Raw genomic sequence first — 139,324 nt, 5'->3', positions numbered from 1 at the left:
AGGGAAGAATTGATTACTGCTTCTTGTCCTCACAGTTTTGAGATTTGGGTCCTGGGGACTACAAGTTCAGTAAGATAAACATATACATGTTATTGAACCACTGCCTAAAACTTACGTGGATATCAGTTTATTCTCTCCTCTGATCATATTTTAAATACCTTAGAGGAACTGGTGATTTGAAGGAAAGGTGTGAAGACTAGTCTTTGAAAGGAAGGATCCTTTTGCAAGGATTTGTGTTCTTCATTTAGCTTTTACCAAATGGACCCTTTAGACAAGACACATCTCGATAAAGTCTCAAGCCTAAACAGTTTATGGGAGACAGGACTTGACTCTCCATGCCCTCCCACCTCCTCAGGATTAGGTCAGGGAACAGCAGACCCTCAGCACAGATGTGAACTGAGAGAAATTTTGCTTTGCTTCACCTACTGATCCATCTGGAAATCTTGTTAATGTGCAGCTTCTGGAGTGGGACCTGAGATTTTACATTTCTTATAAGCTTCCAGGTTATGCCAGCTCTGCCTGCCTGGTCCGCACACTTCTGTGTAGCAAGGTTTCAGAGGACTCTGAAGTTTTTACTTACTCTCTCCCCACCCCCACCCCCACAATTGGGTTAGGTACACGTTGTGTACAGCAGTGTGCCGGTTATCATCCTCTCTCAGAATTTATCACTTAAGCACTTAAACACAACCATGCAGAACACAATACAAAAAATGCTCACACGTATAATGAAAACATAAAAACAGAACTAATTCCTAACCAAATAAAAGATAATGAAACCAGAAGCCTAAAGCATCTTGCTCTACTATTAATGGTATTTATGAGTTTATAACAGTTTTCAACCTGGGCTATGCATTAGAAATAGTATTTTGTAAATAACTAGTCCCACCTGGCCCCACTCCCAGAAGATCTGAGTCTGTTGACGCATTTTTGGAAAACTTCTTTGGAGATGATATTACATCACTGGGATTGAGAACCAGTGGTGTCGAGCTCACAGATGTGCCTCATTTGATCCTTAACCTTGTGAGGTCATGCAGAAGTGAGGATATGATGCTCAGAGAAGAACCATCTTGTACCAGACCAGTAGCTAGTAAACGGCAAAGGAGAAGTTCTGTCCCAGCTCTCTCTATTCCAAAACAAATGGTTCCACATGTCTGCCCCGTCCCATCCCTCAAAGTTCCGTCAAGGATTTGTTTTGTCCTGAAAGCCAGATCATACCCATAGTGTACTTTGGTGTCTCCATTCATGGACAGATATATGTTCATTTCACTGTTGAGCAATTCCTTACCTGAAGTGGAAATGCAAAAGCATTTCTTGGTAGGTGCTGTAGGGAATAGACAAATTTATTACAGTTCACAGTCCCCCACCCGGCCAAATCACGGACACAGCCAGTAGGGGAGGTAAGACTTGCTCACAGATGTCATGTACCTCATTAGCGCATGTCTTCAAGTGCATCGGTAGCTCAGAGCAAATGCCACCTCCTCCAGGAGGAAGGAAGGCCTCCTGGAGGAGGTGGCATCTGAGTTAAGTCTTTAGAGTTGGTATTTGGACAGATAGAGATTCAGAAAGAGGCGAACCTTTGCTAGATGCAAGGTCCTGTTGAAGATTCAAGATGATGAGACCCATAACCAGGAGGCAGTGAGAACGCGGTCATTTTCCAAATTGGGCAGTAGCATGATCAACACTGTGCTCCAGGAGGAAGATGAGAAGGTGCAACTGAGTTTAGGGAAGACTGGAGCCCGGGAGGTGAGGTGGGAGGGTCGACCGGTCCTGGTTAGGACGAGATGGTAAGAGGATCTAGAGGAGGCTGTAGTCAGACTGAGGGAGAGCAAAGTGAAGGGCACGGCAGAGGTGGAATCAGTCAGGCTTGGCAGTTGATTGCTTTTGTTGGAGAGGAGGGGCGAGGTGTTAAAGCTAGATGCCTGAAAGAATAATGCTGCTGATTAAAATAGAGGCAGAAAGGATGCATTTCTGGCTCTGGCCCAAACCAGGAGAGGCCAAGAGATGAACTAATGCTGTTACCTGCCACTCAGCCTCAAACACAAGCCCCTGTGCCCACCTCTGCTTTGCTTGTCCCCTCTTTGCTCCGACTTCTGCCTCTTCTCCCTGCCCATCCTACGCTCTAGCCCTTCCTTGGGTCCTTGTCAGCCCCCTCATTTGGTGCTCCCTCTGCCCCCAGTACTTCCATTGCAGCTGTTGGTGCACGTCACCATCTCTTATAATAGCTTTGTGCTAGAAAGAGCAGAAAAGGTTCTTTCCTTAGTGTCCCATGTTGTATAAAGGGGCATTGGCTGAGAGGGGCTGGTGATCCCCATGTATGCCTATCACAGCCCCTTTACAAAGGTCAAACACGGAATCCTACCCTCTTATGCAGCAAAAATTTAGGGAATGTTTTTAGGAGTTTTGCAGAGAGAATCTTAAAATGCATTGGCCTCCCCCCCCCCCCCCCCCCCGTCCCCCAGAAGAGTGGAGGAAGAGAGGTGGCATGATGGCAGAGTGCATTTGAGTTGTCAACAGCCTCTGCAGTGTCAGGTCAATCACATCAGCACTTGGCCTGAACCAGGGGAAGGAATGGCTCTGCCTCCTCGGAATGTCAGAAGGACCTGATAATTATATTTGGCAAAGCCACGAGGAGTGGTTCTATAATGTCATTGCTAAGAATTACCCTTTTAATAGCATTTCTGGATGTCTGAGCTTTTCAAGTGGAGTGACACTTCTTTTCTGCTGTGGGTTTCCTTTCCGTTGGGCTGCTTCCAGCCGGTCCTTCTGTTCTCCCTCACCCTTGCCTTGATATCAGTTCATATTTTCTGTCTTCCGCCTTCCTGGCCCTGTTCCTCCAGCCCCTCCTGTACCCAGCTCCCACTCTCCCCTGTTTCAGAGGTGGAGTCATGTGAGAACGGGTGTGAGGGAAATATTTGCCAAAGGGCAGCACATTCAACATTGGGTAGCAACGAGGTGCCGCGTACCTTAGACTAGCCAGACTGGGGACAACCTGCTTCCAGGCTGCGTCTGCTACTTTTGTGTTGGTGGGACTCAGAAGTCATGGGAAGGATCACCAGTGATCCATGACAGCGACAAAGTCTTTACCTAAACCGTGCCATATATTATGCCCTTCAACACAATTTACTAATCTTTGCCTCCGTTTCTCCATCTGTGAAAGTGGTGTAATACTTATCTACCTCCCTTAAATGTTGTGAAGATTAGTCTATGTTAGTAAAGCACTTTTGAAATAAAGAGTGATGTAAAGCATTTTAACATTATTGTTGTCATTGTGATGTGGATGCCGTCCTGTAGAGAAGCTGCCTTCTCTAGGGGAAGTACCTCAAGCACACTGTGGTTTAGGAGCACCCAGTATAGACAGCTTCCACGAGGGAACCAAGAGTGGGATTATTTTCTTGGTGAAAAATTTCAACATGACGTTTTCTTCAACAGTCCTTTGGTGCATTTAGAATGAGATTCAATTTATAGAAGAATGATTGAAGTTAAGATTTTTGAAGAACATACTATCGAACCTCCATTGCCCTCTGTAACTGTTGGGTTTGCGAGCTGGCTGTTACCCTACCAGTGCAGTTTATCATCATGAGGTGGAAAACTTCCGATCCTACGTTCTCCAGATCTCCAGATTATGAGCAAAGGTTCTCTCACTGTTGCCACTCCTTGGAATGAGCAGAATGGTGATCCTGCTGCTTGTGAGTGAGAGGATCAGAAGCACTAGCTCTACTTGCAAAATGCCCTCACTGTACTGCCAGTGTGTGTGTGTGTGTGTGTGTGTGTGTGTGTGTAATATTAATCTTGTACCTTCATTAAAGGGCTCAGAGTGGGAAGTTCTCTATCCATTAACATGGGCTCCCTTTCTTAACTCCTGGTGACTGCCAAGAGATTTAACTGGATTCTGATTGAAATCCAGTTTTCTCTTTAGGGTTTGTTGGGGGAAAAGAATTCCAAACCCTGTTCTTTAGGAAGTTGGTTATTTTTGATAAAAAGGATACTTGTTATAGAGAAAATCCTATAGTCAATGTAGAAGTTAAGGTTTCAGGTTTTGTCCCCTCTTCTCATTCAGCTTCCAGAGTAAAGAGGGGAGCTCAGAGGTTGACGCTCTGCTGGTGAGGCACCCCTGGATCTAGATTCTTTTTTTTTTTTTTTTAAAGATTTTATTATTTATTTATTTGACAGAGAGAAATCACAAGTAGATGGAGAGGCAGGCAGAGAGAGAGAGAGGGAAGCAGGCTCCCTGCTGAGCAGAGAGCCCGATGTGGGACTCGATCCCAGAACCCTGAGATCATGACCTGAGCCGAAGGCAGCGGCTTAACCCACTGAGCCACCCAGGCGCCCCATGGATCTAGATTCTTATCCTTGAGTCTCGAAGAGTGTCTTTGGATGGTCTAGTATTAGCTCCTCTGCACGGTGGTCTGTCCAGCCACTCAGCCACTGGGAAGTCCGGGGGGCAGCTGAGCAGATCTACTCTCATGAGGTCACTCTGAGCCTTAGGCTGAAGGGGCAGGTGCTGTTTCGCAGGGGAAGCCCTTCTCATTGTGACGGCACAAGTACAAGAGGACAAGCCCAACTGCGGAAGCACATTTCAAATTTCAGTGTTAAATCTGCTAATATTTCCTTTGCCAAAGCAAGTAATTGATATTTCCTTGGCCAAAGACAAAGGGAGGGAAGTAGAGTCCTCTTTAGAAGGTGAGGAGAAGGGGTGCCTGGGTGGCTTAGTGTGTTAAAGCCTCTGCCTTCAGCTCAGGTCATGATCCCAGGGTCCTGGGATTGGGCTCCATGTCGGGCTCTCTGCTCAGTAGGGAGCCTGCTCCCCTTCCTTTCTCTCTGCCTGCCTCTCTGCCCACTTGAGATTTTTGTCAAATAAATAAATAAAATCTTAAAAAAAAAAAAAAAGAAAAAGATGAGGGGAAGAGGTGAATATTTTGAACAACCATATAATCTGCCGCAGTATCTAAGGGAACCCGTGGAATACCAAGAAGTTGAGGTAATAAGTCAAAGAACAGAGCATCTAGGAAGAAATGCATCCCTGTTTTTCATCCTTTACTGAGCACCCCTTCCTTACTTCTTTCCTTCGTCTCTCTTCCGGGGGAGAAAGCTTTAAAACAGCGATGATAATGAGTAATAGGGATGTTGGATGAAGTGAGTACTGTGTTTAGTTCTATGCATTTAAAACATACCCTGGCAAGTAAATACTGAGTTTTAGTCTTTTTTTTCCCTCTCAAGTGCATATGGCTTCTAAATGGGGCCACAGAGATTTGAACCCAGGTGGTCTGCTCCGGAGCTCATGCTTTTAAGAATCGCCATACACATGGGGTGTCTGGCTGGCTCAGTAGGTAGAGCATGCAGCTCTTGATCTTGGGGTTGTGAGTTTGAGCCCTATGCTGAGTGCAGAGATTACTTAAAAATAAAAATCTTAAAAAAACAAAAAACAAACAAACACAATACACAGCCTTTCTATTTAGAGCCTGGGTTCAAATCTTAGTTTTGCAAATAATCTGACCTCCAGAACATCAGACCATCATCTGTATAATATCTATTTCCCAAGATTGCTATAAAGATTATATGAGAATATAAATATGGAAGAGCTGTATAAACTATAAAATAAATTTTAAAAAGGAGGCCCTAAAACTCTCTTCTGATAATTGTTATAAGAGAATCCCAGACTCTCTTCTGACATCACAGAATTTCATCTTAACCTCCCCGGTTCTAGCCTCCTCTCTCGGACACTCATTAAGCCTCTCTGTTTCAGAGCCTGGCTTTGTGCAGTAACGTCCACTGATCTCTCCAGCTAGAGTGCTGTCAGCCTCTCTACAACCCCTTCCCGTCACCTATGCTGCTGAAGTATCACCCACTCTTCAAAGTCAGATGACACCAGGACACACTCTTGGAACCTGGGCTCTGGTCCCAGGTTTGCTGGTAACTCCTATGAGTGAGGACAAGTGACTAGGTCTTTCTCAATATTAATTTCCTTGTTTGTCAAATAAGGATGTTGGCGGAGGGGAATCTCTAAATTCCCTTGCCTCGTTCGCATTAGTCCAATTCTCAAGCTAAACTAATCTTTTCAATTTACTGCATGTAGCCCAAATTGAACAGATAACGAGCACATAAATGGAATTCAAATACTGCCTCCAAGAGGACCAGTCCCAAGGTTGAAAGCTCCCCTTGTAAAAGTTATCAATATTAGAATAATGGTTGTACTTAAATTGTTTCTAAAACAATTTACGTACAGTGAATACAAGTATTTCTATATAATGGGCACAAAAGGATTGCTGCTTCCCAAAATGTAATTTCCCGAACAAAATGTAAATGGGTAACTGTTCCCATCAGCTGTTTCAAATTGCCCAATTCTATAGATGATAGAATACTTCTGTTTTACAAATTACCCTTTTCTAAGGCAATGATGTGTAGATTTTTGCATATGTTTTTAAAATTCCTAGGAGTTAATTTTAGTAGATGACATCTGTTGTAATACCAGGGGTGTCTGGGGCACCTGGGTGGCTCAGTGGGTTAAGCCTCTGCCTTTGGCTCAGGTCATAATCTCAGGATCCTGGGATGGAGCCCTGCATGGGGCTTCTTTGCTTAGCAGGGAGCCTGCTTCCACCCCTCCTGCCTGCCTCTCTGCCCACTTGTGATCCCTCTCTCTCTCTCTGCCAAATAAATAAATAAATAAAATCTTAAAAAAAATAAAAAATAAAAACAAACCAGGGGTGTCTGAAACCTACTTCAAGTGAAGGAAGGGAGTTAGCATTTATTAACATCTTCTGTGGGTCTTAGGCACCTTTGTATATTATTTCATTTAATTTAAGTACTCTGCAGAAATAGGTAATATCTTCTATATATATATATATATATATTTTATGGTTTATTCATTTGGGGGTGAGGAGTAGAGGGAGAGGAAGAGAAAGAATCTTAAGCAGAGTGTGGAGCCCAACATGCAGCTTGATCTCAAGACCCTGAGATCATGACCTGAGCCAAAACCGAGTCAGATGCTCAATCGACTGAGCCACCCAGGTGCCCCTCATCCATATTTCAAAGAATATGAAATGAAGATTAGAGATGTTAAGTGACTTGTTCAAAATCACATACCTGGCTGTGATGAGTGCTATGAGTTGTGTAAGACGGATGATTCACAGACCCGTACCCCTGAAAAAAATAATACATTACATGTTAATAAAAAAAAAATCATATATCTGGGGCATCTGGTGGTTCAGTTGGTTAAGCAACTGCCTTCAGCTCCGGTCACGATCCTGGAGTCCCTGGATTGAGCCCCACATCGGGCTCCCTGCTCGGTGGGAAGTCGGCTTCCTCCTCTGCTCCTCCCTGTGCTCATGCTCTCTCTCTCTTTTAATATTTTATCTATTTATTTGACAGAGAGAGACACAGCAAGAGAGGGAACACAAGCAGGGGGAGTGGGAGAGGGAGAAGCAGGCTTCCCGCCCTGCAGGGAGCCCCATTCGATCCCAGGACTCTGGGATCATGACCTGAGCCAAAGGCAGACACTTAACAACTGAGCCACGCAGGCACCTCTCTCTCTCTCAAATAAATAAATAAATAAATCACATACCTGAACTGTACACTTAAAAATAGTTAAAATAGGGGTGCCTAGGTGACTCAGTTGGTTAAGAATCTGACTTAGGCTTGGGCCATGATCTCAGGGTCCTGGGATTGAGCCCCTCATGGACTCCCTGCTCAGCAGGGAGTCTGTTCCTCTCCTCTGCCCCTCCCCCACCCATGCTCGCTCTCTCTCTCTCTCAAATGAATAAATAAAGTCTTTAAAAATGGTTAAAATGGTAAATTTTATGTCAGCACAATAAAAAAGCCGATCACATACTTAGTAAATACCTCAACTAGGTTTAGATACCTAGCCAGTATTCTAATTAGTCTATTTACAGCATGGGAGAAAATAAGCAACTTTGACTGGTTACCTTTATCAAATATCAGTCACCAATGAGGAGCCAGAAAAAAAGAGAAGCAGAGGGAAGAGCTAAGTAAGGTTAAAGGCCTCAGGAGCAGCAAGGGTGGGGGCCCAGTTCTATTGGAGAGCAAGCTGAGAATCAGACCAAGGCTAAAAAGAGAGGCTGTCAATCATTCTGGCTCCCAAATATTAAAGTGCATGGGAATCACCTGAGCACTCTGTTGAAATTGCAGATTCTGATTCAGTAAATCTGGTGTGGAGCCAGATTTTGCATTCCTAACAAGCTCCTAGGTACTAGTGATATTGCTGGTCCATGGACCAAACATTGAGTAGCAAGGATTATAGGTCATTGTGACCTCCACGACAGCTCTCTAAGCGTGGTTTTCAGATCCCCTCCCACCAGAGAATATGGGGGTGCCCTGACAAAGCAAATGCTGGGTGCAACCCAGAGCTACTGATTCAGAACCCCCAGGGCTGGACTGGAAATCTACACTTTTAACAAGCTTTCCAGTTGCTTGTTAGGTATAATAAAATTCCAGAACCACTGCTAATAGGACATCACCATGGCGTGATAACACAGATCACTTCACTTGCATACTTGTTTCCAGTAGATAAAGCCTTTTCACATCCTGTTTCTCCTGTACCTGTACAGCAGGATGATGAAGGCAGTACCATCAGCCCCACAGTGCTGACAAGGAATCTAACATATCCTGTGGTTAAGTGCTGGACCCAAAGGTGCTCTGACTCCTAGAAAAGTGTTCTTTTTATTATTTTGTGGCTCTCTCTCCCACTTTACCATATCTTCACTTATACTCCTACACAAATTAGAAGTTCTTTTATGTCTAAAAAGCTTTGCAGAGCAATTTTCTTGCTATGATGCTTTTAAAGATTTCAATCTAATTTAATTTAGCACATTAAGAAGCACAGTTTATGCTTGTAAGCATAAAGCTACCCAAGGTCATGGCAAAAAAAAAAAAAAATGTTTGATGAAGTAATGAAGACATTGACTGCATTGAGTTTTTTTTATAAGTCTTTTTTTAATTCTCCACCTAGATTTACCTGTTGTTAACAGCTTTTGTCTCTTTCAAGCACTTGAAAGCTACAGACATTATGACACTTTGCCCCTAAATTATTCAGCATGCATGGACAAAGGATGGGAACATGCTCCAATATTACCATGGTCGCATTATCACACCTAAGAAAACTGATATTAACTCAATAATATCATCTATGTGTAGTCTACAATCAAATTTCTCTAGTTGCCTTAAGAATGGCTTTTATTGCTGTTGATTTTCTCAGATTCAATCAAGGTTTATTGCACTTGGTTGTTTTTGTCTTTTTAGTCTAATTTAATCTAGAACAAACATCTCTCCTTTTTTGTTTTTCGTGACATTAAATTTCTTTTAAAGTCCAGACCTTGTCAATGTGTCCCATATGCTGGACTTATTTGATTACCTCCTCAGGATTAGCTTCAGGTTAAGCCTCTTTGGCAACACTACCATGTCGACAATGTCATGTACTTCTCATTACATAACTTGGAGAGTCACATGGTTGAAAGCTGCCCCACCATTGGGGAAGCTAAATTTGATCACCTGGCGAAGACAACATCTGCTAGATCTCTCCATTATAAAGTTACTTTTTTTTCACTCAGTTAAAAACTTATCTGTGGGGTGATACCTTAAGACTCTGAATATTCTGTCTCCAACGAACTCCACCCAATGATTTTAGCATCCATAAATACTCATCACTCTGATTAGTCATTTCATGGGGATTGCAAAATTATGATTAAATCAGTCTTGACCATTTGCCAGAATTCATAGGGAAAGATGGTATGCCACATCTGAGAAAAATCTGAATTTAGTTTGCACTGGCTACTCAGAGAGCAAAGGGTCCACTTTGCCCCAACTTTCTCAACGAAATATCTTCCTTAGAACTCCTCTGCTAGAGTGCCTATTAAGAGGGGTAGTTTTTTCTTTTTTTCCCCCACCAATGTTAATGCCCATCCGAGAGAAAGGGCTTCTAACTTCCTTCTAAGCACTCCTGCTTTAGGTTGCTTCTCTGATCTCTGCCTCTGATGCTATGGATCTCTCCTGAGCTCTGCTGGGAAAAACACGTTTTCTCTTCCCTTAACATCAGTGACCACTCTTCCCAAATCTGACCCAAAATTTCTCTGTAGTAGGGACTTGGCCAGTAATCTGGCCAAGAGGGAGGGCAAGGGTACCTGATTTGAAGCAGTTTCTATTTCATATATTGCGTGTTTTAGATCAGTTAAAAAAAAGAACTTTGTATAAAAGATAAGGAGAATGCAATTGCCCGTATCAATGATGGTAATGAAGATTGGGGTAGAAAGGCTAAGAGGGAGCTCATGGGGATCAGAGTGGGGCCATAGCTGCCTTAAGCTACCTTTTGACCCAGTCCCTCCCCCACTATCCCCACTGCACCCATACCTCCCTTTGTTCCTGGAGAACATCAAAGCCAGGATCCAGGAATTTCCTCGATATCTCAATACCAAATCTACAAACCCACTTGATTTGGCCTCCATTCACTCTACCTTCCCCCTTATTACAAAGAAAATGTCTTCTCTGACGTTAATCCCTTCAGTCTCTGCTTTGAATTCCACCTCTTCCTGTCTTCTCAAGTATCTTGACTATTTTTTGCACTGTGTTGTGTATTCAATTCCCCCCACCCCACTGGATCTTTATTATCATTGGTTTTGCATTGCGTTTTGGTTTTTGAGTGAGCGAGAGGGAGTGGGGGCAGGGAGGGACAGAGGGAGAGAGAAGGAATCTTAAACAGACTCCATGTTCAGTGTGAGCCCAGCCCTGACACAGGACTAGATCTCATGGCACTGAGATCATGACCCGGGCTGAAACCAAGAGTTGGATGCTTAACCCACCGAGCCATCCACGTGCCCTATCATCATCGTTTTAAATATTGTACAGTCTCATCTTAAAAAGTCCCTCTTCCACCCACAGTCACCTCTAGCTTTGTTTTTCTTCACAGCCAAGCTGTCTAAATGTTCTGTCTCCACTTCCTACTTCCCACTTATGTTTCAGCAAGCTATAATCTGGATTCTACCCTTACCACTTTACCACTGAGCAGGCTCTTGCTAAGATCACTGATGACATAAAGTGGACATATCCATTGGACACTGTTTAGTACTCATCTTGTTTGATCATTCAACAGCATTTGACCAGCTGACCATGTCCTGCTTCTTTTTTTTTTTTTTTTTTTCCATGTCCTGCTTCTTAAAACACTTTTTGGTCACCGTAACATTGTTCTTTCCCCCTTTTCCTCCTAATTTTCTGGCTATAGTTCCTTCCACTGGAGATCCTCAGGGCTTTAGCCTACGCCCTCTTCTCATTTTTTTTTTTTCCCTCTTCTCATTTTATAGTATTTCCTACACTTTTAAGTCATCACACCCACTTCCATGACTTCAATTAGTTTATCCTCTGATGTCTCCCATACTTCTGTGTCCGGTGTAAATCTCTTAAGAACCCCAGACTTATAGGTCCAACTGGCTCGATACAGATGCCTCACTGGCCACCCAGACTCAGTGAGCTTACAACTGAACTCATCATTCTCTCTCCAAACCTGCTTCTTCTCCAGAAATGGCTATTTTAGTAAATGCCACTGGACCGAGGGATAACCCTGGCTTGACACATTCTCCCCACATCTAGTCAGTCACCAAATTCTGTTGATTTTCCATCCTTAATCTAATTCATTTACTTGTTCCCTTTGTTGCTAGTCATCTAGGGATGACTAGTCCCATTATCACTCACCTAAACCACTGCAATAGCTCTCCCATGGTCTTCTTAGGTACATTGTGCCTTTCTTTCTTTCTTTTTTTCTTTTTAATTTTTAAAAGACTTTATTTATTTATTTGACAGAGAGAGATCACAAGTAGGCAGATAGGCAGGCAGAGAGAGACGGGAAAGCAGCGCCCTGCCGAGCAGAGAGCCCAACATGGGACCCGATTCCAGAACCCCGAGATCATGACCTGAGCCGAAGGGAGAGGCTCAACCCACTGAGCCACCCAGAAAGGCACCCTCCACTCTGTACACGGCAGCCCCAGTGATTTTTTTCCAATAGCATCACTGAAATATAACTAACATACCTCACATTTCACACCTTTAACTAAGTGATCTTTTTTTTTTTTTTAAATTTATTTCTTTGACAGAGCGAGATCACAAATAGGCAGAGAGGCAGGCAGAGAGAGAGAGGAGGAAGCAGGCTCCCTGCTGAGCAGAGAGCCCGATGCGGGACTCGATCCCAGGACCCTGAGATCATGACCTGAGCCAAAGGCAGCGGCCTAACCCACTGAGCCACCCAGGCGCCCACTAAGTGATCTTTTAAAAGCACAAATCTGAGCAGGCAATTTCCTCTTTATAATCCTAGGATAGAGTCTGAATTCTTGCTCTGGCTTGAAAGGCCCCATGTGATCTGGCCTGTGCTCCCTGAAGTCTCTTATTCTTTATGTCATTCTCCACCTCACTTTCCAAAGCGCCAGCCACAGCTGCCTTCTCTGCTTCTAAACTTGCCATATTCTTTCATTTTTCCATGTGGAACTTTCTTCATGGAATACTGTTCTCTTTCTACCCCCTTCTAACTCTTTCGTCTTCCAGCCTTAGCTTCCGTATTGCTTCTTTGGCGAAGCTTTCCTTGATACCCTCCCCCTCCTGCTGTGTGAGGGGTCCCTGTCCGATGCTTTCACACATACTTTGCAAAAACCCTTCACAACTGTAGTTGTTTAAGTCTGACTCCCTGTTTGATTCTAGGACGGGGACTGTGTCTGTCTTGTTCACTTGTGCATCCTGAGTGGCTAACGTAGTTGCCTGGCACCGAACAGGCAATCTCTGCACACTGGTGGACAGATGTGGGATGAATGATGCTACTGTCACCGCTCTCCATGCCCTGCCCCGACCTCTGCTCCCACTGTTGTTGAAATCACCACTACCGGAGCTGCCCTAAGTCTTATCATCATGGCTCTGTGTTGAGAGAAACAGCTTCAGAATGTAGTTTTTATTTCACGTTTATAAATTCTTTAATTAGGAGCCCAGATTAAGTGCCAAGTCTAACTGTATTGACCCTGATGCTGAGTCCCGAGGCCATCAGACTGTAGGAAATATTTTTCAACTAAGAGCCAAGGAAGGAGAATTAGAAAATGGTTGACTCAATTTAAGCTCCCTTGTGCATATGCAGATGAGTTGCTACATACAGTGATTGGATACATACATGTAACTGTGCATGTACAAACACAGAGCCCAGCTGTCACACTCAAATATGCATACATACGCGCTCTGAGGCAACCTGATATATACTCATTCCCTACATATGTACACAGAGAGTAAAATGACATATGCTTGGCACTTTTGCATATGTACAGAGGCAAGCTGATACACTCATTACATATGTATACACAGGCAAATGACATATGTTCCATACATATGTATACATACAGTGGCAAGCTGACATACTTAAATACACAGTGGTAAAATATCATTATTTAACTCCATTGGACTCACTCTAATTCCTCTATGTAGTTAGCTACTTGCTTTGTCTCTCTTTCATGATTCTTAGCTCACTGGATGCCATTCTCCAGTTCCCAGACTCTTGGCTGTAACCTCCTGTCCTTCCCTTTGACCCACCTGGCTGTTTGCTACCACTTTTCCTCCCAGTAGCTTGACTGCCTCTGCGCGTTAGTGGGCTGCCCTCTTGCAGGTCTCTCTAGCAACCAGCCAGCTGACCCGAAGTGTTTTGACTGCTGACTTTAACTCTTTGAGTTTTGTTTTAGACCAAGGCTCCTGAGTCAGACAGACCTTGATTCGAGTACCAGTCTGGCTGCCTACTCGCTGTGTCACCTGAGGCAAATAATTTAACCCCTCCAAATCTCCGTTTTCTTAGGTACAGAATGAGGATAATAATAGCACCTTCCCCATTAGGTTTCGGGAACATTACATTTGATAAAAAACACAAAACTCTTATCCTAGTATATAAATGCAGGTAATGGCTCCTGCTACTAATAATAGTATTTATTTATTTTTAAAGATTTTACTTATTTATTTGAGACAGTGAGCACAAGCAGGGAGAAGGATCAGAGAGAGAAGCAGACTCCCCGCAGAGCAAGGAATCCTATGCGGGGCTCCAGCCCAGGACCCTGAGATCATGACCGGAGCAGAAGGCAGATGACCCTCAACTGACTGAGCCACCCAGGTGCCCCAATAGTTAGCATTTATTATGTGCTTACTTCGCCACTCCTTTTCCTACCCCATTATTTATCGAGTACTTACAATGTACAAAGCATGATTCTAAGAATTTTACCCATAAAAACTCATTTTATCCTTACAATAACTTTATGAAGCAGATAGAAATTTTATCTCCATGTTATGGATTTTGAAACTGAGGCAGAGAGAAGTGAAGTAACTTGCCCAAGGTCATAGAGCTAGCAAGCCGCAGAGTTAAGATGCAAAACCAGATGGTCTGGTTCCAGAGCTTACACTCTTAATTACTATGTTATACCTCTTACTACCATTTACGCGTGATTGTCTTTGTCAGAGACGCTATTTCTTTGGTGCCACCCTTTATGAGTTAAACCCTCGGAGAAATTTTTGAATTGCGGCTGAAAATTTCCATTTGCTGAAAGATGGAGAAAGATCTTCCTTCTGTATTCAGAGCAACACCAAAGAACTAAATGACATGAAGACCTGCCGGAAAAACCGAGCGAGGCCTCCTCAGTCTCCCTACCCACTCACAAGGACTGTTTGGGCGAGATGCTTTTCAAACTGGCAGAATTATGGTGGCGAAGCCTGTTCTCCAGGCAGAGTGAGGCTACTTCTCTGGATTCCCATAGCACTTTTTGTTCAGATATCTGTAACCCTTGCCTCCTTGGCTTCTGCCCATCTACATTAATTGAGGACCATTAAGGGGATGTGGGTAACAATCACAGTGCTTTCAACCAGAGTTGTAATTACAAGCAATGTAGTCACATTACTGTAATCCCTGACTGATCCCAAGAAGACAAGGGTCTCCTGACATGCTGGCAGGGGGCTCGGGATTGTTTGCGCACACTCCTTGGTGGCTGCTATCTTAGTGGTGTCAATCTTTGCTCCATTTTGTATCTGATGATGATGCCCCTCGAGCTGCTCCTGTTAGTGACACGGTGGAGCTCTGGAGTCAGAGTCCGCTGACTCCAACTTCCTAGCTTTGTGGTTTGTCATTTAACCTCATAAACCTCAGTTTCCTAATTTATCAAGTGGAAATAATGCCTACCAACAGGGTGGGTGGGAAGATCGGTGACAACAAATCCAAAGTGGCTGGCAATATCCGGGATGTGGCAGGCCTGCACTGAATTATAGTTGCTGTTATTATGGCCGGATCCAACAATCATTCTCCCCCACCAGTATTACTGTTACGGGGTCTTCTCACTATCCATGAGAAGCAGGGACTTTGTTTTGTCCCCTGCTGTTTCTCTGCATCTAGAACAGTGCCTCCATCACAGCCGGTCCTCAATAAATATTTGTTGAATCAGTGAATGAAGTTTAAAACAAGCTGACCTTGCTCTCTGTCTTTACTACACTGGCCGGCATTCAGACCCTTTTCACTCACAGGCATTTGCTAACAATGTTCCCTCCGCCCGGAACACTTTCTCTTCTCTTAGTTAATTTCCATTCAACCTTCTGGCCTTAGCACAAGTGTCACTGTAAACAGGTAAACCTCTGACCTTTCCCTTCATAGCATTTATCAACATTATTGCAATTTTACTTTTATTTTGATAATTGATTAATATTTGACTATAAACATCATCAAGAAGGAGCTAAGTCTGTTGTGCTCACCATTGTGTTTTCAGGGAGGAGTAGGCCTTCAGTACAAACATACTGAATGAATGACTTCACTCACTCTTTCCATTTTTTTTTTTTAAAGATTTTATTTATTTATTTGACAGAGAGAAATCACAAGTAGATGAAGAGGCAGGCAGGGAGAGAGAGAGGGAAGCAGGCTCCCTGCTGAGCAGAGAGCCCGATGCGGGGCTCAATCCCAGGACCCTGAGATCATGACCTGAGCCGAAGGCAGCGGCTTAACCCACTGAGCCACCCAGGCGCCCCAACTCTTTCCATTTTTTGAAAAGACTGCTTATTCTAGGAAGGTGAGGGGGGATGGCCAATTTCCCAAGATGGGCCAGAGGTCAATTCCAGGCTTGTGTCAGTGCTGCATCATCAATCATTCCAGTGTTTCTGGACTGAGCTCAAGTGCTGTGACTCTCTTTTACCAGGGCCAACTTGTCAGTCCCAAATTGTCTCACTACCATTTATCAGGGCTTCATTATGTAGCTAGACCCTATAGCAGGAGGTCCAGAAAAGCCAGAATTTTGGCCAACCTGGGAGTGTGGAGGAGATTTGCCATTTACTCCTACCCCTGCCCCCATACTCCGTCTCTATTTAGTGTGTATCATATTGAGTTGTAATCATTAATTTTCAGAGGTCCTCTTACTCTCCCCTCAAGACAGCAAGGCAGAATTATCTCTTGCTCTCCATGGCTACTGTGGTGCCTAGCACACAGTGGATGCTCACAAAGATTTCTCGAAGGAATACAATGTTTTCCATGGACAAATCCTTACTGAAGGCAAAAACCAACTCACAAAAGAGGGTACTACCTTCTGCTTTTTAAAATTTAAAAGAATTTAAATCTGAGTCAATAAATCTCTTTTTAAGTTAATTTGGGTTGGGTTTTCTGTTACTTGGAACTGAAAGCATTCTCTTTTTTTTTTTTTTTTTTTTAAGAGAGAGGAAGCTGGCTCCACACCCAGTGTGGAACCTCACCTGGGGCTCTATCTTACAACCCTGAGATCATGACCTGAGCCGAAATCAAGAGTAGAACATTTAACCCACTGAGCCACCCAGGTGCCCCAGAACTGAAAACATTCTGACAGAGCATAAATAATGGCATTCAAGTATAGGATTTCTGATAGATTATTATTAAAAAAAATATTCACTCCCTACTCACTCCCTTTCACTCACCTCCAGAATAGAGTTCCTACCCCTTTTCTTTGGTTTCTGCTATGATACTTGATTTAGTCAGTGGGATGTTAGCAGACAATGTACAAGCAGGGGGATGAAAAATGCTTGCACAGTTGGGCATGTCCCTCTGCACCACTGCCAACTTCATAGAGTTCCCTCTGGGCAGCTGCTGCCCCTTCAGCTGGGGCCCCCAAAAGAATAATCCTGGCGAAGATCAGAGCTCAACCTGCACACAGGAGTCTAGCCCAGCTGGACCTGCAGCTCGAGGCAGAGCCAATTCAGCCAAGCCTAGCCTAGACTCATCAACCCAGACCTGAGAGAGATGAATGCTTATTGTGGCACACTGCTAAGGGTTTATGGTTGGTTGTTATGGAACAATAACTGACTGTTCTAGATTAGGCAGGGGTTTCCAAACTGGCAGTCTGAGTTACTAGACAACTTTAATACACATAAGGGGTATTTGAGTAGTCTCCTTCCCACCTCCAAGCATTTCTGGGGTGGTGTTCACAAATCTACATTCTTTTAAAAAACTCTGGGTGATTTTCATGTAGTAAGTCCCATACTCTTTTGCTATCTAACATTTTGGAGTCACCAATATTAAAGCATGTGATAGGGGTTATATTAGATGACCAGTAAAATCTTTTTTCCTCTCTAAGTTTGGATGATTGACGTCACAGAAACCTTGTTTCTGAAGTAGAGTCCTTTTCAGCTTGACAACTTTTGAGAAATATGAGCTGAATTTTTGAGAAATCTGAGCTGAGTTTTTCCTACCTAATTCGGAGAAAGCTGCAGATGTAAATTAATTTGTGATGTATGGCCACAGGGTTTTTGCGTTTTATTTAAGGGTTGTCTCCTCTTAGTATTTTTGCCTGGACTATGGTTAGCAGTCAAATGAAAATTAAAGACAAAATACTGGGGCGGGGGGTGGGGTGGGTGGGTGGGAGAGCCAAGATGGAGGGCTAGAAAGAAGCAAAGAGGAGGTCATGATGAGCAGAGAAGCTACTGAAGAAATGCTCTGAGAAGGAGCCTTTAGCTGTGACTTAGCAGTCAGGAACCCGGGGTCACACCTGAATCAGAAGCCAGAAGCTGAATTTTCATTGTAACAACTGCCATACCCCTGCTAATAGTTTAGAGGTTTGAGGCAAATCTTAACAAAATGTTAACATATGAATTTATAAAGAAGGATGCTGAAAATATAATTTAAAAGAAATGAAAAGAAAATAGATTTAAATTATAACAATAAAAATTTTCATTGCAAAAAATTCAGACAATACAGAAAAATATAAAGGATAAGTGCCAATTACTCATAAGCCCACCTTTCAGAGATAATCACAGTTAATATATAGCTGTATATTCTTCTTGATTTCTTTGCTAGGGATGTGTACACACACATATTTTAGAAATACGATTTTCTTATGCTCATCAGTATCCTTTTTTCCATGTTATTATCATAAATAAAACTGCAAAATATTCCTCTGTACAAAGAGGTACCATACTTTATTTTCCACACATGGACATTTAAATAATATTTACTACTACAAAAAAGTCATGAACATCCATATATACATTTTTGTGTGCTTGTACAATGATTTCTTTAGGGTAAATTCCAATACATGGAATTCCTAGATTTATTTATTTAAAAGATTTTATTTATTTATTTGACAGAGAGAGATCACAAATAGACAGAGAGGCAGGCAGAGAGAGAGAGAAGGAAGCAGGCTCCCTGCTGAGCAGAGAGCCCGATGTGGGACTTGATCCCAGGACCCTGAGATCATGACCTGAGCTGAATGAAGGTAGCGGCTTAACCCACTGAGCCACCCAGGCGACCTGGAATTCCTAGATTTAAAGGATAAACCTATTTTTTAAAAAGATTTTATTTATTTATTTGACAGAGATCACAAGTAGGCAGAGAGGAAGGTGGGGGGAGAAGCAGGCTCCCCACTGAGCAGAGAGCCCAATGCGGGGCTGGATCCCAGGACCTTGAGATCATGACCTGAACCAAAGGCAGAGGCTTAACCTGCTGAGCCACCAAGGCACCCTAAGGATAAACCTATTTTAAAGGTTTTTGATATATACTCGAATTGCCCTCCCAAAATGTATAAATTAAGAGTGCCAGGTTTTGTTAGTTCTTTTAACTATTGTTAATCATGTTCAGGAAAAAAAAAATCTTGTGGTTTTAATCTGACGTTTATTACTAGTGGGTTTAAATACCTTTTCATATATATATTGTCTGTATTTTATGTTAAAAAGACAAGTCAGTTTTTCATTTTTCTATTATGTCAACTTTTTCTTCTTGATTTACATTCTTTATAGTTAAGTATATTGTCTCTTATTCACATTGAAAATATTTTCCCTGATGTGGCTTTGCTTGTGGTGGCTTTTCACACATTTAAAAATTTCGAGTCAAATTTATCAATTTTTCAATGAGGTTAAAAAAATTTCAAGGTGAGAAGCAGCATAATCTGTGAAAAAGGCAGATGACTTTCCCAACAATCCAGTCTGAGGGTCTCATCTATCATGTGACGGGAAGAGCACAGGACTGGGAGTCAGATCACTTTAAGTCTTTGGGTCCCAACTTCCTCATCTGTGGAATGGGGATGAGAATGAAAACTCCCTTGCAGGGCTGTAAAAAAAAAAACTGGAGAGAATGCTCGTAAAGAGAGCTTCGTCCAGGTCTTGCATATGGCAAATCTTCTCTCTGTTTTAGTTATTGGTGGGAAAGGACAATATAGACTTTTAAAACAGTATTTAAAATTCAGTTGGTGTATGAAGGAAAGGGGTGGGGGAGAAGAGCCTAGAAATTTAGCCATTTACCCCATCTCTAAGAACTGCAGAGTTGGAGTCGGAACTTGGGTTCCAGTTCGAGTCTAGTCCATTTCTTGGTATGCGACCTTGGACAAGTCACCTTCACCTCTCCGCGGCTCAATTTTTTCACCTAGAAATTAGATGTATAATAGACCACCTGCCCTTCTTTCCCAGCCCGGGTGCTGGGCGAAGGAAATGCTTCAAAACCACTTGCAAAGGGCGGCAAAAATGTCTGTTACGGTAGTACATACGGAGCATCCCCGCTGGCCGCCAGTCCTCCGCGGCCCCGCGGAGGAGCGCCCGCGACCCCCGCCCTCGGCACTCCCGCCCCGCCGCAGGAACAATAGCTCCCCCGGAGGCGGTGCCGGCCGCGGGCGGGGGCGGAGCTGCCGACGCGGGCGCTAGGGGTGTGCGCGGGGCGGGGTCGCAGCCACCCCTCCCGCCCGCTGCTCTGTCACGCGCCCCTCACCGGGCGGGCCGGGGTCTTTGTGACGCGGTGGCGACGGCCGCGGACACAAAGGGAAGGCGAGCGGCGAGTGAGGGGCTGGGCCTGCCCCCGCCCCACGACCCCCGCCCGCCGCGCGCGCGCCCGTTCACGCCCCCAGCCTCGGTCTCCCCCCGCCACGCGGGCTCGTACCCTCGCGCGCACCCTCGCGCGCCCGCGACCCTCGCGCGCGCCCGGACCCTCCGACTCCGTCCCGAGCGCGGCGGGCCGGGGCCTGGCGGGCGCTGCGGGTGGGACCGGGATGCTGAGGGGCTGCTCCCCGGCGCAGCGGCTTTGCTGCTAGGAGGCGCCGAGGTAGCGGCGGGGCTCCCGGCGCGCGGCTGGATGCCCCGGGCCTGCGGTTCCCTGCGCTTCCCGCCGTCCAGGGGCGCCAGCCATGGGCGCCGCGGCCGCTGAGGCGCCGCTTCGGCTGCCTGCCGCGCCCCCGCTCGCCTTCTGCTGTTACACGTCGGTGCTTCTGCTCTTCGCCTTCTCTCTGCCCGGGAGCCGCGCGTCCAACCAGCCCCCGAGTGGCGGCAGCGGCGGCGGCGGGGACTGTCCCGGCGGCAAAGGCAAAAGCATCAACTGCTCAGGTAGGAGCGGCCGGAGCCCGCCCCTGCGGCCCCTCCCTCCGCTGCCACCGCCGCCGCCCTCCCCGTCTTGGCCGCGGCGCTGGGAAAGGCCCGGGCGCGGGGCTCCGGGAGAGGGGGGCCCGGGGGTGAACGAGGGCGGAGGGCAGGGCGCGAACATGCCTCGGGGGGCTCGGGGCCCGGCGCTGGGCATGGGGAGTGGCCGTGCGTGCGACCATGTGTGTCGAGTGTCTGGGCGAGAGCGGCCCGGCGTGCGGTGAGGTGGCGGGGACGGGACCCGGCAAGGCGGGGGAAGCCGGCCGGGGCTCCTGGTGTGACCGTGGGTGTGCATGCGGGAGCGCGTGTTTGTGTTGTGAAGGCTCAGGGGAGGCAGGAGTGTGTGTGTGTGTGTGTGTGTGTGAGAGAGAGAGAGAGAGACAGAGACAGAGACAGAGACGGTGAGGGGCGCGCGGGGGCGGGGGGCAGAGCCTGAGGGCCAAGGGAGTGACCATGTGCTGGGGAGGTTCTTGGGACACTAGGGTCTCGGAGTGATCCTGTGGGTAAAGGGAACGGGTGGCCCAGAGGATGCTGGTTGACGATGGTAGAAGTGACTCTGTGTGTGTGTGTGTGTGTGTGTGTGTGTGTGTGCGTGCATGTGTATATGTCCTTTGGGCTCATAGGTGGACTCCGGGGGCTTGGAGTGACCGCGGGGTCTGTGGATGTGATCAGGGAATAGTCTTGGGGCCCAGGAAATGACCCTGTGTATTTGTGCTCTGGGATATACCCTGGGGAAATGCACTGAAGAAGAAGGATGGAAGTCCTGGAGTGAACCCCGTTTGTGTCCATTCAGAGGGAGGGAGCTAGGGAGTCATCCTGTATAGGGTTTGGGTACAGAAAGAAGTAATTAGATCTCAGGAAGTGCCTCTGTGTAGCTAGGTGTAACCCTGGGTTTTTAAGGTGGTGTGGAAAGAGGAACCGGTTCAAAGAGAATCATTTTGTGCGCGTGGTTGTATGTTTTGCTGGAGGGCCTGGAGATTGGCAGCAATGGGAGCAAGGGAGTCACCTCTCCCCTTTTCCGAGGCCACCCCCCACCCCCCTTGAAAACAAAGAGCTTGCTGGGGCTCTAATGGAAGTGATGAGGCTATCTGGGCGGTAAAGTTCCTGCTTCCTTTCAAAAGGGGTCCCAGAGGAGCCCTGGGGCAAGGAGAAGCTTCCAGGTCTGATTTAGGGGTGGTGGGGTGGGCTCTCCTGAAGCTGGCCCAGCAGATGGTAGTCATCATAAGCCACAGTCTTGCTAACTTACCCTTTTATCAATTCTTAATTCTCTACTTGTCTTCTCTAAACCAAGGGGGCGGGGGAAGAGGCCTGGGGGGAGGAGGGAGGGGGGAGGAGGAGTAGGGGAAAGAGGGTGGACTTCAGGCCACTGGGGGATCCACTGGCCAGCCTGCCAGACAACCTTTGTACCTTTGGGCTATTGAAGCGTCATTGTTTCTGGGGGAGTGAGGAGGGAGCAAGAGGGCCTCAGCACAGATGCTACCCTATGTGAAGAAAACCTTTGGCCTGCTGTTTAGATTTCAAGGTCTAAAATCTCTTTAGTAATTTTCATAATGGTGTGTTTTATGATGGGGGAGGGATTTTGAGCTCTGTAAACAATGGCATGTCCATTAAAAGCTTTTCCATCCATGTAATAACTTTCACTTTATTTTTCTAATGTTGTGGGATATGGGATAAGGCTTTAATAAATAATCATATATTCATGGTTAAGAATAAAAACCATTTGTATATTGGAGTGTCTTTTTGTAGCAAATATTTGTTGTTATCAAACTTGTAAGTGATCGCACCATGTCAAAATATTTTACTGGCTAATGTGCTGTGATTATTTGTTCTTGCTAAGCTAATTTGTCCTTAGCAAAACACCGTGTGTGCTGATGGATGTTTTTGTGTATGTTTTCTAATTCTTTAGTGCAAAATACAACTTTTAAGAAAGGGCACAGAGGGCTGGAAACCCTCATGGTGTAGGAAAAGGGAACTGATTTGGAGATCATGGCTCTTGCTAAGCAGCTATGCTATTTGGAGCAAGTTAGTCAATTTTTCTTAATTTCCTCTTCTATTAAGAAAGGGACTTGGATTTAATAATATCTAGCCTTCTTTCAAGGATATATTAATATACATGTCAATGAATTAGGCTTATCAAATAAAATGTTTTTTAATGCTAAAATTCATTTTAATAACTCTGGGTCTAAATCTCGAGTTTTGGGGTGTCTGGGTGGCTCAGACAGTTAACCATCTGCCTTTGACTCAGGTCATGAACCTGGGGGTCCTGGATTGAGGCCCCGCATCAGGCTCCCTGCTCAGCTTTTCTCTTTCCCTCCCTGGTCGTGTACTTTCTCAAATAAATAAATAAAATCTTAAAAAAGATAAAGCTAGAGTTTTAACTAAATGATACTTGTAGATTCTTGTTATAACTGTTTCTAGGATGAAAATCCAGGAGTGATTCATATGGAAAAATAATTTTTTAAGAATTATAATGTGCATCTTAAAAAAAAAAAGAATTATAATGTGCAGCCTGAGATTCACATAGATTTTTTTTTTTGTAGTCGCTCTTATTACCCAGGTATTTCCACATAAGCTGAAGTTTATTCCTTTATTCCTATATTTGATTTTCAAAATCTAAATGCTGGCCTTGACTTCCTGTTAATTTTCTTTAAAAAAATTTTTTTTAAAAAATTCAATTTAATTGACATATACTATATTCTTAGTTTCAAGGTAGAATTTACTGATTCTTAAGTTGCACATAACACCCAGTGCTCCTTACTTTAAGTGCCCTCCTTAATGCCCATCACCCAGTTACCCCATCCCCCACCCTCCAGCAACCCTCAGTTTGTTTCCTATAGTTCAGTTCCTGTAAATTTTCATTTTTAATTTTGGATCATCATTTCAGCCTAGTCTGACCTTTCTGGAGTCTGATTCTATGAGGCTTAGTGTGTTTTGGTCACTCATAGCATTATGGCCCTTGCAAATCTAAAAAGCTGGTCTATGGCTTTAGTTAATTAATAGAAGATGTCTAGATCCTGAAAAAGATATAACTGTGATATTTTACAGGAGACTTCCTGCTGAATTGGTTAATGTTGATTCATTAATCAACCAGCTCTTCAACTACCTATGCATCCTTGTAGAGTTTAATAGATTTTTGAATTTCTGCTGTTCAACATTTTCCCATTTTATTCACTAGACTATTATTTATTTATTTATTTTATCAGTTTTCTTTTTTTTTTTTTAAGATTTTTATTTTATTTATTTGACAGAGAGAGATCACAAGTAGGCAGAGAGGCAGGCAGGCAGAGAGAGAGAGAGAGAGAGAGAGAGAGGAGGAAGCAGGCTCCCTGCTGAGCAGAGAGCCCGATGCGGGACTCGATCCCAGGACCCTGAGATCATGACCTGAGCCAAAGGCAGCGGCTTAACCCACTGAGCCACCCAGGCGCCCTAGACTATTATTTAAAGATTCTGTCAGATCATCTTGTTAGAATCGGTTATGTATATATCTGTATCATTCTCCCTGTTTCCATTTTAGTAATCTTATCTAATAGCAACTGTTGTGTAGCCCGCTTTAATATTAATAAAGAACCCAGGTGGCTTTACTTTTTATTGTGTTCAAAATGTATTTACCCATTCTAGACTTTTTCAGGGGATACATGGCAAGTTTACCCATAGATGTTTTTCTGGATAGGCAATTCTCCTTTTTTGAAAATGGAGTATGCATTCCTTCATCTCTGGTCTTCTGGCATCTTGTCAAGATAGCTTAGATAATCAGCAGTCAGATCTAAAAGTTTTTTCCGTATCATAGAGTGTGATTTGTTTAGATTAGAATGCAGATTCTTCCCCCCCCCACTCATTCATTTTTTGTTTTTATTCTCAATTGGGCACAGCATTATACCTAATTATAAAATACTCAAGAAAAGAGGTTCTCTACCCTCGGGTTCCCTGCAGTCCTGTGGGATTTATTTATTTTATTTTTGTTTAAATTCAATTAACATATAATGTATTACTAGCTTCAGAGGCAGAGGTCAGTGATTCATCAGTCTTATATAATACCCAGTGCTTACTACACCGTGTTCCCTCCTTAATGTCCATCACCCAGTTACCCCATCACCCTACCCCCCTCCCCTCCAGCAATCCTCAGTTTGTTTCCTATGATTAAGAGTCTCTTACGATTTGTCTCCCTCTCTGATTTCCTCTTGTTTTATTTTTTCCTATCTTCCCCTATGATTCTCTGTTTTGTTTTTTAAATTCCACATATGAGTGGGATCATATGGTAATTGTCTTTCTCTGATTGACTACTCAGCCATCAAAAAAATGAAATCTTGCCATTTGCAACTACGTGGATGAAACTAGAGGGTATTATGCTTAGCGAATAAGTCAGTCAGAATGCAAATTCTTTTGAACTAGCTCTGTATTCTGTAGCTATCCTTTCTTCCTGCCACTTACCTCAGATGTTAGCTTCGTTTTATCAAGAGTTCTACCCTTTAAGATCGAGCTCCTTGATGAAGATTACCCAAGCAAAGAAGAAGCTGAATGGGTCTGTATTTGTCCTTGTCTTCTCTTGATATTACAAAATCTTCCCAAAACAGTGGGCCCTTTGTTTATTTTTTCTTATTCCAAACACGCCTTTTTTTTTTTTTTTTTAAGATTTTATTTATTTGATCAAGAGAAACACAGCAAGAGAGGGAATACAAATAGGGGGAGTGGGAAAGGGAGAAGCAGGCTTCCCTCTGCGCACGGGGTCCGGTGGTGGGCGTCATCCCAGGACCTTGGGACCATGACCCCAGCTGAAGGCAGATGCCCAACAACTGAGCCACCCAGGTGCCCCAAACAAGCCTTTTTTTTTTTTTTTTAAATTGTTCTCATGCTTAAGCTCTTCAGTCATTCTGGAGTTTATAATTGTTGGTTTGATGTTTTATATCTTATTTGCACTTAATCTTTTAATATGTAACTTATCAGAAAGTTCCTGTTCCTCCAAATAGAAGAAAGTTTGGAAATACATGATTTATGTGAAGAAAGATGAACTTTGAACCTAAGGGACCAGGTGACCTTAAAGATGGCATTTTTTCCCCCTCATTTGTAACATGAAAATAATGACAGTGCTTCTTTTTGACTCTAGGTTGTTTGAAAAGAACAGATGAGGCTAAACAGATGAGGAACGGAATGTGGTTAAAGAAGTGGAAAAATATACTGAGAGACCAATAAGTGACATCTGGCGATAGATATAAGGTGGAGGATTTGAGCTAGGTTTTAAAAAAGTGACAGAATTTAGAAATGGGTCCTCTGGATTGTGATACGGTGGTTAGAATGGTACAAGTGGTGTAAACTTCATATTGAGACATGCCTTGTTAGTAGCAACTTAGGATTTCGGGGACTAAAAAGTAAATTTTTAAAAAATCTTTGTGGAATCTTGATCAGGATTTCTAGATCCCTGCTATGTAATATGTGGGTATTTATTAATTTATTTATTGAACCTTGACTGAGTACCTGCTTTGGGTGCTCAATATGCTAGATGTTAAGGGAAATAAATGAGAGGCCATCCCTGCCTTCAAGGGCTTCATATTCTAACAGAAGTAGTTAGCTTCTTATAAATCTGTATGAAGAAATTTTTATCATTTGGGCTTTCTCTCAACTGTCCCCCTATCCACCTCCCAGTTAATAAGCTTTTATTGAACACTGACAGCACTGGAATTTTTAAAGGTGTACAATTATATATATTCACAGAGTTGAACAACCATCTTGACTATCTAATGACAACATTTTCATCACCCCAAGAAGAAACCCCATACCTACAAATAGTCATAGTCGCTTCATGTTCCTCTCTCCCCACAGCCCCTGGCCACTGTGAATCTCCTTTCAGTCTCTTTGGATTTGCCTTTTTGGACATTGCTTGTAGATGGAATCAAACAACATGTGGCCTTGGTGATTGGCTTCTTTCACTGAGTGTAGTGTTTTCAAGGTTCATGTATGTTGTAGCTTATGTCAGAACTTCAGTGCTTTTTATGGTTGTATCATATTCCATTATATGGATATATACCACGTTTTTTTATCCATTCCTCAGTTGATGGACATTTGGATTGTTTCCACTTTTCATCTATTATGAATAATGCTGCTGCAAACATTCATGTGGACATTTTTGTGTGGACATATGTTTTCAGTTCTCTAGGGTGTATGTATACCTAGGAATAAAATTTTTGAGTCATGTGGTAACTCCATGTTTAACAGTTTGAGGAACTCCCAAACTGTTTTGTTTTGTTTTGTTTTCTCTCTCTCTCTCTCTTTCTTTCTTTCTTTCTTTTTAAGATTTTATTTATTTGCTACAGAGAGGGAGAGATCACAAGTAGGCAGGCAGAGAGAGGGGGGAAAGCAAGCTCCCTGCTGAGCAGAGAGCCCGATGCAGGGCTCAATCCCAGGACCTTGAGATCATGACCTAATCGGAAGGCAGAGGCTTAACCCACTGAGCCATCCAGGCATCCCCCCCAAACGATTTTCTTTTTCTTTCTTTTTTTTTTAAGATTTTATTTATTTATTTGACACAGAGAGAGAGAAACCGTGAGAGAGGGAATACAAGCAGGGGAAGCAGGAGAGGGAGAAGCAGGCTTCTCGTGGAGCAGGGAACCCATTGTGGGGCTTGATTTCAGGATGCCCAGATCATGACCTGAGCCCTGAGCCGAAGGCAGATGCTTACTCTCTGAGCCACCCAGGAGCCCCTGACCAACTGTTTTCCAAAGCAGCTATACTGTTGTACATTTTTACCAGCAATGAGGGTTCCAATTTCCCCATATCCTGGCCAGTACTTATTACTGTCTTTTTGATTATAGTCATCCTTGTGTATGTGAAGTTGTATATCAGTGTGGTTTTGATTTGCATTTCCCTAATGACTAATGATGTTGAACACATGTTTATGTATTTATTGACTATTTATATATCTTGTTTGGAGGAACATCTTTTCAGATCGTTTGCTGGGCTTGATTATAACATTTTGGATTGGACATTCCCTTAATAAACCATACTAACCAATTCCTATTGCACACAGATGCTTAAGCTGGTAGATTAGCTTGAGTTGGCTTATGTTTCCTTTATTTCTCTGCTTACCAAGAATCATTTGTGTTTGTTCTCAAAATTATTTATACCAGTGACCCTTTGAGTATAAATTAATAAAAATGATTCAGATTGGTGTAATATTAATGCAAAAATTTATTTTTTATGAAATGCTTTGGATTTCATAAAGACTAGAGACTGAGAGAATTGCCTTTCAATGAATTAGATTGTGGTCAGGACAACTGAAACAGATTGGGGAAACCTTATAAATCTCTGGAAGGATTCTGCTCTTAAAAAATTTCAGTACTTTTAAGTCTCCCTTTTACTTTAAAGGAAAGGAAAATGGACATTGTAGATAATAGGTGAAGTTTATCCTAGAAAGGAGGGAACTGTGTTTGGTAGACCCAAGGGTTTTGGTGCTACATGAGGAAATGTATGTTTATATTTTTGGAGTTCAAAATGTATATGTCTCATTTTTAAATATTGGATACTGACTCATTTAAAATGATTTCCTACCTGACTCTTGATTAATTGATTAGTGGTCACTCATAAATGCTTAAAAAGAAAGTTTTCACTATCCAGGTGACCTAAGGAAGATATGAGTACAGTTTTGAGGGAATGAGTAATTCTGGTTTTAGGAATAAAAAAAAAAAAAAAAACCTCCCTGAGTAAGTGGCACTCAGTTGGGCCTTCCAGGCAGAGTAGAATGTCAGCTTGAAACACTAGGCACACTTTTGCCTGAGGGCTTTGCTGTTGATACTCCTTTTGCCTGTAACCTTCTTATTCCCGTTATTTATCCCCTCAGCTCCTTCAGATCTTTAATGTCACTTTCAAAATGATGCCTTAAAATTTCAGTTTTTTCTATCTTCTGTCCCTTCTCCTAATTTTTTTTTTTTCCCTGTTCCAAAGCACCTTCTCCTGTATGACCTACTCTACATGTTATTGTCTGTTTCCTCTGTGTAGCTCAGAGAGGGCAGGGAGTTTTGTCTGTTTTGGCACAAAATTAGGTGCCCCTTACATATTTATCTGTAGAATGAATAACTGAATGAACATAGAAACCGACGAGAGCTGGGAAGGGTGGGTATTCAAGCCCCAGGGAATGGTGATAGAAAGAGCACAAAGGTGGGGCAGCAAAGGGAATCTTTTGGGATATTGGGGTGTGGGGATTAAAGCTAGAGATGAATCACATGTTGCCACTTTAGTAGAAGACCTTGAAGGCTGTGCCAGAGGTTTGGCACTTGCTCTGAAGATGAAGGGAAACTTAGTGGATTTGAGTGACATCATGGTTTTAGAAAGCAGAGGCTGGCAGTGGTGAAGGTGACTGGGAGAAGAAAAGAGACTGGGAGCACAGTGTAGAGAACAACAGCGGACGTGGGCAGAGCTGAGAGCACTTGTTTGGCCTGCAGTATTTTTAAAAATTGCATTGGTTACTAACCATTAAAAATCCAGAGGTTTCACTTAAAAGTTTGGATTGTGGGGCGCCTGGGTGGCTCAGTGGGTTAAGCCGCTGCCTTCGGCTCAGGTCATGATCTCAGGGTCCTGGGATCGAGTCCCGCATCGGGCTCTCTGCTCAGTGGGGAGCCTGCTTCCTCCTCTCTCTCTCTGCCTGCCTCTCTACCTACTTGTGATCTCTCTCTGTCAAATAAATAAATAAAATCTTAAAAAAAAAAAAAAAGTTTGGATTGTGGTCTTCCCTTCTAAACCGTGGAGGTATTGGCAACATTGGGCTCTTGTTTCTCCAGGGCAAAAGTCGGCCAGAGCTGTCCGATGGGGTGTGAGCACTTCTCTTTGCCAGTCCCTGCCCAGCTAGGCTTTCATTGATCTTTTTCTCCCTTAGCTTCTGGATCTTTTGCTGTAGGAGGTGGTGTGAAGTGTGATGCTTTTAATTTGAGATGGAGAGCTTGTTTGGAGGAAAGTCAAATTGGTGTGTATTTCTTTCCTCATTCCTGTTATTCACCATGACCAAGTTGGATGCAAGTTCTTATTTCTGCAGTGCCCAGCCCTGAGTACCTCTCCTGCCAGTGTTCCTTGTGACTTTGACTGCACTCCATTCTTTTCCTTCTCAAACCTTTCCTTGAATCTACCTTCTACCTCTTCATATTTGAAAGCTACTCTGCATTTCTCTTTATACCATTTTCCTTGAAATGTTCTCTAATGTTTTTATCATATCTATTTTTTTGATTAATTTTATATCTTAGTACTACCTTCCCCCCTCAACTTTCCTTTTTTCCCCCTCTTTTTACATTCTTTAGGTGGCAACTGATCATTATGTGTCTTTTTCCTTACCATGAGAGGCATTTCAGGCAAAATTCCTCTCATGATTGTTATAAAACATGTAAGTGTGGATATATTAGATACTTTGTTTTGTGGTTTTTGCATTATGGTTTAAGAATGGAGCATAGAACTTGTAGCTTTTTGTATTAAAATTAGGTGTCTCTCTTCCTCCAAGTAGGAGAACAAATTTTGTGTGTTATCCTTGTAGTCCTGGAAAGAAAGCATTAACATCCTTGGCTTCTTAGTCCCCTGTTATATAATTATTGGTTTTACTTAAAATTTTTAAATTTTGAATTAATTTCAAACTTAGAGAAAAGTTCAGTAGTACGCCCAGGTTTCCCAGTTGTTAAGATTTTACATTTGCCTTATCATAGTCTCTTTCTATAACTTTCCCTATTTATCTGTCTAAATCTTTTTTCCTGAACCTGATTCTGCCAGGTTGGAGCCTACCAAAGGCAATTGTTTAATTTATGCTTTGTATCAGTTCCATACTTTTATAAATTCTTTGTTTTGTCATTTCCTGCTAATGAAATAGTGAAGCCTCCAATTACACTGATAATAGGTTTATTTTGTGTAGTTTTTCTGTTTTTCTTATATTTTTGTTATTCTGTTTGGGACATGACATACGCATTGAATTTTATTTATTTCATTTTTTGTTATACTTTTATTTTTGTGTAGGGTAGATTTAAAGTATGTCCTGTAGGGGCGCCTGGGTGGCTCAGTTGGGTGTGTCTATTAATTTTGGCTCAGATCATGATCTCGGTGTCTGGGATGGAGCACTGTGTGGGGCCTCCTTAGGATTCCACACCCTACCCCATCCCACCCCACCCTGCTCACATGCATGTGCCTTCTCTCTCTCTCTCAAAAACACAAAAACAAAATTATCTCCTGAAGTCATAATGATATCCATCCTTTTCTGGATTTGTGTTTGCCTTTTAGTTTTCAAGTGTTGGGGTTTGCTTCCCAGTACAGATGTAGATTGTTTTTTAAGCATTCACCCACTGACATATAATGAGGTAATGATATCTGTGCTCCCCTCCATCATCATCATCATTTTTTTTTAAAGATTTTATTTATTTTATTTGACAGAGAGAGAGATCACAGGTAGGCAGAGAGGCAGGCAGAGACAGAGGGGGAAGCAGGCTCCCCTGAGCAGACAGCCCAACGTGGGGCTCGATCCCAGTACACTGAGATCATGACCTGAGCCGAAGGCAGTGGCTTAATCCACTGAGCCACCCAGGCGCCCCATCATCATCATTTTTTGAAGTGTGTAATCTATTAATCCACTATTTTTTAGTAGTATGGACACAAGATTGTACAACCCTCACCACAATCAATTGTGGAATATTTTTGTCCTACTCCAAGGAAACTTCATACTCTTCAGCATTCACTTTCTAAACCCTAGTCCCCCAGCTCTAGGCAGCCACCAATGTACTTTTTGCTGTATATTTGCCTGTTTTGGAAAGGCATACTACATTTTGCTTATCCATTTATCAGCTGATCGACATTTGGATTGTTTTCTTCTTTATGGCTGTTATGGATGCTTCTATGAACATTCATGTGCAAATTTATATCAGGACATATGTTTTCAGTTCTCTCAGGTTTATACCTAGGAGTAGAAGTACTCGGTCATATAGTAAACCTGTTTAACATTTTGAGGACCTGCCAAACTATACTCCATTTTACATTTTCACCAGCAATGTGTGAAGGTTCCAATTTCTCCACATCCTGATCAACACTCATTACTGTCTTTTTTTTTTTATTATAACCATTTCATTTTTTTAAATCCCCCATTTCCCCTGTATATGTCCCTTTCTTTAATGGAATTTAAATTCTTAGTTTCTTTTAAGCTGGATTAATAAGTGTTAACTCATTTATTCCCTTCCTCCTTCTCCCCTTTCTCCCCTCATTTTCATTGTAAGAAACATTGTTTTAACAGAAGTATTTTCATTATTTCTACAATTAGTTCCATTATTAGCTTCTCTCATGGGATAAATGAGGCATTTAAGAGTTGGCATACATTCTCTTCTCATGCACTTTGAAATTGTTTAAATCCTAAAATTCCCTCAGTATTTGCTTTCAGTTTATTAGATGCTTTACTCTTAATCCTTTGTTACTATTTGAATAGATTTCTTTTTTACAGGAGTCATGTATTTTTCATGGCTTGGTTGTCTCATCATTTTTTGAAAAGTTTCAGGTTCTTAAGTTCTTAACACATTCTTCTGCCTTCAGAAAATTTGGCAGGTATTATGTTTTTAGCTACAGTTCCATTTCTCTTATTTTTGTGCAGATATTCTGAGTTTTCTCTTACATGGTTAAAAAGAAAAAAAGAAAAACCCACACTTTTTTTTGGTTGTTGTTCTTATACAGGCAGTGTTTGTTTGATGTAATAAAGAACTTGAGGAATATGGAAAAATATAAAGAAGAAATCTGTGATGATTGCCGTTCTCTCCTGTAATACCTTAATGTTTATGCTGAAATTGCTTCATTTTATTCCACAAAAAATTTGAACTTTTTTTTTTTTAAAGATTTTATTTATTTTTGTGAGAGAGAGAGGAGAGAGAGAGAGAAAGAGATCGCATGTGCATGCGAACAGGATTGGGGGACAGTGGCAGAGGGAGAAGCAGACTCCCTGCCCAGCAGAGATCACAACAGGGGACTGTCCCAGAACCCTGAGACCATGAACCAAGTGGAAGACCGATGCCCAGCTGACCGAGCCACTCATATGCCCCTCTTTTGGGAATTTTAAGTTTAGTTTATTTCTTCTTAGCTTTCATCTAATACTGTTTTGCAAGTGAATGTAAACTGCTGATATTTCTATAACAGTTCTGTTGTTCATAGCCTAAATGGTACATTTAGATTCCTCTTTGTTCACAAGTCATTTTAGTCAATGTTTAGTGTCCTGTGTTCATTTTTTTCATACTTTTTTCTCTTTAAAGTGGTTTAAGGTATTTTTTTTTTTTTTAAGAGGGTGCTGTGTGTTTACCTTTTTGGTCCCTTCTTCAAGTTCAGATCATAAGTATTCCCTAATTTCCACTTAATTAGACCTAGGGAATTTTTTTTTTAAAGATTTTATTTATTTGACAGAGAGAGATCACAAACAGGCAGAGAGGCAGGCAGAGAGGAGGAAGCAGGCTCCCTGCTGAGCAGAGAGCCCGATGTGGGGCTCGATCCCAGGACCCTGAGACCATGACCTGAGCCAAAGGCAGCAGCTTAACCCACTGAGCCACCCAGGTGCCTGGGAATTTTTTTTTTTTTAAAGATTTTATTTATTTTTTTGACAGAGAGAGAGAGAGATCACAAGTAGGCAGAGAGGTAAGCAGAGAGGGAGGAGGAAGCAGGCTTCCTGCTGAGCAGAGGGCCTGATGCGGGGCTCAATCCCAGGACCCTGAGACTATGACCTGAGCTGAAGGTAGAGGCTTAACCCACTGAGCCACCCAGACGCCTGACCAAGGGAATTTAAAAAAAAAAAAGATTTTATTTATTTATGTGACACACAGAGAGATCACAAGTAGGCAGAGAGGCAGGGAGAGGGAGGGGGGAAGCAGACTCCCTGCTGTGCAGAGAGCGCATTGTGGGGCTCAATCCTAGGACCCGCGAGACCATGACCTGAGCTAAAGGCAGAGTTGGACACCCACTGAGCCACCCAGGTGCCCCCCCTTTTTTTCAAATTCTTCACTATTTTATAATGGTTTCCTGGGGTTGTGATTGTATCTTTTTAAGGGTTTGGTTTTGGGAGCACTTGGGTGGCTCAATCAATGAAGCATCTAACTTGGCTCAGGTTATTATCCCAGGGTCCTAGGATCCAGCCCCACATGGAGTTCCCTGTTCAGCGGGGAGTTTGCTTGTCCCTCACCCTCTTCCCCTCTCCTGCTTGAGCTCTCTCTGCCTCTCTCTCAAATAAATAAATACAGTCTTTTAAATAAAAAGGTAAAGTTTTGATTTTGGTTGTTTTACCTAAAGAGGAAAAGTATCCTGTATAGTTTCCATTGCTCTTTTGTAAAGATCTCATTCGCTCCATAGAATTCTATGAGAAATTATTTTTAGTATACGTGCTGCCGAAGCGAGCACTCTATGAGAAATTATTATACCCATTTTTACTCCAGGGAACTAGGGAGAGACTTAGTGCTTGCCCAATACCAATGAGTTATTTAATCAAATAATTGGAACTGCAAGTCTGGAACTCTTCCTAATGCAGCAGGGTTTTGTGAAGTCTTTTAAGATTTTGTTTGTTTGAGAGAGAGTGTGAGAGATTGAGTGAGAGCGAGCGAGCGAGCGAGCCTGAGCAATGTGAGGGGTAGAGGGAGAAGCAGGCTCTCCGCTGAGCGGGCAGCCTGCTGCAGGGCTGGATCCTGGGACTCCAGGATCATCACCTGAGCTGAAGGCAGACACTTAATCGACTGAAACACTAAGGCACCCCTGTGAAGTCCTTTTTAATGTTCTTTTAAAATAATGTCAGGTTCTTCAGTACCAACTTGCAGCTTGTTTTGTAGATTTTTGTCTTTGTGGGTGACTTCCTGGTTTCTGGCTACTGCTTATTCACTTAGTGTTCCAGACACTAAGGAATAGTGGTTAGAAATTGAGCCAGATGCAGCCACTCTGGAAACATGGAGGTTCCTCAAAAAGTTGAAAATAGAGCCACCCTGTGACCCAGCACTCACACTACTGGGTATTTACCCTAAAGATAAAAATGTTGTGATCCGAAGGGGCACATGCACCCGAATGTTTATAGCAGCAATGTCCACAATAGCCAAACTATGGAAGGAACCCAGATGTCCATCAACAGATGAATGGATAAAGAAGATGTGGTATGTATATACAATGGAATACTATGCAGCCATCAAAAGAAATGAAATCTTGCCATTTGCAACAATGTGGATGGAACTAGAGGTATTATGCTGAGCAGAATAAGTCAATCAGAGAAAGACAATTATCATATGATCTCCCTGATATGAGGAATTTGAGAGGCAACGTGGGGGGCTTGAGGGATAGGGAAGGAAAAAATGAAACAAGATGGGATCAGGAGGGAGACAAACCATAAGAGACTTTTTTTTTTTTTTTAAAGATTTTATTTATTTATTTGACAGAGAGAGATCACAAGTAGGCAGAGAGCCAGGCAGAGAGAGAGAGGAGGAAGCAGGCTCCCTGCCGAGCAGAGAGCCTGATGCGGGACTCGATCCCAGGACCCTGAGATCATGACCTGAGCCGAAGGCAGCGGCTTAACCCACTGAGCCACCCAGGCGCCCCCCATAAGAGACTTTTAATCTCACAAAACAAACTGAGGGTTGCTGGGGGGAGGGGGATAGGGAGAGGGTGGTGGAGTTATGGACATTGGTGAAGGTATGTGCTATGGTGAGTCCTGTGAAGTGTGTAAACCTGGCAATTCACAGACCTGTACTCCGGGGCTAATAATACATTGTATGTTAATAAAAAAAAAAAAAGAAATTGAGCCAGAAGATTATAATTGTGTTTATTTTTTTTTTTTTAAAGATTTTATTTATTTATTTGAGAGAGAGAGACAGTGAGAGAGAGCACGAGCGAGGAGAAGGTCAGAGAGCGAAGCAGACTCCCCATGGAGCTGGGAGCCTGATGCGGGACTCGATCCAGGGACTCCAGGATCACGCCCTGAGCCGAAGGCAGTCGTCCAACCAACTGAGCCACCCAGGCGTCCCTATAATTGTGTTTAGATTTATTTATTTATATTTAAAAATTTTTGATGGAGGAAATGTGCTAATTGTGCTTGCAAAAATCTTAAAATACATATGTAAACATGTGTATGTTGTAGAATATAAGTTAGATTGTGGCCCTATATAGTTTTATAACCTGTTTTTCTTCACTTCATAGTGGATCTTGGTCTTTCCATATCAGTATGGAAATCTGATTCTACCATATACTTTAATGGCTGCATAGTATTTCATCAATAATTTATTTAATTCCCAATGGGTGAATACTTGGGCCATTTTCTACTTTGCTGTTATAAAAACTGCTGTTGTTAACAATCATGTATACATACATAGGTATTTTTCTTCTGTCCTTATTATAATTTCTTAGAAATAGAATTATTGGATTAAAGGATAAAGGTTTATAAAACTTCATTATAGGGGCACCTTGGTGGCTCAGTGGGTTAAAGTCTCTGCCTTTCCGCTCAAGTCATGATCTCAGGGTCCTGGGTTGGAGCCCCGCATCGGGCTCTCTGCTCAGCAGGGAGTCTGCTTCCCCCTCTCTCTTGTGATTGCCTACTTGTGATTTCTGTGTCAAATAAATAAATAAAATCTTAAAAAAAAACTTCATTATATACTGCCACATTATTCTGTGAGAGGTTCTGCCAATTTATACTCTCATGGTTGGTTTGAGTGCTCATTTTCCATACCTTCTCCAGTGCTGGTGTAATAATCGTAAAAAAAAGCTAACAGGGTAGCACTTAAGATGTGTCATGCAGTGCTCTGAGTGCTTTCCATATCTTTATTTAACTCTATGCCAACATTATGAGATGGTACTTTTATTGTCCCCATTTTACAGATGAGGAAATAGAGGTGGAGAGTGGCTAATTACTAAGGTCACAGAGCTGATAAGTATAGAGCCAGTGTACCGATGTAGGCGATGTTGTCCTAACCCTGCCTCTTAGATATCAGATGATAATGCCTGTGCATTTTTCTTTAATTTTTTTTTCAAAATTTAATAGGACTGTTTTATCTGATCTTAAAATTATTTTTTTAATTGAGACATAATTCACATAATGTAAAGTTTGCCATTTTAAAGTATACAGTTCAGTGGTTTTTAATATATTCAATATGTTGTATAACTATCACTGCTATCTACTATATAATTATAGAACATTTCCATCACTCCAGAAAGAATTTCCATACCTATTAACAGTCAACCTCAAAACTTCTCTGCTCCCAAAAAAAAAAAAAAAACAAAAAAAACAAAACTTCTCTGCTTCCATGCTCTGACAACCATGTAGAGATTCTGTGTCTTGATGGATTTACTTATTCTGGACATTTCATAAAAATGGAATCATACAATGTGTGGCCTTTTGTGCTTGGCTTCGTTCACTAAACATAATTCTTTCAAGATTCTTACATGCTATAGCGCATATTTGTTTTATCTGATTTTAAAAATAATACAAGTTCATTGTAAAACTCAGACAATTAAGAAAAACACAGAATAAAGAAGAAAGTTCAGATTTCACCAAGAGATAACTGTGGTTTATATTTTCATGTATATACTTTTCAGATTTTGTATATAGGCATTAAAAAGTAGTTTGTGTCATACATTTAAAAAAAATCTGCCTTTTGGGGCACCTAGGTGGCTCAGCTGTGAAGCCTCTGCCTTCAGCTCAGTTAATGATCCCAGAGTCCTGGGACTGAGTCCCGCATCAGGTTCCCTATTCAGCAGGGAGCCTGTTTCTGCCTCCACCTCTGCCTTCTGCTCCCCTTGCTTGTGCTCTCTTTCTCCTTATGTCAAATAAATAAATAAAACTAAAAAAAAATCTGCCTTTAAAAAATGTGTTACATCAGGAAATATGAAGATTCTTCATCATTCTTTCTAATAACTGCAATATAACAGTTTATAGATCTGTAAGAGGGAAAACACAGGTTTGCCAAGCTAGTGAGAAAAAGGAGTAGGAGAGAGAATTGCAGTTTGGAACCTGTGAATAGGACTAGGTAGGACTGAGAAGACCCCGAGGACCTTTACTCCCCCTCTCTCGGGATCCGGGTCTTGTCTTCTTTCTGATCCTGCACTAGACCATCCTCCCCATCTCCTTGCCTGAAGCAGAGGCATTTAGAATGGAGGCAGCTGGGAATGATTGTAGGTGTTGGGTGGAGGACTGACACCTTCGAAGTGGTACTTAACAAAGGGTAGCTTGGCAGTAGTGTGTAGCATGGGATGACAAATATCAGAGTCAGGTAATTGTGTGGCATATGTGAAATTTCTTTTGTTAAATATAGCTTAGAGAGTTTTAGTCATCTCTGCCATTAACGCTTTTTAATATTAATAATATAAACTACTTTTTTTAAAAAAAGATTTTATTTATTTATTTGACAGAGCGAGATCACAAGTAGACAGGGCAGGTGAAAGAGAGAGAGGGAAGCAGGCTCCCTGCTGAGCAGAGAGCCCAATGCGGGACTCGATCCCAGGACCCCAAGATCATGACCTGAGCCGAAGGCAGCGGCCCAACCCACTGAGCCACCCAGGCGCCCTACTTTTGGTTTTGTATTATGAAATACTGAGTACAGTTAATTTTCCCTCTCATATCTTTATGGTAGAGGATAACTAATATAATATGGTTAATAAACGGGCTGAGGAGAATTTAATTTCTAATTCCTCTCATTGCTTAGACTCATGTCAACATTAACTAAATCTACTGTTTGGTTTTTACCCTGAAATGTATTTTCAGTGATTTGTGTCATTAAATGTGTCCCTTAGATTGGTCTGGAGAAAGAAAGAAAATAAATTTTTATTGTGTACCTACTTAGTCTGGGTACTGTTGCTTTTTAGAATACATCTAATCATTACAATATCTTGGGAAGGGAAGGTGTTTTTTTTTTAAGATTTTATTTATTTGACAGACAGAAATCGCAAGTAGGCAGAGATGCAGACAGAGAGAGATGGAGGGAGAAGCAGGCTTCCTGCTGAGGAGAGAGCCCAATGTGGGACTTGATCCCAAGACCCTGACATCATGACCTGAGCCATAGGCAGAAGCTTTAACCCACTGAGCCACCCAGGTGCCCCAGAAGGTGTTATTCTAAAAGGTGAAGAAGTGGCATGTGAACCTGGCCTTGTTGACCCTTAAATGAGGGCTTAGTCCATTATATAGCAAACTGTCTCTGGGATTGTGTTTGAAATCACATTCCCTCCCAGACCCCATTAATTATAACCAATATAGAAACTTGAAAAGAGGAGAGACTCATCCATTGCTCAATTGGTGTAAACACAGTACCTTTACCATTTTAGTTTTTTTTTCTGGTTGGATTTTCCTGTATGCTTTTTTTATACATAATCTTAGTACATGTGTATAGTTTTGTTTTCTTTTTCATTTGACATTTATAAGCCTATTTCCATATTGCCCCATATTATATACAACTTTTTAAATAGTTCTACAGTATTCCATGGCTGTACCACACCATTTTGTGGTGTGGGATATTTTATTTTATATATTTACTTATTTTTATTATTTTTTAAAGGTTTTACTTGTTTATTTGACAGAGACACAGTGAGAAAGGGAACACAAGCAGAGGGGAGTAAGAGAAGCAGGCTTCCCACTGAGCAGGGAGCCTCATGCTGGACTCAGTCCCAGGACCTTGGGATCATGACCTGAGCCAAAGGCTTAATGACTGAGCCACCCAGGCGCCGCAGTGTGGGATATTTTAAATATTTAAATATTTCAAATATTTATACTGTAGTGACTGGGATCCTGTCAGTTTGGATTGGTGTATTTTTCTAAAAAAAGGAAGGTTTTCCCAAATACTGTTAACATCTAGACATGTGTATAAACCCCTTGAAATGAGGTTATTGTAAGAACTAAGAACCAAGTAAAGAGTTAGAACATGTCCTATGGGTAGTCAATAAGAAATCAACTAGGGCGCCTGGGTGGCTCAGTGGGTTAAGCCGCTGCCTTCGGCTCAGGTCGTGATCGCAGGGTCCTGGGATCGAGGCCCGCATCGGGCTCTCTGCTCAGTGGGGAGCCTGCTTCCTCCTCTCTCTCTGCCTGCCTCTCTGCCTGCTTGTGATCTCTCTCTGTCAAATAAATAAATAAAATCTTTAAAAAAAAAAAGAAATCAACTAAAGATGAACTAAAGATTCACATATGTTGATAAGTACTTCACATTCATTGTAGGACTTTCCCCCTGCAGTGCTCTGAGGACTGGAAATGGCAGATGAGATGGGTTTAATAAGGTTGGGAAAAAGCAGGTTTAAAGACTTGTAGTGATGTAAGTGGATGAGGATGCTGAGAGAGACGAAGCAAGACAAGAGGACATAGTGGGATGGTGAGGGCAGAATGTTTTTATACATAGGAGCTCTCTTGTCTTGGTGCCTTTAGATTCTTGTAGTTAGTTGCTTAATCAATAAAGTTATTTAAAGTGGGGAGTCACAAAAATAAATTATAAATGCATGTAGCATTGTATTTGAACTTAAAAACATGAATATATAGGTTTATTGAATACTATTTTGGTTTAAAATTATTTTTTTATTTTTAGGGAGCGAGCAGGGGTGGGGGGCCAGGGGGAGAGAGAGAGAGAATCGTAAGCAGGCTGTAAGCCCCAGCAAGGAGCTTGATCCCATAACCCTAAGATCATGACCTGAGACAAAATCAAGTGTTGAACACTTACCTGACTGAGCCTCCCAGTCACCCCTATTTAAACACCATTTTGAAAGAGAGCCCAGAATTTTTATTTGAGAGTAGTTGGAATTTCCTTTCTTGAACATGCATACATTGGTTACAAATACCAGTTTTAATCTCTTTAAAAGGGAACGTAAAGATAGGTGGGTGCAGAATTCTAGATTTTTCTCTTGCCTGTATGTAATACAGTAGCATCTTTTTCAAAGTGGGTCACCTTAAGTCCTGCCATAGCATTCAGTTTTGTTTTCATAACAGTTTATTTTCATTCTGTGAAATGTTGAAACCATGTAATTCCAATAACAAATACATGGACTGGTTGAAGCACAAGAGCAGCTCCCCTTGGTTGGAGCTAAAATCCTGAAGAGTGCTGTAGAGAGTGGCCTAGTGGCCTTGGAGATTGATTGTGCCATGGGCATTGGTTGGTACGTTTTACAGAGAAGAGCATACTTTGGTTCCCCTGGAGAGTTGGTTAAGTTGGAGTGAAGTTCTCTGAGTGCTGTGGACATGGACTGAGCAGTAAGAGAAGGGAAAGGAGTGACTAAATGAGAAGTGGTCAGAGAGTTGGGCGAATAATCAAGATTATTAGGTTGGAAGGGGAGGCCAGGAGTAATCAGCTCCTGTGGAAAGGCCCATAAAAGAGTTGGAAGGCTAAGAAAAAAGTCGTGAAACCTTTAAAATAGGAGCTTCTGCTGACCTTTGGCAGAATTTTGATAGGAAGTGGGAGGAAGCCAGGCTCACGACATGTTGAAGCATTATTAAAGGAGGGACACTCACTCTGAGCCAGGACTTGACATAAATTTGATTGCAATATATTGGGAACCCTCTATTGAAATGAAAACTAGCCATGGTCATGTGCAGAGATCTTGGAGACTGATGTGTGACTCATTTTCTTTATAGTGATGATGTTAGAGAATGAAATGTAAAGCCTTTAATCAAGGTTTTGGTCATCTTTGTTCTTTGTTTGTTTTTAAAGATTTTATTTATTTATTTGATGGAGACACGCATCAAGAGAGGGCCTGGGAGTGGGAGAGGGGCTGGGGAGTGGGAGAGGGAGAGGCAGGCTTCCTGCTCAGCAGGAAGCCTCATGTGGGGCTCCATCCCAGGACCCTGGGATCATGACCTGAGCTGAAGGTAGACACTTAACAACTGAGCCACTCAGGTGCCCCTTTGGTCTTCTTTGACAGTGGTTCTCAGCAGAGGGTGATTTACTTCCCAGTGGACATGGGGGATGGTCCTGCTGACATCTAGTGGATAGAGGCCAGAGATGTTGCTAAACATTCTCCAGTGAACAGGATAGCCCCATGCATCAAAGAACTATCTAACTCAAGAAGTCAGTAGTGTTGAGGTTGAGAAGTCCTGAATTCTGTTGTAACATCACACAAATTTTTTTCACTTTTGGCTCTCCATTGGTATTAGCTATCTCGAAAGATTCCCCAGACTACTTTGTTTAATGGAGGGGTGGTAGAAAGTCTCTGAGTTTCATTTTGAACTGTAGCCCAAACCTAGTTAGTGTTGCTGAAAGTTGGGGATTGGGGCATCTCAGGTTCAGTCAGTACGGTTCCTTCCACGGGTGCATATTGTTTCCCAGCTTTGAGATTTAATGAGCATGGAGGCAAGTTTTACATTTAGAAAATTGTGTGATGGGTGCATTTGCAACCAGAGCAAAATATTTTTGTTGCGAGCCACTGTTCTGAGTGCTTCTTTGTGTAAATTATTTCTATTTGGAGAGTTGATTTTTGAGGGCCTTAGTAATGGCTCATCTGTTTTGCTGAGTTTCCATTTTGGGTTCAGGAAGGCAGCTGTGTAATCATCATCATCATTGACAGGTAATAGAGTGCCCTCTTGATGCCTGGTACTATATTGAATACTTGAAAAGAAATAACATTCAGAAGATGGTCCCAAAATAGAATTCCTTCTGTACTGAGTTTGAGCTAAGGCGTTGGTTTTCAAATTTGTGAGAGAACTAAGAATACCAGGAGGTCACGATGCTCTTGATAAATGTATCACGTGGACAGAGATATAGCACCAAATTATTTAAGACTTATGCTCAGAAATATTTATCTTAATTAAATTTTTGTGCAATCAATGTGTCATGTTTATGTTTTATTATATGTCTCAGTGACCTGACCAATAGTGTATTAAATGATAAGGGCTTTATTTACTTAAGTGTTTGTTTATTTGCTATAACAGTGAGTCTGAATGCATGAAATCCAGGGTAGGTGTGATGATTCTATAGGTCTCTTTCCATACTCTTGCTCTTGTCTTTCTGATCTACCATCTATAGCTTGTTGCTGTCATCTTTGTGTGTGTAAGATGGCCACTACAACCTTAGGCAAGGGTTTTACTCTCCAGGAAGGACAGAGAGTGGAAGAATAAAGGAGGAGGGCACAGTGATTATGTATAAACTGTGGTACATCACTAGGAGGTCTAGGAAATACAGATAGTTTAGCTGAGCATCTTGCTTCTCTGAACAAAACTGGGGTTCTCTTACGAAGTAAGAACAGATCCAAGGTAGACAATTAGCTGTGACTGCCACAGTAACAAAACAATTTAAAATGTACATTCATGAGCTTGTGACGTTCATGATCTTTTGTTCTCATAAAACGCTTGGAATTTTCCTATTAATATTCTTTATTTATTTGTGGAACATTAGTTTTGTTGATAGCTAGCAAGGAAGTAATCTCAAATATTGAAGGTTTAAGAAGTATGTGAAAAAAACTTTTAAAATGAGAAAACTCTTGACATTGACTTTTTTCCCCTTGCAAATGAGAAAATGAAATTCTTACTTGATTTTAGTACACTTCAGGACACCCATTTTCATAAGGGACATGTTTAGGGAACCACCAATATTAGTATTTATGTGTACTATTTATTTACTGTTTCTCTACTTTCACTTAAATTATTTTTCTAGATAAGAACATTCTCTTTCAGTATTACATGTTATGGGTATATCTGTGCCCAATTATCTCCTTGGCCTTGAGCTGTCCTCCCAGGTATAAGGCTGAGCTGGGGCTGTTGAGGTATCCCAACCTCTTTTCTCCCCGGCTATTATATCTTGTTGTGTGGACATCAAAGCAGAGCTCTTTAATCTTGTTGCTTCAAAGCTTTCAGTGAAAGCTGCTATTTAGTTTCTCACTGTAGCTCTTCTGTTATGATGAGCTCTTGGGTCTGGGCTGGGGGATCTGGCAGGTGATAGACACCAACCAACCAGTGCATGTGACCACTCCTCCTGTTCAAGCTTTGGTTATTGTGCCAAGCTTCTCTGACTCTCTTTAGTAAGTGTGATTATTGTCCCAAAATGTTTCTTATTATAACCTCATGCAAACAGATGCTTTGAACAACTCTCAGTCTCCGGAGACAGGTGAATCTTAGTGGCAGGAATGATTTCGGTTCTAGACTGCAATCCCATTGTACTTTAAAAATACAATAGGTAAAACATACCTCAAAGAATCTCAAGCCCAAGTCACAAGTCAGAGCAACTCAGAGCATGATCTTGGTCCAGAAGTAGAATAAAAACCTTGCTTTTTCTTGTTTTATATGTCCGATTCTGTTGGAACCCAGTGTGAACTTTAAGGCTACAAAGGAGGAGAAATGCACTAAATTTTATTTCTTGAATTGTACATTTGTTTTTATTTTTATGACTTATAAAATTGGCTATGCCTATGGTTGAACAAAGATATGCACTCTTATTCTCTTCTTCCGAGCAGTTCTTTATTAATACTTAGTTAATCTTCCTTGAGTTTCAAGATGTACATACATTAGACAGTATTGGAACTGGACCTTGTGTAAGTTCCTAGTAGGAATGTGGGTAGATAGAAGGAAAAAAGCAAACTCCATGCTTGGGATTGAGCCTTAAGTGGAAATGCAAGTCGTCAAGGGGGAGAAGGATGCCTGAGCAGAAATTGGGAGATACGGGAAACCAAGAGCATAGAGCCTCCCTAACCAAATGGCCAAGGTGAAAGGAATCAAAAGATGAGCATCTGCCTGAAATAGTTTGTGAAACAATGAGAACAACAAAATAGCTCTAATAGTTTCATGTTACCTTTCAGCTCTTATCTTTTTTTTTTTTTTCATTTAAGGAAAAGAAAAATTTTGTAAACTATAGTTACATAGATGTATTCTTCACCCAGTGCAGTGCTTGGTTGAGAGTGGTTATTCAGATAATTACCTTTTTTTTTTTTAAGTTTTATTTATTTATTTGACAAAGATCCCAAGTAGGCAGAGAGGCAGGCAGAGAGAGAGGAGGAAGCAGGCTCTCTGCTGAGCAGAGAGCCCGATGCGGGACTCAATCCCAGGACCCTGAAACTATGCATGACCTGAGTTGAAGGCAGAGGTTTAATCCACTGAGCCACCCAGGTGCCCCCAGATAATTACTGTTGACTCAACTCCCTGGGTATTTAGGTACTTGAGACTGCCAGTCCCTCAGAGGGTCAGCTAGGAGGAGTAGGAGACCCAAGATACCATGGTAGAGCAGTGAGAACAAATGGGGGCAGAGAGAGGCAAAGACACATTACTAGTCACTAGATACAGAACCTTCTTGACTCAGTCCAGTGGGTCCTGCTTTGAAATCTAGAACTAGAAAACAATCAGGGATGCGGGATTGCTGGAGAAATGTTCCCTGAGATCTGTTTGCCAAGACCTCATCATGATCCTGAGCTGTAGGAAAGTTTGTGCCCTCCCTGGAGTACCTCAGCTACTGAGCGACGTGGTCAGAAGCTAACTCAGGCCTTCCTGTTCCACACATTCGTTCACCTCTACAATGGGCTAGGTTTTTTTAAACACTCATTTGTTTCTTCTTTGCTATTGTTGCTGTCATTTTATTGTTTGTTGTTATCTCTCTCATTCCAGATAGGGTGGATATAAAAATTGCCTTATAGTGGTTTTCATTCAATTCAATGTGATTCTAGAAAGCTTAATTTGGTAGTTCCAGAGAAAGACCAATGGTCTTGGTGCAGGAATGAAATGACCACAGGATGCTAGTATTGTTGATTGGCTCTGCTTCCTGTGAGAGTAGAATTAAATGAGTCATTTAAAAAATTTTAAGAGTATGGGGCGCCTGGGTGGCTCAGTGTGTTAAGCCGCTGCCTTTGGCTCAGCTCATGATCTCAGGGTCCTGGGATCGAGTCCCGCATTGGGCTCTCTGCTCGGCAGGGAGCCTGCTTCCCTCTCTCTCTCTCTGCCTGCCTCTCCATCTACTTGTGATTTCTCTCTGTCAAATAAATAAATAAAATCTTTTAAAAAAAATTTTAAGAGTACTATTTTTAATTCTGTGCACGCAAATGCTCCATATATATCTATTATATGAAATTCAAGTTTACTTTATAATTTTTTTGTAATTAAAATAGTCTGTCTAGAGTGAGTTATGATCATCTTAAATTTATTTGGGTATCAAAAGGATTAAGATTTCTTTTAATTATTCTTATTCGTTCTCCTTAAAAGTAACTTAATCCTTAGAAAAATAGATTTAATCTAAGGGCTTGCCTGGCTGGCTTAGCCAGTAGAGCACGCACCTCTTGATTTGGGGGTCGTGTGTTCGAGCTGCATATTGGATATAGAGATTATTTTTTAAAAAATCTATAAAAAAGAGAAAAGATAATCTAAGATAATAAGACAATAGTAGGAAAGCTGTCTTAAGCTCTTGGCAGGCCAAATAGAAAAATTCTGTAGATTTACCTTTGGGAATTCTGTGAAATCCTGAAATTTTGAGTTTTATTTTGGTTTGAGTTACTATTAGGCATACTATTCTGCAAGATTCTCTTTGGGGAATTCTGAACATTTTGTGTCCTATGGGACTTGATTTTTGTGTGTTATATCTTATTATTATACTTGTAAATGACATGATCAACACATTTTAAGGTTTTTTCCTCCTTTTATATATGTACATTTGAGTACAAAATGACATGAAACATTTTTTTTCCTTCTTTTTCAGAATTAAATGTGAGGGAGTCTGATGTAAGAGTTTGTGATGAGTCGTCATGTAAATACGGAGGAGTGTGTAAAGAAGATGGGGACAGTTTGAAATGTGCATGTCAATTTCAGGTGAGGAAACCAAATCTACTTTGAAAAATTTTTAGGTTTTTAATATTTTATTCTGCATTCTTCAAATTAAAAAGCTTAAAAAGCCTTGAACCCTGAAAGAAGTTGGGTTCACAGCCCATCGATTTTTCTTTTGTCAGATGAAGTACTATTATTTCTACCTTCCATGCTTTTTTTTCTTGAGTTAAGAGGACAGATTAACAATAATAGGTTAGAAGATGGTTTGAAAAAATATTAAAGTTCTATTCAAATGTAAGTTCTAATTGTTACTGAAAGGAAGTGAATCTCTTATTTAAAATGTTGATGTTTTGGGAGGGCAGCTGGGTGACTCAGTTGGTTGAATGTCTGACTCTTGATTTCAGTTCAGAAATCCTTTTAGACTCCTTATAGACTATATTGAATCATGATCTCAGGATCACAGGATCAGAGCCCCATGTGGGGTTCCATGCATGCTCAGCAGGGAGTCTGCTTGAGATTCTCTCCCTCTGCCCAACCCCACCTCCCACCCCGTTGGCTTTTTTCCACTTTCCTTCTTTTGTAGTTTTTTCCCATCCATTAAATTTATTTTTTACATTTTTTATTCTTTTTAAGATTTTATTTATTTATTTGACAGAGATCACAAGTAGGCAGAGAGGCAGGCAGAGGGGGAGGGGGAAGAAGGCTCCCTGCTGAGCAGGGAACCGGATGCGGGGCTTGATCCCAGGACCCTGAGATAATGACCTGAGCCGAAGGCAGAGGCTTATCCCACTGAGCCACCCAGGCGCCCTAAATTTTTTATTCTTTTTTTAAGTTAATTTAATTTATTTGAGAGAGAGAGAGAGTGAGTGCATAGGCAGGGGGAGCAGCAGAGGGAGAATGAGAAGCATGCCTCCCGGTGAGCATGGAGCCCGTTGGGGGGCTTGATCCCAGCATCCTGAGATCATGACCTGAGCCAAAGGCAGATACTTAACTGACTGAGCAACCTAGACACCCCTAAAATTTTTTTTTTTATTTAAGTATATTTGACCTACAATGTTACATTAGTTTCAGGTGTACAACATGGTGATTCAATTTCTTTATGAATTGTGGTCTTCCCTTCCATTTTTATTTGCTGGTGTCTCATTTTTTTAGGCCAAAGAACATGGCTGACTTGGTGCCTCAGGATAGGCCAGGGTTAGAGATAAACTAGACAGGGAAACCTCAAACTAACATCTTCGCTTTTCAGATGCTCTTTTAAGTTGTAACTATGTTTCTTAAAACAAAACAAAACAAAAAACTAAAGAGAAAGGATGTGAAATGTGTTACATTCAATTTTTCCTTTTTTATTTGCTGTGATTAAATTATCTGGCTTCAGAATATTGTTCAGGATCTGGTTCCTGATTCAGAATTTGAGATGAAACAAAGAAGAAACTGAAATTTTTTCCACTTGTGATCTTACTCTAATTGTACCCACCATTTTGGATTTTAAGAGAAGGAAATGGTACAAGATTAGGGACAAACGCGGGCGCCTGGGTGGCTCAGTGGGTTAAGCCGCTGCCTTCGGCTCAGGTCATGATCTCAGGGTCCTGGGATCGAGTCCCACATCGGGCTCTCTGCTCAGCAGGGAGCCTGCTTCCTCCTCTCTCTCTCTGCCTGCCTCTCTGCCTACTTGTAATCTCTCTCTGTCAAATAAATAAATAAAATCTTTAAAAGAAAAAAAAAAGATTAGGGACAAACGCAAAGGACAGTCAGTATTTCTAGTAACCCTGTAACCTCAGGAACTTTCTGTATGATCCATCTGAAAAGAAAAGGCACGTCTTCTCTCCTTTTTTATGATATTGTAATGAGAATCAGAATCAGAGAGCTTGCATATGAAATTTCTTTGAAAACTATGAACTATCTGAGGAAGAGTAGGGGGTTACACTATTGTCTATCTGGACAAGCTCTTCATAGTCAAAAGAGACTTTATAATCCACTGTTACTGATAATAGTCACCTTTTTTTCTTTTTTAAAGATTTTATTTATTTATTTGACAGAGAGAGATCACAAACAGGCAGAGAGACAGGCAGAGAGAGAGAGAAGGAAGCAGGCTCCCGGCTGAGCAGAGAGCCCGATGCGGGGCTCGAGCCCAGGACCCTGCGATCACGACCTGAGCCGAAGGCAGCGGCTTAACCCACTGAGCCACCCAGGCGCCCTGATAATAGTCACCTTTGACATGGCTTCAGCTGACCTTGTGCCCACTCCTACATGGTTACTCATGCAGTGAATGTTCCAACTAGTGTGTTGTGTCTGGCTTCCCTGCCTGCACCCCAGATCCTCATAAAAGGGATAACAGCTAAAGCGGGCTTCTTTCTTTAAAAGAAGTTATTGGTGTACATAGTGTAACTCAGTCCTCATGGAGTTTTCTTGTTTCTGTTCTTCACATTAGATAATTTTTTATCATCTATCTTCAGGTTCCCTAATCCCTTCTTTTGTCCTCTCCATTCAGTCCATCCAGTGAGTTTTTATTTTTAGATTTTTTTTTTTTGGTAGGGGGAGTGGCTGGGAGGGGCAGAGAAAGGGAAGAGAGAAAGAGAGAGAATCTTAAGCAGGCTCCACACCCAGTGCAGAGCCCAATGCGGGGCTCGATCCCATAACCCTGAGATCATGACTTGAACTGAAATCAAGAGCTTGAATGCTTAGCTGAGTCACCCAGGCACCTCTCAGATATTTTATTTCTAGACTTTATGGTTTTGATTTTTTTTTTTTAAGATTTTTAAGTTTATTTTAGAGAAAAAACAATGGTTGGTGGGAGGGCCAGAGAGAGAGGGAGAGAGAATCTCAAGCAGACTCTGCACTGAGTGCGGAGCCTGATGCAGGACTCAAACTTATGCTAAGATCATGACCTGAGCTGAAACCAAGAGTCAGATGTCAGCTGACTGTGCTACCCAGGCACCCCTCTAGTTTTGATTTCTTGACTGAGATTTCCTATCTTTTCGTTCATTACAAGCATATTTTCCTTGAGTATAGATACTATTGCTGCTTTAAAATCTTTGCTACTTTCATCTGAAACATCCCTGAGATCATCTCTGTTGATTTTTCATTTGAGAATGGATTGTGTTTTTCTTTTTCCTTGTATTAGAGTAATTTTGAATTTATCCTAACATGTCAGTGATATGTTTCAGTGTTTGGATTCTGTCATGTTCCCCTGAAGAATATTGTTATTTTTGAAACAGTTAAGTTGGCTGAACTCAAACTACAGAATGCTGTATCCCTGTTGTGGGAAGCAACACCAATATTAATTCATTATTTTAAACCTTAGCTGAGCTACTTGGAATATATCCCATGAGTGGTTTGGGAGTCAGCCAGAGATTTGATAGGAATTTATATACAGAATCTCAGAGTCCCTTCTGACTCTCTGCTTTCTGGGGTTTTCTCTCTTTTTAGAGGCTCTGAGGTTGCCTTGAACTCTGTCCTTTGGTTGTTAAGCTAGAAAGATTATGGGTTTCTTATTGGTGTTTTGGTCACTTCTGTATTGGGAAGACTGAGCTGTTTCCTCTTCCAACTGTCTTAAATTTCTCTAGATTAAATTCTTTGATGTGGAGTTGTTGAGCAGTGGGATGCTCATGGGTAGATAACATTCTCACATTCTCACCAATAGCAATCAGTGCATCTGATGTGCTTGTTTTCCCTTGGCCTTCTGATAGTGGATTTTTGTTAATCCTTTAAAATTTTGTTAATCTGTAAGGAAAAAAAATTTTTTTTTTAAATTTTTCATTTTTTGGGATGCCTGGGTGGCTCAGTGGGTTAAGGCCTCTGCCTTTGGCTCAGGTCATGATCCCAGGGTCCTGGGATCAAGCCTCACATCAGGCTCTCTGCTCAGCAGGGAGCCTGCTTCCCCCCCCAACCCCCGCCTGCCTCTGCCTACTTGTGATCTCTGTCTGTCAAATAAATAAATAAAATCTTTAAAAAATTTCTCATTTGATTATTAGAGAAATTGAAAATGTGCCATATATTGACCACTTTTTTTGTGAATCAGTATTTCATATTCTTTGCCCTTTTTTTTTCTTTTTTAAGATTTTATTTATTTATTTGTCAGAGAGAGAGAATGAGAGCGAGCACAGGCAGACAGAGTGGAAGGCAGAGTCAGAGGGAGAAGCAGGCTCCCTGCGGAGCGAGGAGCCCGATGTGGGACTTGATCCCAGGATGCTGGGATCATGACGCGAGCCGAGGGCAGCTGCCCAACCAACTGAGCCACCCAGGTGTCCCTTGCCCATTTTTTGGAGTATTTTCTTTTTCCCTTGTATGATTTGTAGACATATGTATGTATGTGAGTATGAATGTGCAGATACTATACAAGAGTATACTATTTGAATATTTATATATTGCTTATGCTGAGCATTATATCCATTAATGGTTCTAAATATATACATACATACACACACATATACATATTTATATATATATATTCCTCTATAACTCATAAACTCTTATGAGAACCTATGATGTAGGTACTGTTACGTTTTTTAAAAGAGTACTATGCCCATATTAAACAACTTGAACATTATATAAGAAGATCTATAATATATTGAAAAAACGTCTTCCTTTCACTCCAGATTACTAATTGCTCTTCTCAAAGGCAACATGTGTTACTTTGTATTACCTTGTAGAAATATTATGTGTTATACAAGTGTATGTAGTTGATCTTGAACTGCACAGGCTTGAACTGTGTGGGTCTACTTATACATGGATTTATTATAGTACAGTACTGTAAATATATTTTCTCTTCTATATGATTTTCTTTTTTTAAAGATTTTTATTTATTCATTTGAGAGAGAGAGAGAGAGAGAAAGCACAAGCAAGGGGAGGGGTAGAGGGAGAAGCAGGATCCCTGCTGATCAGGGAGCACGATGTAGAACTCGATCCCAGGACCCTGGTACCATGACCTATACCAAAGGCAGATGCTTTACTGAGCCATCCTGGCAACCTCTTTCTTCTTTCTTTCTATCTATCTACCTACCTATCTATCTATTCAAAGATTTTATTCATTCATTTGTCAGAGAGAGAGAGTACAAGCAGGCAGAGTGGCAGGCAGAGGCAGAGAGAGAAGCAGGCTCCCTGCTAAGCAAGGAGCCGGATGCAGGATTCCATCCCATGACCCTGGGCTCATGACCCAAGCCGAAGGCAGCTGCTTAACCAACTGAGCTGCATGGATGTCTCTTAGATGATTTTCTTAATACCATTTTCTTTTCTCTAGCCTATTTTATTGTAAAAATACAACATATAATACATGTAACAAACCAAATATGTGTTAATTGACTTCGTTATTGGTAAGGCGGCTTGTCAATAGTAGGTATTAGTTAAGATTGGGAGAGTCAGGTTATGCATGAATTTTTGGAGCCAAATCCCCATTTTTAAGAGTCAATTGTAGGTGTTTTCATTTCTCTTTTCAGTACTAAATCACTCAAAATATTTGTCTTAGGTTCCATTTTAATTTATACAGACTACAAAAATGTTAAAGAAGTTAGTGTCATTTTCATTTTTAATAATTTTTGACATAAAGACATTTTGAATTTTCATATCATACTTTTCTATTTTTGTTTTTAGGATTCTGCTTTTCATTAGTTTAAAGTCTTTCCCTGCAACTCTAAGATTATAAAAAATAGCCTTTTGGACCTTTTTTAATGTATTTGGACAGCTAGAAAATCCTCTCATGATCTGTCTGAATCCCTAGCATTCTTACTGGGTGGCAAAGCAGGAAAAGAGAAATAAAAGTTAGGAGTTGAGATCCCTAGACATTTATCCAGTGCTTGCTTTGTGCTCAGTGCTAGACGCTGAGGATATAAAGATGTTTGAAGACAAGTTGCTTGCCCTGTAGGAGCAAACTGCCTAAGGGCTTACAGCCTGATTTGATCCTGCTGCTGAATGAACCTTCTTTTGACTACTCTGCCTCCTTATAATTTATAAATCTGTTCAAGTTAGAGTTAGGTTATTGCCAGTTGAAGAAAAATCACCTCGTATGTCCATTAAACACTTCTCTGCTGGGTGCTTTAGCAGTATCTTTCAATTCCATTTAAAAAACTTGCTTGTGATTCAGCATGCTTTTAGTGTTAATATGAGCTTTCTGGTATATAATTTAAACACATTTTAAGAGATAATAACAGGATTTTAACTAAAGTCTAAAATTGTTTTTTTTTCAGTCTGCTAATAAGAGCTATTATATAAACAAAGCAACTTTTATTTTGTACCGAGAAAAATGATCAAAATTGCATTTTTCCTTTAAAACCTGGGTTATGGCGAGTGCAGCCAGCTAAGCATCTGACTCTTGGTTTTGGCTGAGGTCATTATCTCAGGGTCATGTGATTGAGCCCCGTGTTTTGGTCTGTGCTAAGTGTGGAGTTGCTTAAGACTCTCTCCCTTTCCTTCTGCCCCTCCCACTTGTGCTCTCCCTTGCTTTCTCTCAAATAAATAAATCTGCAAAAAAAAAAAAAAAAAAACCCCTAGAAAACCCAGAACAAAACACTTGAGTTATGTACAGAGAGGAGGACCTATGACTATTTCCCTTTTTTCTTTCTTCATATTTGTTCTTCTCCCTGGAGTTCTCTGGATTATGTCTTTTTTCCTGAATTTATCAGTATCTGTTCTTGCTAGATGTCATGCCTTCTTATTAAGATCTTTGTATTAGGGTTCTCCAGAGATACAGAACCAATAGGAAATATATATGGTATATATATGGGGGGGATATGGAGGGGGAGTGTTTATATTATAAGGGATTGGTTTGCTTGATTGTGGAGGCTGAAAATCCCATGATCCACTCTCTGGAAGCTGGAGGTCCAGGAAAACTGGTAGTATAGTTCCAGTTCCAGGCTGAAGGCCACAGAACCAGGAGAATACCCATGTCCCAAATCAGGCAGGGAGAGCCATTCTCCTTTCCTCCCCTTTTTTGTTCTACTTAGGCCTTCAGTGTATTGGATGATCCCACCAACATTGACTCAGTCCATTGATTCAAATGGAAATTCATCCAGAAAACTGTCGTAGAGCATCCAGAAATAATATTGAATCTGTGCACCCTGGGGCCTAGTCAGGATGGCACATTATATTGACCATCCCAACCTTGTTACTCTCTTATTTATTGTATTCATCACAGTTTCTGACACACAGTAGGTACACAACAAATGCTTGCGTGGATGTGGCTCCAGAGCTGTGCACTTTGCACCTTTCTGAATTACTTTCGATCATGTTCTTCCACGTAAATAGAAGGTATAGGGGAGAGTTCTTTCCCCCAGTGAGGATGGCAGTGCGGAGGCAGCAGACCTCAGGTAGAGTCAGGATCTTGGGTTAAGTCAGTGCCCATGTTAGAAGTCACATGTTGTTAAAATTGTCCAAATCCCGTCATTTTCCCATAACAAAATGAGACATTCCTAAGAGACCCCAGACACAGACTGATAGAGCAGCAGGTCTGCATCTTCCTTCTCATGCTCACTCCTAGGTATGTGCTTGTTAGGTTGGATTTTGGGGTCATAGCCTGCACTAGTGAACCTCCTGTTTACTACCACTGAGTGACACAGTGACACTGCTGAATAACTTGAGCGTGTAGTGGTTAGAGTACATCACACATCCTAGAGTAGGAAATCAGGTTTCCTACTCTTGGCTATGACTCTGGGCAACTACCTAAGATTCTCATTAAGATTCAGAAATGATGAGAGCATAGCAAAACCAGCTAATACTTATTGGGAATTTACTATGACCAGATATAAATGTAAAGATGGATTTCTCTTATTCCTCACAACAACTTTATTAGGTAGATGGCTATTATAATTACCATGTTACAGGTGGGGAAAACGGTGATGATACTAGTCCATAGTAACGTGGATACTGGTGGACTTGGAGATCATGTATTTCTTCCTGTTTTCTATAGTGTTTACCTTGGGACTTCGCATTCCACAGGTATTGAATAAATGAATTTTGATAATAATAAAATGATGTTATATAGTTAGTGCTTCTTAGCTTATTACAAACATTGCCAAGAATTTCCCTCTTACCTAACTTGATCTTTGTAGCAAGCAGATGAAGTAGGTACCATGGGATTTTCATTCTCATTTTTGTGGATAGTTGATAATTATTTTCATTATAAATGTGAAAAAAGGTGTGAGAAAGTGGTATAATTCTCTTTTTAAAAAAAAAACAAATAAAAGAACAAACTATTCTGGAGTAGAACTAAGTCACAATACTATAGTATTACATTCATGAATATGAAATAAACTATTAATATTCATGCCTAGTTTTGAGAATTTATTTTTGTTTCTTTTGCAGTGTCATACAAATTACATTCCTGTCTGTGGATCAAATGGGGACACTTATCAAAATGAATGCTTTCTCAGAAGGGCTGCTTGTAAGCACCAGAAAGAGATAACAGTAGTAGCAAGAGGCCCATGCTACTCTGGTATGTGTGGTATTTTTCTGAGTAAAATTTAGAAATGATTCTACCATGGTTTCTAAAAGGAAATTTCCAGTCAGAGGTGTATTCCCAGAACTGCTGTACGGATCATTTGTGTGGGGAGCTCTTTTTTGTCAGCATTTCATGTTGTTGCTTTTTAACCCCAGATGGTTGAATACGGTGTTGCATCCCGTACATTGTTAATGCTTATTGACATTTTCATGGGGACTTTGCATATCTTTTGCCTTATGGTTTAAATATTAGGTAGAACAAGATTTGGCATGAGAAATGATATGGGATCTGTTTTGTTGATTTTTATTTTCTTGGTGCGGGGTCGGGGTGGAGACTATCCATAGAAAGCCATTAGTGGCATCCCAGGATGTGTCTCTTTCCAAGCTTGTCTCTTTTTATATCTTCTCTCTTCTGTCTGCCAGTCTTTGTCACCTATCTTCCTCCAGTTTTTTTGTATTTCTTCCTTCTCTTTTCCTTCCTGAATCGGTAGCGATTATTTTTGGAATGCATGGATGTAAGTTTCTTACTTGCATTTGTATTTCGGGGCAGGAATGCAGGTGATGTATTGTAATTTGAATTACTGTATGAAGATTAGCAGTAAAGGCACAAAGTACGAACAAACTCTGCTAGGAGATGCCACGGAAGAAGAACTGCAAAGGGTAGAAGGGTAAAGCTCAACCTTAAAGCATAAGACAGGAGATTTCAAGTAAACAAAAGAGAATGTTATTTCTAGCACAGGGACCAGGACTAATAAAAAGACCAAATGAGATGAACAACACTGGCCCACTGAGCAACTAAAAAGACCAATATAGCAGCTCACAGCTTAGGTGATTCAATCACTTCTTACATGGTACAGAGTATTTCTTTACTTTCCCTTTATGTTACTGTCCCTGTCTTCAGAATTTTTACTGGGGCTCCATTATATAAGCATGAATGATCCATTGTCTAAGTGGCTGATCTCAAATTCCAGGTCCACTGATACCACATGACTGAAAGTCCCCCTACTCTAAATTACATGGTTGGTCCTTGTGGTTTGACCAGCCTTCACCGTAGGACTGTTGTGTATGGCCAACCCCACCTTAAGATCTGATGTGGTCAGTGCCCTCCGTAAACATGACACTTCTATCAGGTATGATATAGATTACCTTTCAGAAGCTGAGACAAAAACCAGACCTGTCTTTGGACAAAGACAAATTCTTTTCCCTACACCAGATAAAGTGCTTGGTGAAATGATTGTGTTCTTGGGCCAATAGACTATCATTTATTGTGATTCTTGTCTATTTCTCTAAGTACCTTGTGTTTCACAGACTTGGTTTAGAAACGAAAAAAGAATACAGAACCCTTTATAATCCCAAATTAGAAGCAGGATGGTAGATTGGAAAAAGCACTGCACAGGTTAAAAGACTGGGTGTTAACTCCAGATCTTTCTTACTGTATGACCTAGGATAAGTCACTTAGCCCCTCTGAGCCCCATTACTTAAACTGTTAAATGGATATCCTCTTGGGATTGTTACCCTTCTACCCTTTGCAGTTCTTCTTCCGTGGCATCTCCTGGCAGAGTTTGTTCGTACTTTGTGCCTATCTCTCAGTATATGTCCTAGCATTTCGTTTCTCTGACACATGTGTCTCCTGCCAGAGCAGTTGCTTCTCAGCAGGAAGGCAGTATGCCCTGCCTGGGGAGGTACAGCCTAGTCCCTGGGTAGGGGGGGAATTGTGTGGATGGTGGAAGTCATCAGGGGAGTCATGATATTTAATTTTTTAAAGACTTTTTAAGGGCATTAAGGGAAGGGAAGGTATGGGGATGGTTTGAAAACTGGTTGGGCGTGAGTATCTCATGCACCGGGGCTTTCTTATTTATCATTTTTATTCCTAGCATTTATCATGTTGCCTAGCACTTAATATGTACTCAGTCAATATATGTAGAATAGAAGGAAAAAGGGAGTGTTTTCCTAAGAAAAGTTTGGTCCTAAAACAATTTTAAATTGAGTTCCCTTCTTTCTTGTGTTTTGTTTTTTTTTTTTTTTTTTTGCTCTTCCAATCTTTCTTTTCCTCCTTATTTACTTAGATGTAATTGTTTATGATCAATCAGAATTGAATACAATATAAGACTTTATAAAATCCCATGAAGATTTTACAGTAGACATTACAAAAAATATGTATTTTTCTTGTTCCTCCTGTTTCTATCATGTTTTGGGAATTCGATTGTTATCTGAAGGAGATTAAAGGGGAAGGAGTGATATTATGAAGGGCATTATCTCCCATTCTGGGGAACTCTGTGAAGAACTGAAGTGGGTTCTTGAGGATGTTTCTCCCCCATCCCCCCGAAAGTGCTGGATAAAGTGCATCAAGTGCATCACTTGCCATCTCTGCTTTTTACTGTATCATGCTGATGATACTATAGCATTACCCTCTTTGTAACATGCTCTACACCATATGTTGGCCTTTTAAGGATTTATAAAATAAATGTTTCATATTAATTACATTTTAGTCTGACTTCTTGCTGGTAATATTAAGGGACGCTCTTAAATTTCATTAGTGATGAGTGTCTCACCTACACCTTGATGAGAGTCCTTCTGGTTAAGTTTCCTAGACGAAGCTAATTTTAGCAGTAATTTGAAAACCTCAGCTCTGAAGTTCTTCCCTTTTAAACCTTGAGGCTTTTTCTTACCTTTTGGCTTTTGGCCTTTGTCCACAGATTTCATTAAGATTTTTGGACCAAGACCCAAAGCTCTTTTCCTCCCTTTCTAATAAAAGTAGTTTATTCATTATTCCTCTCAAGCTTTAACGAAATTAGTTTTTTTTCTTTTAAGTGAGTTAATTAAAATTACTTTTATCTAGCCATTTACTTTACAGTGTTTGTTGGCCTTTACTCTGTGTAAGGCACCTGCATATTTCCTAAATGGGCTACAACAGATGTATGAGGTATAGATGATCATGTGTCCAAGGAATTTCTATTTGGAGAAAGACATGGAATAGGTATATAAGAACAGTTTAGTTCCATATTTAAAAAAATAACAAAAAAGCTACATGAGAATTCCTATCATAGTTTGATTTTTTAAAAAAGATTTATTTATTTATTTTAGAGAGTGAGAGAGCAAGTGACTACCCAAACATGTGTGAGTGGGGGTTTGGGGGTGAGGCAGAGTGGGAGAGAGAGAGAATCTCAAACAGACTCCCTAATGAGCAGGGTGCCCAATGCAGGGCTCGATCTCACAACCCTGAGATCGTGACTTGAGCTGAAATCAAGAGTCAGATGCTCAACTGACTGAGCCACCCATGCACCCATCACAGTTTGATTTTTGATAGGAAATTTTACCATTGGATAAGATGAAATTTCCAGGAAAAATATTTCTATTCACTTTTTGTTTTTATTCTCAGATAATGGCTCTGGATCTGGAGAAGGAGGTAAGTTTCAAGTACCCCTTAAAGGATGTTTGTTTTCTGTCATTTTCTGTTTTGAACAGCTTTATTGAGGTAAAATTCACATACTATACAGTTCACTCATTTAAAGTATACAGTGCAGTGACTTTTGGTCCATAGAGTTATGCATTCATCACCGCAATCAATTTTAGAACGTTTTCATTACTCCAGAAAGAAACTCTTAGCCATCACTCGCAACCCTAGGCACTTTGTATCGTGCGGTTATTTTTGCTAAAGTTTTGTTGACACAAAAAGCGGAAATGTAACTCCTGTTAAATTTGAGATTGCACCAAAGTGCCTTCTCCTTGGGATCATCCCCACAGGTGATTTTGGGTTGCACCAGAGTATTGGTGAATCTCTCACCCCTTGCTTACAAATTTTTGCTCTTAAGAAATTTTCAAGCTTTAGGATTATAAAACTCTGGAGCGAGTTGTGCATGGCAAAGAGAAGGCTTGCAGAATAAGTGTTGTAGAATCTGTGTTTTGAAATTTTATTTTACAGATATATAAATCACTTCTGTTTAAAAAAGTAACATCTGGTAATAGCATTTAACAAGAGTTTAGTCTAAATGATCAGAATTAAGAAAGATTAATTTATGTCAACTCTAATAAAGCTGTCATACTTAGCATCCACGGTATGCAAAATAAAGCTGGAGGTACTGTGGAGATCCACTCAAAGAAAACTTACTCTAGTAAAATTTCACACTTAAACAGATGAAAATTACAATCATCCTTTTGATACTATCGAAACCTTACTGCAGACTTCCACATTTCATAGAATCCTAAAATGTCAGAGTTGGAAGGCACTTCAAAGGTCACGTTAGGGAATAGAAGAAATGGAATGACAGTTTCAGAGGGGAAAAATAATTAAAGCTATATCCCATAATAAGATGTGATTTAAATAGACATGTTCAAGCAGAGGCTTCATGATCCCTTGTGAAGGACCATCAGGCCATCAATTCTAGACCTGAGAGCTGGAAAGGATTTTAAGAGAGATCATGTAGTCTAATCCCTGTGGTCAGATATTCAGTAAGGAAATTGTTCTTATACTAAAGAAGTGGAAGTTTTGTGTATGTCAAGGTTTGTGTCAAGATTTGTGTAAATAGTGTAAATACTGGATATCTTGCTCCGAGGATATAAGGTGGACAATTTCTCTTTAGGGAATATGAGTTTATGAGTTTAGAAAGGCCAAGTGCTTTGTTCGGATTAGTACATAAACTTAAGGGAGCTCAGGGTGTCCATACCACTCAGAAATACATAGGATTCCCTGGAATCGGGGAGTGTTCATGAGAATTTGGGGTAAGATTTCTACTTAAAGTGTAGGCAGATACTAAAAAATGGAAAGTTTGAAAGTATTACCAAACTGAGGCATTTTAGGCTTATGGATTTTTCCTTTTCCTATCTTCTTTACTAATTGACACCCTCTGAATAAGGTGTTCTTTTCCAAACCAGAGTGGGAGATCCCTTGAGAAAGCTGAATCCCTAAATTGCTCTCAGAACAGAGCTCCCTGCCCAGTTTGAAACGATCAGGGTAGGATCCATTTTAGTTGAGCGCCACAAATGTAGAAGCCCTTAAATGTGGGATAGGAGTTGGGGACTTAGAGGTATGCACGGTTTTTTGTGCTGGATCGTAGGAGACCCACACACTTCTGTATTCTGGGTACTTATGGCATGCTAAGTGGCAAAGTAGGAAAAGAGGTAAGTCTTTCATAAGGAGACCCCTTTCCTTTCACAGATTTGGAGATAAATATATATATTTTTTATTCTGGAATTAGTTGTTAATAGAGTAAGAAAGGCAGGTTTGAAACTGATGTGAAGAAGTGGTTATACTCTATTGCATTTAATCATTTATTTGCTGACCAGCATCACACACTATTTCAGTAGGGTAATCACTGGACCAAATTTATTACCCATGTTTTACTTACTCTTTCGTATTTAATGTTACGTGATAATTCTTCTAAAGACAATTGTCAAAACCTATATTGCACCTTTGTACATAGGTTAAGGGATTGTTTTGCTAGTACCAATATTTATTTTCCTCATAGATTATGTTGTACTCTGTATTGGCAGCATTTTTGGGCACAAGCATTGATAGATTTTGGAAGTGATTATTTTCAAGAGCTCAGGTATATTTTCCTTAGAAATAGGATAATGGCTGCTGAAAACATGAAACTTATCTGGAAAAGAACCCAACTTTTGCTTGAAAATTTAATTTTTCTTTTTAAACAGAAGAGGAGGGGTCAGGGGCAGAAGTTCACAGAAAACACTCCAAGTGTGGACCTTGCAAATATAAAGCTGAGTGTGATGAAGATGCAGAAAATGTTGGGTAAGTTGATTGAGGGAAAGGGATGCATTTTCTTGGAAGTTAATCATCAGCACTATTATATTGTAGAGAGGGATCTTTCAACCTGATTCTAGGTATTTTATATGTGCCTTCTATATTTTTTTGTTTAACGGTGTTTGTATTAATTTTTCTCTTATGTTGATATAATATCATAGCTATTTAAGTTAAAGTATTGTATTTTAGAATGAGAATCCATGTATAATTTTTTTAGGTTTACTCTCCCTTTATTTTTATTGACAGTTTTGTATATTTTATCCTAAGTGCCAATTTTATTTCTCAAAAATACTTTTATTCTGAATTCTCCTACCATTATACTTTCTACTAGTATTAATACGTTTCTCTTTTTCTTAACTTGCATTTTTATGTAAAAACTTTGCATGTATTTCCATATAAGGAAAATCCAGAATTTGAGATATAGTAATTATTGTGTAATGAGTAAAATATTTTTAGAAATCCCATTTTCACAGACTGACCTGTTGTTGTTTTATTTTCTCACTCATATTCAGCTTTCAGTAAGGTGGGTTTTGTAGCTGGACAGCATTGTCTGTCCAATTTTCACACGGTATGGGGTGAAGAGCAACAATACTGACATCATTAACACAGTTATGTTTATTTCTTCCTGTTTATTTATTCCCATTCTCTACCTCTCATTTCTTCCTGTTTATTTATTCCCATTCTCAACCTCTCATTTCCCCCGTGGTGTTTGCATTTTGCATAGTTGATTCTAAAAGCTTTAATGCTGACTTCAGGACATTATGGCCCAAATGGATCTTCACATCCCTAATTTCCCCTTAGTGGATAGTTTAAAACACTTATTTTATAGAGATTGGCACTTTCTTCCTTACTCACACATATTTTCACTGTGTGTTTTCTGGTCTTAGGTTTTATGCAGCCCTCAAATACATATTCAGGTCTTTCACTGAATAGTAGTAATATGGTTTAATTAGCATTAATGCCCATAGGGAGTTTTGAAAATCAAGATTGCACCTTTTTCAGGATTATGGTTCAAGTTGGCTGTTTGGGTGGTATATGGTAAAATTAATGTCTGATAATTTACTTGGTATATATTTTAAAGGTGGTGAGAATTGGCACAAGACAAGTTTAGTAAAAAGTGAATTTAGCAAAAGTTGCATTTGCTCTGTTTCTACATGTTGGTCCCTTGGGTTGACATGTGTCCATCCATTTCAGTCAGAGTGATTTGATTGGGAAGTACATGCTTTCCAAAGTAGGTGTGGGTCTGTCTGCACAACAGGAAAGAAATGATGAGTGATACGGACTTGCAGAGAGAACAGACAAGAGATGTTGTGTGCTCCTCTTCTTGCTTTGTGCTAATGGTATGGCATGATGATGTACTGGGGGTGTGTGTGTCTACTTTTGTAGAGATTTGTTCTTTAAAGTGTTTTCGTTCAGGACTGTTCTATAAAGGTGTTCAGAGTCAAAATAGTTGTCAGTGATTGATTGATTGGCTTGGTCTGTTGATCTGTTCTTATTCCTTTGATGGTAGCTCTCTCCAGTCCTATTTTAGACATTTCTCTGCTCTCATATTTCATCCCTTAATTGAAAGAGATAGAGATCTTCTGCTTGGAAGTAGAACAGTTTCCATCTAGTCTCAGAGGCAGCTTCACATATGACATCTCTATAGTAGAATATACATCTTTCTGGAACACCACCCTCATAATATAATATGTACCCTATGCCCAGTCAGAGTAACTCCCTTGCAGGTACGAAATTCATTTTGTGCATCTGTTTGAGGACCTGCAGCCAACATTTTTGCAGATAACAGGCTTTAAGCATAAGGAAGTGGGCACAGACCAGGGAAGAGCTTACCAGTAGAAAGGAGCATGCAAGCTGAGGAGCCAGCCAGGGAACATGAAGACTGGGACAGGCGGCCAAGTCCAGGCCAGGACATTGGTGCAATAATGGGAAAACATTAAGGAAGCAGTTGGTACCTTTACCTAAATTTAGGTAAGTGATTAAGCTAAAATGGCTAATCCTACAATGGAAGAAGACGGATATTTTAGGACATTAATCTTTTATGTATAGAACACTTACTACTGATTGTAGTGAGTTTAACAATTGGGCATACCTCAATGGCTATTGTATTTTTTTTTAAACTTTTAAGTGGGCCGTGGTACCGAGGAAATTATTATTATTTATTTATTTATTTGACAGAGATCACAAGTAGGCAGAGAGGCAGGCAGAGAGAGAGGAAGGGAAGCAGGCTCCCTGCTGAGCAGAGAGCCCAATGTGGGGCTCGATTCTAGGACCCTGAGATCATGACCTAAGCTGAAGGCAGAGGCTTTTTAAACCACTGAGCCATCCAGGTGCTTCAGTACCGAGGAAATTATAAGGAGGTTATTTAACTCCTGGTCACCTTCTGTGGGTTTTTGCGTGTCATCCTTGCGCAGGGGCCATGCTAATCTTCTCTGTATCATTCCAATTTTAGTATATGTGCTGCCGAAGCGAGCACCCTTCTGTGGGTTTTTCATGATTACTTCCAGGTGAATAGCTGCATAGTTTAGTTTGTCTAAGGGTAATTCTGACCCAGCCCACGAAACCTTTTCAGTAGGCAAAACTGAGAGATGTCCATATTTAGCCATAGCCACCCAGCCTTGATTTTTATATAAAAGCACCCATTGTTTATTAGGAAGATGTTATTTAATTTTTTAATTAAAAGTTTAAACTACAGTTATAAAATAAGTACTCATGTCGTGGCTTAATTATTATAAACTCTACCAGAATCAGAAAATGTTAAGGTTGAGTAGGATCTTAAAATTTATCTTCTAGCCTAGTACTTACACTTTACAGATGAAAAAAGTAAGTATTAAAGTCAGAGGTTTTATGGGGAAGATTCTACTAAGTTCCAGGAGAGTTGTCCGTCGTGTCCCCCCCTCCCCCACCCCGCCATTAGCCTATTTGGTTCCCAGAAAGAATGCTGTTATCCTTTTCCTACTTCCAAGGACTGATGCTTGATGACTTTTTAAAAAACACTGCCCTCTTCAAACTGATCCCAGCTGAAATTCCTTTCCTTTCCTTATTTTCTTCTGGTCACTGTCAGTACTGGCTGCTTTTAAGTTCCTTGTTTTTACACCTTAGCTGCCATCTAGAAGGCCACATGCCTATCTGTTTCGTATCAGTGACTTTTAGGTGTTTTTAACCACAGCTCCATGTAAGAACAAGATTTACACTGTGACCTAGAACTTGTGTATGTATACACATGGTAATAATACATATTAAGTAAAACAAAGTTGTATGAAATAATAGTTACCTTTATTAAATGCGAGGTACTCTTATATTTTCTATCCGATTTCCTTAACAAATGCCAGAATTGACTTCTTTTTTTTTTTTAAAGATTTTATTTATTTATTTGACAGGGAGAGAGAGATCACAAGTAGGTAGAGAGACAGGCAGAGAAAGAGGGGGAAGCAGGCTCCCTGCTGAGCAGAGAGCCTGATGTGGGGCTCGATCCCAGGACCCTGGGATCATGACCTGAGCTGAAGGCAGAGGCTTTAACCCGCTGAGCCACCCAGTCACCCCCAGAATTGACTTCTTTATCCACTAGTGATTATGACCTATAGTTTGAAAAATATTCCTCGATGCTATAATTGATATATTTCATGTTGTATATTGTATTTCAAGTTATCTTTTAGGTATGGATATTCATTTAAAAATATTTTTTCTAATTTTGTAAAAGGCGAAAGATTTATGCGATCTGAAGAGAAACCAGAGTATTTTTTTTTTTTTTAAGATTTTATTTATTTATTTGACAGAGACAGAGATCACAAGTAGGCAGAGAGGCAGGCAGAGAGAGGAAGGAAAGCAGGCTCCCTGCTGAGCAGAGAGCCTGATGTGGGGCTGATCCCAGGACCCTGAGATTATGACCTGAGCCGAAGGTAGAGGCTTTAACCCACTGAGCCACCCAGGCGCCCCTGGAGTATTTTTTTCTCATTTTGAAATGTGTTTTCTATTAGAAGAAATACTTATACCCTATCTGGTTTCCTAGGGCAGCTAAAATCTCTTGCTTTAAAGCTCTCTCTTTTTTTTTCTACTAGTTTAGAAAACAACCCTAGCATTTTGTGGGATCAGTGGTATGTGACTTAATTCTTTGCTTATTAAGAGAAGTGCTAATTTTTTATTTAGCCATTTAAATGGAAACTTATTTAAATATATTGTCTTAGTGTTTCATATTGTATAATGTGTTAGATTTTTCAGCTATTATTACATAAATTGTTTTTTCAGCTCTTTAGGGCAGTTCTGTCTGGTGGCAAGAAGTATTATCCTGATTTTACAAGTGAAGCTGGTCTTAGAAGAGGCTCAATGGCTTGCAGTTGCCCAGAACACAGGTCCAATGACAAGGGATTTTTCTAATGTGTTGTGAACACCCTGATGTTCTCAGCGGTGGTTTCTTCGTCCCTGAGCTTATGGCTGCATTCCGCTTTGTGTTTTGGGTTCTTTGAAAATAATTTTTCTTCTCCCACCTCAGGTTCTTAGCCACTGCTTCTGAGTACTGTTAAGGTGCTTTGACAATGAACCTAAGTGTAGATGACCCCAGCTTTTAAGTTTGCTTCTCTTCTTTCCCAGAATAGGAGATAATAGACCTATAGGAACGGTGTCTAACATAGGAATAAATTCTAAATCTAAAAGAGTAAATAGGTTCTTCTGAGTGAAGTGTATGGACTTTATTAATAAATAAAGCATGTATTTTATCTCTTGTTTGCTCAGTGGCTAATTTATTTATAATTTAAATTAGTTTTAGGGGCGCCTGGGTGGCTCAGTGGGTTAAGCCGCTGCCTTCAGCTCAGGTCATGATCTCAGGGTCCTGGGATCGAGTCCCGCATGGGGCTCTCTGCTCGGCAGGGGCCTTCTTCCCTTCCCCTCTCTCTGCCTGCCTCTCTGCCTACTGTGATCTCTCTCTGTCAAATAAATAAATAAATAAATAATCTTAAAAAAAAAAAAATAAAGTAGTTTTAGCTTCTGAAAGGCTTTTTTCCCTCTCTTCCTTCCTGAAGCACATTGTGCCTCTCCAGTGACACTCTGGTGTCCACATGGGTTAGTGATAGCTATCTTTATTGATGCTTCCCTTTTGAATTTATACCTGGAACTAGGTTGTGAGGTTCCAAGAAATTTGACTCCCCCCCCACCCCAAGGTGAGGTTTTGGTTTTCCGTTGTGACCATTGTGAAGTACAGTGGATGGACTTTTTTGGGGGGAGGGAGGGGGTGTTTGATAGAACTTTATTTCTCATTCCCGTAAAGTCTCTCACAGTACTGTGGAAGTCTGCAGAACAGCTGCTCTCCTTATGGGGGGCTCAGCATTCCAAAGCGCTTTGAGTTTCTGGCCCCTGTTTCTGTATGGGCTCCTAGGATGGAGGCAGGAAGAGCCTCAGAGTCTTGCACCAACAAATAAAGGCTTCAGCCCAGATCTGCTTAGTCTTAAAACTTGGAAACAGCTCCTGCTTTACAGCACATTGTTTTTCTTGAACCATATGTTTGTAGCAACCCCTCCTTTTCTAAACAGCATTTCTAATCTGGCCAAAGCTGAAGTGACTGTTGTAGGATGGCCATCAGTTGTTTGTCTGGACAGTGGGGCCAGATAATCCTAAAACTCCTTCACATCAGTACCTTTATAGTCCTGACCTAAGTCTCTACCTATGAATGGTTTGAGATTCGGTAGAATCATCAGGCATAATGTCAATACAGGTGAGTTATAAAAGTCCTCGAATTACTTCTTTTGAACTTCGTGTATGATGCCGTTTGTGGAAATAGTCCCTGCTCTCCTGCCTTTTTGATGTCAATCTTTTTGGAGATGCTCTTTCCCTGAGTGATGGGAGATTTCAGAGTTGCTCAGAGAATCAATCATTGTAGGGATGCAGTGTGATAGACAACATTGATAAACAGTTAATCTACCTGCTTGGACATCTTTGTCCATTGTGGGACCATTTTCTGTTTGACACAGATGGCTGGTCAGTGTCACAGTCTGATGAGTCTCTCTCAGTAGGTGCAAGGAAATCTTTTTTCTGGTTTAAGCTGAGAAAGTGATGCTATACATGTGTGTCCTTCATTATGTTTTCCTTCCTGGATGCCACATAGACTTTTTAAAAAAAGAACCAAAGAAGTTCCTCTCCTTCCATTATCTATTCTTTATTTCTTCCTAATCAGAGATGACAGTAGTTTTTTGTCATTTAACATTGCCCTTCTCTGGATATATAGAATACAGACTTCTAAAACTATTTAGGTTTAATAAATGTGTATGCCGGCCCTTTAGATTATAATGGAAAAATAATTATAGGTTGTTCTTTTTCTTCTGATAACTGAAAACAACACTATTAAATATTAGTTTATACATAATATAAGCTGGGTGTTAGCAATAGCAGGCCCCTCATCCAGAAATACTTTCCTACTACAGTACAGAGCCTTCCGACTACTACTCAACACTACACAGCTGCCAGTAAAGGTTTCCTTTGAGAGGTGTGTTTTTAAAATGCAGAGCACCATATCCCCATAACCTTTTGCAGTTTTCTGAATAATGTGCTACTCTTTGATAGTTTGCCTCTTATTCCCTCTGCCTGGAGTCCCATCTCTCTTTATCTATCTAATTCCTACTCTTCCTTCTCAACTTGGATGAGGTGTGACTCAGGTCACAAGTCAGTGCCTCTTCCCAGAAGCCTCCCTTGCTCTCTTCCACAATCCCTATGAGTTAGGTGACCTTATTCTGTGTTGCTCCTTGTTCTTGAGAAATAACCTCTGCGTGGCACTTATGCTGTTGGGATCACTAGCAGATGGTTGGCTCCCTAAGGACAGGGACTTTGTCTTGCTGAGTTCTATACTGGTTGAACTTGCCATAAGGTTGGGTTGTAGTATCCCTCTGTAGGTCTTTGTTGAACTCATGGCTGTTCACACTAGGGCTTTATTACTCACTTAGAGCTGCACACAGGGTCATTGTATGGATTTAATATACATGAAAAGACTGGTATTGTACTGAACTTTTTGCAGGCTTCATAGGTGTTTGTTAAATCTAAACAACTTCACATGAATTAGGTTTTTTTAAAAGGTTTTATTTATTTGTTTGAGAGAGTGAGCATGAGCAGAGGGAGGGGGAGAGGGAAAGGGAGAGAGGGAGAAGCAGACTCCCAGCTGAGTACAGAGCCCAATATGGGGCTCGATCCCAGAACCCTGAGATCATGGACCTGAGCCAAATGCAGATGCTAAACTGACTGAGCCACCCAGGCATCCCCACATACGTTGGTTAAGCCAGTGTTCTCTTAACTGCTAAATAAACTTAACATTTCAGGAAGGAATAACACTTTTTATATAAAGTGAAGAGAAAGGAAGGGAATGGATAGATTTTTTTTTCAATAATAATAATACTTCTGTCATATGTACATAGTATTTGATTTCAAAGAGCTTTTTACAAAAGCTTATTTGGTTCTTTCACCAGTATTATGAGGTATTATCCCTATTTTAAAGACTTAGAGTTGTGATTTGCAAAAATCATAGAAGTCATTGAATTCATTTGTGTATGTAGGTATGCATTCATGCCTTTGAAATTTGCGGTGTTAGAAACTCAAAAGCTTTAAAAGGCTTCACAGTAAAAAATCTGCTTCCTGCCTCCATTCCCCAGCCATTCAGGTGTCTTTACTAGAGGCAGTCATGTGATGTTTATTTAATCTCCCAGCGATTGTTTTATGTGTGTACAAGCAAGTAGGGACATATATTCTCTTTCTTTCCTTTTTTAAAACTGATGGTAATATACTGTGCATATTGATCTATGCTTTATTTAAAACTTCTATTGTAAAATATGGCATACGTATGTACACAATTCAAAGAATACTACATCTGTGTACCTAACACCTAGAGTATAAAATAGAATATTGCTGTATTACCAGTGTGGAACATTAACCCAGCTGTAGAAGGAAAGGACTGTAGTGCCATGATTGCATAGAAGCTTATAAAAGAAGATCCATGGAATGGTTTCTGAGTCAGAGTCTGACTTTCAGTTTCCTGGAGAGTTTACAAGATTCCCTTCAGGGGGTGTCAGTGGGCAAGAGCTTGAGTGAGTCCTGGGGAACCCAGGGCTTCTCTTAGAGGAGACACCTGGCAGGATTCTGCTGTTGCTGTGTATGGATGACTGGCAGGAATGTGGTCAGAGAAGGACCTGCTCTGTGTTTTCTCCTTCTTATCTTGCCAGAGCTGACCTCTAGCTCTCAGAAGTCAATTAAATGAGTGTGCTCAGAGTGAGGCAGTAGGACATGGGGGAAGAGTGGGGACACTTCACCACCATATGGTAAAGATGAGCCAAGTGTGGATCAGAGTCTGGAGCAGGCTTACCTGGGCATTCTGTCCCCTGGCTAAGAAGGGCATAGGGCCACTAGACCTCTTAGTAATTGGTAATCACAGCCATCGATAGGACTGTGCAGAGTGAAGCTGTTCAGTGTGGACTGGTTGCCCTCGAATAGAGCTGTCACCCTGGTATCTAACTTGTGCTGTATCTTTTCCAACAACACCCAGTTCTCTACTTCTCCTCTACCAACCAGCTGTCCACGACTCAGTTCACTTCTGATGCTCTCCACTTGGAGTTAGCCCAGATGATACAGAATGAAGGCACAGACCCACAAGACACCACCTGACAGTGAGGTTCCCTGCATCTTCTCCCAGCATACTTCCAGTTTGGAGATTTTTACGACCTCCCCTCAGGCTTCAGAATTTGCAAATAGGACACACAGCGCTACACTTACTGTTTATTGGGAAGGACACAAATGGGCAGCCAGATGAAAAGGCGTATAGGGCGAGGTCTGGAAGGGTCTTGAGGAGTTTCTCTTCTGTCTCCATGGTATCAGGTGCACCACCTTCCCAGAACGTGAGTGTGTTCACCAACCTGGAATGCTCCTGTTCAAAGTTTTTTATTGCGGTGTTATTATTGGTTAAATTATTGGCTGTTGGTGACTGAACTCCATCTCAAATCCCTCTCTCTCTTCCCTGTTCCCAGAAGTCAGGTGGGTTGGTTTGGGGTGGGAAGTGGAAGTTCTGACTTTACCGTGGTTGGTATTTCTGTTGTCAAACTGGTCCCTCCCTTTCCCATAGTGAGTCCCACAGTGAGTCATTCCCTTAGCATATAAAAGATTCTCCCATCTATCAGACAGTTCCAAGAGTTTTAGGGGCTCTGTGCCAGGAATGGGGGACAAAGACCAAATATATTTTTTGTTACCCCACAAGTATCCTAGAAATTAATTTGCCTCCCCTTCTGTATGGAATAGTCTGCTTCTTGTATTTTTGTTTTTATTTCTTGGTTTTACTCTCTCATTTTAGTCTATTTTTCAGTAGCTTCTTGAAAAAGGGTACAAGATGTTAAAAAAAAAAAAAGCCGAAAACTTTTGAGATTTAATGTTTGAAAGTTTTTTTTTTTTTTTTTAAATTCAGTTCCTTAGTTGCACCACATTTTTTTTTTTTTAAGATTATTTATTTATTTATTTGAGAGAGAGAGATAGTGAGAGAGAGCATGAGCGAGGAGAAGGTCAGAGAGCGAAGCAGACTCCCCATGGAGCTGGGAGCCTGATGTGGGACTCGATCCCGGGACTCCAGGATCACGCCCTGAGCCGAAGGCAGTCGTCCAACCAACTGAGCCACCCAGGCGTCCCGAAAGTTTTTTTTTTTAAAGATTTTATTTTTACATAATCTCTACACCCAGCATGGGGCTCGAACGCACAACTGTAAGACCAAGAGTCACATGCCCCACTGGCTGAGCCAGCCAGGCGCCCTGAAATTGTTTTTATCTTACACCTCATACTTATAACTTCTCAAGTACATACTTCTAAATGGGAAATAATTTCCCCTCAGAATTATGAAAGCATTGCTGTGTTGTCTTCTAACTTCCAGTATTGCTGCAGAAGCCTGAAGCCATTCTGATCCTTTTTGTAGGATCTGTTTTCTGTCTATTGAAGTGTGTAGAATCTTTTGGTCAGTATAGTGGAATTTTACATTGTTACACCCTTTCTTAGAAATTTACTTATTTCTGATTTGAGAAATTTTCTTCAATTAGCTTTAAAAAATTTTTTTTTCCTTAGTAATAATCTCCACAGCCAGTGTGAGGCTTGAACCCACAACTCTGAAATCAAACGTCGCATGCTCTGCTGATTGAGCCAGCCAGGCACCCCTTCTTCAGTTAGTTCTTTGATGATGACTTCCTTTCCTTTCTTTTCTATTTGTATTTCTGTTATTTAGTTATTGGACATCCTGGACTAGTCCTTTAATTTCTTACCTTTTCTCCCATTTTCTATTTTTTTAAAAATTTTGCTATGCCTTCTGAGAGATTTCTTCAACTTTATCTACCTCCCCTTTTTTGTTTTTTTTGTCTCTGCTGTAAAGCTTTATTTATTTATTTGAGAGAAAGAATAAGCAGGTCCCGGTTCGGGGGAGAGGCCAAAGAAGGGAAGGAGGGAGGGAGAGAATCTCCAGGAGACTCTTCACTGAGTCAGGAGCCCGATGCGGGGCTTGATCCCATGACCTTGAGAACATGACCTGTGCTGAAATCAAGAGTTGGGTGCTTAACCGACTGAGCCACCCAGGCGTCCTTGTCATTTTAATTTCTATGAGCTGATCTTTGTTTTCATGGTGCTCCTTTTTTAAAATTCTTTAAATCATATCTTGCTGCTGTTTTATAATTACAGTATCTGTGCCTGTGAAATACTGGTTGGTGTTAGTCTGCTGTAAGAATGAGACTTCCTCTTTTATTCGTTTTTATTCAGTGAGTTGTAATCTGTTACCTTTGTTGATTTTTTTTTTTAAGTTTATGTGGCCTTAGAAGGTGAGTTAGGGAGTATTCCTTCTATTCTCTGGATGACTTTGTGTAAGAATAGATTTTTCTGTTTATTGAATGATTGGAATGAATGTGTTCATAAATTTTCTTTCTTTTTTTTTTTTTTTAAGATTTTATTTATTTGGCAGAGAGAGACACAGTGAGAGAGGAAAGACAAGCATGGGGAGTGGGAGAGGGAGAAGCAGGCCTCCCACTGAGCAGGGAGCCTGATGTGGGTCTCGAACCCAGGACCCCGAGATCATGACCCGAGCCAAAGGCAGGTGCCTAACGACTGAGCTACCCAGGCACTCCCATAAATTTTCTTTTTAAAGGACACCTGGCTCTGAAACTGTCTTTGAAGAACTTTTTTTGTTTTTAGATAACCAGTTTAATTCTTTAATGATTAAAATACCATTCAGCTTTTATGTCTTGTTCCAGTTAAATTTGATAGTTAATATTTTTAAAAAGTTACTCATTTTACCTAAGTTTTCAAACTTGCTGTCTTAAAGTGTCTTATAATAACCCTTCATCACCTGTTCAACCATAATCCCCACCGGATGTAGTCTTTTTCATTCCTAATGGGTTTTTCTCTCTTTCTGGATTACCCTCCTTTGTAGATATGGAAGTCTTTTCAAAGGGCCAGATTTGGCTTTATGGATCCTTTCTTTGTAACTTTGTTTCCTATTTCTGCTGAGATCTATCTACATATCCATATCTATATCCCCACGTATCTGTATCCATTCTTCTGTTTTTTCCATTCTTTTTTGTTTTCACTGGACATATTTCATTATTTTTTTTTCTAACTTCTTTAATTGATGCCTAGGGATATAATTTTAAGTCATTCTTTTTTTTTTAAGACTTGAGAAAAAACTTGAAGTGTTTTTGTCTTGTGATCTTGGGCTTTTTACCTTTGTTCATATTCATCTTCCCTTTTTATAATTATTTGTTGTCAGGATTAAGTAAGGCAAAGGTGAGTATTTTCACACAGTGGGTGCAGAGTAAATGGTTGTTACATGTTTTGAATTTGGCATATTTACTGAAGTGATTTCTTTCCACCCTAGTGCACACGCCTATGCTTTGGGCATCCTGCCCTCCGCATTGCTGTCAGTGTGCAAACAGCTGTAATCGCTGTAATCAGTAGCATCAGCAGCCTCTGGAGTCTAATATTTTCCTCCTCTGCTCATGGTTTCACTGAGCTGTCTATTTTCTTTCCTTGTGTGCCATTGAGAACAGTAGCCATGGTTTGTTCTCCGAGTTCTTTGTCTGACATGCAGTGGTGCCATCTCACCGAGGAATGCTAAGTTTCTCCTACAGTCGGTCACAGTTGTGCTCAGTGCCCACTGCTGAATCACTTGTTTCTTCTCATTGGATTGGTATGGTATCTTGCCTTTGTTGCTGGGCCTTTTCTTATTCTTGAAACAGCTCTATAATCTTTCATTAGCCACTTTTTCTCTTTTATTGCCATTCCAACTTTGGTCCCTTATATCCCGTCAAGCTGGGGTCAGCAAGGATTTTCTGTAAAGGTCCAGATGATAAATATTTTATACTTTGCAGACCAAATGTGGTCTCTGTCACATTCTCAATCCCCACACGCCTGCTGAAATGTAAAAGCCATTTCTGACTTTAGTAAATACGAATTGTTAATTTTTTTTCTGGTGCCTAAATTTTTAAATTGTGAAATAGAATATATATTTAAAAATGCATGAAAACTACACACTTGGTTTAATGCACAAAAATGAAACAAAGTTTTGTGAATCCTATCTCCCAAATCAGAAATAGAATATTATCAGTACTTCAGAGCTGTCCTTTGATGTTCTCCCTGACTGCATCTTTCCTCTACCTACCTAGTATCCTGCATTCTCTTTGCTTTTATTTTTTTTTTTTTATTTATTTGAGAGAGAGAGACAGTGAGAGAGAGCATGAGCGAGGAGAAGGTCAGAGGGAGAAGCAGACTCCCCATGGAGCTGGGAGCCTGATGTGGGACTCGATCCCGGGACTCCAGGATCACGCCCTGAGCCGGAGGCAGTCGTTTAACCAACTGCGCCACCCAGGCGTCCCTTCTCTTTGCTTTTAAAATGGTTTTACCACATATGCTAAATCTCTTAATTGATTTTGAGTTTTGTATAAAATGGAATCATCTCTCTATGTACCTTCTTTTGCTTAGCAATTACGTTTTTGGGATTCATTCATGTGAATGCACATGGTTCATTCAGTTTCACTGCTTATTGAATTTAATTTTTGGACTTTTACAGTGCATTTTACTGTTGATGGACATTGGGATTGTTTCTAGTCTTTTGTTCTCATGAGTAATGCTGCTTTGAATGTTCTTATTTACATTTCCTGGTGCACATGTATATGAGATTTTTTTTTAATATTTTATTTATTCATTGGACAGACAGAGATCACAAGTAGGCAGAGAAGCAGGCAGAGAGAGGAGGAAGCAGGCTCCCTGGTGAGCAGAGAGCCGGATGCAGGGATCGATCCCAGGACCCTGGGATCATGACCTGAGCCGAAGGCAGAGATTAACCCACTGAGCCACCCAGGTGCCCCTGTATATGAGATTTTAAGGGACCTTACCTACCAGTGAAATTGTTGGGCCCCTGCAAGGCTAGCTTTGTTAATATTACCTATGTATTTATGCTTTTGTTCTTTATTTGCATTTCAGATCTTCTTTATGAGATCATTGTTTAACTGCTTTTATGATTAACTTTACTGTTAGCCATTGGATGACAAACTCTTAAGTTATTACTTCTTCCAAATTACTTTTATTTTACCCTCATTCATGAAAGATATTTGTCTTTATATAGAATTCTATTTTATCTCAGCACATTGTGGGCATTATTTCACTGTCTGACTATAAATAATTTGGCTTCAGTATTGCTTTTGAAGACACTTGTCCCTCTTATTCTTACCTCTTTTAAAAGTAACCTTTCTCTTCTTTCTGGCTGCTTTTAAAATATTCTTTTTTGTTATTGCTGTAAAATTCCACTGTGATATCTCTTTGTCTAGATTTCTTTTTAATAATCCTGTTTGGAATGTATCAGGCTTCTTGAATATTTAGATAAGTATCTTTTTTTAGTTTTCGAAAGTTTGACAAAGAATTGCTGAGAATATTGCCCTTGCCTCATTCATTTTACTCCTTCTTGAGGTCCAGTCCAAGTTTTCCAAATTCTGTCACTTCTGTCTTCCATGTCTCTTCACATCTTTTTTTCCCTGTGTACCACCTCTATACTCTCTGCTGTGGTTTGAGTTAATTTCCTTTGACTTGTCTTCCAGTTCCCTAACTCACCTTTTGTTTATCTAATTTGCTGTTAAGTCTGTCTATTGCGTTTTTAAATTTCCTTTTATTTTTTATTTTTTGAGAGAAAGAGAGAGAGTGTACAAGCCATGGAGCGGGAGGGGCAGAGTGTGAGGAGGAGAGGAAATCCCAAGCAGGCTTCCCTTCCGCCCAGTGCAGAGCCCAGTGCAGGGCTCTATCTCACAACCCAGAGATCCTGACCTGAGTCTAAATGAGGAATAAGACGCTCAATCGACTGAGCCACCCAGGTGCCCCAAGTTTTTTTTATTTCTAATAATACATTCTTACCTATTCTGAAATTCTGTTTGGTTCATTTTCTTCCTTCCTTCCTTTCTTTCTTTTCTTTTCTTTTTTTTTAAAGTTACTTTTACCCTTGAGAGTTGCATGCTTCACTGGCTTACCCAGCCGGGTACCCCTGCTTGGTTCATTTTCAGATCATTTTGTTCTACTCATGGTGTTTTGTTTGCTTATTTGTTGTAGATATATGACTGAGTGAGTATGATCTGCTTATTTTTTTCTCACAAGTGTATCTTGGAAAATGTTTGAGGTCGAGGATAATAAAGTTGGTTTCTCCAAAGGAGATTGCATTTGCTTCTGTCAGCTGCCTAGGGGCCTTTCCAGTCCTTGGCTCTTAAAAAACTCTGGGCTTGAGGTTTTTCAGAACACCCAAGTAGTATTTTAAGTTGTAATTACCCATGTGAGGGCTGGCCTGTGGCTTTCAATTCGCAGGGGAGATGTCTTTCTTTCCTCTCTTCAGTGCCATGGCTCAACACAGCATTTTCTTTCCCACTTTAAAGTCCCTGTGGAATATGGAAACTCATTTCTAGTTTCCCCTCATGTTGAGAGTTGTAGCTTTTTGAGGTTCCAGCTTTCCCAGGGTCTTCAAACTCCCCATCTTAGGTAGGTCAGCATTGTTTGTCTTCTGTTCCCAGAGGCCTGCAAGGCTACAAAAGTTGATAATTGAATTTACCCAATTTGGTAAACACTTTTCAAGGTAAAAATCAGCTTTAGCCAGCTCAGTTGACCTTTCTGTGTTCCTGTCTTCATATAGCTTTTATTCTGAATATTCCTTGATTTCTTGTCAACTTTTGAATGCATTTGAGAGAATATTTTAAAATACTTTTCCTGTAATTTTTGTTGTTTTCAGTGGGAAGCTTAGCATAATCTCTGAGTCTACAGTGTTGCTGAAAGCAGGAGAGTCTAAATTTTTAAAATTTCATTTTTATTTATTTATCTTTTAAAAGATTTTATTCATTTATTTGTCAGAGAGAGAGAGAGTACAAGCGGAGGGAGGTGGGGGGAAGCAGGCAGAGGCAGAGGGAGAAGTAGGCTCCCTGCGCAGCAGGGAGCCTGATGTGGAACTTGATCCCAGGACCCTGAGATCATGATCTGAGCTGAAGGCAGAGGCTTAACTGACTGAGCCACCCAGGTGCTCCTGGTTTTTTTCTTATTTTTATACTCTGATTTAGATTTTTTTGTTCTTGGGAGGAGTGATCATGCCTGGGGTCTCTTGTGCAGTGTCAGTGTTGAGGGGACACTCAGCAATACCGGTAGATGTGCAGCCAGAAACACTTTGGAGGGCTTTCATTTTACATGTTTCATATAAAATTATGTTTTTTAGTCTTTCTAGTTATTTGGTGAGGTTGGTATATTATTATAACCTCTATTTTACAGATCAAACTAAGACTTAGGGGAAGAATCTGGACCCAAATCTAATAATTAGTTGGGCTGAGATTTAGATTCATGGCTTTTGACTTGGTTCTGTGCCCTTTCCACTACGGCATGTTGCTTTTTAATTAACATTGTGGACATTTGACATCCCTTGATTATTGTATCTAGATATGAAAATTCTGGGGAAACCACTGGATTAATAATATCCAGATGAAATTATCTCCAAATTATCACCTGAAAGAAATTGTTAGCTGAGCGTTCACTTCGCTTAATTTTTTTATCAGTGACTTAAAACAATATATTGACTTCTGTTAACAGCAAGCAGAAAAGAAGAAAGTGAGAAATACAGCACTGTGAAATACTTTTGTTGTAAATATAAGTAATTTTTGTTTTTCCAACAGGTGTGTGTGTAATATAGATTGCAGTGGCTACAGTTTTAATCCTGTGTGTGCTTCTGATGGGAGTTCCTACAACAATCCTTGTTTTGTTCGAGAAGCATCTTGTATAAAGCAAGAACAAATTGATATAAGGCATCTCGGTCATTGCACAGGTAAAATCCATTCTACTCATCCAGAGACCTGTCTTTAATATTCTGTGTCTGAAATCTTATTTGTCATTTAGGTAGTGTTCCATATTTGTAAAATGAGAAGTCTTTGATCTTCTATTTGTTTCTTCTATTACTTTGTATTTTAGAATTTCTTTGTTGTTACTAATTCAGATTTTTTTTTCATTTATTTTCATCTTCTCAAGACTCAAATGATGCTTTTCTGTTGATCAAGTAGTTACTAAGCCCTTCCTAACATAGACTTGTAGATACATTTATAGTTCTTAAAGATTGTCTCAAGTTTATAGTAATGATTATAGCTGTTTAATAGTCAACTTATTTTAATTATAGTAAAACTACAAGCATTACCATATATTCATATTATATTTTTTTCCTAGAGCATAAAAGTTCACTTTGTTTTCACGTTCTCTCAGTAGTTTTTGCCCCTACATATTTTGTACTGTTAGAGATTTTGGTGTGCGGTTATAGAATGTAAGGAAAACTTATTACTTTCAGTTTAAAATTCTTTCTTACCAAGAAAATTCTTTTCTTGCTTTTTGTCATAGTTTAGAGCCACGATGCCAGCTAAGAATTTGTTTTTGTTTTCCATTTCAACTAGAAATATCCAGTCACTAAAGGCAGAACTTCTCAAGTTCCTTAGTAATACACACATATGGGCTAGGATAATGTGTTATTTCCTAGTAACTTAAAACATACAAGAGCCGACACATTGTCATAGACTTGCAGGTCTTTCCTGCTTACAAGGCCCAACCCTCCTGCCTTTTTTGGACTTATTAAGGGGATATGTTTTTATCTAAGCTGAGGGGAAAATGTTGTAAGCCAGAGTTTGGTACTTTTTACTGGTAAGAAATTATTTGTGAAATACAATACTAGGGATTGCAGTATCTCTGCTTTAAGCTACCAGAGAATGCTCAAGAAGCTCCTCAGAGGATTTCCAGGTGCAGATCAGATATGGGTGGGAGAACACACCATTTGCTGATAGAGACCCCTTGTGGGTAGACACTCTACCTAGCCTTGATCTTAAAGTGCATAGTTTGTTTTTCTTTCATAGAGTGGCATTTAGAGCCCAAGTTGAAACAGTAGCTTAGAGAAATAATGCCTTTTATGAAGATCTGGTTCATGATTGAATGGTTCTACTTGCAAATTCAAACTTCAAGTAGGTCAGCCTTGAGAATTTTACTAATTGAAATTGATGCCTATTTAGAATCCTTTGGAGTAGTTGGTCCTTAGCTTTTTTTTTTTTTTTAAAGATTTTATTTACTTATTTGACAGACAGAGATCACAAGTAGGAAGAGAGGCAGGCAGAGAGGAAAGCAGGCCCCCCAGCTGAGCAGAGAGCCCGATGTGGGACTCAATCCCAGGACCCTGAGATCATGACCTGAGCCAAAGGCAGAGGCTTAATCCACTGAGCCACCCAGGCGCCCCTGGTCCTTAACTTTTATCTTGGTCCTTTTGGTAATACTTCCATTCATACCTAATCACACCTTCCCTTTCCTTTCTCACTATGTAGTGGGACGCTGAAGCTTGTGCTTCCAACATGCATTTTTGACATTTTTTTTTTTTTTAAGATTTTATTTATTTGACAGAGAACACAAGTAGGCAGAGAGGTAGACAGAGAGAGAGAGAGGAAGGGAAGCAGACTCTCTGCTGAGCAGAGAGTCCAGTGCGGGGCTTTATCCCGTAACCTCGGGATCATGACCCAAGCCGAAGGCAGACGCTTTAACCCACTGAGCCACCCACGTGCCCCCAACATGCATTTTTGGTTCAGGTACAGTGTTCCCAGTCCAGATACAGTTCACCAGTCTGGGGTCATTTCTATCTAAGTTTTGTCTGATAACAAAGCTGAGATTCCACCTTTATTTTAATCTGATATGTTTCCAGAGAAACAGTGGTAGGAGAGGTAAATCTTGAGATCATTGTCCCTTGAAGAGAGGGCTAATCCTTTGCCTTTAGGGTCTGTGTTATTTTAGCTTGCACAGGGAAGACTTTTTAAGGAGATGACATTTGAGCTGAAATCTAAATGAAGTTAGGTTGTTCATCTTGCAGAACGTGTATATATTTGGGGTGCCTTGAGGCCTGAGATAGAAATGGCACAACAGATGAAGAGAATGCTAGGAAATGTGAGCAAGATAAGTGGACAGAGTTGGGAAGGACTGGAGTATTTGGAATATTTGGGAGCTTCATGGTATGACTTAAACATCCCGTGTGTCTTAATCTGAAAACTTTTCTTTTATAGACACAGATGACACTAGTTTGTTGGGAAAAAAAGATGATGGACTACCATATCGACCAGATGTGAAAGGTACTGAATTCGTGATTTTCCAGATTTCGGCCAACTATTGAAATACGGTCATGAGCTGTCCTTCGTAGTTCTGTTTCCATTATAATGATCATTCCAGCTTTGCTCTCTGTAGCAATACATTATGGAGTATATTATTAATAATATTAAAAAGCTAAGCTGCTTATTCTCAATTTACAGAGTCCTCTCATATATACTTTAATTAAAATTTTGATTGAGATACTGCAGATTCACTTGTAGTTGTAAGATATTACACTGAAAGATCCCTCATCTTTGCTTTTTAAATCCTCTTCACTTCTTTAGAATATACTATTAATGCTTGCCCTCTGTGCACAGGACTTTGATCCTTATTCCCTCTGCCTGGAACTTTTCTCTAACTAATATTCATCCTTTCAGTCTTAGCTTTTCCCTTAGTCATTTCCCTTTGGGAAGTAATCCTTGACCCTAAGTCTAGATTAGGTGTGTCTCTATATACTCTCCAATGCAAACACTTAACCTGCTTTAATTATAATTGTCTTTTTTACTCATCTGTATCCCCCTTTAGGCTCTGAGTTTTGTGAGGACGGGAGACTGTGTCTGCATCTGTCATATTCACTTTTGTATTCCTCACTCTTGGCAGAATGTTTGGCACATACTTAGGTGCTCCATACTTGTCAAAAGAATGTATGAAACTCAAAGAAACTGTAGGATTTATTGGTACAGAGTCTTATATGTAGTAAAAGTCAGAGCAGCAGGGATTGGATTCCAGGTATCTTGACATTAACTCCAGTGCTCTTTGATTTAATATGATTCTTAAACTACTCTGAGGCCTAAGGACCAAGGGGAACATTGAGGCTTTATGAGGCTCTGTCTAGTGAACTGAAGCAGGTCTAGATCATGGGACTCCTAGTTTGAGACTTAAATATAATTGCTCTTTCACACATGCATCTTCTACCCATTTGTTAGGTTATACTAATGGAGAATTGTTTTTAGATGTGTGATCTACCTTTTATGCCTAATTTCGAAAAAAATGTAAAATGAGAATAATAATAGTACCTATCTCATAGTTTTATAAAATTTAAATAATGTAGGGCCTCCTAGGAGCTCAGTCAGTTAAATGTCCGACTCTTGGTTTAGCCTCAGGTCATGATCTTATTGGGGGTGAGACCAAGCACCAAGTTGGGCCCTGTGCTCAGTGGGGAGTCTGCTTGAAGATTCTCTCACTCTCCCTCTGCCCCTGCCCCTCCTTGCATGCTTACTCCCTCTCTCTCTCTTAAATAAATAATCAATCTTTAAAAAATTAAATAATACATGTCAAGCGCTTAGAAACAGTATTGGACATACTCTTAAGTGCTTAATAAATAATAACTTATTATCATTGAAGAATTTGTTATTTTCTTCACTGGAATCCTATCACACCTGAATCATTTATATCCATGAGCTCCTGAAGTATCAGTTTCCTATGTTGATACAAGTGCTGTTTTTAAAATAGAAAATCTCCTGTATTCCCATAGGAGACATAATACATCAGCTGTAGTTTTATTCTCTATACTGTTAGTACATGACCAGAATATGAAGGCTATTTTTCAGTAGGTAGAAACTCATATTTAAGGTAATTTGGGGAATTGTGTATGCCCTAAATACTTGTCTGCCTTTGATAAAACTACAGCGATAATTTGGTGCCTAGGCCACTTTTGAGATACTGAAAATTCTTTATACATAAGAATTGACCTGTAACTCAAATGAAATTAGATCTAATTTATTATGTGCCTACTTTATAGTTGTCGTTTCATCAGACCCTGTTAGTGGGTAGAAAGATACCAAATACATGACATCCATCTTTTAAGAAGCCTTTGGTTTAGTAAGAAATGAATATAACCCTCTAACAAAGTAAAAATTTGTTATTGTTATAAATGTGGTTAAAAGTGCAATGGGAATTCAGAAGAGATTACTATTTGGTGGAAAATTGTGAGGATCTGAAGAACTAACGGAAGAGGTGTCTTAAAAGCTATGTTGTCCTAGGAAATTTAAACTTTATTTGTAGGCAGTGAAGAATCACTAATAGCTTTGAAAAGATAAGGCTGCAAAGTTAACCAGTTGAATGAACAGTGCCTGTCAGTAAGATGGTGCTTATTATTATATATATTGGACTGGAGACGGGAGATCTGTTAGATAGATTCAAAGAGAATAGACTTTGGCTTAGATTAGAGGGATAGAGAGTTTAGATGACTTGGATGATGGTTTCTATTTATAAAACTAAGGATGTTGGGAGGGGAAATGTGTTTGAGGTAAGGTAAGGGAGAAGTTGATGTGGAGGTGAGTAATTTTGGAGTTTGAGTTGCTTGTGGAACTCTCCGGATGGCTTCATTTAGCATAAATTTGCAATCTTCGGAGATTGAGGTGATAGATAAGTGAAGTCCTGAGGATGAGTAAGATAATAGAGCTTCATTGTTTAGACTCTTGCACTCTTGAGATAGGGCTAGGATGACTGAGAAACCAAACCTTTAATTTCATTTCAATTAATTTAAATTTAAATAGCCACATGTGGCCAGTGGCTACTGTATTGGAAAACACAGACATAGAACATATCAAGAGTGGCAGAAAGTTCTGTTAGACGGTACAATTACTACAAAGAAGAGGAGGCTTAGGATGAAGCAGAAACAGGTTCCAGAGAAAATTGAGAATGCTGCAGTGGCACAGAAGCCAATACGGAGGGGTCACATAAAGGTATCAGAGGATAAGCATTGAATCTGAAGACAAGGGAATCATTGGTTATCTCAGAAGAAGGAGTTTCTCTAGTGTTATAAATATGAAATCCAAATTTTGAAAGAGTTGAGAAATGTAGTAGTGGGTAGTAGAAGTCAAAATGTAACTATTCCCCCCCCCCATTTGCTTCTATTTTTTGTCCTCACAATCATTTGTAGGAGGCCTTTAGTACATTTTTGTGTCCCCAGTACACAACCAAGACTAGGTAGGCAGGCAGGCATCTAGGGATGGAGGCTGCAAAGTGAAAAGCAGCAACACAGCACCAACACGAAGCTGGACAAATTGGAAGAAAGTGCTTAGTATGGAAGATTTTTTAAAAGTTGAGCTCTTGGAGAATAGCGCTCCTGAAATGGAATATTTGACTGTCCAGCATGGTGGCTGAATTGGTGCTTTTTTGGGCTATTGGGAAATCTCTCATAAATACTGAAATTGCAGTGTTGGAAGCTGTGTTGTAGTTGTTGAAGCCACGTAGGGTATGATGGTTGAACATGAGGGATGTGGGAGATGGGTATGTGACATTTTAAAAACTTGATTGTAGAAAATTTCACGCGTATATAAACAGAATAGTATAATAAACCCTAAGTTACCCAATACATGCCTTCAGCAGTTTCCAGCATTTTGTCATTCTTATTTTGTCTATATATCACTACCCACTTGATTTTTATTATTCTTATTTTACAGGTTTTTTTGTTTTTTTTGTGTGTTTTTTTTTTTGTTTTGTTTTCTTTTTTTTTTTTGGAGGTCTAATTTCCATTCAGGGAGCTACATGAATGTTAAGGTATCAGTTTTGGAAAATGAATTTTATTGCAGTCTCTAAAATTCCCATCTGCCCAGGAAGTTCCTTTGTTCCATGTGACATTTCGACATGACCACTGTTATCCAAAGGATATTTTCCTACAGCCTAACATCTAACCCTAACACCTTTTTTTACTTCCAAGACTCTCTTGCTTCATTCCTGAGGTTCACTTCACCCCCAGCCCTCATCCCATCTTTGGCCTCATCTTCTCAATAGTCTCTGTCCTCCTGCTGACCAGGGATACCAGAGATACTGAGGTATTGGTATTATTTTTCCCATTTCTTGGTGACTCCCATTTGCACATCTTAATGCAGCTCTTTTGATGTGCCCTTTTAAAAATGGTCTTGATAAAGTCCCCTCGTTGAATGGTAAAACTGAGCCAGTTGCTAAAATCTTGTGGGAAATCTGAGAGTGTATGCTGCGGAGAGTCATGGGGAGGACTTTTAGAAGGCCACCTGGGTGGATGGTGCAGACCCCTAAGAGATGAAGGTCATTGGGAGAGGAGAGTGGAATATGATCTGGAGGTGACAGGGGAAAGTGGAAGGAAAAAGGGATGTAGGAAGTAATGTGATCTTGGTCTATCAGGGAAATGAAAGGCGTGCTTCTAAGGGGATGGTTGAGGAGGTGGATGAGTTTATTCACATCAGAAAATGTGTTTCACTGGGCCGTGTGGAAAGGCTAGGAAAGGAGAAGTGAGGGTTTGTATGGAAAATAGGGGGATTTAGGAATGAGTTAAGAGGTTTTGGTAGGTAGGCTTTTTACCTACCTTTATACCTTTGATGGGGTCTGAGGAGACTGGGGTTAGGGAACGATGTATGGAGGGATATGTTTGTGACGAGGCTTGGGGTGCAGGGTAGTATAGGGGAAACAAGAAAGAATATATTAAATGTTTTAACTGTAGGTATCTGTAGAAATGAGCCCGAGAGTTCCTGGTACAGTGTTGATGTGGTTGTTGTGGCCTCAGCAAATGACCTAGCAGGTGCATGTTTTGGTTGTTAATAGCAACTCCTTATGCTTTATTTGGGTTGTGCATTGATGGACCAGGACAGCCCTCCAGTGGGACATGCCTTTGCAGATAGGCCATCTGGTACTGGGTTTTCTTATAACATCATTGCTTAGAACCAAACTCTCCTTTGTATTTGAAAACACTGCCGCTGGTGGTAGGTTTTGTTTCTGAATGCCTCTGTGGGTGGAAGGAACCACTGGGTGACCGAGTGTTCTCTTTGTATCTCACACACACAAACATTGTTCAGAGACGAGCACTTGCAGCTGTTCACGGAGCCTGTCACTACTTGCCTGAGGGCATTGTTTGGAGAAGACCATTCTGTGTCCAGTTCTTGCTGTGTGAGACTACATCGCTGCTATCGTTTCTGAAACTGTGCTTCCTGATGTCTTGAAGCCTTTTTCCTTTTCCTTTTTGAAGTTAATCTAATTTACGTGGTCTAGAGAGCAGGTGTTTGGACGTTCTGCTTTTGTCCATTTCCTACACATCTCCCAGGGTAGTGTGGTGAGATAATGGTGGGATGGTTCAGAGTTTGCTCTATGGAATCGGACTTGGTCTACACTTAAAGACTATGTGGCTTGCTTTTGCTGAGCCTCAGTGATCATATCTATATAGTGGGGATGCTAATATCTACTGCCTAGGATTACTCTGATTATGAAATGCTGTATCACTGGATTTTTCACTTGGATATATATATATATATCCACTTTCACTGGATATATCACTTGATGTTACTGTGGTGACTGTTGATACTTTTGTTTTCTGTTTCATTGTTGGTACCGGGCTGTGGTCAAAGGTCTCACCATTGGTTAGTCTACCTGTATCTAGATCATGGTTAATGTGGTTCATGGCTATACATCCATTCAGTCGTTATTGCTCGTGTGCCCTTCTGTGTGTCAGCCGCTTTCACATATTTGTGTTAGTATTTGATCCTCATTACAACATGTTATCCTCCTTTTGCAGGTGAAGAAGCTGAAACTGCAAATTTGTGGCTCATGTAGAATAGCAGAGCAAGGTCTAGAATGCAGGCTTTTCTTTTTTTTTTTTTTAAAGATTTTATTTATTTTTATTTATTTATCAGAGGGGTGGGGGGAGAGACCGAGCACAGGCAGACAGAGAGGCAGGCAGAGGCAGAGGGAGAAGCAGGCTCCTGGCCGAGCAAGGAGCCCGACGTGGGACTCGATCCCAGGACGCCGGGACCATGACCTGAGCCGAAGGCAGCTGCTCAACCAACTGAGCCACCCAGGCGTCCCTTTTCTGACTCTAAGCCCTGGTGCTCTTTTTCTTGTATCATAGCTATTCCAGAATTCTCTTCTGCCCTCTTGCTTGCTTTCTTCTCTTACTTTCCTTCAGAACTTTAATGTACTTTCGGCTGTCACCTTGGTGAACCTTTGTTCTCTAGCCTTAATTTAGAGCTTAATCTTAAGCTCTAGTTTCATATATTTGTATGTATTGCCTGGAACATAAAAGGTGCTTAGTAAATACTTTTGGATGACTCTAGTCAGAGATCTAAAAATTTTTTTAAAAGATTTTATTTATTTATTTGACACAGAGAGAGATCACAAGTAGGCAGAGAGGCAGGCAGAGAGACAGAGGGGAAAGCAGGCTCCCTGCTGAGCAAAGAGTGGATATGGGGCTGGATTCCAGGACCTAAGACCATGACCTGAGCCGAAAGCAGAGGCTTAATCCACTGAGCCACCCAGGCGTCCCTAGAGGTCTAAATTTGAACTCAGCTTTACTACATTTTTCTACTGAACCTCCTGTCATTAGGCTCATGTTTAGAGGCTTTTTTTTTTTTTCAATTTTTTTTATTTTGGTGAGATGTATGTAACAAAATTTGCCATTTAAACCATTTTAAGTGCATAGCTCAGTAGTATTAAATGCATTCATGATGTTGTACAACCACAACCATTCATTTCTAGAGCTCTTTCATCTTTTTTTTTTTAATTAAAGATTTATTCATTCAGTTGAGAGAGAAAATACATGCACATGGAGGGAGGAGCAGAGGCAGAGGGAGAGAGAGAATCTGTAAGCAGACTCACCACTGAGTGTGGAGCTGCATGTGGAGCTCGGTCCCATTACCCTGAGATCACGACCTGAGCAAGAGTCAGATGCTTGCTTATATGACTGAGCCATTCAGGGTGCTCCTAAAACTCTTTCATCTTGTCAAATGGGAGCTATACCCAATGAACAGTAGCTTTCCACTTACCCTTCCTCTCAACCCTGTAACTATCATTCTTTTTGTTTCTATAATTTTGGCTACTCTGAGTACCTCCTCCCAGTGGAATCCTACAGTGTTTGTCTTTTCGTGACTGGCTTATTTCAGTGAACATAATGTCCTGGAGGTTAATCTGTATCGTGGCATAAGTCAGAATGTCCAGGGGGCCTGGGTGGCTCAGTTGTTAAGTGTCTGCCTTCAGCTCAGGTTACCATCCCGGCATCCTGGGACAGAGCCCCATGTCAGGCTCTCTGCTCAGCAGGGAACCTGCTTCTTCCTCTCGCTCTGCTTGCTATTTCCCTACTTGTGCTTCCCTCCTTCAAATAAATAAATAAATAAATAAATAAAATCTTAAAAAAGAAAGTCAGAATGTCTTTTTTGAGGTTGAATAATGTTGCATCATATGTATGTACTGCGTCTTGTTTATCCATTCATTCACTGATGGACACTTGTGTTGGCTTCTACCTTTTAGCCGTTATGAATGTTGCTGTGAATATGAGCCGATAGCTATCTCTTTGAGACTCTACTTTCAGTTCTTTTGCATATATCCCCACAAACGGAATTGCTGGATCGTATGAGAATTATATTTTTAATTTTTTGAGGAACCACCATACTGTTTTCCATAGCGGCTATATCATACACTTTCATCAGCAGTGCTCAAAAGTTCTAATTTCTTTGCATGCTTGCCAACACTTAAATATTTTGTTTTGTTTTGGGATAGTAGTCATCCTCATGGGTGTGGGGTGCTGTGTTATGGTTTTGATTTGCATTTGCCTAATGATGTTGAGTGATGTTGAGTATCTTTTGTGTGTCTATTGACCATTTTTTCTTTGAATTCATGCGTATTTTCCTTGGAGGAGAGTCGTTTTGTATAATTCTGTATTAAAAGTAACTTCAAAGGATAGTTCTGTTTGCTAAATGCCTAAAGTACATTGAAGGGGTTAGTGCTGGGCAATGTTTGTAAAGATGGTTATTGCAAAGTATCTAAAGAATGGGACTGGGGAAGTTTGACCTTCAGAAAAAAAATTCTTGGATGGGATTTTTTTTTTTTTAAAGATTTTATTTATTTATTTGACAGAGAGAAATCACAAGTAGATGGAGAGGCAGGCAGAGAGAGAGAGAGGGAAGCAGGTTCCCTGCTGAGCAGAGAGCCGGATGCGGGGCTTTATCCTGAAACCTCGGGATCATGACCTGAGCCGAAGGCAGTGGCTTAACCCACTGAGCCACCCAGGCGCCCCTGTTGGGTGGGATTTATGGGGTAAACAGATAACAGGGAAATCAGTAGATAAGGAGAGATTTCATTCAACATAAGGAACATTTGATAATATTGGAATTAATTGTGTTGAGTTCTTCACCTTTGAAAGTGGTAAATTAGAAACAGGATTTCTGGGTAGTAGCTAAAGGGATTCCTTCATCAGACCAGATGGCCCTCAAAAGCCCTTCTATCTTTGAGTTTTGGAGAGCTCATTTCAAAACACCTTCAAGCTGTATTTATTTTTTCTCTAATATTTATTCCAATGCTAAGCTCTAGCTTAGCTTTTCGTTGCCATAAGTTTGGATTATGTAGTAACTTTCTTTTTTTTTTTTTTTAAAGATTTTATTTATTTATTTGACAGAGAGATCACAGTAGGCAGAGAGGCAGGCAGAGAGAGGGGAAGGGAAGCAGGCCCCCTGCTGAGCAGAGAGCCCGATGCGGGACTCGATCCCAGGACCCTGAGATCATGACCTGAGCCGAAGGCAGCGGCTTAACCCACTGAGCCACCCAGGCGCCCTATGTAGTAACTTTCTAATTGGTCCCCTGATCTTCCTAGTTCCCTTACCTCTTTATCTTGCATGCTGTTACCCAGTTAAATTTTTTAACAGCTTTTTGAGACACAAGTTACATACTGTCAAGTTCACCTGTTTAAAGTGTGCAATTCAATTTTTTAAAATTAAAAAAAGAAGCACCTGGGTGGCCTCAGTCAGTTAACTATTTGCCTTTGGCTCAGGTTATGATCTCAGGGTCCTGGTTCCTCTGGCATTCCCCCTGCTTTTGTTGTCTTGTTCTCTCTCTCTGTCCAATAAATAAGTAAAATCTTAAAAAAATTTTTTTTAAAGTAATCTCTACACCAAACACGGGTTGGAACTCATTGCCCTGAGACCAAGATTTGCATGCTCTACTGGCTGGGTTAGCCAGCACCCTCAATTAAAATTTTTTTTAAGTATATTTAGGATTATACAAGCATCATATCAGAATCAAATTTTACGTCATTTTCATTACCCCAAAAGAAACCTCACTTAGCAGTTACTCCCTATTCCCCCTAACCACCAGATCTTGGCAACCACTCTCAACTATGTAAAACATGGTTTTTGTTGTGTTACTGCCCAGCTAGGAGGCCTTCAGTGTCTTCCTTATCCATATGATTAAGAAAACATTTTGGGGGGCACTTGGGCGACCTAGTTGGTTGAGCATCTGACTCTTGGCTTCAGGTCAGGTCATAATCTCAGGATTGTGAGTTCAGGCTCTGTGTCTGGCTCCATTCTTAGTGGGGAGTCTGCATGAGATTCTCTCCTTATTCTACTCTTAAATCAATCAATCAATCAATCAATCTTTAAGAAAACATTTCTCACCTGGAGTTCCTGTTTTTCCATAATCTGATTTCAGCTCGTTTTTCCAATTTTGACCTACACCCTTCCCCAGTTTGAATATCCAGCTCTTGCTGTTTCTTGCTTCTTCTCATCTGTTTCTTGTTCTTTTTTTTTTTTTTTAATATTTTATTTATTTATTTGACAGAGAGAGATCACAAGTAGGCGGAGAGGCAGGCAGACGTGGGGGGGAAGCAGGCTCCCCGCTGAGCAGAGATCCTGATGCGGGGCTCGATCTCACGACCCTGAGATCATGACCTGAGCCGAAGGCAGAGGCTTAACCCACTGAACCACCCAGGCGCCCCTGTTTCTTGTTCTTATTGAGAATGCTGTGTGCATTCCTTTTGGTTTCCACTCTTCTTCCTTTTGGTTCCACTAGCTTCCTTTTGGTTTCTACTGTTCTATCTGAATAAATCTGTATATGCTTTGAGAGCTAACTTAAGTCCTGCCCTTTCTGTGAATTTTTCCCTGAGTGATATCACTTACAATGAGTTCTTTTTTAAGCTTGAACTTCCCATAGCACCCCCTATTATAAACCCTTCTTTTACATTTAATTGTTGACTCTCTTGTGGGAACTCTTCTGTTGTGGTTTTCAGTTTTTTTGTGTGTGGATGTTGATTCCCTGAATTGATTATAAGCTTCTTAGAAGCAGGGACTGTGGGGGCGCCTGGGTGGCTCAGCGGGTTAAAGCCTCTGCCTTCAGGACCTTCAGGACCTCTGCCCAGGACCCTGGGATCGAGCCCCGCATCGGGCTCTCTGTTCAGTGCAGATCCTGCTTCTCTCTCTCTCTTTCTCTCTGCCTGCCTCTGTGCCTACTTGTGTTCTCTGTCAAATAAATAAAGTCTTAAAAAAAAAAAAAAGAGGCAGGGACTGTGTATACTTTTTCTTTATATCTTCTGTAGCTTAGTTGAGCGTATGGTTGTGCACAAAAATAGTATGTAAGAATAATGGAATGACTAGAGGCAGCACTGAGCAGAATGCTTAATTTTTTTTAAAGCCCTTTTTTTTTTTTTTTTTTTTAGATTTTATTTATTTATTTGACAGAGAGAGATCACAAGTAGGCAGAGCAATCGGCAAGGTGGGGGGGGTGCAAGCTCCCCACTGAGCAGAGAACCTGGGACTCCATCCCAGGACCCTGAGATCATGACCTGAGCCTAAGGCAGAGGCTTAACCCACTAAGCCACCCAGGTGCCCCAGAATGCTTCATTTGAATTCTGTGACAACCACAGACTTTAGTCTACTGGACCTGTCCATGTTTTTACCAACTGAGCTATCTGCGTTCACACATGTCCATGTTTTTAGGTGGCTTTGCTTTGCCTAGAGCCTGATACCACATTCCGTCATTAATTCATTCAGTAAATGCTACTGGTGCTGTACTTTGTTTACTCATTTTTCAAAACCCTGTTTTGGATTTAGTTAACTTTCTCTTATTGCTGTGATGTAGCTGGATTCTCTGATAGCCTTAGTTCTGCATCATTCTTGAAATCTCCTGCTGTTTATAGGACTTTCTTTTGGTCGATTAGTACATTACCACAGCCTCTATAGACCTATACAGTACCATTATTATACGGACTATAAGATATTATTATTATAGGTTGGTGTATAACCTCAGTCTCTATAGTCCCATTATTATGTACTTTGTGGTCTAATACACCATGAAAATATCATGTTCTGAGAAGTTGCAGGATGATGAGTGCTATGGGAGACCGTTGTATACAACGGTATGGGTTGATTGCAAATGCAGAATAGCACTTTTAATTTGAAACCATAGCCAGAAAAGTACTATGTTCTCAGTGTTAGGAGTTATACAGAAATGAATAATAAAAATGTCTAGATTCTTAAGGAGCTCACAGTCTCATGGTACACACTGAGTTTAAAAACCCAAAAGGTTCTAAGACAGTACGATGAGTATTGTAGTGGAGAAGTGGGTGCTTAGGATGATAGCCGCCCTGAAGTAGGGTATGATTTCTTCTGCTGTGGCAGAATTATAGTTTGGGAGCTGGAGGAGACTTTATGAGCCCTTTGAGGATAGGATATTTTTCTGTCCCCAGCACCTAGCACAGTATCTGGAATATGGAAGGTAATTAATAAATGATAAATGAATAATCATCTATACTGTGTTGTCTTGCATGGTAGATATTGAGTACTTGAAACATGGCTAGTTGGAATTGAGATGTGCTGTGTTAAGAGCTCACCAGATTTTAAACTTATTTAAATATGACAATGTGTGTAAAAAAAAAAATCACAGTTTTTTATATTTATTATATATTGAAATGATACTTATTTGATGTATTAGATTAAATATGTGATTAAAATCAGTTTACATATTTCTTTTTACTTTTAAAAAATACAACTACTAGAAAATAAAAAATTACGCATGTCTTATATTATGTCAGACAATGCTGATCTTTCTCAACTGCCTTAGACAATGTGATTTGACCACGGTCACGAAGAGCAGAGGTACCTTAAAATTGAGAATTTACATGTTGAATTTCTTGACTTCTGGTTCAGTTTTCTTTATAGCCCTAAATTAGTACAATGTAAATACATAAATTTTGAGGTTAAAATGACATCAGTTTGGTCTTATCAGGATTCCTGATAAGGTCTTACAGGATCCCTGTAATCCTCTCAAAACTACGGGAAGTACAGGTTCTGTTACGATTCTGACTTTACAGTTATGAAATCTCAGTCTTAGGGTGGTATACTCAAGGTCACATAGCTAATAATGCACAGAATTTAAGCTAGAACTGTGAGAAACCGATAGGAACCTGGGGATTTTTCCTACATAAGGACAGGCCTATAAACGTTGGGGACTCTTGAATTCATAGAGCTGAGAATGAATGTATTAATGAATATCCCCCCCCCGAAAAAGTTTAAAAATCCATTGCAGAATGCGTGGGTATATGGATGAATATGTGCTTATGCAAGTACATGAGAGACAGAGACAGAGGGTTTGGGGGGAAAGAGAGGGATAAGAGAGAATGAATGCATGAAATTAATTTTGAAGACTGGGTCCTCATGCTTCCATCTTTCCTGCTTCTTGTATCTTTCTTTCCTGATTTTCTTCCCCTTTTTTTTCTTTTCTTTTCTTTCTTTCTTTTTTTTTAAGAGGGAAGAGGAGGTGGGAGGGAGGGGCCGAGGGAAAGTGAGAAAGAGAATCCCAAGCAGTCTCCACCCCCAGCCCAGAGCCCTACGTGGGGCTCACTGTCAGGACCCTGAGATCATGACCTGAGCCAAAACTGAGTCAGATGCTCAACCAAACTGATCCACCCAGGCACCCTCTCTTCCCATTTCTGACGTTGAAATTACTTATCAGACTCCCATTTTCTTCATTCAACTCAGTTCAGTTCCAATCAGTATACCTAAGTCTGAACAGATGTGTATCAGCATGGTTATAATGGTTCTCTTTGGGTTTCAGGTGACTTAAAATTCTGTTTGTTCTCTGTGTCATTTGACTTTTTAATGCAATAACATATACAAAGAAAAACCAGATTTAAAAAACAGCAAATATATTTTCATGTGAAAGAAAAAAATCAATATGCTTAATAGTTTTCATTCCAAAAATAAACCTTTCACCCTAAAATTTCAGAGTCCCATAACTTCCTTTCTGCCATTCCATTCTTTTTTACTTCAATTTCATAGTCCCCAGGTGAATTAGAGTTAAATCTCCAAAGGCCAGTGCTGTAATATACTATCTCTTGGTCATGGAGATGAATTTTCTTGTAGAGGTAGCATTTATTTCTTTAGCCAAGATGTTTTTTTTGGGGGGGGCAGATTTTTTGTAAACAGTAGTACCTCAGGGTGGTCATACCTCAGGGTGGTCATATCCTGCAACTATTTTTAAATACTTTGACTCTAAACAGACTGCTGTGTTTATGTCAGAATGAGATCTCAGTTCTTACTAGACCCCAATCTGGGCTTCTGGTAATTTCTTTTCCAAATTACCTTGCAAATTTATTTATTGTCAGAACTTTGAAAAGTCCCTATTTTTCAGTTTGCTTTTCACTGTTTATTGACCTAGTTTATGTTCTTTTAAGATGCTAGTGATCAAAGAGAAGATGTGTATATTGGAAACCACATGCCCTGCCCTGAAAACCTCAATGGTTACTGCATCCATGGGAAGTGTGAATTCATCTATTCGACTCAGAAGGCTTCTTGTAGGTAGGTGAACACCTCCAGGTCAGAGGTGAGGAATTTTTTCCTTCAGTCACTGCTCTGTAGAAAGCAATGAATTACGGATTAAATATTACCAAAGAGTAATAATTATTTGCACTTGAGTCAAAAAATAAATTAGTGGCATCATTTGGAAAGCACTGATAAGTATAGTATGCAAAATCAAAACCAGATGTCATATTAGGGTTTTAAGATTGTGGACTTAACATTTTTAATACATTTTTTTCATATAAAAATATGCCATATTCCAGCACTATTTTGGTTCAGGCAATCTGTCACAAGGTGATTTAGGGACTAAAGAATGTGTTAAGAACAGAGAACATGTAACTCAAATAAAACATAACACTAAAATAGATTTCTAAAAATAAGGGAATGGGGATGTGGAACCAGGTGTGAGGAGAGAAGTGGAAATGGGAAAGGTGTAAATCGTCAACTGTCTGATGCCAGAGAGGTTCTGCGACTCGTTCAAGGTCAGCAGCAGCAAAACTAGATCTCAGATTTCCTGACTCTCAGCCTAACGATTGTAATGCTTTTTGCTGTTCTGTGTCTGTTTGCTGGTAGCCCTTCTTGCTGTTGCTGTGAGCTGATCCTCTACCTCCTGTCGGTCTCCTTAGCCGGCTAATGTTTCCACAGATGAGGGGAGATTGCTGTCATTCTGCTCACTCCTGCCTCCTGCAGTTGGGCCAGAATCCTTTTTTCTCTTTCTTAGTCGAAACATCAAAACATGAAAAAATACTGTTCTTTTGTTCTGTCAGCCTATAAGCCAGTGGATCTTTCTCTCCAGAAAGTGAAAGAAAGCTGTTTGAAATCAGGTCTCCTGGTCCCTCTACCCTTAGCTCCCTTCTCCTGGCTTTTTCATCTTCCTCCTCTCCTCCTGCTTAAAAAATAAAACAAAAATACTATACCCTGTTAATGATTAAACAATTCTTTATTAAGCTTTTGACTTTTTCTTGATCAAAAGTGCCCTTTGACTTCAGGGGAGCTATCACTCTGCTCCCACCTCCCCTTTCTTGACTGTTAAAGAAACACAGCTGTACAGAGGGGAGCAGGCCAGTTTTAAAACAAAATCATTTGGGGGAGTCCTCATATCCGTCCCACGTGCATGCATATCTTGATAGAAGTTCAGATCGTGATGTTCTCTTAGGATAGGGCATCTTTCAGGATACCTAAAAGTGAAGGATGAGAGAGGCCGATGTCCTATTAGTGAAGTGATACCAGGTCACTTTGCAGCATTTATTTTTCCAGTAATTGACAGTCAGACGATTGAATGGTATAAGCTGTTAAAGGCTTTGGGAGCAGGTCCACCAGATGGGCCAGTTCTTGTCTGTGCCCTTAAGAAGTTAAATGTTTAAGCCTCATTTTCTCATTTCTAAAATTGTAATAATAATACCTACCTCCTAAAATTGTTGCTAAATTTAAATTGTTGCTAAAACTAAGTGAGATAATATATGCAAAGTGCTTAGCACAATATCTGGTCTTCCTTATACATTTAATAAATAGCAGTTAATGTTAAGAGGTTGTAAGTGTTGTTTGGTTAGGGATTCTGTTTTGCTAACCCTGTCTTCCCAGTGTCTAGGGTGGGGCCTGGCCCATTAGCTACTTAGTAACTATTTTTTGAATGCATGTAATGATGATCAGTTTTTCCTTATTCTCCAGACTAGAGATGTTTTTTAAATGCCAGAGAATCTCTTTTCTGCACTCTTGTACCTCCTAAAAAGCAAGTAGATCTTTTTCTTTGTCTCAGCATTTACAAAGTCTGCAAGAATCAGGTCATAACATCACGTGTGCTTCGACTAGTAGGTGGATGTGTTTGGGTAGCAGGAAGCAGGCAGGGATGAACAGCCGTTAGCCACAGTCCTATTGTTAGGTTAGAATTTTCTAGCATTATCCCACCATTAATTTGTTTGTTTACTTTTTTTTTTTTTAAGATTTTATTTATTTATTTGAGAGAGAGAGACAGTGAGAGAGAGCATGAGCGAGGAGAAGGTCAGAGAGCGAAGCAGACTCCCCATGGAGCTGGGAGCCTGATGTGGGACTCGATCCCGGGACTCCAGGATCACGCCCTGAGCCGAAGGCAGTCGTCCAACCAACTGAGCCACCCAGGCGTCCCTGTTTGTTTACTTATTACTTACTTTATAGCCAATTCTTCCTGGCCCTTGGGTCTCAAATTCAAGTATGACAGGGACCCAGGGATCTAGGCTTCCAAAAAACCCACCATTTGGTAGAGGAGACTAATAATAAAGCAGTTAAAATATAATATGAAAAATGCTGCCATACATAGATAGATATACACGAGATGATTTGGGACTTCGGACGAGGAATTTCAGCTCGAGGAGAGCGAGCTACATGGTCAGAGGAGGGTCAGGTCTTACACAGGATCATTTGTGCCACCCCAGGAGCTTGCCCTTTATTTGAAACGTAGTAAGAAGGCACTTAAGGATTTTGGTTAAGGAAGTTGTGATCAGATCCGAAAGCTATTCTGGTGGTTTTGTGGAAAATGGATCAGGAGACTGAATGTCAGTAAGGAGTGAGAACCTGAACTAAGGAAAGGAGTTGGAGTTTCACTGAGTTTGGCAGATGAACTGCAGAGAAAAGACACGGTGATTCAACCCCTAGGTTTTGGTGACCGGTTGGGTTTGTGGGGGAGCTGATGGAGGGTCATGGGAAGGAGGAGTCAGGAGTGTCCCTTGGGTTTCTGGCTGAGGCAGAATTGAGTGGAGAAAGGGAATGGGAAGAGGGAAGAGCTTTAGGGGGAAATGATGTTCAGTGTAGTATGCTTGGTCTCGAATGCCTGTGGGGGATCCACTTACAGGTGTCTAGTAGGCTGCGGGATATATATTGGTTTGAGAATTCAAGTGACAGATGCGGGTTAGAGGCATACGTGCGGGATTCTACCTAGCATATACCTCGCAGCTCCTACCCAGCCAGCTTCCATGCCTCTAGGCCTCCAGTTTATTGATCATGGCACCTGTGTCCTCGCCCCTTGCACGTCTTCATCCCCTCCTTATTCATCTTAAACTCCGTGGCTGGTCATGGTAGTTCCTCTCTTGCTTTATCATACTCACTTGACAAAACTCTAATCCTGATTCATGCCTTCCTGCCTGCTGTATACACATACAGCTGAACTGCCTACATGGCAGTTGTTGAAAAGCACACCACCTGGTTAAGGCGTCTCCCTGACATTTATACTCAAAGCAGGGCCTATAGGCTGCCAAGTTGGCCTTCTGACCTGCAGTCCATTCATTCTCCTTCTGTCCTAGATGACAGCTTTCTACGGTCACCCTTCTCTTCAGATTGTCAGTACCCCCCTCATCCTTAGCTGACCATCTTGTTTCTGAGTTCACTGAGAACACTGAAGCAATATGAAGAGAACTCAGACTTTTTACTCTGCCCTCCCAGAAATACTCCCCTCTTTCCTGTGTTCCATATATTTTAATGTATATAATATGTAATATATGTAATATGTAATTTATATGTATTTATATTTATATACTTTTTTATATGTATAATTATAAATTTATTTATATTTTCATTTCTTCTCTCTTGGGGAAAAACCCTCACTGTCCTACCAGCGACCATCCCATTTCTTTTCTTTGTAGAACTTAAAAGAGTTGCCTTCACTCTGTCTCCACCTCCTTAATTTCCGTCTCTCTTGAATCCACCCGAGTAAGCTTTTCAACAACCAGTAGCATTTGATATGGTTGATTGCTCCCTCCTGTGTGATATGTATTCGTCACTTGGCTCTTAGGGATTGCATTCTCTCTCTGTTTTCTGCTGTCTCGCTGGCCATTCTTTTGCATCTTCTTGACTGGTTCCCGTTTGTTCCCTGACCTCTCTCAGTGTTGGAATGCACCAAGGTCTAGTTCTGGTCCTCCTCGTTAGTGATGCCATCCAGCCTTAAAGCTTTGCATGATATAGGCTGATGATGCCTACTTTACATAAGTCCCAGACCTCTCTCCTCAACTTGAGACTCATAGATTCATAGACTCATAGACTCTCCCTCCTTGATGTTTTTGCATGGATGTCTTGACTCATCAATTTCAGCAGGACCTAAGATGATCTCCTGATCTGCCTTCCCTCCCCTAAACCTGCTCTACCTGCAGCCTTCTTCATCTCTGTTAGTGTCAACTCCCCCTTTTCCTTTGCTTAAATAAAACACCTCTAATACATCTTTGACTTCTCTCTCTCTCTCATACTCTGTACCCAGTCAGTTGAGAAATCCTATTATCTCTATTTAGAATATATCCAGAATTTGAGTTTTTCTCAAGATTGCCACTGCTATTCCTAGTCTGGGTTACCATTTTTTTCTCCCGGGCATTACTGCAACAGCCTCCCGGATTGTATCCTATAGCTCTTACTCAACACAGCAGCTGGGTGGAGACTTTTCAGATGAAAGTCAGTTCATGTCATATCTCTGCTAAAAACTTCCTGGTGGCTCCTTCATGTCACCAAGTGCAGAAGCCCTATACGTCTTGGCCCCTTCACCTCTCCATCTTGGTCCCCTTCTTCCCTTCAGCTTGCTGCTCCATGCCAGCTACACTTGCTATTCTTTTCTTTTTTTTTTTTTTTTTTTTATATTTTATTTATTTATTTGAGGAAGAGAGCGAGCATGAACAGGATGGGGTTTTGGGGAGGGAGGGGCAAGGGCAGGCAGAGGACGAGGGAGAAGCAGACTCTCCACTGAGCAGGGAGCCCAACGTGGGGCTTGATCCCAGGACCCTGGGATCATGACCTGAGTCAAAGGCAGATGCTTCAAGTGTGGGGGCGCCCCCATACTTGCTATTCCTGGACACGCCATGTCTTGTGCTTCCTCCTTAGGGTCTTTGCACAGACTCTTCCTTTATCTGCTGTGTTCTGTGTTCTCCTTCCTGTTGTCCACATGGCAGGCTTCCTCAACTCTTTCATGTCTTCGCTTACATGTCATCTTCTTTTTTTTTTAAAGATTTTATTTATTCATTTGTCAGAAAGAGAGGGAGAGAGAGCGAGCACAGGCAGACAGAGAGGCAGGCAGAGGCAGAGGGAGAAGCAGGCTCCCTGCCAAGCAAGGAGCCCTACGTGGGACTCAATCCCAGGACGCCGGGATCACGACCTGAGCCGAAGGCAGCTGCTTAACCAACTGAGCCACCCAGGCGTCCCTCACATGTCATCTTCTTAACGAAGACTACCCTGTCCATCTTGTTTAAAATTGCAACCTTCCCTTCTTGGCCTATAACTGGCACTCATCATTTCCCTTTACTAACTCTCCTGTCTCTCTTTGTGTAGTCCCATCAACCTCTAAGAATACCATTTAATTTACTTATCAATGTTTATGGACCCTCCCTCCCCCAATTAGAGGTTAACCAGATCAGGAGTCTTCATTCGTTTTACTCACTGATGTATCCCAAATACCCACTACAGTACTTGGCATGTGTCAGAAGCTCAGTAAATGGGTGAGTGGATGAATCAGCCCATGAGGCATGGTGGTGAGTGAGATGACTATGGACAGTGTGTGGCATGAAAGAGTAGAAGGTGTAGAGGACCAAATGCCTGGATCTGTCTTTAATCAGTAACGGAAGAAGTAGTAAGAACCTAGAAGTCATTACTTCAGGTATTTGGAGAGTATAACCCGAAAGTCAGTTGTAGAAAATAATATCCGAAGAGGGTTGCCTGAATAATACATGGCTTATACATTCTTTCTGATATTCTGATTTTAATCTTTGGATTAAGCTAAACTGTCAGAGAACTTCATATCCAGGACACTGTTACAGCTCCCCATGGAGCTGTTTTTATTTTATTGAGCTTTGACTTTTCACCATTAGCCTACCACAAAAGGCATTATTTTAAAAATCCTGTAAGATTTCATTACATTTTTGAATTTATTACAGCTATATTATTGAGGTTGATGTTCTCTGTATCAGAAAGTTCCCTGTTTAAATCAGGACCAATGAGACAAAGTCCCCTTGAATCTACTAATGATAGTCACTGTGGTTGTTTTGAACAACTGGTTTGATTTTATTTTGTGGAGTTTGTGTTTTATGTTAATGATTTTTCCACTTTCTTGTTTTCATTTTCTTTTTCATTCTTTTTTAAAGATTTTATTTATTTATATGAGAGTGTGTGTGTGTGTGTGTGTGTGTGTGTACGTGAGCAGGGGGAGAGACAGAGGGAGAGGGAGAAGCAGATTTCCTTCTGAGTAGGGAAGCCTACACGGACCTCGATCCTAGGACTTCAGGGTTAGGACATGAACAGAAGGCAGATGCCTAACTAACAGAGCCACGCAGGTGCCCCTCTTCTTCTTCTTCTTCTTCTTCTTCTTCTTCTTTTTTTTTAAACCAGTGGTTTTTAGTATTTAGTATTTTTTTCAGTTTTGTAGTCACCACAGTCAGTTTTAGAACATTTCATCACCTCCAGAAGAAACTCTGTGTCCTGTAACTATTACTCCCAAATCTCCCTGTTCCCCTCAGTTTTAGACAATCACTAATCTATTTTGTCTCTATCGATCTGCCTGTTGTAGACGTTTCATTTAAGTGGACTTGTAGAACGTGGTCTTCAGTGTCGTCTTTCACCTAACATCATGTTTTCAAGGTTTATCCATGTTGTAGTGTGTCCGTGCTTTATTCCTTAAGACCATGTTTTGTGATCTGCTTACCAATTGATGAATATTTGGGTTGTTTCCACTTTTTGGCTATTAATGAACAATGTTGCCCTGTATCATTGTTTGCAAGTTTTTGTGTGGACTTGTGTTGCTTTCAGTTGGGGAAGTGTCTCGGAACGGAATTGTTGGGCCAAATGGTAACTCTGGGTTTAACTTTTTTTTTTTTTAAAGATTTTATTTATTTATTTGCCAGAGAGAGAGAGAGAGGGAGAGAGAGAGCGCGCGCAAGCGAGCACAGGCAGACAGAGTGGCAGCAGAGGCAGAGGGAGAAGCAGGCTCCCGGCCGAGCAAGGAGCCCGATGTGGGACTCTATCCCAGGATGCTGGGATCATGACGTGAGCCGAAGGCAGCTGCTTAACCAACTGAGCCACCCAGGCGTCCCTGGGTTTAACTTTTGAGGACTGCCAGACTGTTCTCAAAAGTGCGTTGGCCATTTTTCATTCTCTACACTATCTTTGCCAACAGATACTATCTGACTTTTTGATTCTAGCCATTCTAGTGGGTATTGAGTGGTATCTTATTGTGGTTTTGATTTGCATTTCCATGATGACTTACGATGTTGCTATCTTTTCATGGGCTTATTTACCATTTGTATATCTTGTTTGGAAAAAAAAATGTCTATTCAGATCATTGTAATGATTTGCCCATTTTGTAATTTTTTCTTCTTTTTATTAATGAGTTTGTAATAGTTATTAATGTAATGTATTCTAGATACAAGTCTCTAACCAGATAAATAATTTGCAAAAATGTTCTCCTGTTCTCTTGGTTATCTTTTCAGTTTCTTAATAGTGTCCTTAAACACAAAAGATTTTAATTTTGATTTAGTCCAGTTAAACTGTTTTGTTGCTTGTGCTTTTGGTATCCTATCTAAGAAATCACTGCCTAATCCAGGTTATGAGGATTTACTTCTTTTTTCCCTAAGAGTTTTATAGTTATAGCTCTTATATTTAGGTCTGTGATCCATTTTGAATTATTTTTTTAGTGTATGTTGTGAAGAAAAGGCCCAGCTTCATTCTTTCACATGTGGATGTCCAGTTGTCCCAGCTGCTTTTGTTGACGAGATTATTTTTTCTCCTTGAGTGGTCTTTGCACCCTTGTTAAAAGTCAGTTGATGGGGGCGCCTGGGTGGCTCAGTCATTAAGCATCTGCCTTTGGCTCAGGTCATGATCCCAGGGTCCTGGGATCGAGCCCCGCATCAGGCTCCCTTCTCAGTGGGGAGCCTGCTTCTCCCTCACCCTCTGCTGCTCTGCCTGCTTGTACTCTCTCACTTTCTCTGTCAAATAAAAAAATAAAATCTTAAAAAAAAAAAAATCAGTTGACCATAGATATATGGGTGTATTTCTGGGCTCTCAATTACATTCCGTGGTCTGTAAATCTATCTTACTACTTTTTCTTTTTCTTTTTTTTTTTTTTTGTCCGCTAGTAAACTTAGAACTCAATGTGAAACTTTCTGGCAACTGTATATGAATCTCAGGCATGGGGATTAGAGGACTCACATCACCCCTGGCTTCTTATTTTCCTACTCCCAGGTTTCTTTATGTGTGTTCTATTAAAAAAAATATATATATATATTTTAAATGAAGTGTGGGATGTAAATAACTGCGCTACCCTTGCATTTCAGAGGTTTTATTAATCAGGTCTTACTGAAGGCTGGCTAATTTATACATTACACTTCTGTCAGCTAAAACATGTGAAATTTCTGTTAAATATCTTAAATGTTTCCCCCTGTCAAATTATTATCATCAGCTGATGTTGTTGCCTTTTTATTTACTTTTACTTGGAATTCAGATAATTTCTAAGATTAGCACCTACTTGGTTCTGTTTCTGTCATTAATAATCTATTTTTCTTTCCCCTTACATCTTAAATGATTATATTTAATGTATGCTGAAAGTGTGTTGAATATAATTTGGTGCTGTATGTTCAGAGAACTGTAAATGTTTATACCTATTTATTCAGCCATCCCATTTCCAAGTACCTAGCCTAAGGAATAACACTAAATATAGAAACGCACACACTCAACAAATGTTTGCCATACCTCATTCATGATTGTGAAAAATGGAAGATGACTGACGTGTCTTAGAGTGAGGAATAGAGGTTAGCTATATTATAGCTACTGAATGTACTATTAAGTACTATTTTTTAAATGAAGATAATAAAGACCATTCAGTGACTTTAAAATTAATGTGCTGTAATGATGGATAAAAGAAGCACTATGTGAAATAGACGTATTGAATAGAGTTTAAAGAAATACGCAAATGGCAGTGGTTTTTCAGGATAAATTTATCATTCTTTTATTTGTTTTTAATTTTAAAACCTAGGATTATTGAAATTTGCAATTCTCATAGGAATCTTTCTCCCCTCCCCCCCTTTCAGATGTGAATCTGGTTACACTGGACAGCACTGTGAAAAGACGGACTTTAGTATTCTCTATGTTGTGCCAAGTAGGCAAAAGCTCACTCATGTTCTTATTGCAGCCATTATTGGAGCAGTACAGATTGCCATTATAGTAGCGATTGTCATGTGCATAACAAGGTAGGTAATGACCTAAGAAATACCAACCTTTAATTAGAAGTGGGTAGCTGTTCAAAATGATAGGTGCTTTAGGTCCTCCAGTCTATTCGGAAGAAAATCCTAGGGTCGGTTGTCTAAGGTTTCTATGTAGGTCTAACCACTCCTTATCTTGCTTCTTTAGAATATGTGCAAGAACTCATTCTCAGGGTTCCAGGTATAGCTGGGCTGTAGGCAGAGGGAGAATGAGAAGATTCAGTTGCATAGAGGAATTTAGGGATCTTAGAACTGCACTCAGGGATGACAATGGTAGTAGCAGAAGGACCACGCCAAGATTTTTAAAGCTCTGGGGAACCGGGAGGTGTTTTTTTATGCCCTAAGAATATACTTTTATCTGTAGTAAATGTAGTAAGAAAGGATGAATCTAGAGATGAAAGAAAACTGTTTTTCTTATTATGTCTTAACATTACTTCATTTTCTGAAATACAGTCATAAGTCATCTGTAAAATTCTCCATCATAACTAAAACCATTGGCATTTATCATAACAGAACTCCAAATTAAAAGACGTATTTGGATACAGTAGGCATAAAATGGGTGTTTTCCAAACTGAGTGGAAATGTGTAAGTCAAAAATGAACTGGGCCCCAGAAAAGTCAAACTAAAGCCCGTTCATATTGTCTTTCTGCTTCCCAGTGTCATGTCTTTTCATCTTGCATGGCTCTTCCTACCTCCTTTACAGTTTGGTTCAGAAATTGTGTAAACACCATCTCTGTACTTTTCTGCATTATTTTGGGCGAGGATCGGAGCATATCAAGTACAGATACTGGCAGGCCATAATGAGTTTATGGCTCTTCTATCCTAGATCTGGATAGAAGCCAGACCTTCAGTATCCTCAGCCATCTGGAGTAGAAACGATAAATCTAGAAATTATACAAAAAGGTGTTCTCTGAGTAACAGGTACTTTTCCTAAAATTTAGGTGCTGAAGTCAGTGGGCTCTATTCCACAGAACAGATGATCTGCCTTGAGACAAGACTACTGGGTATAAAATGGCAGTAGATTAAAATAGGGACGTAATGATAAAAAAAAAATGACAGCAGAAAGGGCAAATAGAAGAAACCTGTGTAACATCAGGGCTGCCTGTGGCCATTTAATATAGGCTTAGATTAGGTCATTTGTCTGTGGTCATCCAGCTAGTAATGGAAGTACCTGGATTTGGATTCACTGCTGCTTGATTTCCAGACCATTTCTTTTTCCACTGAACCATGCAGAGGAGGGGCCATTTTTAGTTACTCTCAGGAAATATATTTGCCAAGTATGACCACTGCATGGGAGCAAGGTTCAGACTTGATTTTTGAATAGAGTTGGGGGGACGGCTTGGCATGAATCATTTTTTCAGAGCATTGATCTGAGTGTCATCTGCAAAATTTCCCTGGAGGAGGGAAAATGTGAGGCCAGGAGAGCCATATAGGACACTACTTGAGGAAAGCAGGAATGGAGTAATAAATTACATGGAGGGTGAAAGAAAGAAATAAGATATAGATGAGGGAAGCTTTTGAGGCCTGTTGATAGTATCATCTTTAAGAAGATCAAAGGAGGTTCTGAGTCAGCAGGAAACAACTTTGAGCCAACCCCTTCTATTATAGAGAAGTCAGGAAATTGGAGGGCCTGGATGGGGGAAGAACCTTACTCAAGATCATGGAGATAGTTAAGCCCTTTTACCAATCCTAATTCAGCCTTTTATCCTGCTCTTTGCCTCTGTTCTCCATGTGCTATATATAATCTTATAAATTCTATTTCTACTAAGTTAAAATGACCTGACAGATAGTTTTAAAGTCTGTGCCTTCTAGCTGATATCCCAGTCCCATTTGCTGCCTTCCCAGACACTTTCAACATCACAGTGTTTTTGCAACCTTGTTACACTGTCTTCACTGCCCACTGTCTCCGCGACTGAAGGGTCATCTCACTGAATTTATCGTGTATCTCTCCTTGAGGCCTGTCTTCTTATTGTGGTATTTCCCCCCCTCAAATGTTTTGCTTCATGAATTTAAAATATTATAATCATGTACTTGGACTTAGCTCCACTGAATTTTTAAGGAGTTCCTCTCCCACACAGTCCATTATGGGACAGCTGTTCACTTACCCTGTGGTGGCTGTTACATGAGAGGAATCTCCCTTTAAAAGGATATTCCCACTGACTCACTTATGAAGACTGCATGAGTAAAACTTTCTTCTTTTATGCTTGGAATCTTCTTTCATATTTTTAGACTCTTAGAATGATAAAATAGCAGGGACCTCAAACATTCTCCTAGCCAAATTCCTTTATTTCATAGATGACAAAACCATGGCCCCAGGGAGTTGGAAGTCTTCCAACATCATGGTGAGCTGGTGACAGTTAAAGAGGTTTGCTTGGCCTCTCCACCATGAAATGGAGAGGATTCCATCACTGTCTCCCTCAGAGTGTTTTTAGGAGGATTAGTGAGGTAAAATTTACGAAATATAGTATATGAAATGGAAGTGTTACCATCAAGACTTCTAAGTTAAGGCAAAGCAGTGCTCTTTGAAACTGAATTAAAAATGTGGAACTTTAAAAAAAAAAAAACAAAAAACGTGGAACTTCTGGAGTACTCCTTGTCACATGACTTTCTTGCCATTAGATTATAAATTCCTAGCTGGCAGAGAGTTATGGGAGGTTGGTCCCAACTTTTAATATTTCACGTATAGGAAAAGGGTGTTGCACAGCTAGTTTTTAGCAGAGTCCAAGCTTCACATTACCGGGATTCATCCTAGTGCGTTCGTTCCACATCGTGTGCCACAGCACTTGGTGCAGTGTACAAGCTTGCATGTTTGCATGCCAGTGGGCAGGCACAAGAGCAGGTGCCACACAGTGAGGCTCAGACCACCATGGAGAAGCAGGTATGGTAAACTGAGAGGAGAGTCAAGGACTGTCCTTGTCCCCAGTATAACAGTTCTTTATCGGGTTCTGTGGTTTGCCCAAGCAGGCTGTGGAACAACTTCTTTTGAGTCATTGTCTAAAATCACTAAGCATTTCCTGTTTGTGCATGCACACTTTTCCCTAAGTACTCCTTCATCCAGGCTGTTCTTGTCACTTTGGGGGTGTCCCAGTGCTCCACAGAAGTCCATAGGCCAGGATCCTTTCTTTTGTTCAAGGTTTATGTGTTATCAGTCACCGTGGCTAGGGAGTTTCCAGGTCAGAAGAAGGGTGGGGATTCCTCTCAGGGACACATACGCAGCAGTGGAGACCCAGGAGTGAGCTTTGCTTGTGCTCGCACCTGTGTCCTCTTCCTAACCCTCTCCCCTCCCAGCTGTGTAGGGAAGACAGCAGGCTGACAGGTTGGTTCTCAGCCTGTCTTGCATCAAACAGCACCCTTTTTTCCCAGTATGGCTTTGTGTGTGAAACGTGTATTACTTTGGAAACATTTGAAATACCTTAAGCAAAATGATCTTTTATTTATTTATTTATTTTTTAACTCAACAGAAAATGCCCTAAAAACAACAGAGGACGGCGACAGAAGCAAAACCTAGGTCATTTTACTTCAGATACGTCATCCAGAATGGTTTAAACTGATGACTTTTATATGTACACTAACCATGTGATGTACATTTATTATGTCTTTTTTTAAAGAATGGAAATATTTATTTCAGAGGCCTTATTTTTGGACATTTTTAGTGTAGTACTGTTGGCTTGTATTTAGAATATTCAGCTACAACAGTTTTGGACTGTTTAGTAGTCTTTGTTTTATGTTTTTAAATACAGAAATTGAGTTCACAAATTTATACCACATGGTAATTCTAAGACTTGTTCTTTACCCATGGAATGTAATATTTTTGCAAAGATGGACCACTTTACAAATGGTTATAAAGTCATACCCACTTCTTCCACAATGACCACAACAAATGACCAAGCATGAACTAAAGGTAAAGATGTTTACAGATTACTTTTCTTACAAAAAAAAAGACAAAGAATCTAGAAGACACTGTGTTTAAATAGACATTTAAATGTTTTTGAGATTTAGTAACTGATTTTTTAGACACTGCCTATCGCATGAACTGTAAAGTTGTGTGTGTTAGATGTAAAATATTTATAAGCGGTATGGATTGGAATTTGATTATTCCTCTCTTTGAAAAAAAATAATTCTGATAATTTGGAAAAGTATCTGGTAGCAAAGATGGAACGAATCACTGGAAAGTAGATTTAGATACTGTGAAAAGTGTCTGTTTAACAAACAGATTGGAATAAAGCCTCCTCTATCAGTTAAACTACTTTAATACACGTTCATTTTTAAGAAAATATTTGTTTTAACATGAATAAACAAATTGTATCCGTGTTTGTGAATAAAATGCAAAAATGATTGTTAATGATTGGTGCTCTTAAGGTGAGCTTAAAAATTATCTAAGACCTCTATCCAAATTTGTCCTGTAGTAATAGCTATATTAATAGATTGTTGGTGTTTAAAGATCTGAAGTGTGAGTAGAATGTATTCATCTGTTTAACATGTAGTTTAGGTATATGCATGTAGAATTTAAGAATATGTTCATAATTAAATATTAATTTTAATATTTGGATTGGAAAAGCATGTTATAATATAATGTTTTCACTATATGGCCTCTGTTTTGGTGTGTTTATTTACCACATTCTTGTTACTGATAAATCAGTACATTTAGTATGTGAAGTAAATAGAAAAAGAGTTCAGTTCAAAATTCCCCTTTGCTTTTACAAATACTGTTTGAAATTATCTAAAGGCAGAAGCTTCCCCCAACATGCAGGATTTGCTTTTCTGGTCATTTGGCTTTTAGGCTTAATATTAGTAACATGGCAGCTTTGGGAACTTTTTTTTTTTTTTTTTTTAATGCTTTCCTCTTGTCTGCACACAGACTTATTTGAGTCCATTAGTCAGTCACCAAGCATGTTTTGGAACAGTACCCAGTGCTCTGCAAGGGTTCATGTTGCAGAACAGTCATGTGTGGGTATTTGTAGTTATAAATACTTGACCAGTCTCCAGGGGTGGGGTTTCCAACCCTTTAAACAACCCTGTGGCCTGTTATCGAGCTAACTTTTTACTCTTAGTGCCAGAACTGATTGTGGGTGGGACATCTTTCACTGAGAAATAACTAAAATGGAACATAATGGGTCGTCTTCAAATGCTGATAAAATCCACCAGAATCGCCTCTCGAGTGTCACAGAAGATGAAGACCAAGACGCTGCTCTCACCATTGTGACCGTGCTGGACAAAGTAGCCACCATCGTGGACAGTGTGCAGGCAAGCCAGAAGAGACTAGAGGAGAGACACAGGGAGATGGAAAATGCCATAAAGTCCGTCCAGATTGACCTGCTGAAGCTGTCACAGTCCCACAGCAATACAGGCTATGTCATTAACAAGCTGTTTGAGAAAACTCGAAAAGTCAGTGCTCACATTAAAGACGTGAAGGCCCGGGTGGAGAGGCAACAAGTTCACGTGAAAAAAGTTGAATCCAAGCAAGAGGAAATAATGAAGAAAAATAAATTCCGTGTGGTAATATTCCAGGTAAGCTTGGCACCTGCGTTTGGCTTGATTACTGCAAAATGTTAACATCCTTGAATTGCCAACCAGTCATATGAGAAGTTTCCAGCGCCCCATCCTAACTGTTGTCTATATTCATGGAGTGGAGCTCTGTCTCAGGGAGAATCCCAGGATAAAGCCATGTCTGTGTTGACTAATGTGCTTTGCTATCAGTACTTGGAGTTTCTCAACCATTTTGTGTAACAGGAACTGTGGATCATAGCTGAGGCTATTTCTTGCCTTTGAAACTTAATATTGGGAAGGCTCTTTGAGCATGTTAGCCGTATCAGCACGGTGCCCTTTTGGAGACTGAGAATGTTGGTTTTAGAAGAGATCTAAGAGGACTCGGGTTTAAAACACCTCTTTGTTGTATAAAAAAAAGAAACTGAGGACCTGTAGTCCCACAATGTGGTTTTCCCCTTTATTACAGAGAGCCTGAAAAGCCCTAAACAGTAAAATGAAAACTTTTCGGAATATTATTTTTCTTTTGGAATTTTTGCATGTGATAATATGTAGATTACAGTGATAATAAGAAAAACTCAACAAATAATCAGGCCATTGTTTTTATGGTTGTTACAGTTTTACAAATATTGGAGTCATATAAGTAATAGCTTCTCTTTGATTACAAAGTCTTTTGATTCCACTTATTTGATGTAGTTTAGTGTGACATTGTGCATTGTGCTATGTTAGCATATTACGCTGCATTTGGCATTCATAGTTTTTGAAGTAGGAACACATCCATGGCAAAATGCATAGTAGCTGAATATATTTTAAAACTCTTACAAATCAAAAGGAAAAAGTTGAACTCTCCTCCTGTGAAACAAAAAGGGGAAAGTCATTATCAGACTCTTCACAAAAGATAAAAGATCAGAATTCCACTTATGTCTATTTAAGTATTTTAAGGTTTTAACACATATACTCAGAGTTTTAAGGGTTAAAAAAGCCAAGCACTTTCATATTCTGGTGGAAGTAGTAACTGAGTATTAACTAGTACAACATTTCCGGGGGGAAGTTTTGGTATACACACACACAAACACACAGTGTTACCACAGTGTATTTTTAACACGGATGGATATCCCTGTGCAGAGGAAAAAACCTTGAAAGAGTAAAAACGAAGTAAGAACACAGTTGGATTATCTAGGCAGATACTTGTAAGACATGAGGGATGTAGGCCACAAATCCCCACAGCATTGTCTACACGTTAGACAGGTCTTCGTCATGCTCTGTTGATGTTGAAGTTACATAGGAATGGCAGAGTAGTATTTGGGATCTATTTGTGGGTTTTTTTTTTTTTTTAATTAACGTGTAATGTATTATTTGCTTCAGGGGTACAGGTCTGTGAATCATCAGTTTTACACTATTTACAGCACTCACCATAACACATACCCTCTCCAATGTCCATCACTCAGCCACCCCACCCCTCCTCCCCCACCCCCAGCAACCCTCAGTTTGTTTCCTGAGATTAAGAGTCTCTTATGGTTTGTCTCCCTCTCTGGTTTCATCTTGTTTCATTTTTCCCTCCCTTCCCCTATATGGAATTGGTTTTTAAGAACCTGTTTTATTTAAGAAAAAGAAGCCAGTGCCATTGTTAGTATATGTAGTTAGTATATGTAATGGGGATCTAGATTTGATAATAGAGAATGTAGGATCCATTCTTCAGTTCACCTCCCAAGGGCATTAGCAGGAATGGGTTATGTTATACCCTTCACTTGGCAAGGGGCATGCCAGGAAACATTCTTGGTATCTAGCATTTCTCCTGCGAACATTTGTGCAAAGAGCAGACCAGGTACCAATCAAGATCTACAAAGGCTTGAGGAAAGAAGTTTCTGAAAAGTTCAAATTGGCTCTTGTCTGTTGACACAATTTTTGTGGGTTTTTTTTTATAGTTAAGATTATTTTCTATATTCACCTCTTTATTCCCTTAAACTTGCTATTTTTCTCTTTGAGTTTCTATAATTAGTTGAACAAGTAGATAGTATGAAGAAGCTACCGAGAGGCGCTAATTTAAGTCAGATCTCGTCCCTTGTAAGATACAGTGCTGTGAAGGTTCTATGAAATTAGGTTGCTCAGAGGAAGCTGGAGTTTGTCAGTAAGCAGCCGCTTTTATAGAGCTTGTAGAGAAAAGACAAAGGCAAATAACAATGGATTTGATGATTCATTAGCTGTTAGAACTCTATACAGTATGCACATGGTTATACTTAGTTAAAATTAGTTCTTATACTTCATTCTCATAGATGATATGTATAAGTGGTTATACTGAGATCACCTGTCCTACTAAAATTAACTTGAAGCTGGAGTAATTCAGCTGTCGTATACTTCCATTTCCATTTGGGTTTTTCCCCAAAAGGTTTTCCCTGGATACATTTTTTGGGGACAGTCTTTATGGGCATTTTATCTCCCATAGGAACTTTCGCCTAATCCTGGACATTGGTGTTAAAAAAATTATCTGCTCTTTTTCATACAGTTATGATTTCTCTTTGAACATACTATCACCTTGATGACCTTCCCATGCAGGCCGCAGTCATACCATCTCTTCTAGCAATTTTGCTTACAAACCACATGCCTGTGGTTACCAAATGAGATGTTTGGCTATTCCCTAATGATGGGCCCTGGACTTCTATATTCAAAAGTCCCCTAGCTAGGTTACTTTGGTACTCAGTCAATGCTATTTTACCCTAACCATAGTACTCGCTTTGTTTTACAAAAGTCGTTTTACCTGGACTTTTATATAAAAGATATAAAGGGGTGCTTGGGTGGCTCAGTTCATGATCTTGGGGTCCTGGGATCAAGCCCCAGGTCGTGCTCCCTGCTCAGCCTGGAGTCTGCTTCTCACTTCTCCCTCCCTCCCTCCTTCTTCATTTGTGCTCTCTCTCTGTCAAATAAATAAATTCTTAAAAAGAGATATAATATTTGGAAATCAACTGTAACTCAACCCCATAATCTTCAATTATTATTACAGTATATTCATCATTAATTCATGGTATCTCTGACTCAGTAGGAATTGCACCAAATAGATCCATGTCACAAGTACTTTCTCTGACTACTTTTGTTTTGTTTTTAAGGGTGATGTTATATAATTAGTGCAATTCAAAAGAATGGAATATGATTCCTGAGTGAAGCTATGTTTGATTCCTTCATAGCAAGATTGTGAGGGTTTTCCCCCTACCAAGCAATAATTACTTTTTGGCTCCTTCCTATTCTAATTATATTTTCTGGCCATACCAACCCACTTGTTGTTGCTGAAGCTACTCCCTATAGCAGGTGTCAGGAAAGGAGAGGAATAATTTTGCTGCTTCTCACTGATTCATCAGAGAGTTACGAGACGCCCACCTGTCTTTTCTTCTTTTTTAAGCTGCTAGACTCTCCAATCCTGTAGCCAAAGAATTTAATTTTAAGCAAGTATCCAAAGCAGTAAAGTTCCAAGGACCTTCTTGACTGTCAGGCTGATGGGTTTTGGAATAAGCCTATTTCTTATATATTATTATTTTTTTTGGATTGAGTAGATTTAATCTGGATCTCAAATAGGAGCATAGTTTCTTTTAGAAATTTTAACTCATGGGTTCCCTTAAATCTCATGATCTTTAAAGTTTGCCTGTTTAGTTTTATAAATAATCCCTCAGTATTTGGGCTTCTTTAACAACTGTGTTTGTGGGCTGGTTCTCAAGGGTCCCCAGTGTCTGCCATGTTCCCAAATCAAATTCTCATCCTTATCCATTGGCATATCTGACATAGTTGGTCCCTCCCTCTCTTCTTGAAACTTATTTTCCTTTGCCTTCAGGGGTGCTGCTTTTTTGGATTTTCTCCTGCCTCACCGGCTGATATGTCTCCTTTCTGGTTCTTTCTTATCTCTTCCTTTTTATCTACACGTTGGAAATCCATTTATCTGTCCAAATACCAAAATCCAGAAATTTCTAAAAAAGTTTTCATAGTGTACCGGGTAACAAAACCTAGGATTGACCTGAACTCATTTGGTGGCAAAACTGATCAGAAATAGCACAAGTCTGTTTATACTCTTTATTCCACCTTAGAGTGAATATTCACATTCATATCACAGAATTGTTTCTTCCGAAGGTCTGACTGGGAATGTAATGTAATATGTTGTTTTCCCCAAATCTGAAATATTCTGGAAATGTACCTTGGCCCCAAGAAGTTTGGGTAGTATTGAGTGTTGACCATTCACTCAGTCTCTTAGGAGTCTCCTTCATCTCGTTTCATGATTTTTAGTTCTTGACATTAATGATTCCTAGATTTATATCTCTAGTCCAGACCTCTTTCCTGAGTTCCAGGCTTGTAAGCGCAGCTGCCTACCTGACATCTCAGATCCCAGACTTACCCTCTAGTTTCTTCCTCCTGCTTTCTTCCCCATGTCAGTTAATGGGAAATCCTATCCTGCTGCTGCTCAGGCCATGTACTCGAAAATCGTCCTTGGTGCTGACACTCCACATCCAAATCTAGCAGTAAGTCCTCTTAGTGCCTACCTTCTCAGGAGATCCAGAATAAGGCTGCTTCCCACGGCCTCTGCCAGCATCTTCATCCTCAAGCATCTCTCACCTGACTTACCTCATTGGTCTCCAACTGCCCTCCTTGCTTCTTATCTCACCTGCTAGGGCCTGTTTGCAACAGAGCCATCCTTTCATAGCATGGGTCAAATCATGTCACCATTCTCAAAACTTTTAAGAGGGCTTCCTCTCAGGTGTGTCAGTTTAGTGAAAAGAATTTTCATGATAAAAATGTGGAAGGGGTGCCTGGGTGGTTCGGTCAGTTCAGCGTCTGCCTTCAGCTCAGGTCATGATCCCAGGGTCCTGGGATCGAGTCCCGCATTGGGCTCCCTGCTCTTCGGGGACTCTGTTTCTCCTTCTTCCCTTCCCCCCACTCATGCACGCTCGCTCGCTCGCTCTCCTTCTCAAATAAATAAAATCCTTAAAATTAAAGGGCTTCCTATCAAACTCAGAATAAGAGCCATGGTCCTTATTATTGGAGACAGAACTCTACATGAGCTGGCCTTCCCACTACCTCTCTTTTCTCCTCTTGTTGCCCCTTGATCTCTCTGCTCCCACCATACTACTGCCTTCCTTGCCATTTTGGTTTTCCTCCCAGATGTGTGCATTACCTTCCGGTCTAGGCTAGGATGTCATCTTATCAGTGAGGACTTTCTAATCATCTTACTTACCACTGTATAGTCCCCTTCCCTACTTTATTTTTCACTTTAGCATTTATCACCATCCAACAGATTACATATTTAACTTGTTTATATCTCTCTCTACAAGAATATAAGCTCTTTTACTCTGTTTTCTTCCTAGGAGGTTCTCAGTTCCTAGAACATTGCATGGTAGGTGCTTAGAAACTGTTAAACAAAGGTGTATGCCCTATTTGATTGAACAGCCATTTATTGAGTATAACTACTATGTACAGGGCTCTCTGATACTGGGTGTAAAACACAGGACACATTTCTGCTTTCATCAAACCTATTATTTAGTTGAAGGCCTCAGTAGATAAATGAGTAGAGTTCCAGTTCAATTCAAACAGTGATTAAATTTTGTAAGTAGAGGTGTGTATATGTCATTCTGGTATAAACCGAAAAAAGAATTAGCTTCTTGAGGGGAAATTGGGGACATTTGAATTGATTCTTGAAGATTTTGTTGACAGAGCTGAAAAGGGATGAAAGGCATTAAAATAAGCAAAAAAAAAAAAATAATAAAAGTATACAGAGGCATGGAGAGATGACAACACTCTGTTTGAGGAGCAGAAAGTGGTTGTATGTTGCTGGACTGGAAAGTAGGTTTAGCTCAAACTGAAGAGCCTTCTAATCATATTAAAGAACTGAATTCTGTCCTATGAGTATTGATGAGTTCCCAGAAGTTTTGAAGTAGAGAAAGGATGTGATCAGAGCTATGCTTTAGAAAAATTTCCCGGGAAATACTTAGGTTCTGCTTTGGAGGTAGACGTATTATTGTATAAGTTCAGGCTTGAGATGACAGAGACCTGAATTAAGACATTGGTAGAGACAAGGAGGAAAGAGGAGGGGGCAGGGGTTATTAAGCAGTGTTATTAACAGTGCTTGGTGACCTGTTGGATATGGGATGAGAAGGAGAGGAAATAAAATACTTGGGTTGAAATTCCGAGATTTCTATTTGGGTCATACCTAGAGGGGGGGAGTTGGTGCTGGGAGACCCAGGAAAAGAAGTAGGTATGGAGAAGATGCTGTGTGGACCTTAATTTTTGGATGTTAAGCTTTATAGATTGATTTTATTTATTTATTTATTTATTTATTTATTTAAGCTTCATGTCTGGCATGGAGCCTGTGTGGGGCTTGAACTGAGGACCCTGAGCTCAGATCTTGAGGGGCCCCTGAATGGTTTGGTTGGTTAAGCATCTGCTTTTGACTCAGGTCATGATCCTGGAGTCCTGGGATTGAGCCCTGAATCTGGCTGCCTGCTCAGCAGTGAGATTGCTTCTCCCTGTCCCTCTGCCCCTACCCCTGCTTGTGCTTTCTAGCTCGCCCGCTCGCTCTCTTGCTCTCTCAAATAAATAAATAAATAACATATTAAAAAAAAAAAAGATCTGAGCTGAAATCAAGAGTCAGATGCTTACCCGGCCCCAGGAGCCCCTGGTATGTTAATGTTAAGTTTGACGTGTGTCTGTTATATCCAGGTAACATCTCTCTGTCATTTAGAATTGTTTGTCATGTTAGGAGAGGGGAGAGGTGAAGATAAAATATTTGTGCGGGTGCTTACCATTGGTTCTGCAAGCAGAGGAGTGGATCAGGTTGCTCCAGCTGAGCTGGGGAGACGAAGCCACAAGAGACAAGGAGAGAGAAACCCTGAGAAAAGCCAACAGTTAAGGAGCAGGCAGAGGGTGCACAGTCCGTGGAGAAGATGGAATGCCGTGGCCAGAAGGTGAAAGAACTGATACCTAACATGCTTTCTTTTTCTTTCGTCCAGGAGGAGATTCAGTGTCCGACATCCCTGTCTATTGTTAAAGACAGAAGCCTGACTGAGAATCAAGAGACCGACGAGGATGTCTTTGACCCTCCAATAGATCTGTCTTCAGATGAAGAATATTATGTTGAAGAAAGCAGATCTGCCAGGCTTAGAAAGTCAGGCAAGGAGCGTATTGATAATATAAAAAAGGCATTTTCCAAAGAAAACATGCAGAAGACACGGCAGAATTTTGACAAGAAAGTGAACAGAATTAGAACTAGAATAGTGACCCCGGAGAGGAGAGAAAGGCTAAGGCAGTCGGGGGAAAGGTTAAGGCAGTCGGGAGAGAGGCTGAAACAGTCAGGGGAAAGGTTTAAGAAATCCATTTCTAACGCAGCTCCCTCAAGGGAGGCTTTTAAGATGCGTAGCCTTCGGAAAGCTAAAGACCGAACTGTGGCGGAAGACGCGGGGGAGGTCAGGGAGATGGGTGTGGACATCATCGCCAGAAGCGAGTCTCTGGGCCCCATCAGTGAGCTCTACACTGATGAGCTCAGTGAAACAGACCGCGAGGAGGCCAGGGCGGTGTATCCTCCCAGAGAAGGAGGGGAGATCTCAACCCCTGAGCCTTTGAAAGTTACTTTTAAACCCCAAGTGAAAGTAGAGGACGATGAATCTCTTTTGCTAGATTTAAAGCAGTAATCATAAAGAGGAACTAAACATAAATATACGTCTCTTCAATCACAAGGTTCTCGTTTAAATAGTATAGTCATTGACATTGAAGACCTAGTATAGTCAATTACATTTATTAAGTAGTGTAGTCATTTACATTTGTTCATAGGAAAACATGAATGATACGGCTGGTTTCATTTCTGATGTTTAAAATCTTAAAGATAACACAAGTATTCTATACATTTCCTTATAACTTCCTTGGGAATTCCTTTTTCTTCCCTGGGCTTATACGATTCTATCAACTTTCTCTTTTAAGTCATTCTCATGGCAGCTGTGGATTTTTAAGTTCTTTTCTCTTGCCCAGGAGGAAAGTAGTTTCTTAGTGAGGGCAGTTAGGCGTTTGGTGTCTAAAACATATGAAGGGCAAAGTTGTAGCCATCATTGGCAAGTAAATTCTCAGTTTTGGTCTAGATGGGTGTTGTGGCCAAGCTCAAAAGGGAATAACCCATGTGGGGATTATTTCATCCACTTGTTCAAATAGATTCATTAGTCAATTAGTAGTCACACCTCTTTTTGATGCTTTTGCATAAAAACTATGAAGTGCTGGACTCGAGTGTTTTGTTCTGGCATTGTAGTTTTGCTTATACCACGCCACTTAGCAAGTCACCTGCTAATAAACTCAATAGTAAAATGGAGAGGGTTTGTCTCTCCAGTCTCAGAGGACTGTTGTGACGATCAAAGGAAATGTTACACATTCTGGGGGGAACAGGGAGCACCTCCAGAGAAAACAAACCCCACTCGTTCCTCAGGAACAGAATTGAAATAATTATATCTTCTGAAAAAGACTTAAGCACCAAGCATTGAGGACCTAAGTTGGACAGAAGCCAAAGTTGGTCTTCAGAAACCTTTTCATAGACTAGGAATGAAATAAATGTTTGGATGACATCTTTTTTGTCGAAGACTAAAATCCAACCTTCGGTAGGGTCTTAAAATGTTTCCTGGAAACTCCTTTTCTAATTTTCTTTTGATTTAGAGCTACAGTAGACTAGAGCAATCTTTGAACTGCATGAAGCATAAAATGATGACTGTGTGTCTTCAAGAGGACTTTCTAAAGTCTTTCCTGATGCCAGTGGGTTTTGGAAATGACCTCATGTTTCTGTTTTCCAGAGTGAACCCCTCAGGGCCTGTCTGTCTAAAACAGGGACCATAGGAATTCATCGTAGCTGGTTTGGGAGAAAGCCAGATTCCACTTAACCATTAGCTTTAGATCTAGCCAATCTGGAAGTAGATATTATTGCTAAGGAGAAATGGTCCTACTGGTTCTGCACTTCTGGTGTGTTTAAATCTTCTGGTTTTATAATGGGGAAGAAATGATGGAATTGTTGAATTTGAAGAGCTTAGACAGGCGCTTTCAGATCAATTTGGGGTGCTCCTAAAGTAGTTAAAAATTATAACAAATATACACAGATACACAGAGTCAGAGACACACAAATCAGCTTTCAAGTATTTGACTCGGTTACCCAGATATTTGGGTTTGGGAGTTTGATTCAACATCATTTCCTCTTCACTCTGCATGAATACATAAAATCATGAATTGTGCATCTCAATCATCTTTTTATATTGAACACTAAAGTGTTTACAACATTCTTTGAAAAGAATAATTTAAAAAATGTAGTTTAGAAAGAGCTTGGATGCCTCGTCACGTATTTCCTTAAAGCCATAATAAATTTGAATTTTAAAAAGTTTGATGTTGGTATCCTTTTTGTAAATATTTTTACTAATAATGGATGCAGATAACATGGCATGAATTTGATAGAGTAACCCTTCTCATAATAGATATGTTTCTAAGTTAAGAAGAATATAAGAAGTTTATAAGCCTTTTCTTTTTTCTGGCCCTAGGCAGAATGAATATCAATTGGGCTAAAATATAACTGCAAATATAACTCTCAAGGAATTTTTGTAAAATTTTTCCTTACTGACTTAATATATCACCAGACTTGACGTTATGGAGTATTTCCATTGAGATACATTTGAATTTTGATGTGGAAAGCATTATAACCTGGTCAGCCTTTTATCCTGGTAGACTTTGTACAATCCCAGAAACACAGTTGAATGTTAGCAGAGTTTCACTGAAACCTTATACTTCTTTCTCAGTACTAGGATTTTCCGCTCCATATTGCTTCTGTCTCTTGACATTTTCCACTCTATTTAGGGCATTTCTCAATTCCACATTCATAATTGTTTCTCTCTTCACCTCGTTTTCTTGATGTAAAGAGTGTCTATTCATTGTAGGCTGTACAATCCCACATCGCCATTTCATGCAAAGAACATTCTCGTCAATGTTCCTTAGTTCAGAAGTTCAGACAACACAGATTTTCTGCTTTTTTTTACTCTTCTGTGTTTTTGAAGTCATACATGTTAGATTCTAAACACTTTATTCAATAAAAACATGAGCAGGATTTAGCTTTTTTCCTTTTATGGGGCAAGATCGTGCAACATCCATAAGACATCAACGGCAAGGACCGTTGGTGGTGTGGCTTTGTCTCCTACACATGGCAGGTCCGGGGGCTTTCCTCTGAGAGTGTACGCTGGCCTGGTTCTGGCTCGTTCATTAAAAAACAGGCCAAGAGTGAAACAGCGATAGGAGGAGCATGAAAATCTAGCTTGCTGGGAATGTGTTGGGGTATGTGTGTGTGGTCTCCTTTCAACAAGTTTTCATAAATTTAAAAATACAAACAAATACAGTATTTTCATTTTGACTTCATTCTTTGCCCTTTATCCACATTGAAGTGTTTGGTTTAGAACAAAGCCTAAAGTTCATTACAACTCCTTATCAGGTAAAGAGCATGGGTTCTATTATATAAAATATTTCACAGAAGCATTGTTAGTTCTACAATTCCATTCCAGGCCCAAATTACTGAGCCTTCCCCCCCCTCCCGCCCCGAGACATGTTTTCTATAGCTTCTTTTATTGAACCTTACTAAAAAAATTACAGTTGACATTCCCAAGATAAATTGTTCTGGCATATGGGAGTCAAGACTATGAGAAAGAATGACTATGGTCTCATCTTCAATTCTGTTTGAATATTGGGCACCCTGTTGGGTCTGTAGTAAATGAAAAATGAAGAAGTCTTAGGGCTGAATTTTGTGTATTATTCTGGTGACCCACTACTTCTGAGTTACGTGATGTGTGAGGATTTATAACTGTCCTTACCAGATCCGAATTCTTCAGTGTATTTCATAGGTAAATAGAGACCTGGGATAAGTACCTCTTCACTATGAGTTGCTTAGGACATCCAAGGATCCTGGAGAGGTCGGAGTGGAGTGGTAGAATATACTCAGGCTTTGAATTTACTTTGCACATCTTTCTAAAACCAGCTGTGCTTGTCCAGCTCCTCCCTTCCCCCAACTGCTCTGCCTCCTGCTGCCTTTGCACCTGTCATTTGTCTCCCTTTCATTCTGGGAGAGGACGTTCAAGTTCAGTGGTAATGTCAATTTTCCTCATTTTGGCTTTCTTTGGTCACCTCCCCCCCCACCAGACCCAGGAAGGGTATGATTAATTACTCCATATATTCAATATATATAGCACCTTTATATGCCAGCTTTTATGTGAGGCACTAAGGATTCAAAGATGAATAAAACATAGTCTGTGTCTCCCCCTCCCTTGCATTTTCTCAACCCTTATCTTGGGCTTACAGTTTTCTGGGAGACCGTCAAGCAAAAATTCAGCAACGTGACTTGTGGTGTGTGTAAGATGATGGAACTGTAAAAATGGAAGGTGCTTTGTATAGAATTCTGATCATACATCAGTCATAGCACTTACATTGTCTTCCAGTTTATTTGTTTAACTGCTTTCTAGACTATGCTTCTCAAGGGCAGGAACTGTATTTTATTCCTCTTTGGGTCACCAGCACTTGGGGGAGCCTCCCACGTGCTAGCTATCATTAAATACCATGAAGGACATGGACATGGTTCCTGCATGTAAGTTCTTCTTCCCCTGGTGGAGGAGTTAGGTAACCCACTATTGTGATAGGAGCCTCAGATTTAAGGAAGGATGATGGGACCACAGAGGAAGAGCATCTAACAAGTGGGCGAGGGGCTGCCAGGCAAAGCTAGAGAAAATGATGCTTCACTTGCTATTTGAAGACTAACGAAGAGTCAACTAAATAACAGAATTAAAGACAAGATTTAGCTATGGAGGTTGTGTGAAGGTGTTTTGGGTTTTATGTCAAAGGCTATAGAAGAACCATTGATGGGTTTTAAGCCATGGAGTGCCATGATTTATGTTTACAAAAGGATCTCTTATTACCATGCCAGATGCAGAGAGACCAATTACTAGGGCCCTTGTCTTTTCCTAGGTGAGAGAGTAGTACCTGCCCTATAACAGCAGAAGTGTGGACGGGATAAACCTGGGGTGTGGGTTGTCATGGGAAGAAAATGATAACTGGAACTTGGGCAAGTGGCTATGTCATTCATTGGGATAGGACATATGATATTCTGTCCAGGGATTTTTTAAAAAAGATTTTATTTATTTCACACACACACACACACACACAGATCACAAGTAGACGGGGAAACAGGCAGGGGGAGGGGGGGAAGCAAGCTCCCTGCTGAGCAGAGAGCCTGATGTGGGACTCGATCCCAGAACCCTGAGACCATGCATGACCTGACCTGAAGGCAGAGGTTTAACCCTCTGGGCCACCCACACGCCCCCTGTCCAGGGATTTTAAAGACCATATTCTCCTGATGCTCTTCTTACTCTCTGCTCTGATAACCTTGGTTCCTGGTCTCTTGGCGTAGCCTGATACCAAAGGGGAGCCATGCCTATACTCCATAAGTTTTCACACTAGAGATTTGCCTAATCTCGCCATCATGGTTCTCACCAATGTTTGAAGCAAAACCTGATTTGAAGTGGTCCTTTCCTGGCTCTAGCAAGTGTGTTCTATCTACCCGGACTCCAGAGTCCTTGAGAAGCAGCATTGTCTTTTAGGTTTAAACTACTGTGAGAACTTCTTCCATTTCTATCTTTGCCCAAGGCCAGATTTCTACTTGTTCATTGTATGGTCCAAAGAAAAACTCCGACACTTAGAATGGAGGTGTTTTCTTTCTTTCTTTCTTTCTTTTTTCTCTCTAATATCCGTTGTTTGGCCCCCGAAGATTCCAGTTAGAGCTGTGATTGACAGTACAGTGTCAAAGCAGCTGACATTGTAGTAAAAGCTGCTATAACCTGGTACACTGACCAAGACCAGTTACCTAGTTTTATGTAGTTAACTCCTATCAGCTGCCACGGTTCAATCTCATTGTGGGTACTGTGGTTGCAAATCTAATTCCCTGGTGTCTGTTGTGTTAGATCTGAGTCATGGCATCATAAATGTATTAGGGGTTTGAAGATGGGGTCTGAGGCAACCCATTTTATTTTCTCCGAAGTTCTGGCTGATAGAAGAGTTCATAGGAGGATTGTCAGCAAAATGGAGACCAAGGTGTCATTATTACTGACTGGGCAAAAGTCCAGTAAATCTCTCAAAGGTAGAGCATCTGGTAAATTCTGTTGGAAAATGTGTCTTGGACCTAAGACAGGAGACTTCTCTTCCCGCCTGCTCTAAGATGGCAGTAGGGAGAGCAGCAAGGTTTGTGGAGTGGAAGCAGAGTTCATTTTAACGGCTAGCAGTGAAGCCCACAGGCCTGCCTCACATGCTCACCCAGAGGGAGCTGCAGGGATAGAAGACCTCCCCTCAGGTGAGCAGTAGCAAGGCGATGAGAGGCGGAGAGACCAGGACTCTAGGACTGGAAAACCCACCACACCAGAACCTAAAGTCCAATTTGAAGCCACAGCCTGGTTTCTGCTATTGAGACCTAAAGTGCAGAGTTAAACAGCCCCACAAAGGTAGCTGCTACTCCTTGTAGGTCTAGCTTGGACATAATGAATTGTGGTGTTCATCTCTTTGGTAGGACCAAAGGTTTCAGGCGGGTAGGTCATATCCCAGAGGGGAGGGCTGGAGAAATACAGTTGTTAGACAAAGTACAGATAAGTGAACTTATTTTCATAACAAAATCGGGGCAGTTGGACTTTGAGTGGGTAAAGAAGTTGGCTACCTTCTAAATTAAGCTATTTCCTGAACGATTCTTAGGCTCTCATTTCAAGAACAATTTTCTCCTGATCAGTCTGTGACTACCATTACCTTTGTAAGAGCAGGAACTCTGTCCTCAAACATTATTGGGTTTCTCAACCTTCCTGATATCGTTCACTTAAAAAGAAGAAAAACAATAGATACTGTTCTAAGTTTAAATTTCGAACTAGAAGGAGCACCACAGTCTGGGGGGTTCAGTTCACTTTCTTGCTGTGAGTCCATTAAGGTAGTATTCCTGATTGAAGTTTGCCTGCCTTGTACTGTTGTAAATCATCCAAGTTCTCCTTGAAATCTCCGGGGCTAATATTCATAACGTACTAGGGCCTCATTAGGCCTTTTATCTAAAAAAGCTTTAAATTCTCAACAAACTGGTTATGTTGCTATGTTGTTTTAAGATAAAATAAATCCATCGAAATGAGTTTGTCATTTTTTTAAAAAGATTTTATTTAATTTGACAGAGATCACAGGCAGAGAGACAGGCAGAGAGAGAGGGGAAAGCAGTCTCCCTGCTGAGCAGAGGGCCCAATCCCAAGACCCTGAGATCATGCCCTGAGCCCGAATGCAGAGGCTTAACCCACTGAGCCACCCAGGTGCCTCTGAGTTTGTCATTTTAATTGTATTAGCACCTTTCAAGTGGCCCCATTTATTTGGAATATTTCCACAAGGAAAAGACATTAACAGGATCATGCCTAGGATGTACTTGGCTATAGTTCAAGCAATGGAGAAGATTTCAGAGGGAAACATTCCTGTGCTTGTCAACTATAAAGAAACAGGACAAAATTGTCTTCCGCAGGGGGAGGAAATATCCAAATAGGCCATAGGTCCACAGGACAGTGCACCAAAATGTTCTCTACTTGAAACTCCTACGTATTTCTCACATTTAACAGCAACAGCATTACCAGCAAACCTGTGTTGGAGAGTAAAATCACTCAAGATTTACTTAAATGTATTTCTTTAAAAATTGTCATTTTCCAGTAATAATCAGCTTATGCATCTCCTTCCTATTTTTCCTCTAGAATGACTGCATCTCTGACGGTAGAGGGGCTGGAAAGAGGCCAAATAATTGGTTTGGGTCCAGAGGAGCCTGAATTTACTTCTAGTGTTTGATGCAACCCAGACTATAAGCATATGGTGGATTATTTTTCTTGACTACCACTCCCCCCCCCACAAGGACAATGATTGTTTTTTTCCCAGGGGCATGAGATGTAGGAGTGGGAGTGAAAATGGAACTCATGAAACTTAATGGAGTCTTCTGGGAAAAATACAACTCAGCTTCGAATAGCCAGGAACACCTTTAAATAGTGCATATTGAATAATCTGGAAAAAAATAACTGGGTAGTTTTAATTGTCATTGAGGACAAAGCAAAATAAGTGGGTTTCAAATGCGGGGGAAGGAAATTGAGTTATCCACAAAGAAAGGCTCCTACTCTGCAGAAAAACATCTTTCAGGGAGGGTTTAAGAATTGGAACAATCCTCTATTTGGAGGCAGGGTTGTAAATATGCCTAGAGATGAATGCATGTGTCATGTTTTTGTTGTTCCAGAGTTTTCCACAGTGGGCAGTCATGATTGTCATGTAGTTAAACCTTTTAAATATTATGCATGCATTATCTCTGAGATGTTAATGAGCAAGAGACTTTGCTTCACTGTAGTAAGAGAATGTCTCTTATACTTCCCGTAATGCAATGCCTTCTTTATATTAGGTATTTAATAAGTATTTACTGAATGAAAGCAAATGACTCTTAGAAGTGTGAGATCTTTTCTGAGTATCTTTGAATTAGGGTAATTCATTTATATGGTATTTGAGCATCTCCTACAAGCTTGGTACTATTCTAGGCTCTGGGAATAAAGCAGTGAATAAGACAAAAGTTGCTGCTGTCAGAGAGTTAACATTCCATAGAGAGACTGACAATAAGTAAATGTAATATTTAGGTGATAAGTATTATGAAGAAAAATAAGTCAGTTTGTGGCGGGGTGGGGGGGATGGTTAGGGCATTACGGGTGTTGTGGTGCAGCCTGGGTGCCATTTTACAAAGGATGTCTGGGAGGGCCTCTCTAGAGAAGGTGGCTACAGTGTCCTGATTAGGTGGGTTCAGGGAACAGTGTGGCTGAAGTTGGTGAGGACGGGAATGGGAAGAGTGGGGTGTCATAGGCTGTGGTAAAGTTTGGTTTTTACTCTGAATGGGAAGGGGACACATTGGACCTTGTTGAGCAGAGAAGTGACACGATCAAATGTATTGATCTAGTTATACTTGTCGAAAAATCAAACTATGCTGTTGGTACAAAGAGCTAACTACAGTTACACTGCAAAAGAAATCACCAAAACGCCAAACGTTTTCCAGTTCATGCTCCCTCCTTAATAGCTTACACCTTGGCCCAGCTCAGTGAAGCCCATTGCAGCTCAAGGCTGACATCTAGTGGATACCTTCATAACCTTATAAACCTACAGTTTGGAAGGCAATAGCTTTTGATTAGGAATAGAGGGTAAGCTTTAATACAGAAATCAAAAACAGGATGATAAAGCAGTTATTATTAGGACAAGACTACAGATTTGCCGCCTTCTTTGTCTTTGGCTCATATTCAGGTAAGTTTGTGTTTTTCTAGCAAATATTTTTTTAAAGGTGTTAGGTTTAGCTGCCAGAAAATTGGAGCATCAAAAATCATAGGCTCGTAAGGAGGGAATAAGTCAGGACCAGTGCGATCAACCAGGGGAAAGTGCTCTGGTTCTAGGGCTGGCCCTCAAAAGGTAGCCTGTGATTGTTGCATGGGGTTGGTGGACACTGATGTACCAGGTAGATCTGATCTCATGAGTTGGGCATGATGGGAGGAAGTTCAAGGCAGTGTGGAAATACTCAAGTCAAGTGAGGGTGGATGTTTCCAAAGCTTAGTCAGTAGCTTTAGCTTTTTAATTCAGTGTGTTAGTGAATAACTTTAGTTTTATAATTAGACATCTGGCTTCATGTCTTATTCTACCATTTACCGGCTTCGAGAACTTCTACAAGTTGCACTCTCTGTCACAATGTCCAAATAGTACCCACTACATAAAGATGCTTTATTAAGTCATTTAATTTATGCAAAGCACTTAAGAACACACTGGCACTTAGTAAGTTAGGAGTTATTGTTCAGAGGAACCATAAGAAGCCATCAGAGGTAGAGAAGCAGGCTATTGTAATAATATCTTCCTTGAATATAGTAGAACTTAGCTTTTAACATGTTTGTATATCTATATGATCCATCTTATCTACACTGATTGGGGTGGTTGAATATTCTGCTTAACTAAGGTACATCATTTATGCTACATTGAGATTAAAACTGTTCAGTGGCTTTAATTAGTTGTAGGAAAAAAAGACCCAAATATCTAGCTCTCCATGACTTGATTCCTGCCTGCCTCTTCATTTTCATCTCTTACTGCTTCTCCCTCTCTGTTTCTGCATTGTAGATGTGCTGGTCTTTCAGGTCCTCCAGCCCATTGTCCCATCTGTTGCAAGACTTACCAAAGGCAGTTTCCTTGTCTTGTCCACACCTCTCAGTCCAACAGCCAAGCACACGCGTAGTAAATCCCTACTTGTCTTTGACACTTCTTCAGGGAACTGTTCCCTGCCTCCACCCCACTATGCTGGGCAAGCCGCCTTTTCTTATAAGATCTCATAGCATTTTGCACTTTTTATTTATTTATTTTTATTATGCTGATGTTGCACAGTTCTGAAATTCTGCACTATTAATTTTTCTTCAGAACACTTATCATAGGTTTAAAGTATATATTTGGATGATTATTCACTTCCCAACTAGACTGTAAACATCTTGAAAGCTGAAACTATGTCTGCTTCACCCATTACTTCGTTTCTGCCACAGTGCCTGGTGCATTTAGACTAAAAAAAAATTTTTTTTTTGAATAGTAAAGAGTGTGTTTTAAAGAGAAGGAGCTTGAAACTAAAATGTAGAAATACGGGCGCCTGAGTGGCTCAGTGGGTTAAAGCCTCTGCCTCAGCTTGGGTCATGATCCCGGGGTCCTGGGATCGAGGCCCGCATCAGACTCTCTGCTCAGCGGGGAGCCTGCTTCCTCCTCTCTCTCTGCCTGCCTCTCTGCCTACTTGTGATCTCTGTCTGTCAAATAAAATCTTAAAAAAAATAAAATGTAGAAATAGGTAAAACACTTGGTGACTGAGTATGGAGATGTAGTGGGTACTGTGGTGTGTGTGCTCTTTAAGTATCAGGAATTTACAGTACTTTCTTTAACCTCACAACAAATCTTCAAGCAGAATACCACCCCGCCTGCCTGGAGCTGCTGCTGCGAAGGAGGCGGGACCTCGGTCTTGAGAGGATCCCTGCCTCCCTGGAGCCCTGCCCAGTCCCCCAGGTAGGCGGTAAGCCACGCTTCCGGGCAGGCGGGCTCTCCCGAACAGGGTTTGTTCCAGAAGCCACCCCCTACCATCTTGAAACAGGTCCCACGAGGAAGCAGGAGAAGTGAGGGAGCGACAGGAGTGGAGAAGATGGACGCGAAGCACCTGCTGGGTGACGCATGCGCACTGCAGGCGCGACGGAGAGCGGCGTGGAGGTGGTCGTGGTGGAGGCGGTGGTGGGGCGTCTCCGTGCGCAGGCGCGAGATGCTGCGCGGCGTGTGTCTCCCGAGCGTCAAGGTCCCGGTTCTGCGCTTGACCGGAGCCCCACGTGATCCCACAGTTTTATTTGTAGGATTTGCGTTAATAAAAAAATTGGTGGCGATTTAACCGTTTACCGATAGGGAATTCGTGAATGAAAATATAATTATATACTTACGGTGCAATATTCTGCGGTTACACCAGTGCAAGCCAGAAGTTTAGAGAGTGTGTATGTTGGTCTGTTTACAGTCTACGTACCAATATTCTTTTCTTGAGTCGTTACTTACGGCTGACAGCTAAGCTTTTAATTCAAAGCTTTGTTGGTGGCAGGTGCAATTACCGTCCCATAGGTGGCATTAGATTTTGGAATCAGTTGTAGTTTTGAGGAAGGCAATGATGAATGAGTTGTGTCTGCGCCAGGTGGGCTGTGGGTGGGGGAGCCGGCGTGGTGGTCACTTAGATAAGAATTCTCCTGATGGGCCTTTTTCAGGGGTGAGGGGACCTCAGCAGAGGGGAAAGGAGCTATACTATTAGATGTACTCTTAGATGCTGACGTTGAGCGTCGTGCTGGTGGAGGGGCATTGTAGGAGGAACCTCTGAAAGTGCTCCACAAGAAAAAGAATCAGCCCTGAGGATTTGCCACACCTGGAGGTCACCATTGTTTTCCATATTTCCTGGGTGGGAGTCAAGACAGCAATCCACTGGAACTCCTCAGCTGCAAACTCTGGGGGATCCTGCGGAGGTCTCTGGGGGATCCTGCGGAGGTCTCCTCCGCTAGGCTTCAAGTTAGAAGCAAGCCTCTCATCCTCACCACCTTTGGTTGGAAGATCGGCAGGTCTCTAAAGAAATCTTCCATCCTCTTCCAGACTGTACTCTTACCCTTTTATATCTTCTTTATGGGCGGGAGGATGGTTTCAAGGTTTTTAGCCAAGTCCTCCTCTGCAAACTCACTGCCAAGATGGTCTGTCTCACTACTGATTCATGCCTCCAAATATTTTGATATATTGATTAATGCCACTGAAACAAGAGTTTTGGTTCGATGCTGTAGCATTATCAGAATCAATCTGCAGGGAGCAAGGAAAACCTTCATGGAAAAAAGGCGGTTGGTCATCTCTATGTCAGAAACCAAGGCTACCCCTAGATTCAGACCAAATCCCATTTCCACTGAACAAGCAGAGCAGAGCTCAATTCTTTTTTTTCCTCCCAAGTTTTTATTTAAATTCCAGTTAGTTGTTAGTTTCAGGTGTAGAATTTAGTGATTCATCACTTAATGCAACAGCCAGTGCTTATCACAAGTGCCCTCCTTACTAGCAGAGCTCGATTCTAAACTAGCTCTTTTTCAGTGCACTTCTTGTGGGTACCCTTGTATTGAGAGAGCTGAGATCACAAAGTGCCAGCAGTGGGATGCTGTGTTCTTTCCCCACAGACCATCTCAGCCATGTCCTCTAACTTCCTTAGCCACTCTCAGATCATAAAAAGTCCTTGAGTCACTTTCAGACCCAAGAGTAATCTTTGAGTGATTAAAATTCCAGTCCAGAGTTATAAAATGACTTTATTCATCTGAAGCCTTCTGTCCACTATTATTTCAGGCCTGGTGAAAAAAATATCAAACCACATAGAAGGGTTTAGTTCAAAACAACTACTCCACTCCTCTCCCCCCCCCCAGTTCCAGTCCCCAAAAGGAGCCATTATAACTCCTGTTTCCTTTTGTGTTTAGTAAATTTTAACTGTTGACAACTTTAATTCAACCCTAACTTCTCAAGCAGTTTTCAAGTTTTATCAGCTGGTGATATTAATGCTTTGGAGAAATGAGGGATGACTCCTTGCAGACCACGTGTGGTGCTTTACCCTCTTCCCCTGGACCGGATATAACACCCCCCCACCTGCTCCCTGGATCTTGAAACAGCAGGTGAATTGAAAGCCTGTATGAAGCCCCAGAAGGCCAGGCTTGCTGTTATTATAATAATAGTAATAATTAAAAAGATCATTCATTTAAAAGTTTTTTAAAGAATAGGAATGTTACAAGTCACGCTCACTTTTCTCTAGTAACTTTTTATACCCAAAGGCCTGCTTTGGCAAGCCTGGCTGTGGTAGTGTTAGCATGGATTAGGTGTAGCTTTGATTGTACCTGATGTGTTTCGTAAACCTGACAAGTCTGTCTCTCGGGAGGAGTACCACACCTGTGCCTTTTGTCTGCAAAGATTTGCTTCAGTGCAGCTAATGCTGTCAGTCTCTTATTTTCGGACCCATGACAGCTGACCCTCCTTGCTCTCTTAGCCATGCCTTCCAAGGCAGCATTTCTGCAAGTCTAGTGAGCATAAACCACACTATTTGGTGTCTTTTCTGTAGTACATGACTGTACATACTAGTGTATTTTTTCTTTTAAAGATTTTGTCAGAGAAAGAGCGAAAGAGCACAAGCAAGGGGAGCAGCAGGCAGAGGGAGAAGCAGGCTCCCTGATGAGCAAGGAGCCAGATGTAGGACTCAATCCCAGGACCCTGGGATCATGACCTGAGCCAAAGGTAGATGCTTAATGAACAGAGCCACCCAGGTGTTCCCATGCTAGTGTGTTCTGTCCAGCACCTTATAGGTTATTGTCACATTCTCTATTCTTTCTCCTCCTCCTCTCTCTCTGCTACTCAGTACCTCCTAAACTGGCCTATTTGCTCCTCTTTTAGAGGCTCTCCACATAGAGGCCAATCTCAGTTTCAGATCCACAGTGCATTTGTAACTGAACCAAATGAGAGTTTATCAGCTGCATGCACGGTGAGCCAACAAAAGACTAATATCAAGCTTTTGCACTGAAGAAAGATGGGCTATATAATAATACGGAGCATAGGGGGCTAATGGGAGAAGTCCAGAACTCCCTGATGGCTTATGAATGAGGGTTTTTGAGGGCAACATTTGAGATAGGGGTCTCCTGAGAAGGTGGGTGCTGTTGACTGCAGGTCTGTATAGTCATGTTAGTGACTGGTGCCCCTTCATCAGGCTTGTTCTATCTCAAGAGACTTGGAATCTAAGAAATATATTTCTTGTGTTAGAGGTTTTATTAGGTGCATGTGGTGCTCATGTGTTGAGGCTAGTGCCGATTAGCTGCCTATACGTGCTCATACTAACTACTCATATGCGGGTAAGCTAGCATGGTTGCATTTCTTCATGTTCCTTTGAGTGATAAACAAGCATTACTATCTCTTGGACCTGGATCTGGGTCCTTTCTGGCCAAGCCTGGGGAGGGTATAACCTCTAATGTTCGTTATTTTTTTATTTTTTAAATTTTTAAAAAGATTTTATTTATTTGACAGACAGAAATCACAAGTAGAGAGAGAGGAGGAAGCAGGCTTCGCACTGAGCAGAGAGCCTGATGCGGGGCTCAATCCTGGGACCCTGGGATCAGGACCTGAGCTGAAGGCAGAGGCTTTAACCCACTGAGCCACCCAGGCACCCCTCTAATGTTCTTTCATCCGAACTAACAAGATGGATGCTCACTTCAAATTGCCTGCTCTGTTGTGTCCTTTAAATATTTTCCTTTGCTTGCGGGCACCATGCTAAACGTCGTCAGTAGAGGGCACTGGAGAGGCACTGGAGGAAGAAGGGCTTTTCTTTTCATTTGAGAGAGAGACAGTACAAGCAGGGGGAGAGGCAGAGGTAGAGGGAGAAACAGACTCCCTGCCAAGCTGGGAGCCTGACATGGGGCTCCATCCCAGGACCTGGAGATCATGACCTGAGTTGAAGGTGGATGCTCAACCAACTGAGCCACCCAGGTGCCCCAGGGGTTTTCTTTTGTAGTTGGGATGTCCTGCTCCCCGCAGTCTCCTTGCATTGTTCACAGGTTTTCCAGTGTCCAGCTTCTCGAGGACCAGGTTCCTGAGCCCAGCTTCTGTGGTGTACTCTGGCCAGGGGTGCCCAGCAGCCAGAAACTTTTCAGGGATCGCCCACCCCCACCTTAGATGGTTTCATAGTGATGTGCCTCCAAAGAATTACCTATATTTGAAGGGCTTCCCTAGCACCCAGAGAGGACATTTGCTGCAAGCTGCAGCATTGTGACTTTTCTGCCATCCAGGGAGCCACAGAGGTTTCCTCTCCAGAAGATCTGGGGCTCAGCCCTAGGAGTAGGGAGACCTTGCTTGGGGAGTGGTTGCTTCTTATGTCTCTATGCCTGTATTTTTTTAAGGTTCTCCTCATTACTTCAATTTCCTGATAAATAGTCTTGATTTAAATTTTCCCTGTTCAAATCACTGGGCAGTTTCTATATCTTGACTGGACCCTGACTGATACACGTTCAATCTTCTTGAAATGTTAAGTCTGATTTTGTCACTCCTCTTTAAGACCATGTTACGGTTTCACTCTGCTTATAGGTTAAAGAAAACCCCATCATTTTCATGGTTTCTGAGGCTTTGTCTAGTCTGTCCTCTCTTTCCCTCCTTGGATTTATCTCATACCAGGGTCCCCCTAGCTTTCCTCCTGTGGCAGGGTTTTTATGGACACTGTCCCCTTTCCCTAAAATCATCTTCCCTCACTTTCTCATCTAGGAAATCCCTGTTCTTGTTCAGGCCTCATGTTAATAATCTCATCTTTAGGGGAACTTTCTCCACTTTCCCTGTTTAGGTTGAGTCTCTTATATTCACTTTCAGGACGGCATGTAAGGCTCCGTCAGACCATTGTCTATGGTTGTAACTTTACATATATTTGTACAATTTTTTTTGAGAAATACCTGCAGTCCTACAGATTGTAAACTTCTTGAGGACAAGGGACTGTGGCTTTTTTTGCTCCCTCTATGGCCTGTGCATCTAGCACATACTGCCAGTGCTGTTACAAAGCAGGCATTTCCAATTGCCAGGGGTCTTGGTTCAACGACTTCTTTTCTTTACTACAATCTGCCACAAGATGGCAGGCTAAGACACTCTGGTACTTGATTCCCTTTGTGATAAGAAGTGGTGCTTCAGGCTATAATGACTTTCTGGGCCAGAAGAGGATCCCCTTAAAGTGAGATTGAGTTACATATTACAGAAGATTTCTCTGAAAATGTCCTCTGCATCTGCATTTCTTCACGGAGTCTGAGGAACAGTCTGGAATGCTAATAACCAAGACAAAGGAGAGATTTTTGTTTGCTTGCCCGAGGTGCTATTTTTTTTTTTTTTTTTTCTAGAGAGGGGTTTTAGAAAACAAGACCACTGAATTCTGATTCATGTGGGAAGAAAGGTGGGAAGTGTTTACTGCCTGACTCCTCACACTTTGTTTTGCATTAACTGTGATTTCTAGAGGAAAGTTCAGCAAACTATGGCCCTAGGGCCAAATCTGGCTCTTTGCCCATTTTTATAAATGAATATAATTGGAACCCAGCCATATCCATTTGTTGACATATTGTCAGTTTTTTGCATGACTGTGAATAGTTGTGATAGAGACCATATGGTCAGTCGGGCCAAAAATATTTACTATTTGGCCCTTTACGACAAAATCGGGTAACTTTTGGTCTAGAGGAATTTAAACATTTAGAAGCCTTAATATCTGGTTAGCATTTAGCTGACTTTTCATAAAAAGTAGTGATTTGATCTTTTGGGGGAAGATCTTTCTTTCCAAGAAGCAAACATTCTAGATGGGAATGATATGTATTCCTTTGAGTTTCTTAGAAGTTGTACCATGTAAGTCAGAATTATATTAATTCTTTCTGGGAATTATACATTTAAGTGTGCTATGTTTTTTCTGTTTTAAAATAGAAAATATGGGCATCTGTGATGTAAATTCATTGTGGTTTCTTATAATTCTTTCCCACAGGAAGACTAATAAGTCACTGTTATACTAATTATTTCATTTGTCAAGATACCAACCAAGGCCCCGTAGCTATTTACCTTTCATTCAATAAATATTCTTGTGATGGATGGTGTGGCTTCCTTGGGGGAGGAAAGATTTTCTTCTATGCTTCAAGTTCTTTTGGCTAGTCTAAGAATTAAATTGACATAAGACAGATTAATTGGAAAAAATGGAATTTAATTACATATATATGGAGAATCCACATAAAAACAAGATTCCAAAGACAGTCAGGAAAAAATGAGGTTTATATGTCTGTCATTCTGGCCTAAGGAGAAGGGGATAGGGCCCTGGGTCTTCTAAGGGAAGGAATGCAATTCACAAGAGGCATGGGAAGAGTGAAGGTTTCAAAAACATATTTGTTGGGCCGTAGGAACAACAGAACGTAGAGTGGATTTAGATCAAGTGGGCCTTGCTAGGTTTCTCCCTACCATATCTAGTTCTTATTATACTACAGGTGTCCATGGTGATGGCTTCCTTCTTGAAGCAGGTCCTTTATCAAAATTCTTTTAGGCGGTTACAAGGGAGGCATAAAAAGAAAAATTTCTTGAGTCTTCTGTTTCTTAAAAATGACCTGAAATAATCCACATGCCAAGGAGGCATATGTTGGGATAGCAAATTGTGCCCCCGACACTTATTTATGAGTTTGTGAGTGCTCAGACATTGCTAAGTCAGAATCACATTAACTCATTTTATAGGTTCTAAATAATAAAATACATTTTCTATAGATCTTCCTGAAAAAACATATTGGGTAAAGATAGTAGATAGTCTTTATGGTAAGGTCCAGTCTGCATACTTACTTACACTTGAGGGAAGTTATGCTAATTTAACTCTTCTACCCACCCCCTTCCGCTTTGGCTACACTGTAGCCAGAATGATCTTTTAGGGTACATAATATAATTATCCTTTATAAGTGGCTTCCAATTGCACTCAGAATAAAACCAACATCTTTTAGCTTGGCTTACAAGGCCTTGGATGGTTCACCCCCTGCCTATCTCTCTAGTTTTATTTTGGACCATTTTTATTTTCTTTCTTTTGGTTTAGGTGCAATGTCCTTCTTATAGTTACTACAGAATATCGTGCTGCTTCCTGGTACAAGCCTTTGCCCAGGCCATGTTTTCTGATTGGAATACTATCCTCATCTCCCACCTCCATCTAAGTTGGGTGACTTCTTTGTTAAAGAACCATATTCTTCTCTTACACTAATCCAAATCTGAGATCATTAATTTATTAATGTGATTATTTGGTTACATCTCTTTTCCCCAGTCAGGTTGTGCATTCTACAGCATAAATGAATGGTGGCCCTTCCCTGTTAGACCACAAACATCTAGAAACTCAGGGCAATGTCCATATTTGTGTACCACTTTTATACCGAGTGCAAAGAATTCCATCTATATTCATTAACTGAAAAAATGAATAGCTACCAGAGATGGTCCTTATTCAGGCTCATTTCTCTAGCTTAAAAAAAATAGAAGTTCTTTAAGTTTCTGTGACTCAATTTATGTATAACTTATTCTTGTTATTTGCTGGCAGTTATATTCTATAAATTTGCCTCAAACGCTGAATTAGCCAAAACTGCAGCATTGCTTGTAGGGCAAATACAGGGTTAGGTTCCTGTGAGCCTCTGGTCACATTTTTGTCAACTGATCAATATATAATCTTGTTTTATATGTGTTTTCATTGAAAGACACTATTTAATATCATCATTGATTTGTTAATATTCAATTTGTAGCTAGCAGCACAATAACTCACCTCTGAATGAAGCTGTGATATGTATTTTCTGCATCAGGCACATCCCAGCCTTTTTGCACTTAGGAACACTAGACAGCGCTTTGGCCTATAATTGGGGTCCATATAAAATTACCAACAAAAAGCACAAGATTATGAAAAAGATGGCACTAAGTAAACCATGAAAATGACCTAGGAGAGTTAAAACAAGACGGCAGAATGTCACCTGTTTAACCTCATCTAAGAACCCGAATGTTGGGCAACTCAAAATTTTCCTCATTTTTTTTGAATATCAGTGAATGACTGCAAGATTCCCCTGAGTATTGATTTTGGGGTTACAAATAAATTTTGTCAAATAGACAAATTTGCAAATTGGAACCTAGGAATAATGTAGATCAATTGTATATGTGTCTATAATAACAAAATATCACTATATAAATACATTTTACATATATTTATATATTTAGATACATAAATAAACAATACAGAAAATATCTAATAACAATTGCTACTATCTTATAGTGCTGAACTATTTGGGAATATATTGTATATTACATCACAGTAAACATTCTTTTATAAAATATATTTGAAGTGGTGTTTCCCAGACCCAAGTTAAATACGCACTGGGTTATAAGGATTCTGTGGGAAGTCCATTTGGGAAATGCTGATGTCAAGAAATTCTTTCCATGGCATTTGAAAAAAGCCAGTGCCTGAGCCCCTTTCAGCTATGCTTTGATGGACACAGGGTTACGGGTACCAAAATAGAGGTAGAATGAGTGTCCCGTTTGCAGCTGTGTATTTTGTCTGTTGCTGGTTACTTTGCTTTTCTGAGCTCTCAGAGCGGTAGTCTGCGCGGGTCCACCTTATCTGTGGTTTCGCTCTCCGAGGCTTCAGCTTCCCTTGGCCGCCCACCCTGGTCTGGAAGCGGATGCTCCTCCTTCTGACGTAGCCTCACGTTAATTACGTCACAACGCCAGAGTCACTCGTTAATTACGTCACAACGCCAGTGTCCCTCGTTAATTACGTCACAAAGCCAGCGTCACTCAGGGCTCTCTCATCAGGTGGGCGTTTTACCATCTCACGTCGTTAGGAGAAGGGTGAGTACAGCACGCTGAGGTTTTGAGAAAGACTCTATTCACATAGCTTTTATTGTTGTAAGTATATATTCGTTATATGTCTCTAGTGGAACAGTATATTGTTAGAAGTGTTCTATTAGTAGTTATCATTGTTAATCTCTTACGGTGCCTAATGTATAACTTAACTCTAGCATAGGTATGTGTGTATAGGAAAAATACACAATATATACAGGATTCAGTACTATGAGGGGTTTTAGGCACCCGGTGGGATCTCAGAATGCATCCCCCACGGAGAAGGGAGACTACTGAACCTCATTGGATTGGGCAGTTTGATCTCTTTGATAAACACTCACAAATATGATTCAGCAAAATCGGGGTTGCCTGTTTTTCTCATATGTTGCCCAGATTTTACATGCCGCTTTCACCTAAAAAGATAGAGTGTAAAATTCAGTAATTACCTGGGTTCAGTCCGTGCCTCTGCATCAGTTCATTAAATTTTGCATCCCTACAGGCCTGGTTTTGGGATTCCTCATGGCCCGTCTCTTTAGCCACATAACAGGAGCTTAATTTGACAAGAAGCCATGGAGTGTCCTTAATTCAACTTCTTTCAAAATCGCTTATCAGATGGCTCTTTTAGAAATGCCAATAATTTCTAACCTGCCAGTGCTGTAAGAGAAACAATGCTACTGCACACACTGTTAATCATGGAGGTAATTTCTAGTTTGGGGGAAAACAGACCTCAGGGAAGTTTGTCGTGGTGACATGTCTTTCGCTTGCAATTGCTAAGGGCTCCCCGGCAGCCTGTGCTGGTCTGTAGCCTGGTATTGGATCGTTCTCATTTTCTGAGACCCACGGGTTATGGATCACATCTGGTAGGTTAAAGCATTGTCTGATCATGACTCCAGTATCATTTCAAACACATACCGCTTCTAACAGTGACTATGTTTGCCTTTTAGGATTTATATTCTCTCTCTGCTCCCATATTTTTTCTTTAACCTTTGAATTGGAAAAAAACAAAAACAAAAACATCTCAATTACTCTAGATGAGCATATCCTCATGATATGGTTTTCATGTACTTTGTTTAATATTCTGTAATTATTTAAGAATTGAAACCTAACATAATGTGAGTTGGTCCTTGTGCTGTCCTGATTTTGTTTTCTCTTTTATATTTATGTACTAAATCCAGATGCTAAGAAAAATAAATGCAAAAACTGAAAATAAAAGAAACTACCTATTAAAAAACCACAGGATACAACCAAAATTGCAGAGACAAATCCGTAGCCTTAATACTACCCTTATTTAAGGAAAAAGAAAGTAAATAAACCTAAGCAGAATTAAAAGGTAAACAACAAACTCTAAAAAGCTCTTACAAAGCAATACGAAAAAGTACAAATATCCCAGAAGAAAAACAGATGAAAGAAGGGCTGTCAAGGGACGCCTGGGTGGCTCAGTTGGTTGGACGACTGCCTTCGGCTCAGGTCATGATCCTGGAGTCCCGGGATCGAGTCCCGCATCGGGCTTCCAGCTCCACGGGGAGTCTGCATCTCTCTCTGACCTTCTCCTCACTCATGCTCTCTGTCTCTCAAATAAATAAATAAAATATTAAAAAAAAAAGAAGGGTTGTCAAGAAGGTGGCCTATATGCCAACAGTTTTTAGTTTCCCCAGAAAGGCGATACTATCTGGACCATTTTTGGATGGCCCTGTTGGAGCCAGTCATGAGAGGACGTGACTGCCGGCTGACCCGCAAGCTGGATGTGGGCAGTCAGAGGCTTCTCACCCCCTCCTCTTCCCTCGGGTTGTTCTGTCTGCCCCATCTTTCCACCATTCCCACAGAGGTGGTATATGGGAGGGAACCCCACGAAGGCCTCTATATAAACTTAAGATTCTAGCTGGCCAGTGTGGAGATCACTTCACCTTGTGGCTGCCCCCGACAGACCTCCTTAGGAAGTTCCCTTGCTTTTTGAACTGGCCAGCTGCCAATCTGGGTTGATCTGTCTCTTTTTCTACCTCTCCTCACCCTGGGTTTGTGAACCAACATGTACTTGCTTTGGAGCTCATTGACCACCAGGACACTGTGATTTCTGCCAGTTGTCATCCTTTTCTTCTGCTCTGGTAAAAGATAGGAAAAGGCAATTAATAAAAGGACAATGGTAGATGCCAATAGATCCAGTAAGTGTTCATAATTATTATAATAAGAATTCATATAATGCAAAATAAATGTAATACTGATCTATCGTTTTGTTCTACCAAACTGGCAAAAATACAAAAGGATAATATCCAGGTGGCCAAGGGTGTAGGAAAAAGAGCATTTTTTATACTGTCTGTGGACATGTAAGCTGATTCAGCTTTTCTGAAGGACGATTGGACCCAATGCATCATGAATCTCTTGATCCATTAATTTCATGTCCAGGATTTTGTCCTGAGGAAATTAGGGATGTGTGTTAAGGTAGATAGAGATTTGTTGTAGTGTTTATAAGAAGGGAATATAGGATACCATGCAGTCATTAAACATATGCATTGCAGTCATTCTCAAACATTTACTAGATCCAAGACATTGTACTAAGTAAATTTAATATCCCATCTGTGAGGTCAGAATTTTATTTTATTTTATTTTATTTTTTTCCAATTTATTTATTTTCAGAAAAACAGTATTCATTATTTTTTCACCACACCCAGTGCTCCATGCAAGCCGTGCCCTCTATAATACCCACCACCTGGTACCCCAATCTCCCACCCCCCCGCCACTTCAAACCCCTCAGATTGTTTTTCAGAGTCCATAGTCTCTCATGGTTCATCTCCCCTTCCAATTTACCCAAAAGCACATACCCTCCCCAATGTCCATAACCCTACCCCCCCTTCTCCCAACCCCCCTCCCCCCAGCAGCCCACAGTTTTTTTCGTGAGATTAAGAGTCACTTATGGTTTGTCTCCCTCCCTATCCCATCTTGTTTCATGGATTCTTCTCCTACCCACTTAAGCCCCCATGTTACATCACCACTCCCTCATATCAGGGAGATCATATGATAGTTGTCTTTCTCCGCTTGACTTATTTCGCTAAGCATGATACGCTCTAGTTCCATCCATGTTGTCGCAAATGGCAAGATTTCGTTTCTTTTGATGGCTGCATAGTATTCCATTGTGTATATATACCACATCTTCTTGATCCATTCATCTGTTGATGGACATCTAGGTTCTTTCCATAGTTTGGCTATTGTGGACATTGCTGCTATAAACATTCGGGTGCACGTGCCCCTTTGGATCACTACGTTTGCATCTTTAGGGTAAATTCCCAGTAGTGCAATTGCTGGGTCATAGGGCAGTTCTATTTTCAACTTTTTGAGGAACCTCCATGCTGTTTTCCAGAGTGGTTGCACCAGCTTGCATTCCCACCAACAGTGTAGGAGGGTTCCCCTTTCTCCGCATCCTCGCCAGCATGTCATTTCCTGACTTGTTGATTTTAGCCATTCTGACTGGTGTGAGGTGATATCTCATTGTAGTTTTGATTTGTATTTCCCTGATGCCAAGTGATATGGAGCACTTTTTCATGTGTCTGTTGGCCATCTGGATGTCTTCTTTGCAGAAACGTCTGTTCATGTGTGAGGTCAGAATTTTAAAAATTGTGGTATGAAGAGGTTATATAATTTATCAAATGTCACATGGTTAAGAATTAGTAAAGCTTAAGTGAAACCCCAATCTTAAGTATACTATAATGACTGTTCTCTATCCTTGAACAAGTATATGTAATGTCATAATGTATGTAATGTCTAATATATTGCTCTATGAAAAAACACCAGGCTATATTCAGTTTCTCTAGTAAATAGAGGACTCTTTAGATTTTCTGATACTTTCGCTGAGTTATGTTTTTCTGAGAATCGATTTAATTTATTATTTCAATTTTGGGGGTATAAAGTTAATATTTCCTCATGTTTTAATGTCTGTAGATACTGCAATTGATGTCCATTTTTATTCCCGTTTTTTGCCTTTTTTCTTGGTCTTGGTGGGGGTTGGTTAATTTTCGTAGGTCTTTCAAGGAAGCAGCCTTTTGCTTTTTTGATTTTCTTATATGGTTGTTTTTTATTTAATTTCTGATCTTTGTTTTTTCCTCTCTTCAGTTTTTTTGGGTTTAATTTTACAATCTTTCTCTTACTGACTTCGTGAGATGAGTGCTGTGATCACTGATTTTTAACCTTTCTCAATTTTCTTAAATGCACATTTCAGGCCATGAATGTCCTTCTAAGTGTGGAGTTAGTTCTTCGTCTGTAAAAACTGAATGCGTAGTTTAAAGAAAATTATTGTCATTCATCTCAAATATTTCTCACTTTTATTATCTTCTTCAGCCCATGAGCTATTTAGAAGGGCATTAGTCCATGTCCAAACTTACGGGGATTTTTTTAAAGTTGTCTTTTTAGTATTAATCACTAGTCTAATTCCTCTGCAGTTAGTCAGGACATGACATGTATTACTTAAATCTCCTAAAATTGCTTGAAGCTTGATTTTTGGTCAGATCTGAGACAGTTTGGTAAATATCCTGTGGTATTTGTAAAGAATGTGTAGTTGGCACTGGTTGGGTGTTTTGCTCTTGATCTGTCCCTTAAGTCATTTGTTAATCTTGTCCAAACCTACATCCTTACTGATGTCATATTTGCTTTTTCTATGAGTAACTGAGAAGAATGTGTTCAAGTTTCTAACTGTTGGGGACCGCCTCTGGCCGGGAAAGTCCCCGCCATTACAAGATGGCGCTTGGCTCACTGCCAGCAAAATAAGCTGCAAGTAAACAACGAACTTTCTGGTGAAGCCCGCCTAAAGGAGGACATAGTCATTGGCTGTTTCAAATTTAATCAGCATAGTAAC

General features: G+C 40.6%; 2 protein-coding genes and 1 non-coding gene across 4 annotated transcripts; 2 read left to right on the top strand and 1 right to left on the bottom strand.

Annotated features, from left to right (window-relative positions):
* The first annotated feature begins 20,294 nt into the window (after window positions 1-20,294).
* On the top strand, window positions 20,295-106,613 carry TMEFF1 (transmembrane protein with EGF like and two follistatin like domains 1). Of its 2 annotated transcripts, none has more exons than XM_044265253.1 (10): window positions 20,295-20,805; window positions 46,410-46,519; window positions 54,767-54,896; window positions 58,281-58,307; window positions 60,554-60,647; window positions 76,826-76,974; window positions 79,226-79,291; window positions 92,713-92,836; window positions 101,857-102,015; window positions 105,489-106,613. In XM_044265253.1, exons 1-10 carry the CDS (start codon window positions 20,610-20,612, stop codon window positions 105,571-105,573), a joined length of 1,140 nt encoding a protein of 379 aa, XP_044121188.1. In that variant the 5' UTR covers window positions 20,295-20,609; the 3' UTR covers window positions 105,574-106,613. The 2 variants fall into 2 exon arrangements, with proteins under 2 accessions (XP_044121188.1, XP_044121187.1); XM_044265252.1 differs by having other exon boundaries at window positions 20,296-20,805; window positions 60,551-60,647.
* LOC122917861 lies at window positions 63,026-63,135 on the bottom strand. Its single transcript, XR_006386488.1, has one exon. It is a non-coding gene; the product is annotated as a U6 spliceosomal RNA (small nuclear RNA).
* A 514-nt stretch (window positions 106,614-107,127) lies between the features above and the next one.
* CAVIN4 (caveolae associated protein 4) lies at window positions 107,128-115,169 on the top strand. Its single transcript, XM_044264274.1, has 2 exons — window positions 107,128-107,535; window positions 114,492-115,169. The coding sequence occupies exons 1-2, from the start codon at window positions 107,128-107,130 to the stop codon at window positions 115,167-115,169; spliced, it is 1,086 nt and encodes a 361-aa protein (XP_044120209.1).
* Window positions 115,170-139,324: the final 24,155 nt, after the last annotated feature.

This window comes from Neovison vison, chromosome 9, assembly GCF_020171115.1.
Source record: "Neovison vison isolate M4711 chromosome 9, ASM_NN_V1, whole genome shotgun sequence".
NCBI classification, from domain to species: Eukaryota; Metazoa; Chordata; class Mammalia; order Carnivora; family Mustelidae; genus Neogale; species Neogale vison.
The sequence above is the reverse complement of the archived record's forward strand: the minus strand, read 5'-3'. Positions and strand labels throughout refer to the sequence as shown.

What these genes read in the sequence shown, in the direction of transcription:
- CAVIN4 (XM_044264274.1), top strand. Translation starts at nt 107,128, where the DNA reads ATGGAACATAATGGGTCGTCTTCAAATGCTGATAAAATCCACCAGAAT. An exon ending in TCCGTGTGGTAATATTCCAG is followed by an intron (nt 107,536 to 114,491) that starts GTAAGCTTGGCA and finishes TCTTTCGTCCAG; the next exon opens with GAGGAGATTCAGTGTCCGAC.
- TMEFF1 (XM_044265252.1), top strand. Translation starts at nt 20,610, where the DNA reads ATGGGCGCCGCGGCCGCTGAGGCGCCGCTTCGGCTGCCTGCCGCGCCC. An exon ending in CTCTGGATCTGGAGAAGGAG is followed by an intron (nt 58,308 to 60,550) that starts GTAAGTTTCAAG and finishes CTTTTTAAACAG; the next exon opens with AAGAGGAGGGGTCAGGGGCA. An exon ending in ACTCAGAAGGCTTCTTGTAG is followed by an intron (nt 92,837 to 101,856) that starts GTAGGTGAACAC and finishes CCCCCCTTTCAG; the next exon opens with ATGTGAATCTGGTTACACTG.